The 139,739-nt window shown below is 47.3% G+C and overlaps 1 protein-coding gene, 3 long non-coding RNA genes and 1 pseudogene across 7 annotated transcripts; 4 read left to right on the top strand and 1 right to left on the bottom strand.

The window, feature by feature from the left end:
• Positions 1 to 55,690: 55,690 nt before the first annotated feature.
• On the bottom strand, positions 55,691 to 77,726 carry LOC138102815 (transcription factor BTF3-like). The gene is made up of 6 exons (XM_069000585.1): positions 77,590 to 77,726; positions 77,198 to 77,266; positions 64,754 to 64,867; positions 64,344 to 64,545; positions 57,477 to 57,539; positions 55,691 to 56,061 (listed from the first exon to the last, which is right to left on the bottom strand). Exons 2-6 carry the CDS (start codon positions 77,264 to 77,266, stop codon positions 56,015 to 56,017), a joined length of 495 nt encoding a protein of 164 aa, XP_068856686.1. The 5' UTR covers positions 77,590 to 77,726; the 3' UTR covers positions 55,691 to 56,014.
• Positions 77,727 to 83,692: 5,966 nt separating this feature from the next.
• LOC138102816 (forkhead box protein D1-like) lies at positions 83,693 to 87,197 on the top strand (annotated as a pseudogene).
• A 7,614-nt stretch (positions 87,198 to 94,811) lies between these two features.
• Positions 94,812 to 99,649, top strand: LOC138102838 (uncharacterized). The gene is made up of 2 exons (XR_011147576.1): positions 94,812 to 94,897; positions 97,385 to 99,649. It is a non-coding gene; the product is annotated as an uncharacterized lncRNA (long non-coding RNA).
• Positions 99,650 to 108,183: 8,534 nt separating this feature from the next.
• On the top strand, positions 108,184 to 114,962 carry LOC138102810 (uncharacterized). The gene is made up of 2 exons (XR_011147553.1): positions 108,184 to 108,563; positions 110,008 to 114,962. It is a non-coding gene; the product is annotated as an uncharacterized lncRNA (long non-coding RNA).
• Positions 114,963 to 130,127: 15,165 nt separating this feature from the next.
• On the top strand, positions 130,128 to 136,150 carry LOC138102839 (uncharacterized). Of its 4 annotated transcripts, none has more exons than XR_011147579.1 (5): positions 130,128 to 130,400; positions 130,509 to 130,662; positions 131,795 to 131,866; positions 131,997 to 132,249; positions 135,912 to 136,150. It is a non-coding gene; the product is annotated as an uncharacterized lncRNA (long non-coding RNA). The 4 variants fall into 4 exon arrangements; XR_011147580.1 differs by having other exon boundaries at positions 130,128 to 130,341; XR_011147577.1 differs by having other exon boundaries at positions 130,130 to 130,662.
• Positions 136,151 to 139,739: the final 3,589 nt, after the last annotated feature.

Raw genomic sequence — 139,739 nt, forward strand, 5'->3', positions numbered from 1 at the left:
AGGCACAGGGTCGGTCTCCAGCCATCCTGTGGTGGCTTCTACCATTGTGAGCACATAGCGCTTGCCTTGGCGTGTTTGAGGCAGTGTGATGTAATCAATCTGCCCGGCCTCCCCATACTTGTATTTGGACCACCTCCCACTGTTGCTGCCTGTTCTGAGCTTCCCCTCCCCCTTCCAAAGACACTTGCTCCTGCCCATGTGCTGCGAGCTCCTTTGTTCTAAGTGCAGGCAAAACCAAATGTAACTCAAACTCTTTAGCAGTGTCTGATTGGCCCCTCACCCCGGGTCTGCCCCCAGTCCGCCCCTTTCCCCTTTTCCGAATAAAAGAGATCGTCAAGGGAGGCCCCGCTCTCTCTTGGCTCAGCTTTCTTCCTGTGAACATCTCTTGTTGTCTATCTCATTTGAAAGCTTCTAACTGCAGGAAATTGAGCGAGCAGGGAGCTATATTTCTCCCTCTGCTTCTGCTGATGGTATTTGCTTTGCAGCTGATACAGGTACTGATTTTAGAGCTACTAAAGTGCTAGATCGCCTGTGCTGCCTCTCTAGGCTGCTCGAGGCTTTCTAAGGCATTAAACTACTAGCCTAGCCGGTATAAAGCTGAAAAGATACCTTCCACATTTGGCGCCCAACGTGCTATCTCTGAACTCCAGTTCTGAGAGACTTTCAGGGTGTCCCAGCAGCTGCGTGTCTGCTGGAGTTAGCTCTGCACATCCTGCTGCGCCAGCTCTGTGCAGCGAGCTGTTACTTTTTGTGTAACATCGAGCCCAGAGCCTCAGCCTGTACCCTCCCCCACACCATGTGGCGAGGGAACGGCTGGAAAGCAGAAGACCCTTCTCGCATGTTTTTTCCTACGGACCTGCTTTCCTGTGGTAAAATCCAGAATTCTGGTGAGTATTTCCCTGCTGGTTTAGGGGCTCCTGTCTTTAGCTGGTGCTGGTTCAAACTTTCTCTTTTTTTCCCCTCCTTTTTGCGAATAAGGGTTGAGGTTTGTGGTGGTGCATTCATAATGGGATCTGAGGTTTCTGCACACCATAGAGAAATATACCACCAAGTTCAAAGCTACCTTTCCTTAACTGGGCATAAATACCCTAAAAATCTAGTTCAATCTTTTGTACAATGGCTTTTTCAGTACTTTCCTAATCTGATTTCCGAGGACATAAGATCTCCTGAATTTTGGGATAAGGAGGGAGAAAACTCTCCTCTCTTAGGCGGGCAGGAGATGAAACAGTTTCAAAATTCTTTCCTCTCCTGTTACTAAGTTATACTTTGCCAGAGAAAAAAGGAGTACATGAAAAGCCTCTGCAAAAAACCCCTGTTAATTCCCTTATACCCTCTTCCAACCCCTGTGTCCCGGACCCCTCTTCCCCTAAGCTGGAAGACACAGCTGGAGCAGACTGCTTTTTAGTACAGGAGAGCTATCGTCCTCCTGGCTCACCCGTGTTTCCTCAGCACCCTGCCTCGGATGGGAATCCGGAGCCCATCCCAGGACCTTCCCAACCCCTTTTCTCCACTCCCTTGTCCCCAGTTTCTAGCCCTCATGTTTCAAGCACGTGTAAAAACCCCTTCTCCCCTGATCTCTTTGTTCCCAGGGACAGCCATTGCCATGTTCTCGAAGCCCGGGAAAAACCCCCTCCCCCCAACCCCTTTTCTCCAAGTTTGTTTGTCTCCAATAATGGCAGACGCAATGTTTCTTCATCCCCAAACTACACCTTCCACAATCCCTTTCTCCCCCACCCCACAAATCCCTTCTTTGTCCCCATCCCTGCCCACTCCCGTGTCAGAACCTGACCCCGCCCTCAACCCCACCCCCAACCCAGCCCCCACAGCGTCGTGTTTCACCCCTCCCTCTGTTCTCGCCCATGACTCAAGTACTGCCCCTGCCTCCCACAAACCAGCCCCCAACCCCTCCCCTCCTCTGGCCATGTCCCTGCCTTCACTCCCCGCCCCTGCCCCTTCACTCCCCGCCCCTGCTTCCCATTGTCCCACCCCACGTTCCCACAGTCCAGTGACTACCTCTCTAAATCCGGGAACCCATGGCTACCAGGAAGTAACTCCAACTGCTTCTACTACACTCTCTCGTACTAGCAATGGAGCAAACCCTGACTGGACACCCCTTCCTTATTCTAATATTAAGGATTTGTGTAAGGCAATTAAGGAGTTTGGAATGCATAGTAATTATTTTAAGAGCCTTTTAAGTGCTACTTTTGCAACTCACTTACTTGTACCTCATGATTTACTTACATTGATGCAAACTCTTCTCACACCTGGTGATTTTATGATGTGGAAAAAGCAATGGAAAATAATTTTATCTGATTTATTGAAAATTTTGTGGCAAACTCCAGATAATTACCTGGACTTTGAGAATAATTATATCACATTAGACCTTTTATCTGGTGACAACAATATGGCATATCCTCAAAAACAAGCAATGCTTATCCCTCATCCAGTTCTTACTGAAATCACAGGAGAAACTCAATCTCAAGGTAACCTTATATGCTATCGTTGTCAGAAAAAGGGACGTAGCTCGCAATTGTAGAACGATTATAACTGCTGATAAAAACTCTCCAAAGACTGTTTCCCCAGGTCAACAGCAGGGAAACTAGCGACTCAACGCGTCCTAACAGCTCCGCGTTCAGACATAAATAGGGCTGCAGACAAAGCAACTTGGACTTCTGGACTCAGGTTTAAGGTAACCTGTGATAAAGCACACCATTTCAACAACAACAAACAGACTGTAATACCCATCTCATTCCAGAATGTGGACCACATGCCAGACTTTACATACCTTTTTGTTATTGGGGACACTCGGGAAACACCTGCTGGGATAGAGGTTACACCCACACTCATGAAAGTGGATCAGAACGGGTGTTCTAACCTAATTGTACAATGCATATATCCACTGTACTTTATGCCAAAGGGTGAGGTCGTTGCACAAGCCATTCCACTGCCCAAATACCTGCCCACAGATGGTCATACCCCAGCCATCTGTTGGACTGAGGTTTTGGGAAACGACAAACCTATAATAGAATGTAAGCTCTGTCACAAATCACATAAAATCAGTATAATGGGAATGATCAACACAGGTGCTGATGTGTCTGTCATTCCATTTGATAAGTGGCCTGCGCAATGGGAACTGCAATCTCAGGGCATCATACATGGGATTGGAGGTACCCAAATTGCGAAGCAATCCAAAAACACCATTCAAATTGAAGGTCCTGAAGGACAAATAGCGACACTTTGTCCATATGTCCTAGACACCAAATTCACCCTGTGGGGAAGGGATGCCATGTCTCAGTGGGGAACAAAAATTGATATCACCCCTAGACATCAAAATTTTCCCTTGCGGCCACTGAAGCAGAGTGCCTTCCACAAAAATTAACTTGGAAAACAGATGAACCAGTGTGGGTTAACCAGTGGTCGCTAAAAAAAGAAAACTTAGAGGCACTCAAAACATTACTAGATGAACAATTGGCTAAAGGAAATATAGTTCCAACTAACAGCCTATGGAATACACCTGTGTTTGTAATACAAAAACCGGGAAAGAACAAATACAGGCTACTCCAAGATCTTAGAGAAATTAATAAGGTTATTGAAGACATGGGACCTCTTCAACCAGGTATGCCATCACCTTCAATGCTCCCACAACATTGGCATTTAGCTGTTCTTGACATTAAAGATTGCTTCTTTCATATTCCACTCCATCCTGCAGATGCCCCTCGATTTGCATTTTCTGTACCCTCTCTTAATCGTGAAACTCCCATGGAACGTTACCATTGGCTTGTGCTTCCCCAAGGTATGAAAAATTCCCCAACTCTCTGCCAAGAGTATATTGCTAAAATTCTATCTCCCATCTGTGCCAAAGCAGAGAAAGCCATCATCCTACATTACATGGATGATGTGCTGGTATGTGCTCCCAATAATCAGTATCTCGAGCAGACACTTAACAAGGTGATTGAGGTCCTAGAGGCCAAGGGCTTTGAATTACAACCTGAAAAAATGCAGAGAACAAGCCCTTGGAAATACCTCGGACTCAATATCACAGAAACCTCTATCACCCCAACACCTGTCACCATTAATAATAACCCGAAAACATTAGAGGAAATACAACAGATCTGTGGGACACTGACCTATCTAAGGCGCTGGTTAGGACTCACCACAGAGGATGTAGCTCCTATTGCAAACCTGGTAAAAGGGGAAGGCGGTCCAGCATCCCCCAGATCCCTGACAGAAGAGGCAAGGCAGTCTCTCAGAAAGATACAAGAGATCATTTCCACCAGACAAGCACACAGGTATCAGCCCTCCCTACCCTTTAAGCTTGTCATTCTAGGGGAGGTACCATGCTTTCATGGCCTCATATTTCAGTGGGACAAAGAGCAGAAGGAACACCTCATCATAATTGAATGGGTATTCCTTCCACTCCAACCTCCTAAAACCATCACACAGCCACAAGAACTAATGGCAAAAATTATCATGAAGGGTAGAGCAAGGCTCCGCACCCTGGCAGGATGTGACTTTGCATGCATCTACTTACCGGTAACAACAGACACATTAGATCACCTACTCCAAAATAATATAAATTTATAATTTGCATTGGGTAGTTACTCAGGCCAAATCTCCAATCATTACCCAAAACATGACATGTTTAATCTGGCATTCTCTTTCATCCCTTGAGAGATTCAAAGCAGAAAACCCCTCGATGCGATTACTGTTTTTATCGATGCTTCAGGAAAGAGTAAAAAGTCCGTGGTCACGTGGAAAAATCCAAAGACGCAAAAGTGGGAATCTGACATCAAGGTAATCCAGGGATCACCACAAGCTGAACTAGCAGCTGTCGTTAGAGCATTTGAGAGGTTCAAAGAACCCTTTAATTTGGTCACTGACTCAGCATATGTAGCTGGAGTAAGAGCTGAGCATGCTCTCCTAAAAGAAATCTCAAACAAAAAAATTTATGATTTGCTCTCAAAATTAATTAATTTATCTGGTTTCCCACAGAGAGCATCCCTATTTTGTCATGCATGTGAGGTCACATACAAACCTTCCAGGATTTATTGCGGAAGGTAATCGTAGAGCTGATGCTCTGGCTATGCCAGCAGACATAGTTCTATCAGCCGACTTACCAAAGCTCCCCCAAGTTTTTGAACAAGCAAAATTGAGCCATGCCATGTACCATCAAAATATTCCTGCTCTCATCCGCATGTTCCATCTGTTGCGAACGCAGGCAAAAGCAATAGTGGCAACATGTCCCAACTGCCAGAAGCTACAGCTTCCATCACTGGGCATGGGGGTCAATCCCAGAGGCATTAATAGCGGTGAAGTGTGGCAGATGGACGTCACACATTTCCCTGAATTTGGGAGATTAAAATACGTTCATGTTTCTATTGATACCTTCTCTGGTGCTATGTATGCCTCTGCACATGCAGGTGAAAAAGCTAAGGATGTTGAAAAACATCTTGTCCAGGCTTTTGCTGTGCTCGGTATACCTGAGGAGATAAAAACTGATAATGGACCTGCCTACACCTCTCAGGAGTTTAAAAACTTCCGTCAGCAGTGGGGATTTGGACATGTTACAGGTATTCCTCACTCCCCAACTGGACAAGGCATTGTTGAATGTGCCCATCAAACCCTCAAGCGAATGCTGCTACAACAGTCAGGGACCACCAAACTCAACTCACCTGTCCTCAGACTCAGAAAAGCACTGTTTACCATAAACTTCCTGAATGGCACCTTTGAGGATCCAAACCCTCCCATCTATTGTCATTTCCAGAACAAACTGATGGAAAATCCAGAAGTCCTGATCTGGGACCCAGAGACTCAAAAAATCCAAGGACCATACGAACTTGTAACTTGGGGACGTGGGTATGCCAGTGTATCTACCCCTCAAGGACTGAGATGGATCCCAGGGAAATGGGTGAAACCTTATTTCACTTCCTCAAAAATTAAGGTTAAAACTGTCTCCTGGAAGACACGCCGAAAAAAGGATCCTGATTTTGCACCCTCATGTAAGCCCCCTACTGCAGATTTTGATGTTAATCCCTTAAGTTAAGTTGCACTGTTTTGCACTCAGGTTTTGCACTGTATTCTGTAAATCTTCGCCCTGATACTCCATACCATAGATGTCCTGACTAAACCCCTGAGGTTTGGCTGGGGAACTGGTTTAAAGGCATCCCAGGTACGGTCGAGTTGTAGGGACGATAGATTCCAATTATGTTTTGCACTGCTGTTTTGTTACTGTTCTATGCACTTTTAAGTTACTAAGAGTTACAACCCAGCTTTAAAGAAAAAAAATAAGAAATTGTTCCTGCCTGTTCTGAGCTTCCCTTCCCCCCTCCCAAAGACACGTGCTCCTGCCCATGTGCTGCGAGCTCCTTTGTTCCAAGTGCGGGCAAAACCAAATGTAACTCAAACTCTTTAGCAGTGTCAGATTGGCCGCTCACCCTGGGTCTGCCCCCAGTCCGCCCCTTTCCCCTTTCCTGAATAAAAGAGATCATCAAGGGAGGCCCCGTCCTCTCTTGGCTCAGCTACCTCCCTGTGAACATCTCTTGTTGTCTATCTCATTTGAAAGCTTCTAACTGAGGAAATTGAGCGAGCAGGGAGCTATATTTCTCCCTCTGCTTCTGCTGATGGTATTTGCTTTGCAGCTGATACAGGTACTGATTTTAGAGCTACTAAAGTGCTAGATCGCCCGTGCTACCTCTCTAGGCTGCTCGAGGCTTTCTAAGGCATTAAACTACCAGCCTAGCCAGTATAAAGCTGAAAAGATACCTTCCACAGCCCACCATACCACAGGGGCTTCACCCGCTTGGCCTGCTTGATCGCAGAGCATGTCTCACAATCATGGATCACCTGGGAGATACTGTCCATGGTTAGATCGACCCCTCGATCTCCTGCCCACCTATAGGTGGCATCTCTGCCTTGATGACCTGAGGCATCATGGGCCCATCGAGCTAGGAACAACTCTCCCTTGTGTTTCCAGTCGAAGTCTACCTGTGACACTTCTATCTTTGCAGCCTGATCTACCTGCTTGTTGTTATGGTGTTCTTCATTAGCCCTACTCTTGGGGACATGGGCATCTACATTGCGTACTCTAGCAACCAGCTTTCTTACTCGGGCAGCGATGTCTTTCCACTCTTCAGCATCCCCTACGCTGCCAATTAGCCTTTTCCCACTTTTCTAGCCATCCCCACAGAGCATTGGCTACCATCCATGAATCGGTGTAGAGGTAGAGCTTTGGCCACTTCTCTCTTTCAGCAATGTCCAGGGCTAGTTGAACAGCTCTGAGTTCAGCGAGTTGGCTTGATCCACCTTCTCCTTCAGTAGCTTCTGCAACTCATCGTGTGGGACTCCATAGAGCAGCTTACCACTTTCGTTTCATCCCTATGATGCAACAAGAACCGTCGGTGAAAAGAGCATCGCGTGTGTCTTCTGATGGCAGTTGGTTGTATGGTGGAGCTTCTTCAGTGCGTGTCACTTGCTGTTCCTCATCAGCGAGACCAAAGTTTTCACCTTCAGGCCAATTTGTGATTATTTCCAAAATCCCAGGGCGATTCAGTTTTCCGATACGGGCACTCTGTGTGATGAGAGCAATCCATTTGCTCCATGTGGCATTGGTGGCGTGGTGGGTAGAGGGAACCTCTGCTTTGAACATCCACCCCAGCACTGGTAGTCGGGGTGCCAGGAGGAGTTGTGCCTCAGTTCCAATTACCTCTGAGGCGGCTTGGATTCCTTCATAGGCTGCCAAGATTTCCTTCTCTGTTGGGGTGTAGTTGGCTTCAGACCCTCTGTAGCTTCAGCTCCAAAATCCCAGTGGTCAACCTTGAGTCGCACCAGACACCTTCTGCCAAATGCTCCAGGATAGACCATAGCTCCCAGCTGCAGAGTAGAGCATGTTCTTCACTTCGGGTCCTGTCCTGACTGGGCCAAGGGCTACCGCATGAGCGATTTCCTGCTCGATTTGGGCAAAAGCTTGTTGCTGTTCGGGGCCCCAGTGGAAATCGTTCTTCTTGCAGGTAACCAGGTAAAGAGGACTCCCAATCTGGCTATACTCAGGAATATGCATCCTCCAAAAGCCTATGGCACCTAGGAAAGCTTGAGTCTCCTTCTTGTTGGTTGGTGGAGACATTGCTGTGATCTTATTGATGACCTCAGCGGGAATCTGACGCCATCCATCTTGCCATTTCACTCCCAGGAACTGGATCTCTTGGGCAGGTCCCTTGACTTTGCTCTTTTTGATGGAGAAACCAGCTTCCAGGATGTAGTGGTTTGGGCTAAAATACTCATTACTGTTTATCTTCTGTGAGATAAGAATTAGGAGAAATGCAAAGCAGGCACCAACTTGAATGAATATAAAGAAGTTTATTAACAGACCTAAAAGAAGAAAAGAACAAAATTATACCACCTTCAGAACTCTCCTCCTCCCCCCACCTTCCTCCCTTCTCCCACTCACAATGTAAAAAGACAACCCTTAAGATGTTCAGTCTGTTTACCACTTCCATAATAACCTTGTTCAGTCCATTTAGAAAGAGAAGTCTCTTCTTGCTCATGCTATGAAAACAGTATCACAACGAGACAGCCGCCCACTTCCAAATATTGTTCACTCCATTTAGGAAGAGGAGTCTTTCTGCTCGCAATGTGAGTCCCTTCCCCCGACTTGCAGCTTTTCCCGCAACTGCTTTCGAGGGTCCACTCTTGAAGTTTTTCGGGGTACAATTTTAAGGTTGAGCTGTTCAGAAACAAAAAAACAGAGGCCCTTCTCCTTCCCTGGGAGCAAGGGTCATCTTCATCTTTAAGACTATCTCTGGAAGCATCTCTAGGAATTGAGGTTTTTCTCCCTTCCTCTTTGGAGCAAAAGTCCTCATCTGGTTCATCTGGTTCATCTGGTTCATCTCTCTCTCTGTCCAAACTTCTCATGAAATTACAGCTGCGGCAGCATCTGCCTATTGCTTACGAGTTGAACACCACCCCCCATATCTTCATGAAATTACAACGGGATACTCTGATATATCATAGCTTCACAACAGACTTTCAGCTTTAAGCATCTCCTCTCTCTCTTCCCTCAGGTTTTCAGCTCTTCACAGCAATAAAAGGGTTAATCTCACCTCGGCCTTGCAGCTGGAATGTGGCTTATAGCTGTTGGTCACCTGACCTCTGCCGGACAGAGGTGCCGCTTTGCTGAATCTCGGCCGCAGTGGAGAGGGGGGGGTTCCGAGCCTCTCTGGCCGCCCACGGCAAGGCAGTGGGGGGGGTTCCATGGCTGGAACAGGCCCATGGCTCCAGGCTGGCCGTGGCCCGGCCCGGCCTGGCCCAAGCAGGGCCTGGCCGGGCCTGCTGGCCCCTGCACGGGTCCTGCAGCCACCTGTCCCAGCGCCGGAAACGAGAGAGAGCTTGGGGGGGGAGTTTGTCTATTCTTAAGTGTGTATCACAGAGGCAGTCACAACTTTAAGTGGCTTAAAGAATTGTCCATATTCAAACTGGCCAGCTGATAGGTTCTATCAGGTCCCAGAGGAAGCTGTAAGCACCCCCTAGCAAGGATATCCCTTCCGGGACTATGCTTGCTAACCTATAACACAGGAGAATCCGGATAACTTTCTCTCCTTTCTCAAACGCTTCTGTTGTGGTGTTCCCCCACACAATGATGTCATCAATGTACTGCAGATGTTCTGGAGCCTCACCCTTTTCTAGTACAGTCTGGATCAGTCCATGACAGATGGTGGGACTGTGCTTCCACCCCTGGGACAGTCGGTTCCAGGTGTACTGCACACCCCTCCAGGTGAAGGCAAACTGATGCCTGCACTCTGCTGCCAGAGGAATGGAGAAAAATGCATTGGCAATGTCAATAGTGGCGTACCACTTTGCTGCTTTGGACTCCAGCTCGTACTGGAGCTCCAACATGTCTGGCAGAGCAGCGCTCAATGGTGGAGTCACTTCATTCAAGGCACGATAGTCCACAGTCAATCTCCATTCTCCTTCTGATTTGCGCACAGGCCAAATGGGACTATTGAAGGGTGAGTGGGTGTACTAGTTTGAAAACAAACCAGTGGGAGGCACCAAGTCAGAATAACAATTTAATGGAAATTAAAGAAAAGGAAAAAAAAAGTAAAAGAAAAGACTGGTTCAAACTACAGAGTCAAGATACAACCTGAGTCCCTGCTAGGCAGAGTGGTGGTAGCAGTCTGGTAGAATGGTGGCTGCAGTCCTCTGAAGTGGTGATCCTGTAGTAAAGGGGTCTGCTCTTCCTCAGAAACTCCAGTGGTGGCTGTGTAGCTCCTGTCCTCTGGAAATCCAGTGGAAAGAGTTGTCTCTGGTGTTCAGAGTCCCAGATTATATCCATGATGGGATGCTTGGTTCCTCCCTCTGGGTGGAGCATCTCACAATGGGGTAATGAGTCATGAGGCCAAGTGTTGATTAGGCTCATTAACAGAAGATAGTCCGGAGGGAGTTATCTCTGAGTCATGCAGCAGGACAAGGATGGGTCATTGTCGGGGTCCCTCCTCCGCCATGTAGCCCTGGGAGCCCTGAGGGAGGCACGGGATTTCCCTGCCCCTGGTCAGCCTCGTTCCCCATTGGTTGTTTTGTGTTTCCCTGCACGGGCAAAGGAGCTCGGGTCCTGACTGTAACAGTTCCTCGGCAGAGCCCGGCCATGCGGCTGGGGAAATAAACATCTCTGAAACATCTACCAAGAATCCGTCTATATATGTTTCTTTTCCACGGGACTCCTGGTTTGATATATGCATGTTACAGTAATCCCCGCTGTAACAGGTCATCAACAAAAAGATAGTCTGGGGGGAGGAGGCAAGGAAACACTGCCCCACCTGATTTCAACAGCTCATGAAGATGGTAATAGAATACACTGCAACCCAGGACATTATCTACCCCTTATTCCATTACCATCTACATCATCCCAAATCAATACCTTTTTAAACTCTAAACACACATACATATATATATATATATATACAATGAAACCCTACACACCGTTCTCACCTAAGATTAGGTCTCCTTGTGGTACACAACGCGTTTCCCCATCTTTCTGCATTACCCACCAAGTGCAACCAGGTCCTTGAGCAAAGACAATCCCAAGGATGGGTTTGCCTTTGCCTGAGGTGGGATTAATCCAAACAGTCTTTCCTAAAATACCTCTCAGGTGTACCACAGGGAGTCTATCTCCATCCACTCTGTGCAAGGGTTCAGACTCGGCGGGACCAGCTCAATTGATGGACCCTCAGGTATTGACCATCCAAGTGGCCTTTGCTAAGTTCACTTCCCAATTTTTGAAGGTCCCCCCACCAAGTGCCTTTAGGGTGGTTTTAAGTAGTCCATTGCAGCGTTCAACTTTTCCGGCAGCTGGTGCATGATAAGGAATGTGATATATCCATTTGATACCGTGTTCTCTGGCCCAGGTGTTGATGAAGCTGTTCTTAAAATGAGTCCCGTTGTCTGACTCGATCCTGTCAGGGGTGCCATGTCTCCACAGGACTTGCTTTTCCAGGCCCAAGATGGTGTTCCGGGCTGTAGCATGAGGCACAGGGTAGGTCTCCAGCCATCCAGTGGTTGCTTCAACCATGGTCAACACGTAGCACTTGCCTTGGCGGGTTTGGGGAAGGGTGATGTAATCAACTTGCCAGGCCTCCCCATACCTGTACTTTGACCATCATCCACCGTACCACAGCGGCTTCACCCGCTTGGCCTGTTTGATTGCAGCACAGGTCTCACAACTGTGGACGACCTGTGAGATGCTGTCCATGGTAAGGTCCACCCCTCAGTCAAGGACCCATCAGTATGTTGCATCTCTCCCCTGATGATCAGAGGCATCATGGGCCCAACGAGCTAGGAATAATTCTCCCTTGTGCTGCCAGTCCAGATCCACCTGTGATACTTTCACCTTGGCAGCTCGGTCCACCTGCTCGTTGTTGCGATGTTCTTCATTAGCCCGACTCTTGGGTACGTGCGCATCCACGTGTCGAACCTTCACAGTCAGCTTCTCTACTCGGGCGGCGATGTCCTGCCAAATCTCAGCGGCCCAGATGGGTTTCCCTCTGCGCTGCCAGTTGGCTTTTCTCCAGCAAACCAGCCATCCCCACAGAGCATTAGCTACCATCCACAAGTTGGTGTAGAGATAGAGCCTCGGCCACTTCTCTCGTTCAGCAATATCCAAAGCCAGCTGGATGGCTTTAAGCTCTGCAACCTGACTCCATCCACCTTGTCCCTCGGTAGCTTGTGCAACTTGTCGTGTGGGGCTCCATACTGCAGCTTTCCACTTCCGGTTAGCACCTACAATTCGGCAGGAACCATCAGTGAAGAGGGCATAACGTCTTTCAGTCTCTGGTAGCTCATTATATGGTGGGACTTCCTCAGCACGAGTCACTTGCTCTTCCTCTTCTTCAGAAAATAATCCCAAAGTCTCACCTTCAGGCCAGTTTGTTATAATTTCCTTGCTAGCAGCGTTTTTGTATCTACAGTCCAGCATCACATCATCACCTGCCGCATCCCAAATATGGACCATCCAACTTATTATGGATTCATCAGACCGTCGGGTGTAATCCTTTCTTAGGCTGTGAAGGTCCTTTATGGACATGGACTCAGTAATGGTTTCTGTGCCCGAGTCAGTTGGTGGTTTTGAGGTTCCTTCCCCTGCATTATCCTCATCTTTCACTGGGCGATCAGTTTTGTTTGTGTGTTTTTTCCTGGTGACAGGAGCCACTGTCAGTGGCTTAGACTCTCCATCTGGTTTGGGCTTGCTGTCTGGTGTGGCTGCAGTCTGAGTGACTGGGGTGTCTGCAAGATTTGCTGATTTATCTTCCTGCCCCTCTACTTTAACCTGCTGCAGTGTGCAATAGGCATATGCCAAAACCCAACATGTTGCAAAGATCTTTTTCCCAGAATTTTCATTGTATTTCTCTTTCAGATATTTCCCCACCGCAGCTGGTTTCTGAATTTGGTCAGATGAGAAATCCCAGACTATCGGGTCAGAGAATTTCTTTAGGGTTTGGCCGATGTCCTACCATTCCCACACCACTCAGGATTTTCCACCTCTGGGTCAGGTGTCTCAGCAGTCACCCTGGAAATCTGAGCTCTCATTCTAGACAAGCTGCGAATCACATGGACGAAGATTACCAGATTAAATACCAGGAGGGTATTCTCGTTAACATCCAGGGGATATTGAACATTGTCAAAAGATAACCTATCAAATTGAAAGGGAAGGGAAACCCCGTCTCCTCCTCTTTTCACAATCTGGGTGCAATTACTAATAAATTTCCAAAACAGGCTACTGAAGCTAGAACTGGGGTTAGGACGGAGAAACCACTTATCATACACACTTTGAACAGCTGCCTGTACCTCTGTTAACTTCTTATAAATCATTATCACCGAGCACAGCAAGATAGAAATCGTGATTCGTCTCCCTTCTCTGTAAAATTTACATATCAAGGACAAGATTGGAGCAAGTTGTGGATAGGCAAACAACCCTAGGGACCAAAAAAGCACTAGTACCTCATTGAAGCCTAAGGACCAGAAAGACATGAGTGCATCAAGCCAGAGAGACGTTATGAACTCAACCAACATGGTGACTACTCTACCCCAACACAGAATAAGTAAATTCAAACCAAAATGTAATTAGCACAGGTTTTTTCACTTTCCTTTGATCCCCACCTTGGGCGCCACTAAATTTGTTCCGGTTTGGCCAAATTTAGAAATATATATCCTCTGAGAGAAGGCACAACCACCCCTCCCCCACCAGGTTCAGGAAAAAAATAAATTTTCCTCGAAGGAAAGTGAAGGAGATAAAACTATTTATTTAACAAACACACAGGAAAGGATAATAATGCTAAATAATAAAATCTTTCGCTGTGGGGGAAAAACCTGGGAAAATGTTAGAGTCCTCCCTGTGGTCTCCTCGGAGCTGGGGCTTGGGCCAGGGCCAGGCCCTTTGTGCCTGGTGGAAAGTCCTCCTGATGTGCTCTGATATTGAAGCAATCAAGCAGTCCAGTAGAAAAGGGAGAAAATCTGAAATTCCAGGGAAGGAAAAATTCAACTCTCAATCTCTCTCCAGAGAAAAAGCAGCTGAACCCCTGGCCAAAAAAAAACCTGTCCTCAGAAACAGCAAGCCGGGTGTTTCCTCCCTCCCCTGCGGCAGCAGGGAAACCAATTGCTATCTGTGTGTGACCTTGAACAAGTTGCAAACTGCTTTGAAAAAGTTTTGCTCGGTTTCTCCTTCCCCCTCTCAGGCTCAGTTTAGAGGCATAGAAAGGCACAAAAATTAATTTCTGGGCATAGGCAGCAATATGGGATACACATCATAAGGTCACCCCAAGACACAGTATTACATCATCCAGTGTAAAACTCCCAGCCCCAGGGGAAGTGAAACATAGATTTAAAAGAAACAAAGATTTTAGTTATAGGCTAGCTGTGTTGAAATTAGTTAGAATAGGAAGGAATTTGGGCCCAGCTAGAGTTAATTAAAATAGTTAAGAAAGCTGGACCTGAAACGGTTTTCAAGATGTTAGTAATTGATTACTAAATAATTGATGATCTGTCATTTGTATGTTTGTTTAGCTGTGCTTAGAACAAGGAACAGAAACATTGATAAGTTGGTCTAGAGAACAAGGACAATTACCAATTTCCTCCCTCTGTGAGAACCTATTCAAAAGTCACGCAAGAGGAAATTTAGAGGTCACTCAAGTGATTAGGATTGTTAAAGTTCAGAAAGGCAAAAAAGGTCAAAATGAGGGAGAGGAGCTTACTTCATCTATTTGGGACCACTGACCCAATTCGAGACCACTGACTCAATTCAGAGCACACACTACGCATGCTTAATGACATTTAAGCTCATTTTCATATGAAGCGGAGAATGGGAGGTGTTAATTTTATGAATATGCATTTGTATTTTGGATATTCATGATTTTTGTAAATAAAAAGCTTTGTGTTTGCTTGTATTGGGGCTCTGCGTCTTAGGGAGCTATCCCACGCAGTGCTTTGCACCAAATAAGCATGCACTTTCTAACTCTAAACCATTAGAGTCTTTGTGTGTCTCAGTTGGATATCGATACTAGATCTATATTCATGTTTTAGTAAATCAGAGGTACCTGGGCGTTCCCACCTAGCCTGAGTGTATATTAACCCATTGGACTTTTTGTTTCATGGGCTTTCCCCCACCCCCAATGGGTCAAGACTGTGACCATCACTGACCAATGAGCATCGAAATTGCAACAGTCAAGTCTCATGGCTGGATCCACAGGTGGTGATTATGTATCTTTCTACTCTTATACTTTATTTTCCCTTATACATTTTCTTAAGTGTTATTTTTATGCTTTTATATTGCATTTCTAACCAAAATGGTTACATTTTAAAATTTGCCAAGTACCTTGTTATTACAGCTGGTGGTGAGGTCAGCGGCTCTGACCCAGGAAGAGATGACCGGTCCGGGGAAATGGTCCCGAAAGGAATCGCCTTCCCGAGGTCCGGTGTCTCCCCTCAGCTGCTGGCAGGGGGGCCCTTGCAGAGACTGTCAGCTCTTTAGTGATTATCAGCTCGTGATTCCAGCTCAGCTCTGCAGGGCAGCCTCCAGGCCAAGCCGGACCAGAGAGAGAGACGAGAAGGCTCATGTAGCTGGTTCTGCACGAAGGTAGCTTTATTATGGGTCCCCTCCAGCAAAGGGGGGAGCCAGGGACGAGAGCCCTCTCTGCGGGAGGGGCCCCAGAGAGCTTGCTTTTATAGGGATACAGGGGATCAGTACGGGACCAATGAATTACAGAGGATCTGGGATGGGAACAGACCTATGGGTTACAGAATGATTTGCATAGTGTCTCCCAAAGGATTGTGGGTCTGCCTTTCCTCGCCGTGACCAAAGTGGTTGCCTTTCCAGGGAGTCCTGCTGGGACATTGCTCAATCTCCTTATCTCAGCAGACGTCCCTCCAGGGCAGTGGCTGGGCATACCCCACACCTTATTCTACCTTAAAGTTTGCAAGTAAAAGTTTGTTACTGAACCTCCTGACAATGTTGTTGTTTCTCCTGTGCACCGCCCAGAGTAAATCAACCTATCCCTAAACCTGCCAAGCAGACCGGGGCATAACAGTGCCCTACAGGGATCAGCCTGCAGTACTTCTTAAGCTATGATTCAGGAACCTTGCGGAAAATTTTGAGCGAGCATGGGGGGGGGGGGGGGGGGAAGAGTGGGGGAAATCTCTGCAAAGAAAGCTTTACTCACTGGAAAAATCATCATCAATAAAGCACAGACAATTGATGATTATAAAATATTAACAGTATGCTTCATATACTTTGTGTTTCTCTGAAACACAACAAAGAAGTTTTGTTTCTCTGGGTATAAATAATTATCAATATAAAAGTTCTAGGATTAAAAGACCCTAAACCCACATCACACACTTCTTTGTTTATAAATATAAACATTTTAAAGCCCCTCATTCAAAGTTCATAATGTTCTGAAATGTCAGCCTGCTAATTTTGTTTGAGTGAACAATTTCCTTAGCCTCTAATGGCAGGGAGAAGATAAAGGTACTGATGCGTTTTCTTGGTCTTAAAATCAAGAGTCATGCACGGTTAGAAGGGGAAAAGGGATTTTACCTTGGTATTTATTTTAAGGATCCTTAGGTGCACACGTCCAGGTCATATGCATCGAGATGCACCCCGCAAAAAATGCCCCCCACAAAAGATCGGGTATAACATTATAGGTTTTACGAATTAGTAAATTTATCAAAGATTCCCCAATGAGAGGCTCAAGTGAGCCCCCCTCCTCAAGGAGCCTTCCCCTGGATGGTTCTATCTTAGTTTACAGAATGTGTTCTGGAGAGGACCTTGGGGTCTGGGGCACACTGATCCCTAGCTATGAAGCTTCTAAAGTGTTTAGTCTCTTAGCTTGACAAACAAGTCCAAGAATGTAGGCAAAAAGCACTAGGAATACAGAAGTTGCAAAAAGGTATAACAGGGGTATAAAAGAAAAGGCAAAATATCTTCATGGCATCATTTCCCCCCTTTTAGAGACTAACAAAACTCTATCTTGTCTACTCTCTACTCTACTCTATTCTTTACCCGCAGAACAGGTTTACACAACCAGCTGCTCCACAGGCAATTACACAGATAATAACTACATTTACAGATATTATGAATATTTCTTTTACCCAGGCCCAGTTTGGTAAACATGAGGTGAGGGTATCAAAAATATGACCAAATTTCAAGGTGTTATTTCTAGAAGCTACTTCATGTAGAATTTGAGTTCTTTTCTGAATTTCATCTAAATCTTTCTTAATTCTTCCATTAAAATGCTAATCAATGGCCAGTGACCCCTCCCATCTAGAAGTGGTAACTGAGTACAGATCCAGCAATTCTTATTCTCATTAAGAATTTTGGACACATTTTGGACCACAATCTTATGCAAATCATGGGGTGAACCCTGAACCATGGTTACCAGTTGGGCAAACAGCAAACATGTAAAAAACAGTTTAGACTGCATCTTTCTGATTTGTATCAGTCTCTGTCTTCTTGGTGATTTCGGGAGCAGAAGCTTTCTTCACCCTGGAGTAGTGGATCCACGGTCCCTTGCCAGCAACCTTGACCGCAGTGAAAGTGGTCAGCAAAACTTGGAATGGTCCCTTCCACTTGGCTTGCAAGGGGGCACTGTCCCACCACTTGATGTAGACCCAGTCTCCAGGCTGGAATGGATGAGCAGGTGTGTCCAATCCTATTGGTTTGGATAACACGACGAATCTCTGGAGCTTCTGCAAAGTGGAACTCAGAGCCATTAAATACTTTTGCAAATCATTTTTATTTCTCATATGAATTTCCCCTGGGATATATGGAACCTGGTATGGCCTGCCATATAATATTTCATAGGGACTTATGTTGTCCCTTTGCCTTGGCTGTATGTGGACTCTCAGCAAGGCTATAGGCAGGGCTTGAACCCATGTCATGGATGTCTCTTGACAAATCTTGCAAATCTGGGTTTTGAGGGTCCTGTTCAATGCGTTCAACTTTGCCACTTGCCCGGGGCCTGTATGGTGTGTGCAGGTCCCAGGTAAGTCCCAAAATCCTGCTAAGTTCCCCAACCACCGTTGCAACAAAATGTGGTCCCCTATCTGATGACATTCCCAAAGGAACCCCAAATCTTGGTATTATATGATTGAGCAAAGCTGTCACTACTTCTTTTGCTGTGTTGGTGCGACAGGGGAAAGCCTCAGGCCATCTGTAGTGTATACCCAGCCACTGCCCTGGAGGGATGTCTGCTGAGATAAGGAGATGGAGCAATCTCCCAGCAGGACTCCCTGGGAGGGCAGCTAACTTTTCAGTTACGGTGAGAAAAGACCGACCCAGAATCCCCTGGGAGACCCTATGCAGAGCCTTTGTAACCCATTGGCCTTTACCCTCTGGCACCCACCCCCTGTAGCCCTATAAAAACTAGCCCTCAGCCCCTGCGGGAGGGAGAGCTCTCGTCCCTAGCCTCCCCTTCACCAGAGTACGGACCAGGAATACAGACCAACAATAAAGCGACTTCGTGCGGAACAGCTACATGAGCCTCTTGTCTCTCTCTCGTCTGGCCTGGAGGCTGCCCTGCAGAGCTGAGCTGAAATCACGAGCTGATGATCACTAAAGAGCTGACAGCTTCTGCACGGGCCCTCTTAGCCAGCAGCTGAGGGAAGACACCGGGCCTCGGGAAGGCGATTCCTTTCGGGACCATCTCGCCGGACTGGTCACCTCTTCCTCGGTCAGAGCTACTGACCCCTCACCAGCCATAATAACTGGCGCCCGAACAGCCATTGGACCCTGGACCTTGGACTCCTGGCCTGAGCTGCGTCTTGACCATGCCAAGACAGAACCAGCCTTTCATGTGCTGATCCTCTGAAAAAAGTACCTATGTTTTAGTAGGGCCTTTTGGACGGGCACAGTTCGAGACCCTCTCTCCCCATCTAGGACAGAAGTCCCTGAGGATAGAACTGCCAGACCCCTCCCAGCAGACCTTTCCAGGAGCCAGCCCCACCTGAAAACGGGATTTGTAAGTTTAAATTTGGGGCTCTCCTCTTTTTCTCGCGTGCAATACTTAAAAGTCCTTTTTGGTTTTTTTTTTCTCTTTTTCTGCTGAGGAAGGAACTTCAATGGGAAATAGGCAAGTTAAACCCAGCCTTTCCCAATCTGAGAGAGACCTATCCCCCTTTTTTCTAAACCTTCTCTTAAAATCCGACTTTAAATTCTCTAAAGGTGTTCTTTCTAAGAAAAATCTCAAATCTTTCACTAATTGGGTATCTCGAAATTTTCCTGATGCTACCACAGACTCTATCCTTTCTGATCCCTTCTGGGACAAAGTGGGGAAGAAACTATTCCTCTCACGCCACGGGAAACCTCTCCGTTTCCAAATTAATTCCTTTATTTCATTTAATGTTTAAAACATGCTGTGTGACTAACCCACCTCAGCGAAACCCGTTCTCTGCCCTTCCCCCCTCCCACTCCCCCTCTCCGCCTCCGGCAACAGCCAGCCAGAGCGCGGACCCTGCCTGCTGCCCCAGCCTTGTCCCGGCCGGGGCGCCGGGACCCCACTTCCCTACCCCGATCCCCTATTTCCAGCAGTTCTCCCATACCCAAACCCCCCCACTCGCCCCCTCGGTCCCGCTGCTGTAAATACAAAAATGCTGCTAGCAAGGATTTTCTTGCTATTTTCTAAGTCCGTGAGAGACTTTTCTCTCTCACAAAAGTGGTAGCAGAGTATGTAAACAACCAAGCCACCTGCAACCTTGAAAAGTCTTGTTTATGGTATAGTAGAAAAATATTTTGACAATGGATGTTTTAGGATTTTAGCCAATCACCCCAAGAGGTGGCTGGCTCTTTGTCCAATTAGGCTATGAAGAAAAAAGTCTATAAAAGAGTTTGTAAAATAATTAAAGGAATCAATCTTGCTGCACAATTCCTGCCTGCTGGATCTTCTCTCCTCCCCCTCCTTATGGCTGCGGGACACGGTGATATACCCTAGGGCCCAGGCCTGCGGTAATATTTGGTGCTGCCCGACGTGATCTGCACTCTCTGACATGTCCTGCTGCTGCGAGCCAAGCCGAATTTCTCTAGAGGTACGCTGTTCCCCTTCCCCCCCGGGAGGTCCGACAGGACTGAGAAATGGCGAACAGCGGCTCACAAACGGACGCTGTGGTACTGGTCTGGAAAGGTGCGTTTAGCATATTGCAAACCTCCATTTCTAAGAACTGAGTTTGGGAATTATTAGACTGGGCTACTTTAAAAGGGATTTCCACGGACAGAGATACTGCCCTGGACTTTGCCTTATGGAAGGAACTTGGCTGTGCTGTCTGGCACAAACTCCTGTCTGGGGACCCAGCAGTGTTAGAGTTATACCAAACCTGGCATTCGCTATTTATGCTGCTGACAGACCTTGACTGTAGCAGCAGAGCTGGCTCGCCTATTTCGGTGATGAGTGATGGAGGAATGTACTAGGAGGAAAATGATGGTGAATCCAAAGAAACACCCTCGGCTCCACAGGCAGAGCCTGCGCTGCCTCACCCTGCACAGTCGCAGGACTCCCCGGCCGCCAGGGACCCTGCGCTGGCAGAGACGGGGGTGTTAGGGCAGCGGGAGGGCGCGCAGTATGCTTTGCCGCTCAGCTCGGCGGCTGCCATGGCTTATCCAGGGCTGCGAATTAGCGGCTTAGTGAATTGGACTCCCAGAGCGGCTCCTAGGCTGTTTGTGTATGCACCAACAGAGCCAAAATCGCCTGGATCTAACTTCTTAGCCTGCTTAGTGCCAGGCGTGCCTGCTCCGAGACTGCCTGGGTGTGGTCCCCTGGACTGTTCTTCACCACTGCAGAACCGAGCCATCGACCTTTTAATATAGCATCTGCCTTTGCTGACAGAGTTACTGAACATATCCCGGCAGCTGGGAGAATTTCTCAGCCTGCAAAAACAGCTGTTGCAGATAACAGAGGCACCCTGCCGTGCAGGGTCCACCAGGCCTGCGCTGCCTGCACCGCCCACGCCGCCCGCAGGAGCCGCGGCTCCAAACCAAGGAGCAGCGTGGCCCGCGGCGAACCCGGAAGTAGCACTGCCATGGGAAAACCCGAACACGGCTGGGGAGCAAGTGACAAGCTGGGCGCCGCTGCAGGGCAAGGGTCAGTGACGGCGCTGAATGCTGCCGCGGAGCAAGAGATAAGCACAGCGCCAGGCGCGGCTGTAGCCCCAGAGATGCCGGCAGCAGCTCCAGTACCGGTTCAGTCGGGACTGGCCAAGACGGCATCCCGTAAAGAAGCTGCTGTTCAAACTGCAGTGCAGCCAACTGCAGTCTGTCCTGTCTGTTCTGGCTCTAGGGAACTTAGCCAAAGTGCCCCTCTCCGTCCACCTCTGTTCACTCCCAGCATCTCAGAGTTGCCTTTGCCTGATGATTCCTTGTCAGGAAGTGAGGCAGATGAGGTTCTGGCCCCAGGTCGTAAGGCTGCTGTAGCCGCGCGGCGAAGGAAAAGGCTGCACCGGTCTCGCCCCTGGACCTTTCAGGACTGCACTGTAACAGTGCATCCGACCCACTACAATCGCTTCTTAGAGTCAGTTAAAATGCGAGCATTGGAGGAGGGTGACTGGAGGTTACTGGAAACACTTAGAATGCCAAATAGATTTGAGGATTCTGGGGATAACCAGTAAGCTGTTACACTACATCCACAGGCTGTGCCAGAAGTTCAGGATGGTAGTGCTTCCCCAAAAGGGGAGATCCAAGCTTTCCCAGTGTATAAGGCTCTCCCAAATTCTGGCCAGCATGACAAGCATGAGGTGATTGCTTGGAAAGTTGCCCAGGACCTCCAATCCAAGGTGGCACAATATGGGTTAGGTTCTGCTGAGGTTATGCAGATAATAAGGGTGATAAATACAGATTTGCTTTCTCCATTTGATATCAGACACTTAGGTCAAATCCTATTTCAACCTGTACAATTTACAGTTTTTGAGAAAACCTGGAGAAAGCTGGTCGACAAGGCTGCATTAGGGAATATGCAGCTCCCTGCTGCTGATCTTAGACGGACAGCAGGAATGGATGCTTTGATGGGGACTGGTCCCTTCTCTGATCCCAGTCTAGAGGGTGCTTTGTCCTCTAGCGTCCTGCAGCAAGCTCAACAGGTCAGCATGGCCACCCTGTTGGAAGCCATAGAGTTGTCTGCACCTAGAAAGCAATATACTGAAATAGTTCAAGGGAAATCAGTCATTCCTCTCTTTTGTAGAGAAAGTCGCTGCTTCTCTCGAGAAGCAGGTTGAGGATGACGGGTTAAGACAGATGTGGTTAAGGCAGTTAGCGAGAGAGAATGCAAACGAGGAGTGCAGAAAAATCATAGATGCTTTGCCAGGGGATCCTGAGGTAACAGACATGGTCGAAGCCTGTGCTAAGGTGGGATCTGGGGACCAGAAAAGGTCTGCTTTGGCTGCATTCCTGCAGCCTGTTCACGCATCTTCTGGTCGTGAACCAAAGCCACCAAAACAGGTGAAAAAATTGAAGCGGCCTAAGCCGAGCCAAAAAGATAACACACCGATTCCCCAGTGCAAGAGGTGTGGCAGGCCAGGCCATTGTACAGGCTACTGTAGATCCCGGACTCATGCCGATGGTCGGCCTTTGTCGGGAAACTTCCACCGGGGTGCAAGGAGGGGGAATTGCTCTCCGATGCAGTCGCTCCCCCAGAGAGTGGCACAGGTACAGGCACAGGCCTACCCAGCCACCCTAGAGATGGCACCCAGGGATCAGACGGTCCCCACGGATCAGACGGGTTTGACGTCCACACCGCAGCTGCAGTCGTCTTAGACTCTAGCGGTATTTATAAGGTTCCCTTGGATGCATATGGACCCTTAGCCCAGGGATCCAGTGCAATGCTGGTGGGAAAACCTGACGTTGCCCATCAAGGAATCTTAGTGCACTCAGGAGTTATTGATGCTGACTTTAAAGGTCAGATTTGTGCTATGGTCTCCATGCAAAAAACCCCTGTAACTATTCCTGAAAATACCTGCCTTGCTAAATTAGTGCCTTTTAAGTCTTGTGTCCACAGGATAGAACAACAAACTCACAAAGATAACGGCAGTGGATCTACAGGACTTCCGCAGGCCTTCTGGACTGCAGACATCTCTGACCAAAGGCCACAGATGACATGTACCCTGATCCTGTCGAACGTCCGTCCACCCCAGACTCAGCTTCAAGGTTTGATTGATACGGCTGCTGATGTAACTATCATCTCCTTCTCTATGTGGCCTCCCTCGTGGCCTTTAGCCCCGGTGGGATCGGCCATCGCAGGAGTAGGAGGAACCACACAGAGTGTCTTGGTTTTGAAAGACAGGTGCCTGCTAAGGAAGGCAGAAGTCTCCCTTGAAGTGGCAGATATAACCCCTTTCCCTCTGAGTTATTATAATTTTGAAATCAAGGGCCTTTAGGCAAAGATGTGGGAAATAGGAATAACAGTTCTTTACTATATATATATATATATATATATATATATATATATATATATATATATAACCAGTCAAACAAAATAACAACAACTATGGCAGTAACAGCAAACACAAACCCAGTCCCAGCCTTCTCGGCTGTCAGGCTATTTCCCCTTGGGTGCAGTTTCGCTCGCAGCCGGCAGGGGCGCTGGCGGCTCCCGGTGAGCAGGGCAGGTGTGATGGTTCCCCCACGGCTGCAGGGGGCGCTCCAGAGAGAGCTCGGGGAGCAGGCAGCACTGGTGCCCTGGGATCCCGGGGAAGGATGGAACAAAAGCTTCACAAACCGCTGGGCAGCCGATCCCGGACTCTCGGGAACAGCAGGCTGGAACGGCAGGCACAAACACAAATCCCGGGTGGCAGACGAGATGTATCCAAAAGGGGAACCCCCCGGAGGTCCAGGCAGGCAGGGCGAGCACGGCTACAACGCAGCGAAGGCTCGAAGCAGCAGCGGGGCAGGGCTGCCACAGCCCAGCCTCCAGCAGGGCAGGAAAAGCAGCTTTGGGATCCTGGTGTTGTTTCCAGCAGAAAGAAAAACGGCCGAAAAAAAGGAACCAGCAGCTCCTTTCTCTGCAGCTTCTCTCTCCGGACGCTGAGAGCGAACTGCCCCACACCCAGGTGAAAACAAAAGAGTAGCCAGGCCCTTTTGTCTTCTCTTAAGTATGGCCATTTGTCCCCTAGCATCATGCATATGGGAAAAAATTCCTTTAACAGGAAAAAAACTAGGACTAAACTAAAACCCCAACACAGAGCTATTTAAGCGAACAGCCTGTGATGGTGAAGGACTCAGAGGGGCACACAGCTACAATTAGGCCTTATGTTACTACAACTTCCCTTAACCTTTGGGGACGGGACATGTTGGCAGCTTGGGGCGTACAGATTGGGACAAATTTTTAGCAGGGGTCACTGTGCACAAGGGCGCACATTATCCTACACTGCCTTTCTAGTGGGTAATTAACACACCAATCTGAGTCAGACTCTGCTCACTTAGTTGAATTAAGGGCTGTTACCATGGCTTTTTGATGATTCTCACAGGAACCTTTGAATTTGGTTACTGAGGCCGACTAGCAAAAGCTTTGTATACAATTAATCACCTTACAGTACCACAAAATTCAAATAATCCTGTTATTCTGAATCATTTTTTCTCATTGCAGTCTGCAGGCGACAGACAACTGCCCCGGGCAAAAGTCTGGGTATGGAATTTACTCACTAACCAGTGGGAAGGCCCACATGAGCTTATCATTTGGGGTCGTGGGTATGCTTGCGTTTCCACAGATACTGGGATACGGGGGCTACCTGCAAAATGCGTTCGCCCTGACCTATGGCACCAGAGGCAGAACCGAAGACCTCCAAATGATGACCAGAACGCCAACCATCCAAATGGCGACCAGAATGTAGATCATCAGCCTAATGACTCTTCTGATGATGACCAGGATGTCAACCATCAGGCAGATGGTCCTTCTACAAGCAGAGACTGGGATGGTCCTTCCATGAGCAGAGACTGAACTTGAAATTTCTTGTTATGGAGTCAGATGGTTAAAGCCTTAAGGACATATTTAGAATTAATAACTGATGTAGATTTCTATTTAGGATTAATAGTAGAGCTGTTATCTTATAAAACAAAAAGGGGGACTTGTAGTTACAAAAATGCTGCTAGCAAGGATTTTCTTGCTATTTTCTAAGTCCGTGAGAGACTTTTCTCTCTCACAGAAGAGGTAGCAGAGTATGTAAACAACCAAGCCACTTGCAACCTTGAAAAGTCTTGTTTATGGTATAGTAGAAAAATATTTTGACAATGGATGTTTTAGGATTTTAGCCAATCACCCCAAGGGGTGGTCGATCCTTTGTCCAATCAGACTACGAAGAAAAAAGTCTATAAAAGAGTTTGTAAAATAATTAAAGGAATCAATCTTGCTGCACAATTCCTGCCTGTTGGATCTTCTCTCCTCCTCCTCCCAATGGCTGCGGGACACGGTGATATACCCTAGGGCCCAGGCCTGCGGTAATACCGTTGCCAACCCCCAGAAAGTGTGCGCGGGACCCACCCTAGACCCATCCCCCCTCCCCGGGACGGACAACTCTGAGCCCCCCCCAGCCCAATCTTCCTGTGCCTCTGGTATTTCGCAACCCTTCGCGTACGACACCACCCTCCCCCGTCTCGCACTGTCTCCCAGTGCCTCTGACTGCCCCCACCCCACCGTGTGCTTGCTCCCCGCCCCTGCCACTTCCCTTCTCCCTGCTGCATCTCTGCTCCCCGCAGCGTCGCCCCCCCCAACCCCCACCCCAGCACCACAGCGGCGACCCAGTCTCAGGAAGCAGCCCCGCCGCTGTTGCCCCCCCCCCCCCCCCGCACCCACGCAGCAGGCATGGTACAACACAGGGCTGGTCCTGCAGAGCCGCGCGCATGCAATGTGGGGCACGGAACAAGCGTCACGTCCCCTGCCAGCGTCTGCCCCTCTCGCCACCAGAAGGACACAGGCATCCGCGCCACCGAGTCAGGCTACCACCCATGGAGTAGAATCTCCCTCCCCCCACCGCCAATAGCCCTGCCACTCTGGCAAATGCCAGCAGAACCCCTCTCTCCCCCCTTAGTTGCATCTTGCGCAATCCCTGTTACTCCCTCTCTTCCTACATCCCCCCTCCCCCCTCCCCCTACCACGGGTTCTTGCACAATCCCCATCTCCGCTCCTGCCCTAGAGCCCAACGCCCCCCCCACACCCTCCTACAGCTCATGCCGACTCCACATGGAATTGCGAAACCGGCACCACCTGCAACCCGACCTCCCCCCAAACGACCTGCTGCTGTACAACCTCTCCACCCCCATGCTGCCACAACAAACCCCCTTCCCATCCCTCAAAACACCCCCGACCCCCTGCTACTCCTGCCCTGGCTAAAGCAAAGCCGGCATTTCAAAAATGCTGCGCTACTCTCCCTGTAGCCCAGCCCCGCCCTGCCACAGCAAACCCCTCATTTTCAGACGACAGTAGCAGCAGCTCTGATTCTGAATCTGAGGACCGATGGGCACAGACACGCAGGGAGGCGAACCGGGAGGGAGATTGGGAGTTAGCCCAGAAAATCTCAGCCTTCCCAGTCATTATAAGGAAAGGGAGGAGGGGTGGTCCATCAACTACAAAAGCATGGGAACCTATCCCATACAAAGAAGTCAAAGAGCTTTGCAAGGCAGCAAAAGAACATGGGAGAGGGTCACATTTCTTTAGAAACTTATTGGAAGCCACCTTCTCTGCCTATACATTAGTGCCACATGATATTAAAAACATTATTAATTGCATCCTTCCCCCTGCCAAATATATGTTATGGGAAAGGCATTGGAAAAGGCATTTAAAAACATTGTCTGACACTTACGCTAAGGATGTAAATCAGACAGATTGGACAATAGAACAACTGGCTGGAGAAGGTGACCTCCAAAAACCCTTAGATCAAGCTACAACCTTACCTGAAGTAGCATTACAAGACATAGCTATTGCACCTAAAACATCGCTGCTCCTTACTCCAGACTATTCTGTTCCCACAGAATATTTCTCTAACATCAAACAGTTAGCAAATGAAAGCTTCATTCAGTTCGTTGATCAATTAAAAGCTAGCTTAGAGAAAGAGATAGAGAGTCCGGATAGACGAAAGGAACTTTTGGGTAAACTTGCCGTGGCAAATGCTAACGAACAATGTAAGAATATCTTGAGGGCCCTACCCATGGACACAGAACCCACAATAGAACAAATGATAGAGAGCTGTACCAGACACACATCCACAGAAAACACAATGACCCAAGCAGTTGTAAAGGGCATCACAGAGGGAGTTTCCGGGGCATTCGCTGCAGCAGTCTCTAAGGGCAATGCCTGCTGTTTCTATTGTGGCGAACTTGGACACTTTATAAAGGACTGCCCACAAAGATCACCCACCCAGGACCGTCATTCCGCCTACCAAAGGCACCAGAGACAGCAACAGCACCAGCAGCGTTCAAATAACTTCTATCAGAGCATGGTGTCAAGGCCCCACGCTCAGACAACAAATCAAAGGCCATACTACCCCTCCCTGGCTGCAAACTCCACATTGGATCACTGAGAGCAGACAACTGGACCTCATCCGGCACCATCATCCCAGGCGATCCCAGAACACATGAGAAGGATCCAACACACGGAGCGCTACCGATGGGAACCAGACACCAACTGGTAACATCACTGCCATTTAACTTTGTTGACAAGCATTTTTATCGTATTCCCACAGGAAAGTATGGACCCCATGATGGCCCATGGGACATTCTTATCCTAAGCGATACCATCCATGGTCCAGAACAACTCTTTGTATTACCTGAGATACAAACAGTGCAACCTGGACAAGAGATTCTTGTCCAGCTTTGCTGCACGGACACACCTTTCTTTCTCCCACAGGGAACACCGATTGCACAAGCTTTTTTACTTCTACAGAACTGCCCAGAATAGCTCCCTCTCAATCCAACAGCAATGTGGATAGAGATTGTGGGCTCAAACAAACCGACCATTGAGTGCAGCTTGTTCTGTAAAGGAGAGAGGGTCTACCGTCCAGGGATGCGTGACACCGGAGCAGACATGACCATAATCGCCCGTTCCGAGTGGCCAGGGAATTGGGAACTGGAGCCAGTGGCAGGTATGATCTCCGGGATTGGTGGAGTTGCAGTATCCATGAGGAGCAAACGAAATGTTGTCATCGAAGTACCCGAGGGCAAGATAGCGACTGCCCAACCATTCGTGGTAAGGGCCTCCATCACCCTATGGGGCAGAGACCTTCTATCCCAGTGGGGTGCCACCCTCACCATTCCCAGCCAGGATTTCTGACTGGGGCCACTGAGAAACGCGCATTACCATCAACTCCCCTGCTCACCTGGAAGACTGACAACCCAAAACGGACAAGGCAGTGGCCCCTTGAAGAAGAAAAACTCAGCGCGTTGGAAGCCCTGGTGGAAGAGCAACTTGCCAAAGGTCACATCACCGAAACCACATGCCCCTGGAATTCCCCTGTCTTTGTGCTGAAAAAGCCCGGCAAAGACAAATGGAGACTACTCCATGACCTATGAAAGATCAATGCAGTCATTGAAGACATGGGCCCCCTCCAACCCGGCCTGCCATCACCATCGATGCTGCCCCGGGACTGGCTGCTTGCCATCATAGACATAAAAGATGGTTTCTTTAACATCCCGCTCTATCCTCAGGACGCACCACATTTCACCTTCTCCATCCCCTCTCTTAACGAACAAGCCCCACTCAGAAGATACCATTGGCTCGTCCTCCCACAAGGCATGAAGAACAGCCTGACCATTTGCCAGTGGTACATCGCCCACATTCTGTCCCCCATCAGAAGCCTGTTCCCAGAAGCAATCATCCACCACTATATGGATGACATCCTAATCTGTGCATCAGAAAAAACTTATTTGGACATGTCTCGGTTTGAAAGACAGGTGTCTGCTAAGGAAGGCAGAAGCCTCCCTTGGAGTGGCAGATATAACCCCTTTCCCTCTGAGTTATTATAATTTTGAAATCAAGGGTCTTTAGGCAAAGATGTGGGAAATAGGAATAACAGTTCTTTACTATATATATATATATATATATATATATATATAACTAGTCAAACAAAACAACAACAACTATGACAGTAACAGCAAACACAAACCCAGTCCCAGCCTTCTCGGCTATCAGGCTATTTCCCCTCAGGTGCAGTTCCGCTCGCAGCCAGCAGGGATCGCTGGTGGCTCCCCGTGAGCAGGGCAGGTGCGATGGTTCCCCCGCGGCTGCAGGGGGAGCTCCGGAGCGAGCTCGGGGAGCACGCGGCTGCTCTGGTGCCCTGGGATCCCGGGGAAGGATGGAACAAAGGAGCTCCACAAACCGGTGGGCAGCTGGTCCCGGGTTCCCAGAAACAGCAGGCTGGACTGGTAGGCTGAAGCGGCAGGCACAAACACAAATCCCGGGTGGCAGACGAGATGTATCCAAAAGGGGAACCCCCCCGGGGCTCCAGGCAGGCAGGGTGAGCACAGCTACAGCGTAGCGAAGGCTCGAAGCAGCAGCGGGGTAGGGCGGCTGCAGCCCAGGCTCCAGCAGGGCAGGGAAAGCAGCTTTGGGATCCCGGTGTTGTTTCCAGCAGAAAGGAAAGACGCCGAAAACGGGAACCAGCAGCTCCTTTCTCTGCACCTTCTCCCTCCAGACGCTGAGAACAAACTGAACTGCCATCCAGGTGAGAACAAAAAGCTTGGACAGGCCCTTTTGTCTTTCTTAAGTACAGTCATTTGTGCCCTAGCAACGTGCATATGGGAGAAAATTCCTCTAACAGAAAAAAACTAGGACTAAACTAAAACCCCAACATTATCCACCCCGAATTTTTTCCCATACTAACATGTTACATGAAACTTAACCTTTTTAACCACATAAATACATGCATCACCCGAATTATATACATATGTACATGCTGATACTGATACAAGTACAGAGCCATGGGTAGTTCACCCTAAAACAAGGTCCCCTTGAGGTATGCATCGGGTCTCTCCATCCCTTTGCATCACCCACCAGGTGCAACCTGGTCCCTGAGCAAAAACAACCCCACAGATGGGTTTGTCTTTGCTCAAGGCAGACTTTACCCAAACAGTTTTTCCAAGCATACCTCTCATGTGCACCACTGGAACTTTATCCCCATCCGTCGTTTGTAGGGGTTCGGATTGGGCAGGGCCTGCTCGGCTGGTGGAGCCTCGGGTGTTAACTAACCAGGTGGCTTTTGCTAAATGCACCTCCCAGTTTTTGAAACTCCCCCCACCCAGTGCCTTCAAGGTGGTTTTAAGCAGTCCATTACACCGCTCAACCTTCCCAGCTGCTGGTGCATGGTAAGGGATGTGGTACACCCACTCAATGCCATGTTCTCTAGCCCAGGTGTTTATAAGGCTGTTCTTGAAGTGAGTCCCATGGTCAGATTCAATCCTCTCAGGGGTACCATGCCTCCAAAGGACTTGCTTTTCGAGGCCCAGGATGGTGTTCTGGGCCGTAGCGTGAGGCACAGGGTAGGTCTCCAGCCATCCTGTGGTGGCTTCTACCATTGTGAGCACATAGCGCTTGCCTTGGCGTGTTTGAGGCAGTGTGATGTAATCAATCTGCCAGGCCTCCCCATACTTGTATTTGGACCACCGCCCACCATACCACAGGGGCTTCACCCGCTTGGCCTGCTTGATCGCAGCGCATGTCTCACAGTCATGGATCACCTGGGAGATACTGTCCATGGTCAGATCCACCCCTCAGTCTCGTGCCCACTTATAGGTGGCATCTCTGCCCTGGTGGCCTGAGGCATCATGGGCCCATCGAGCTAGGAACAACTCTCCTTTATGTTGCCAATCCAGGTCTATCTGGGACACCTCTATTTTCGCAGCCTGATCTACCTGCTTGTTATTACGATGTTCTTCATTAGCCCGGCTCTTGGGAATGTGAGCATCTACATGACGGGCCTTCACAGATAGCTTCTCTACTCGAGCGGCAATGTCTTTCCACTCCTCAGGAGCCCAGATTGGTTTTCCTCTGCGCTGCCATTTTGCCTTATTCCACCTTTCCAGCCAACCCCACAGAGCATTGGCTACCATCCATGAATCAGTGTAAAGGTAGAGCTTTGGCCACTTCTCTCTTTCAGCAATGTCCAGAGCTAATTGAATGGCTTTGAGTTCAGCAAATTGGCTCGACCCACCTTCTCCTTCAGTAGCCTGTGCAACTTGTCGTGTGGGGCTCCATACAGCGGCTTTCCATTTCCGGCTAGCGCCTACAATTCGGCAGGAACCATCAGTGAAGAGGGCATATTGTCTTTCACTCTCTGGTAGCTTGTTGTATGGTGGGGCTTCTTCGGCACGCGTCACCTGCTCCTCTTCTTCTTCAGAAGATAACCCAAAAGTCTCACCTTCCGGCCAGTTCGTAATTATTTTCAAGATCCCAGGGCGACTTGGGTTTCCAATTCGGGCGCGCTGCGTGATGAGGGCGATCCATTTGCTCCAAGTAGCATCGGTGGCGTGATGCGTGGAGGGAACCTTTCCTTTGAACATCCACCCCAGCACCGGTAGTCGGGGTGCCAGGAGGAGTTGTGCCTCTGTGCCGATTACCTCTGAGGCAGCTTGGACTCCTTCATAGGCTGCCAAGATTTCTTTCTCTGTGGGAGTGTAGTTGGCTTCAGACCCTCTGTAGCTTCGGCTCCAGAATCCCAGTGGTCGGCCCCGAGTCTCACCAGGCACCTTCTGCCAGAGGCTCCAGGACAGACCATTGTTCCCGGCTGCAGAGTAGAGCACGTTCTTCACCTCTGGTCCTGTCCTGACTGGCCAAGGGCTACGGCGTGAGCGATTTCCTGCTTGATCTGGGCGAAGGCTTGCTGTTGTTCTGGGCCCCAGTGGAAATCGTTCTTCTTGCGGGTAACCAGGTAGAGAGGCCTCACAATCTGGCTGTACTCAGGAATGTGCATCCTCCAGAAACCTATGGCGCCTAGGAAAGCTTGTGTTTCCTTCTTGTTGGTTGGTGGAGACATCGCAGTGATCTTATTGATGACCTCAGTGGGAATCTGACGCCGTCCATCTTGCCACTTCACTCCCAGGAACTGGATCTCTCGGGCAGGCCCCTTGACTTTGCTCTTCTTGATGGCAAAACCAGCTTTTAGGAGAATTTGGATTATTCTCTCTCCTTTCTCAAACACTTCTGTTGCGGTGTTCCCCCACACAATGATGTCATCAATGTACTGCAGATGTTCTGGGGCCTCACCCTTTTCCAGTGCAGCCTGGATCAGTTCATGGCAGATGGTGGGACTGTGCTTCCACCCCTGGGACAGTCGGTTCCAGGTGTACTGCACACCCCTCCAGGTGAAAGCAAACTGAGGCCTGCACTCTGCTGCCAGAGGAATGGAGAAAAATGCATTAGCAATGTCAATAGTGGCGTACCACTTTGCTGCTTTGGACTCCAGCTCATACTGGAGCTCCAACATGTCGGGCACAGCAGCGCTCAGCGGTGGAGTCACTTCATTCAAGCCACGATAGTCCACAGTCAATCTCCATTCCCTGTCAGACTTGCGCACAGGCCAAATGGGGCTGTTGAAGGGTGAGTGGGTCTTGCTGACCACCCCTTGGCTCTCCAGCTCACGAATCATCTTGTGGATGGGAATCACAGCATCTGGATTTGTCCGATACTGCCGGTGGTGCACTGTCGAGGTGGCAATTGGCACTCGTTGCTCTTCCACTTTCAGGAGCCCAACTGCAGAAGGATTCTCAGATAGTCCAGACAGGGTGTTCAACTGCCTAATGCCCTCTGCCTCCACAGCAGCAATCCCAAACGCCCACCTGAGTCCCTTTGGGTCTTTGTAATAGCCATTCCGGAGGAAGTCTATGCCCAGAATACATGGGGCCTCTGGGCCGGTCACAATAGGATGCTTTTGCCACTCCTTCCCAGTCAGGCTCACCTCAGCTTCCAAAAGGGTCAACTGCTGTGATCCCCCAGTCACCCCCACAATGGATACAGGTTCTGCCCCTACATGTCCCGATGGCATTAAAGTACACTGTGCCCCAGTATCAACCAATGCATCATATTTTTGTGGCTCTGATGTGCCAGGCCATCGGATCCACACCGTCCAGAAAACCCGGTTCTCCCGTGCCTCTTCCTGGCTAGAGGCAGGGCCCCTCTAGCCCTGGTTATCATTCTTTCCCTGGGCATACATACTAGAGGTACCTTCGAGGGGATCTGACATATCATCCTCCCGTCTGTAATACCTGGCAGCTCGGTCACGGGAGGCTGAGGCTACTTTCACCTTAGCGGAACCCCCTCAGTTAGTGCCTCCCTCCTTGAGTTCATGCACCCGCGCTGCCAGGACAGAAGTGGGTTTCCCATCCCACCTTCTCATGTCTTCCCCATGCTCACACAGGAAAAACCAGAGCTCAGCTCGTGGGGTGTACCCTCTCTCTCTAGCAGGGGGACGACGGGCTCTGACCTGGGGGCCTGTGACTCGCACTGGTGCCACACTGACCTTCCTCATCTCCTCCCTTATCTCCTTTATCTCCTCTTTGAGGTCCTGGACCACAGCAGAGACATGAGTTTTCAGTGGACCATTGACCATACTGTCATAATTCCTGAGCTTGTTGGCAACAGAGCCCACTGTTTCTCGGTTATTGTCAGCATCAATGGTTGCAATGAAAGTGGTGTATTGCGATGGCCCTAGTCTTGCCAGGTTCCACATCATCTGTTCTGTGCACCTGACCTTATCGGGGTCATTACCGTGCTGTCCATCCCTCCCAAAGAGTACCTCTAATACTGCCACCTCTCTTAGCTGCTGGATTCCTTCCTCGAGTGTCTTCCACTGCATTCTGTGATGGTACTCCTGCATTCTCTCTTTGTGAATGAACCTTTCTCTCACACTCATTAAGAGCCGGTCCCAGAGAGAAAGGGGCCCTGGCTCCCTCACAAATATCTGGTTCACACCTGGGTCCTGGGTCAATGATCCCAGATACCTTGCCTCACCACTATCCAGTTGCACACTTGTGCCCATGAGGTCCCAAACCCGAAGCAGCCAGGTGGTATAAGGCTCAAGCCCCCTTCGCACAATGTCGTCTCGCATACCACGGAGACTGTCGTACGACAGGGACTCAATGATGATTTCTGGCTCTGGCTCCCCTGCTGGTTGTGAGGGCCCTGGTTCCCCATCATCATTAACTGGTCGTACTGATTTGGTCTTACACTTCCTCCTTTGCACAGGGGCGACTGCTGCTGGCTGTACTTGTCCTTGGGGTTCAGCTGAAACCTGGGCAGTTGTAACATCCGTGGGTTCCACTGCTGCACCGTCAGACTCACCCTCTTTGGGGCAGGGAGAGGTTTTTTCACTAGCTGAGGAGGTGTATTCCCTTAGCAATTGGCATATCCCCTGGCGCACCTGGCCCATCTCCTGGCGCACCTGGCCCATCTCCTGGCACATCTCCTTGCGCACCTGGCCCATCTCCTGGCACATCTCCTGCATCCCTTTCGCCAGTACCCCCACCCAGCTCGGGTAGTCCATTTCTGAGGTGGGCTGTTGGGCAGTATCAGGCTGTGGGGCAGGGTCTCTAGTGTCTGGGGCTGTGTCAGGCTCTGGGGCTGAATCAGGCTGTGGGGCAGGATCTCTAGTGTCTGGGGCTGTGTCAGGTTCCGGGGCAGGATCAGGCTCTGGGGCAGGATCTCTAGTCTCTGGGGCTGGTGTCTGAGTAGTTATCCAAGCCAATCTCAACTTATCCTTGAATGCTAAATAGAGTAGGCCTACCAGCAGCAGGTGGTTAGTATTCAGAGGGAATCTAAACCCTTCGAAAATTGATGGGGTGGGTCCAAAGAACTGGTTGAGGGGTTGGGGGAAAACTTCCCCTGGTGTCATTTCCTCACAGAAGGTACCATTTTTAACATAACCCCAAAAACATGCCCTTAGTGTGTGATAGCTCTTTATCCATGTGCCCACATTCCGGAGGAAGTTAAAAACCCATGAATTCCTCACCTTCTCGACCCACAGCACAAGCTGGATAACAGCAATGGTAGCCTTAGTGAGAGGACCCATATTCAAGTAGGGAGCTGCAAAGGGGAAGAATATAGCCATGGCCACATGCCACCCGAACCAGGGCAAAGTAGACCACATAGTGCTGCCTACCAAGGTTCCTATATCCAACACACAAACTTAAGTTATTCAGGAACTGTTATTCCTTTTTCACCTCTCTCTCTTAATGCCCTCAGGCCCCACGGTTGGGCACCAAGATCTGTCTCAGTTTGAAAGACAGGTGTCTGCTAAGGAAGGCAGAAGCCTCCCTTGGAGTGGCAGATATAACCCCTTTCCCTCTGAGTTATTATAATTTTGAAATCAAGGGTCTTTAGGCAAAGATGTGGGAAATAGGAATAACAGTTCTTTACTATATATATATATATATATATATATAACTAGTCAAACAAAACAACAACAACTATGACAGTAACAGCAAACACAAACCCAGTCCCAGCCTTCTCGGCTGTCAGGCTATTTCCCCTCAGGTGCAGTTCCGCTCGCAGCCAGGGGGCAGGGCAGGTGCGATGGTTCCCCCGCGGCTGCAGGGGGCGCTCCGGAGCGAGCTCGGGGAGCACGCGGCTGCTCTGGTGCCCTGGGATCCCGGGGAAGGATGGAACAAAGGAGCTCCACAAACCGGTGGGCAGCTGGTCCCGGGTTCCCGGAAACAGCAGGCTGGACTGGTAGGCTGGAGCGGCAGGCACAAACACAAATCCCGGGTGGCAGACGAGGTGTATCCAAAAGGGGAACCCCCCGGGGCTCCAGGCAGGCAGGGTGAGCACGGCTACAGCGTAGCGAAGGCTCGAAGCAGCAGCGGGGTAGGGCAGCCGCAGCCCAGGCTCCAGCAGGGCAGGGAAAGCAGCTTTGGGATCCTGATGTTGTTTCCAGCAGAAAGGAAAGACGCCAAAAACGGGAACCAGCAGCTCCTTTCTCTGCACCTTCTCCCTCCAGACGCTGAGAACGAACTGAACTGCCAGCCAGGTGAGAACAAAAAGCTTGGACAGGCCCTTTTGTCTTTCTTAAGTACAGTCATTTGTGCCCTAGCAACGTGCATATGGGAGAAAATTCCTCTAACAGAAAAAAACTAGGACTAAACTAAAACCCCAACAGGACAGAACTCTTAAAAAGACAATTGAAGCCATAGAAGAAGCAGGGTTCGAGATCCGTGAGGACAAAGTGCAGCACTCCAGCCCATGGACTTACCTTGGCCTCCAGATCCGTGAGAAAACCATCATACCCCAACAACTTGCCATCAAAGAGGATCCCAAAACCCTAAGGGACTTACACAGCCTGTGTGGATCCATAAATTGGATACGCCCCTTACTGGGAGTCACAACAGAAGACCTCACTCCCCTCTTCAACCTCCTCTGCGGCAGTGGAGACTTGGACTCTCCATGCGCCCTCACACGTGAAGCCCAAGATACCATCACCAAAGTCCAGGAAGCCCTGTCTTCACACCAAGTCCATTGCATCGAACCCAGCCTGCCTCTCCAGTTTGCAGTTTTGGGTAAGGCTCCCCGTTTCCACGGACTGATCTTCCAATGGGACCCTCAACTCAGAGACCCTTTGCTGATACTTGAATGGGTCTTCACAAGCCATCAACCTACAAAAACATTAACCACCTTCCAAGAAGTAATGGCACATTTAATAAAAAAGGCCAGAACTCATCTCCGCTCTCTTGCAGGGTGTGAGTTCGCATGCATATACTTGCCATTGACCACTGAAGATCTAAAGCATTTGCTCCAGACAAATGAGAGCCTCCGGTTAGCCCTAGATAGCTACACAGGCCAAATTTCCATTCACATGCCAAAACATAGACTTTTCTACCATGATGCAGCCTTTCAATTGATTCCAAAATTAATCCAAAGTAGAAAACCTCTCAAAGCTCTGACCGTCTTTACTGATGGGTGTGGCTCATCCCATCGGTCTGTCATGACATTGAGGCAACCCAATACCCAAAAATGGGAATCTGATATCCAAATAGTAGAGGGATCTCCACAGATTGCTGAAGTAGCAGCTGTTGTCAGAGCCTTTGAGAAGTTTAAAGATGAACCTTTTAATTTGGTCACAGATTCGGCTTATGTCGCTGGCATAGCTATGAGGGCTGAACATGCTTTTCCAAAAGAGGTCTCCAATCAAAAATTTTACCAATTGGTTTCTACATTAATTCATTTAATCTCCCACAGAAAACAGCCTTACTACATTATGCATGTGAGGTCACACACTGACCTCCCTGGTCCCATTGCAGAAGGGAACAGGAGAGCAGATGCACTGGCCATGCCAGCAGAGGCTGCAAACGTCCCTGACATCTTTGCCCAGGCAAAGTTGTCACATGCATTTTTTCGCCAAAACATTCCTGCCCTCTTCAGAATGTTCAAGCTTTCAAAAGATCAAGCAAAAGCTATCATTGCAACGTGCCCAAACTGCCAGAACTACCAAATACCATCTATGGGTACTGGAGTCAATCCCCGTGGTCTGAACAACTGCCAATTGTGGCAAACCGATGTAACCCACTTCCCATCCTTTGGGACATCCAAATATGTGCACATGTCAGTTGACACATTTTCTGGGGCAGTGTTTGCATCAGCCCATGCAGGGGAAAATGCCATCCACGTCATCAAGCATTTTCTCCTTGCCTTTGCCACCCTGGGAGTCCCTGAAGAAATCAAAACAGATAATGGGCCTGCCTACACCTCTCGTAAGTTAAAAGATTTCTTCAACCAATGGGGAATAAAACACAAGACAGGCATACCTAGCAATCCCACAGGACAATCCATCGTAGAAAGGACCCACCAAACCCTCAAAAGAGTCCTCAACCAGCAACGGAGAGAAACAGAAATCTTGTCTCCTGTTGAAAGACTGCGTAAGGCTCTCTACGTCATTAACTTCCTAAATGGGACCTCAGCAGAGCCTGACCCCCCAGTACAACCACTTCTCAAATTCAACCCAAGCTAAGCTCACAGAGAAACCACCAGTGCTGGTGAAAGACCCAGAAACACACCAGGTCTCTGGGCCTTTCTAATTGATTACCTGGGGGAGAGGCTACGCCTGTGTCCAGCTACCATCTGTCCCGAAGTCATTCCCAGGAAAAAATATAAAACCATATATAGGCCCTACAAACACTGCTTCCACAAACACCAACAAGAACTCTCCTGAGTCAAATACAGGACCTCCCCAAAACCAGACCAGCTTGGCATGGAGACGAAGACGTCGCCGAATGCCCACCAACCAGGAAAAAGATTGTCCCACCACACGGCAGCAGACAAAACAGAAAGCTGAACAAGAAGCTATGGCAAAAGTCAAGCCATAGGCCAGACACATCCTGAAAAACTGATTCTTAGTTTATATGTTATCACCCCTTTTACCCCAAAATATCCCCTTCCCTCAGCGCTTGTCAAACCTCCTTAAACCCCAAAACCTCCCCTCTCACCACAAAGCTAACAAATCTCTCTTATATTCCGTCTCAGAAGCCCCATCCCTGTCCAAAGATGAAATGTATCTACGTTGATGCTGTCCTCACCGTTGCCTCGATGCTCTTCACCATACCACATGCCTTCAGCTGGCTTGTCCCACAGCCTAGCCATAATGTTTGGGTGACCCTAGCAAAGACACTCAATCAAGACAATCTGTGCCTGTCCATGGGCAGCGTAGACAACCCACTCTCTGTGTCTGGTAGGAATTCCTCTAGTAGGAGATGATTGGCCCATCACTAACTCAGAGCTCCTCCGCACCACAGGTAAGAGGCCCAACCTGGTAGACACCTGGGATGAGTGGACAAAGTTTCTGCCAAATGCTCGAGATGAACCCCAAGAATTGAACCTGCTGGGGTCCTCCAAAGCAACATATTGTGTCAAATTTTATTTTAGACTGAAAAGCCAACGCTGGTCAGGGATTGACCAAGCAAAAAATACATACAGAAAAGACATATCACCATTTAACAAAGCCTATAATAGTCAGGATTGGTGCAATTACACCAGCCACGTACTCTCTGTGTCCACTCTCCACCCAAAAGTGTTACCCCGGGGAGTGTTTCTTGTGTGTGGTGACTAGAGTATGGGCCGGGATCCCCTCACGCCTCCAAGGAGGCCCCTGTAGCCTTGGTAAACTTTCTACCCTCACCCCAAATATCACATTATTACATAATTTGAGACAAACAGACACATCAACACATCAAAAGAGATCCTTTGCTGAGTTTGACGAAAGTTGTGACAGCCACATTTACAATTGGAATAAGGCAGGACAAGTCGCAGCTTCCGTGTTCACCCCTTGGTTAGCTGCACTCAAAGCCCTTGGGGATATCAATCACCTAGGGTGTTGGCTAAGCAAACAGGCCAATGCGACATCTGCCGCTTTGAGCGATCTTTTAAAAGATGAGGAGACTACCAGACACACAACCCTACAGAATCAAGCAGCACTAGACTACCTACTGCTTGCCCACAGACATGGATGCCAAGACTTTGAAGGGATGTGCTGCTTCAATCTCTCTTCGTACTCAACATCCATCCAGGCGAACATCCAGAAACTACAAGAACTAGTAAAAGACTAAAAAGTAGATAAGAGCCTAGACTGGGTCAATGACCTTTTTGGACGATGGGGAATAACGGGATGGATTGCATCTTTGATTAAGGGAGCTTTGTGGGTATTCATTGTAATTATTACTGTGTTACTTATGTTCTCTTGCCTCCTACGTTGCTGCAGAAAGGCTGCTGGGAATGCCTTTTTAATAAATACAGAAGGGGAAGTTGTAGGGCATGCCCAGCCACTGCCCTGGAGGGATGTCTGCTGAGATAAGGAGATGGAGCAATCTCCCAGCAGGACTCCCTGGGAGGGCAGCTAACTTTTCAGTTACGGTGAGAAAAGACCGACCCAGAATCCCCTGGGAGACCCTATGCAGAGCCTTTGTAACCCATTGGCCTTTACCCTCTGGCACCCACCCCCTGTAGCCCTATAAAAACTAGCCCTCAGCCCCTGCGGGAGGGAGAGCTCTCGTCCCTAGCCTCCCCTTCACCAGAGTACGGACCAGGAATACAGACCAACAATAAAGCGACTTCGTGCGGAACAGCTACATGAGCCTCTTGTCTCTCTCTCGTCTGGCCTGGAGGCTGCCCTGCAGAGCTGAGCTGAAATCACGAGCTGATGATCACTAAAGAGCTGACAGCTTCTGCATGGGCCCTCTTAGCCAGCAGCTGAGGGAAGACACCGGGCCTCGGGAAGGCGATTCCTTTCGGGACCATCTCGCCGGACTGGTCACCTCTTCCTCGGTCAGAGCTACTGACCCCTCACCAGCTGTAATAGCCATCCACTGAAGGTGTCAACCAGTACCAGTATATACCTGCACCCCTCTTTGTGTGGCATCTCAGCAAAATCTATTTGCCAATAATCTCCTTGGAGATCTCCTGTTTTTGTCACTCCTAACACAACTCTCTTGCTTGTGTCAGGGTTGTTTTTACAGCAGGTTTCACACTTGCTTGTTACAGATTGTACAATATCAGTTATCCCTCTCCCTATCATTACTTCCCTCAGATGTTTTAAAAGATTTTCTGTTCCCCAATGGGTACTTTCATGCTCTCGTTGGGCTATTTCCCGAAGGATTGGGATGGAACTATGACTTGTCCTACTGGGGTAACAGCCAACCCATCTTCATTGATTTCAGCCTTAAAGAACTTAATTAATTTGTGATCCCTCTGATTGTATTTTGGGGTAAATGATGACAAATCTCTCTCTTTCTGTGGTACCACTGCAAAAATGCCTTTTTCTGCAATCCCTCTGGCTGTTTCGTCAGCAAAACGATTTCCCAGTTCAGGGGCTGTTTTCCCTTTTTGATGACCCTTGCAGTGCATGATAGCCACTTCTGTAGGCTTCCAAATGCTCTATAAAAGTGCAAGAATTTGTTTAGCATGCTTAACCTCATTACCTTGAGCAGTCAGCAGGCCACGTTCCTTCCAAATAGCTCCGTGGGCATGAACAACACTGAAGGTATATTTGGAATCAGTCCATATGTTCACCTTCTTCCCCTCACTCAGTTCTAGAGCTCTCGTTAGTGCAATGAGTTCAGCTTTCTGTGATGATACATCTGGAGGCAAGGCTTTTGCCTCAATGATTTTATCTGAGGTGGTTACAGCGTAACCGGTCATCCTCCTACCATTTCTCATGAAGCTGCTCCCATCAGTGTACAATTCCCAGTCTGGATCTTTCAAAGGAACATCTTTCAGGTCTGGTCTGCTGGAATAAGTTTCCTCTATTGTCTGCAATCATGCTCAGGCACACTGTCAAGTAACGTGGATGATAAAAACATCGCAGGGTTTACCACAGAAGTTGTCTTTAGAGTAACACCATCTTGTTCTAATAACACAGATTGGTATTTGAGCAACCTGCTAGGGGAGAGCCAGTGTCCCCCTTTTTGCTCCAGCACATTTATCACTGCATGGGGTACATACACAACAATGTGTTGCCCAAGGATGAATTTACGGGCCTCCTGTATCACAAGGACTGTTGCTGCCACAGCTTTCAAGCATCCTGGCCAACCCTGGGCTACATTGTCTAGTTGTTTTGAAAAATAGGCCACAGCTCTTCGCTGGTCTCCAAGGTGCTGTGCCAGTACCCCCAGAGCAACATTCAGTCACTCGTGTAAAGAGTTAAAAAGGTTTAGTCAAGTCTGGCAGCCCCAGAGCTGGGGCTGACATCAAGGAATGTTTCAGCTGTTTAAATGCAGCCCTGGCATTCTCTGTCCACATGATTGTCCCTTTTTCAGCTGCTTTAAGGACCTTATATAAAGGTCTCACCAGTATACCGTAGTTTGATATCCACAGGTGACACCAACCTACCATTCCCAGGAAGGCCTGCATCTCCCTTACGGTATGGGGCTCTGGAAGTCGACAGATGGCTTCCTTCCGTTCTCTGCTGAGTTGTTGATGTCCACGGAAAATTTCCAGGCCCAGGTATACTACTGTTTCCCTGGCAACTTGTGCCTTCTCTTTCGAGACCCGATACCCACTTTGGCCTAAAAAGTTAAACAGACTTACAGTGAGCTCGATGCAGTCATCTCGTGTCTTGGCTGCTATCAAGATGTTATCAACATACTGGAGAACTGCTCCTCCTGGTTCTTGTTTCCTCCAGTCCTCAAGCTCCTTTGCCAGCTGGTTTCCGAATATGGTTGGGCTGTTTTTGAATCCTTGTGGTAAAACTGTCCAGGTGAGCTGGGTCTTCCTCCCTGTTTCTGGATTCTCCCACTCAAAAGAAAAAAGTTCTTGGCTATTCTTATGCACAGGAATGCAGAAAAAGACATCCTTGAGATCTAAAACAGTGAACCACCCTAATTCATTTGTTAGCGTTGTCAAAAGTGTGTAGGGATTCGCTACCACTGGGTGTATGTCCTCTGTTATCTTGTTGATTTCTCTCAAATCCTGTACCAACCTGTAGCTTTTACCATCAGCTTTCTTTACTGGCAAGATTGGTGTGTTGTACCTGGATTCACATTCCACTAACAACCCCAATTTGAGAAACTTTTCAATCACAGGTACTAATCCCTTGCGAGCTTCTAATTTCAGAGGATGTTGTCTTTGCCTTACTGGTGTAGCCCCTGCTTTGAGTGTGATACTCACAGGTTCAGCTTTTTTGGATCTCCCAGGAGAATCATTGGCCCACACTATTTGAATGACCGCTTCTTCAACTTCTTTGGGAATTTTTCCATGGCATTCCTGTACAAGTATAGTGTTGCTGCCTGTTCTGAGCTTCCCCTCCCCCTCCCAAAGACACGTGTTCCTGCCACATGCTCCTAGCTCCTTTGTTTGAAGCGCGGGCAAAACCATATGTAACTCAAACTCTTCAGCAGTGTCTGATTGGCCGCTCACCCCGGGTCCGCCCCCAGTCCTCCCCTTCCCCCTTCTTCGAATAAAGGATAGTCGAGGGGAGGCTCCGCCCTCTCTCGGTTCAGCTTTTCCTGTGAACATCTGTAGATGTCTCTCTCCTTTTTTGAGGCTTCTAACTGCAGGAAATTGAGCGGGCAGGGAGCTATATTTCTCCCTCTTTGCTTCTGCTGATGGTATTTGCTCTGCAGCTGATACAGGTACCGATTTTAGAGCTATTAAAGTGCTAGATCGCCTGTGCTGACTCTCTGGGTTGCTCGAGGCTTTCTAAGGCATTGATATACAAGCGCTAGCCGGTATAAAGCTGAAAAGATACCATCCACAGTATAGCAGGTGCTTTGATAATTTTAGATTCTGGGATTATAACTTTCACTCCCCCTTCCTTGGAAGGCTTAATTTCTGTTTCCAATTTTTCCAATAAATCTCTGCCCAATAATGGCATTGGGGAATTTGGCATATACAGGAATTGGTGAGTGACCCAGTGTTTTCCCAATTTAAATTTTAAAGGTTGGAGAAAAGGCCTTGTTTCACTTACCCCTGTAGCTCCAATCACATTCACAGTGTCTTGACTCAGTTTACCTTTTAAAGTATTTAACACAGAATATGTTATTAACTCAACAACCACCCATTTCTGGTATCTTGCTAACTTTCCGGCAGGGGAAGACATGCAGACAATCAATGTGATCGATAATGCAAGCTTCGTTTATTAGCAATACAGAGGCACTTATATAGTATTGAATACACGCTTATCGGTTCTTTAATAAGTTTAAACTTACAAAAGCGCATTCTTACTTCTACATAATTGGGTTAGATAAAAGACTACATTTGGCAAGCTTGTATTATTTATTTTTTGTCTTGAGAGATCAAAGATTTTCCTCCTTTCTCATGGTCAGCACATCTTTATCAGAACAGCACTGTACCTCCTAAAAACTCCCTTTTGGTTCTCAGGCCTGTTTCTCACACAGGCATTTTCTCATGGAGGCTTTTTCTCATGCAGGCCTTTGCTTGCAGGCTTTTTTATTGATCTGGTTTTATCAATAATCCATGTCCCTGATCCTCTAACCATTCTCCAACAATTCCCCCTTTTTCTTTTTGTACAAGCAATACTTGATTGGCTACAGATGTAGTAACTTTGTATATCATCTTTTGCAAGCATTGGCATAGGCAAGGTAAGCACACTATTATTAATAATATTACTAGTCCTACAGTAATCAAATGCTGCATGAGTGAAACTAGCCATGGTCCTAAACCTAGTAACTTTAACTATTCTTCTAAGGCAAGACCATCTTCTTTCTGTAATTAGGTGGTTAATTGATGTAACTCACTTATCTGCTTGTGAATCAGGACAGAGTGGTCAGAAAGATTCATACAGCACATACCTTAGAACTCTTCACAGCCGTGGCTGTGAGCTAATAGTAGAAAATCAATGGCTGCTTAATTTTGTAATATTGTATGTCTAACACTAATAACATCTACGCTTAACTCACCATGCATCTGCGAAGTTATGTTTAACTTATCCCTCTCCCAGCAAGCAAGTTTATGCAAAATAGCATAAGCTCTGGCTGCTAAAGCGCCAGGTAAAAACATAAATGCTAGACAAATTGTCTGCTTTAATTCAATCTAAATGGGCGGACAGCTGATTGAAAATGTCCACTAATGCTCTTGTCTCAAGACAGTCAAAAAACAATTTCCTACTCTATTTCTGTGTCTGATGCTATACCTAAAAATTTATGCAACTCTCCTTAGTTTTGCCTTTGGAGAGGGTTCCCCGACACCAACCACAAGTCACTAGCAACCACCTAGGGCATCTGTTACATTCGCCCCAGCGTCTTGCTATTTCTCCTGCTACGGAGAGTGGTGGATCAGGCAAGTCCTCAGCTCCCTCATGTCGGGGTCCCTCCCTCCGCCATGTAGCCCTGGGAGCCCTGAGGGAGGCACGGGGTTTCCCTGCCCCTGGTCAGCCTCGTTCCCCACTGGTTGGTTTGTGTTTCCCTGCGCGGGAAAGGACCTCGGGTCCTGACTGTAGCAGTTCCTCAGCAGAGCCCGACCATGTGGCTGGAGAAATAAACATCTCTGAAACATCTATCAAGAATCCGTCTATATATATATTTCTTTTCCACGGGACTCCTGGTTTGATATAGGCGTGTTACAGCATCCCCACTGTAACAAAATGGTGGAGGAATGCGGGCAGAACGATCCCTGATCCCTAAGCGACTGATTTGTGTGAGTAAACCCTAGAAACTTTGGATTCCTCTTCTTGGTTTTGTTTTGCTATTCCATATCTAAACTATGGAAGAATCGTGGGAAATGGGGCTCTCTGAGCTACAGAAAAAAATGTATCTAGAAGTAAAAGGAATCCTTGAACAACAAAACAAAAAAGTAATGCAACCGGGAGATCTTGAACACTTTTTTATCTGGCTTTTCAAAAGCTTCTCCTATATTTCTCGAGACTTACTTTTTGATATCGAACCTCCTGGATCTTGTGAGGGGTGTTTTTGGAACGAGATCTGCGATAAGCTAAGGGATGGGCTAGCGATAGAAGCTCTCTGTGCATCCTTTATAATCAGTGAAGCTCTTCAGGAGCATTTGTATGGTCCCATTACCCCTAAAGCAGAAGATCATACTTCTCCCGTGGCCGAGACCGCGCGGCCGCCATCCCGGGAGCACATGACTGCAGCCGTGACAGCGGAGGTGCCTGTGCTGGATGCGCCCGGCCCCCTTGGGAGCGCGCGCCTTATCGCGGACCCCATCCCTGTCTCGGGGTCCCCAGCCATGCGACCGCGAGTGAGGGAGCGATGCCGCAGGCACCACCGGTGTCGTGGGCCATGAGCAGGCAGGAACCGGGGCTCAGCGTGGAAGCCCACTCTGAGCATACGGCTCAGAGAGCCCTGTGGAGGGAGAAGCGGCGGTTTCCACGGCGACACGAGAAGCTGCGCAGCGCAGCGTCAAGCCGAAACGGGGCCGCTCTCAAAGCAGCGTGGAGTTTGCGGAGTGGAACCACTCACAGGGCACGGAGCCAGCGGGGATGGCAGCGTGGGGCCGCGCAGAGCCCAGACACGCGCCGGAGCGGGGCCGCGCAGAGAGCACAGAGCAGCCGCAACGCGGGGGCCTGACCGAGACGTCACGGCAGCCACGCGGGACCGGCACCCACGACAAACACGCAAGCACGTGATAGGAGAAGTTCTAGCAACGAAAGTCACAGGAACTGTGAAATGGTACAATGTAAAAAACAACTATGGATTTATAACACGAGATGATACAGGGGAAGATTTATTCATCCATAGAACTGCCATTAAAAGGAATAACCCTAAAAATTACCTGCAAAGTGTAGGAGATGGGGAAGCTGTTCAATTTGATATAGTGAAAGGAAAGAAGGGTTTACAAGCAGCAAATGTTACTGGGCCTGGAGGTATTCCCGTCAAAGGCAGCCGTTATGCACAAAATTATAAACAATATCCATTCCAGCAATTTCCCTACCCACAGCCTAATTTCCCCTTTTACCCTATACCCAATATGAACCCTTTCCTAAGTTTACCCTATCCCCAGTTTATTCCTAATCCGTTTTTCACCCCATGGCTTCCTTATACAAGTCCATTTCCCTACAATTCCTCTCCGATGCCGATGGGGGAATGAAAAGGGGGAGGGAAGAGATTGAACCCTCTCCTGCCTCAGTTTCCCCACAGGCATGTCCACAGAGTTCTGTCTCCCTTCTGTCAGCTCTAAGATGTTCCACAGAATCTGTTTGGACATTTAAAGACTCAGGAGGGTGGCTTGTTTTGTTTTGAAACTGTTCTTGTTATGGTTATCCAGTTGTCTTCATTCTCCTTTTATTAAAATAAAACGGGTGAAATGTCGGGGTCCCTCCCCCCGCCATGTAGCCCTGGGAGCCCTGAGGGAGGCACAGGGTTTCCCTGCCCCTGGTCAGCCTCATTCCCCACTGGTTGGTTTGTGTTTCCCTGCACGGGAAAGGACCTCGGGTCCTGACTGTAACAGTTCCTCGGCAGAGCCCTGGCCATGCGGCTGGAGAAATAAACATCTCTGAAACATCTATCAAGAATCCGTCTATATATATATTTCTTTTCCACGGGACTCCTGGTTTGATATAGGCATGTTACAGCATCCCCACTGTAACACCCTCACTCAGCCACGTCTGCAGCCTCTCCCAAGGCATCTCGGGACGGAGGTCTCAAAGTTCCAGCTGTTGAAGTAGTGGCGTCACTTCCTCAGGAGCTGATGCTGACTGCGCCTTCTTGCTTCGGGGTCTTGTATGCATAACATGGCACCACTTGCTGGGCACCTCTCTGGTCAGTGCTGCGGCGATGACTTGTCCCTGTTGTTGCAGGACATTCTGCAGCGTTGCAGTAAAAGCAGCTGTTTGAGATGACTGTTCTGCACCGGCTAGTACGTGTGAGCATCTCGTCTGCACCTGCTCCTTGGGGCAGCGTAGCAAGAATTGTCTTAGTTTGCCTATTAGCATTTTTAAAGGCAAGTGTTCAGAACATTTGCTCTTGGAGCTCTTCAGTAAGCTCAGTTGCATCCTTTAAGGCTGCTGACAACAAGGCTTTGTGGGCAAAAGTCTGTGACAACTGATGAATGACTATGGGCATGGTCAGCTGTGTTACTGTCGCCCCATAAGCTCCGCTCCCAGTTAGCATGTCATCTTGGAGTGCATACAGTGGGTCTTGTGTGTTGCCTTGATGTTTGCTAGCTTCTTCTTGTGCTAGCTGTTTCCACATTCATTCCCAGAGCAGGAACTGTGAAGGGGTTAACAACAGTTATGCAATGCTGATGCAATCATTTGGACACAGGACATCTGCTGTAAAGATAGACTGCAAAATGCTTAGTGTAGATAAGTCAGCAAGCTTTTTGATTACTTCTTGTATCATTTCTTGGTGCTTCTCCCCCTTTTAGGGCTGACTCCTGGCAGCCCTGGCTGGCTCTGGCTCTGCAGGCGACGAAACCACAGAAGCCGCTTCGCAGCTGGCCGTTACTTTGTTGTTCGGCAGGGGGGGTTGCGCTCTGCTGCTTTTGGCCGGGAGTTAGGACCGCACGTCTGCTCTGCTGCTTTCAGCCGTGCACCAGGACTGCCTGTGTCTCCTTGGCCCGCCTGTGCCCCGCCCCCTGGGTCGGGCGGCTCTACTTCCGCGTTTGCGGCCATTTCTCTCCCAGACGTTGGATGGATAACATCCTGCCCTGCTGAGTTCAGCAACTCCTGCAGTGAGCGGACGGGTGCTGCTGTGCCTTTAATCGGTTTTCTCGTGGCCAGCCCGAAGAACCGTGCTACCCTGGACTCTGCTCTGGTCTCTGGCCGCCGCTCCGTAAGACCCCCATCTGTTCCTTTCTCGGAGCTGCTACTCTCTAAAGCCTCTATGGAGGCTGCGGCCACTGTCCTCTCTGTTTTCATCTCTGCAAGAGTGCCAGTTACTGCTCTCCAGGTTAAGCTGAGAACTTTTGCTTCTTTAGCTTTCTTTTTGAACGATCTTGGATCATCTAGTTCCTTACAAAGGTTTACTTCTTTAACTCCCTGCTTTTCTAAAAAGCGTAAAAATAAATCAAGGGTCACCTCTGTTTCCATATCTGCGTCCTACCGCATCCCTGTCGACAGGAGTTGTGCAACCTTTTCCCAGGTTTAGCCCTTGTCAGCCGAAATGGCGGACCCCTCTGTAGGTCAGTCCAGGCACGGATCAGACGCTTGCCTGCAGCTGCTGATGTTTTGCCGTCCGATCGCTGCTTATCGGTGCCTCTTCAGCCTCCCGCCTAGTCAAGAGAACGAAGTCCCAGTCTCTGCTCGGGCGCCAAAATTCCTGACTTTCCGGTGGGGGAAGACATGCAGACAATCAATGTGAATGTCATAGGTTAGCAAGCATAGTCCCGGAAGGGATGCCCTTGCTAAGGGGTGCTTACAGTTTCCTCTGGGACCTGATAGAACCTATCAGCTGGCCAGTTTGAATATGGACAATTCTTTAGGCCACTTAAAGTTGTGACCGCCTCTGTGATACACACTTAAGAATAGACAAACTTCCCGCCCAAGCTCTCTCTCTCGTTTCCGGTGCTGGGACAGATGCCTGCGGGCCCCGTGTGGGGGCCAGCGGGCCCGGGCAGGCCCTGCTTGGGCCAGACCAGGCCAGGCCATGGCCATCCTGGAGTTGGTGGACCTGTTCCAGCCATGGAACCCCCCCCCCCCTCCACTGCCTTGCCGTGGGCAGCCAGAGCAGCTTGGCTCTCCCCCCTCTCCACTGCGATAAGAAAAATTCAACATTCCAGCTGCAAAGCTGCAAGGCCGAGGTGAGATTAACCCTTTTATTGCTGTGAAGAGCTGAAAACCTGAGGGAAGAGAGAGAGGAGATGCTTAAAGCTGAAATTCTGTTGTGAAGCTATGATATATCAGAGTATCCCGTTGTAATTTCATGAAGATATGGGGGGTGGAGCGTTCAACTCGTAAGCAAAAGCACCTGCGCTGAGATAGGCAGATGCTGACGCAGCTGTAATTTCATGAGAAGTTTGGACAGAGAGAGATGAACCAGATGAGGACTTTTGCTCCAAATGGGAAAGGAGAAAACCTCAGTTCCTAGAGATGCTCCCAGAGACAGTCCTAAAGACGAAGATGAGGAAGACCCTTTGCTCCCAGGGAAGGAGAAGGGCCTCTGTTTCTTTGTTTCTGAATGGCTCAACTTTAAAATTGTACCCCAAAAAACTTCAAGAGCGGACCCTCGAAAGCAGTTGTGAGAAAAGCTGCAAGTCGGGGGAAGGGACTCACATGCGAGCAGAGACTCCTCTTCCTAAATGGACTGAACAATATTTGGAAGTGGGCGGCTGTCTCGTTGTGATAATGTTTTCATAGCATGAGCAAGAAGAGACTTCTCTTTCTAAATGGACTGAACAAGGTTATTATGGAAGTGGTAAACAGACTGAACATCTTAAGGGTTGTCTTTTTACATTGTCAGTGGGAGAAGGGAGGAAGGTGGGGGGAGGAGGAGAGTTCTGAAGGTGATATAATTTTTTTTCCTTCTTTTAGGTCTGTTAATAAACTTCTTTATATTCTTTCAAGTTTGGTGCCTGCTTTGCGTTTCTCCTAATTCTTATCTCACAGAAGATAAACAGTAATGAGTATTTTGGGCCAAACCACTACACGAAATTGGTGTTACGCCCGGTTACAAACCCAACCCGCGACAGTGATTGATAATCGTTTATTAGCAATACAGAGGCACTTATATAGTATTGAATACACGCTTATCAGTTCTTTAATAAGTTTAAACTTACAAAAGCGCATTCTTACTTCTACATAATTGGGTTAGATAAAAGACTACATTTGGCAAGCTTCTATTATTTATGTTTTGTCTTGAGAGATCAAAGATTTTCCTCCCTTCTCATGGTCAGCACATCTTTATCAGAACAGCACTGTACCTCCTAAAAACTCCCTTTTGGTTCTCAGGCCTGTTTCTCACACAGGCATTTTCTCATGGAGGCTTTTTCTCATGCAGGCCTTTGCTTGCAGGCTTTTTTATTGATCTGGTTTTATCAATAATCTATGTCCCTGATCCTCTAACCATTCTCCAACAGTATCCCGTCAGCTTTTCCATCTGTTCTGGGACATTGGGATCCCAGCCAGGGTTTGCTAGGGCATAGATGTCATTAACTGACTCTTGGAGACTCCCAGTTGCAATTTGAGTTTCTATAGCAGATATAGCAGCTTTGTTGACCATTTCTCCCTCTGTTTTATCCAATAATTCATCTAGCCTAACATTTAGATCACCCCAATCTGGGTTTTGGGCTTTTATGGCCATTTCTACATGCATAGCTACTCTCTCTTGGTTGTCCCTGTACTTCCCAATTGAGTTTTTCCACTGCTGTAATTCTCCAAGGGAAAACTATGTCTTTATATAAATGACTCCTTCATTTCCCACAGCCTGTCTCAGAGGTGCTTCTAATGCAAGTTCTTCCTCCCCCCCTTTATCTGCTTTGGACCTTGTGTGTTTAGCGACTGGACTGACTGCTTTCATAGCTTCTCGGGCTATCCTGCCCCTTCTTCTACCACCCTCCCCGTGAGAACCATCTGTATCGGAATCATCCTGTTTGCTTTTAATTGAAATTGCTTCATTGGTTTTAAAGATTGTTCCAGCCGAATGTTGATCAGGAACTGTCTCGCTCTTTGCGGCAGTGGAGGGGTAGGGAGGCAGGGGCTGCAAGCAGCTTCTCCCATCCCTAGCTCCGCAAGAGGCGCCTGGGTCGGGGCCATCCCATCTGCCCTCAGCTTTAACGTTGGCCACGACGCAGGGTGAGGAGAGCAAGCGTCTCCTCCTGTCTCTGTCTTGGAAACCAGTGGTTCTCCGTACCGGGGAATGCCACCGCAATTGCCCGTGTCCATTTCTGCCTTCACTTCTGTGTTCAGGGTACTCGGGGAAAGGTGGCCAGCCCGCCCCTCCCCCTTCCCCGTCTCTGCCTCTGGAAAAGTCAGGGGATGGTGGCCAGTCTGCACTTTCTCCACCTCCGGGGCGGTCAGGGGGCGGTGGCATGCCTGCCCCTTCTCCGCCTCCGGGGCGGTCAGGGGGCGGTGGCATACCCACATCTCTCCCACCTCCGTGCCCACCCTCCGCCCCTGGCAAGGCCGGGGGCGGGGAGGCCCTGCGCCGTTCCGCTGGCTTGGAGCTGGCCGCTCGCTCTCCTCCCTGCCCCCGCTTGGGCACTGGCGGAGACAGCGGAGGCGGTGACAGAGGCGGTGGAGCCACCCCCTCCCCACTCTCTGCCCCCACCCCCACCTGTGCGGGCTGCCCCGCCAGCGGAGGCAGCGGCGGCGGTGGCGGCGGAAGCGGAGCCGCCGCTCCCCCACCCCCCACCCCTACTCCCATCGGCTGCCCCATTCCTCTGTCCCCTACCCCCACCTGTGCGGGCTGCCCCGTCGGTTGAACAGGGGGGGGAGATCCCCGCCCATCCCGCCCCACCATATCTAGATCTGTCATATCGATTTCTCTGTACGTATTAGTATACGAGCTAGCTTGTTGTGACTTTTTCTTTCCCTTTCTCCTCCTCAAAGTCATTTCCATATTACTTTTGTCTACTACATATGCTTCTTCCCTGTTCAAATACATAGTAAAAAGTTCTGCATATCTTAGTTCATCAAAGCTACGTAGTGATCTCAGTTCAACCATCAGGTCAGTAATGATGTTACTTTCCAAACTCCCATAATGAGGCCAATTTCCTTGACTTAATTTTAAAGTCGGCCAAACCCGTGTGGACAGTCTGATCAATTCTCGGGTGTCCAAAGTAGTTTTTCGCTCTGTCAGCCATTTCCAGTGTTTTATTATCAATTCCAATGGGCTGTTAGGAGGGATTTTTTCATTTTCATCTGAAAAAACACCACCCATGTTTGCTCACAGACAGAAAAACTCAGCCAGAGGGAAGCTCTTAGCTCCGGAATTCAGCCTGCAGTCTGGCTTCAGAATTCCGATTTCCCGGGCAGTTTATCTAGCTTACTACACAAACACTTCAAAACAGCACTTTGAAATACTAAAAAGCAACTAGTTTTAGCAAACAGTAAATGCACGCGCGTGAAAATCTGGTCTCAACAGGATTCGAACCCACAACTTCCCGACGTCCCAACCAACCAACCAACTAACCAACCAACCTCTGAGACACTCCTGCAGTTGCGTAAAGTGCAGCCTCTGGGCTCTTGTGGACTCTACGGAAGGCGTCCCCTCCTTTCCACAGTTTGCAGGGGAAAAGTTTAAGCTTTCCCCTTTCGTGGGCTTCTCTACCCCCAACCTTTCCAACCCCCTTGGAGATCTCCTTCCCTAGTGCTAGCACAATCTCCTTAATATCGATCCCCTTTTCAGTCACCTCTTTCCGTGCTTCTGCCTTTCTGTGCTGGATCCTAAAGTCCTGGTCACAGTCTTAGATTGTGGCTCCGGCCCCTCTGTAATTTGCCGGCAAAGAGAGGGGCAAAGCAAGATGTGTTCCAACCCAAGACTGAGTTTCAAGGTCTTTAGGGTCCCTTCGTGGTCGCCAGCAACTGATGCCTTTTCTTGGTCTTAAAATCAAGGGTCATACACGGTTAGAAAAGGAAAAGGGATTTTACCTTGGTATTTAAGGATCCTTAGGTGCACACGTCCAGGTCATATGCATCGAGATGCACCCCGCAAAAAATGCCCCCCACAAAAGATCGGGTATAACATTATAGGTGTTACTAATTAGCAGATCTATCCAAGATTCCCCAATGAGAGACTCAAGTGAGCCCCCCTCCCCAAGGAGCCTTCCCCTGGATGGTTCTATCTTAGTTTACAGAATGTGTTCTGGAGAGGACCTTGGGGTCTGGGGCACACTTATCCCTAGCTATGAAGCTTCTAAAATGTTTAGTCTCTTAGCTTGACAAACAAGTCCAAGAATGTAGGCAAAAAGCACTAGGAATACAGAAGTTATACAAAGGTATAACGGGTATAAAAGAAAAGGCAAAAAATTTCATGGCATCAGTACTAGGAGCTACCTTTGAACCACACCCATGGATCTGAAGGCAGCACAGTGCTTTCTTGCCACAGCATGCCACGGGACCTGAGGAATTTGAAAATTCTGCAACCAAAATCTAATTCCAAGTTGCTTCTCTCCAAGCCTTTTGACAATAGCACCAATGTAATTTCTTATGGGAGTGTTAATAAAATATTTTTACTCTTCAACAAAACTATACTGTATTTCAGAGTTTAGCAAACAAGTTGCTTTTTCTGATTTACTAAATTATTTTTGCAAAATTGACTGTGCAGCATGTGATCACAGATGTCATGAACTCTGCCTCACCAGTGAGTAAGCTGGGGGTGCATAAGAAGTTGAGTGGGACAGCTGGGACAGCTGACCCCAACTGATCAGAAGGGATATTTCAGACCATATGGCTTGTGCTCAGCAATAAAACTAGGGGGAAGGTTGGTGGGGGTACTGCTGCTCAGGGACTGTCTGGGCATGGGGAAGTTGGTGAGCAGTTTTCATTTGCATCACTTATCTTTCTTGGGTTTTATTTTTCTCTCTGCTATTTTTTCCTTTTCCTTATTATTAAACTGTCTTTATCTCAACCCTCAAGTTTTCTCTCTTTAACTCTTCTGATTTTCTCCCCCATCCCACTGGGGAGGAGTGGCTGCATGGATCAGTTGCTGGCTGGGGTTAAACCACAACAGTTGGTCACGGAGGTTGTCTTAGGGTGACTTTATGATGTGTATCCCATATCGCTGCCCTATGCCCAGAATTAATTCTTGTGCCTTTCTATGCCTTTAAACTGAGCTTGAGAGGGGGAAGGAAAAACTGAGCAAAACTTTCTCAAAGTAGTTTGCAGCTTGTTCAAGGTCACACAGCAACTTTTTTTCCCTTCAGCTGTGGCAAGGAAGCGAGGAAGCACCCAGCTTGCTGCTTTCCAGTCAGCTTTTGGCCAGTTGTTCAGTTTCTTTTTTTCTCTGGAGAGAGAGACTGAGTTGAACTATTTTTTTCCCTTCCCTGGAATTTCAGATTTTCTCCCTTTTCTACTGGACTGCTTCAGCATCAGAGCACATCGGGAGGACTTTCCACCGGGCACAGAGGGCCTGGTCCTGGGCCAAGCCCCAGCTCCGAGGAGACCAAAGGGAGGACTCTAACACTTTCCCAGGTTTTTCCTCCACAGCAAAAGATTTTATTATTTAGCATTATTTTCCTTTTCCCGTGTGTTTGTTAAATAAATAATTTTTATCTCTTTCACTTTCCTTCGAGGAAAATTTATTTTTCCCAAACCTGGTGGAGAAGGGGTGGTGACCTGCCTTCTCTCAGAGGATATATTTCTAAATTTGGGCCAAAATGTAATTTACAGAAGCGAGCATCTCTATTCATAGAGAGCAATAATATAGATGAGAAATAATTCTGCCAAGGAGAAAACTTTATGCATCCACTTTCTAATTGCTCAAATTCTGCTTTCTCACAGCTAGGCAATGGCTGAGATAAAAACTGAACCAACAAAGAACAGTGAAGAACCATAAACAGATTTTAAATCAAATATTAACAGAAGTAAAGATGCTATCTTTAAAGTAATTCTCAAGGAACGTAACTTTAAATCTACACATTTCTATCCAGACAGGTTTCAGTCAGAGGGTCACAGGTCCTACTAGCAAACCTGCTTCAGCATGGGCTTCTCTCTCCACAGGACCTGCTAGAAGCCTGCTCCAGTGGGGGGCTTCCCACGGGGTCACAGCCTCCTTTGGGCAATTGCACCTGTTCCAGGATGTGGTCCTCCATGGGCTGCAGATGGATCTCTGCTGCCCCATGGACCTCTGTGGACTGCCTGGAGCACCTTCTCCCCCTCTTTCTTCCCTGACCTTGCTGTCTGCAGAGTTGTTTCTCTCATAGTCTCACTCCTCGCTCCCGGCTGGTGTTGCTCAGCTTCCTCCCCCTTTCTTACATTTGTTGTCCCAGAGGTGCTACCACCATCACTGATTGGCTCGGCCTTGGCCAGCACCAGGTCTGTGTTGGAGCCAGCTGGCATTGGCTCTGTCAGACTAAGGGAAGCTTCTGGTGTCTTCTCACAGAAGCCACTCCTGCAGCCCCTCCAACCTTGCCACATAAACCCCCTACAACCATAAAGTAGTTGTAGAATACAGGTCTTTTTCTTAAATTCAGTAGATTAAAGTGTCTTAGGAACACAGTGCATGTGCTCTGACCCACAAACACTAGGAATTCACCAATTAAATCTTAAATGCTCCATTATGCACTGAAAATTTTTTTTAGAAGCCAGTTTTTTAACCGAGCAAAAAGGAAGATGCTCTGAAAAAAAGCAAGACCTTTTATGATTGCTTAATAGTTATGGTCAATTTATTTTTCTTGCTTTTCTGACAAAAAGCCACACCAGAAAGTTCATTTTATATTCTTTATTGTATGCCAAAGTTCATCAAAGATGGGGTTTTACTTGTATACAAGTTGCTCAAAATTTGTGTCTAGGTAGAGATTCATTAGCAATTTGACTGATTTCAAAGCATAGGCTTGTTAAACTAGGCCACAAAAACAATACTGTGTACAAGCAATAACTGAAGAAGAGCTGCAGGTTCAGGAGTTTCCAAATATTACACATCTTGAGATCTCATCAGGAAATTAAAATAAAATAAAAGCAGTCACAATATAAAATAGCAGCTCCATGTACCTTTTCAAGTTTTAATTTTATTCACAAAGTGTCACTTAGTTCAGTTTGCCTCATTCTTTGAAGCTTCATCAAAGTTTTCAACAAGATCTAGAAAAAGAAAAATGTTGAAATTCAAGTCTGACCTACTTCAACTTTGCCAATTCCCTTGCACCCCCCCAAAAAAAAAGTTCCAGGTCATATTAAGTGGTTATATGGCAAAAAAAAGTCAAATCAGCTTATAAAATACAAACCAAACAACGTTTAAGAGTTTCATGGTTTGTTCTTCTTGTTCAAACAAGTAAGTTTGAAATAGTGAATTATAAAGCACAATTCTAAGAGCATTTAACTTCATCATACCCACAAACAGGGCAAAGTGATACTGAAAAGGCAGTTTCTTAGCACTCTTCTTATTGACTATTAAATAATTATCTTAGCCATAGCTATTATTCCTACATGAGACAAAAATGCTAGCTCAAACCAATGATCCATTTAAGTCTTATATGGTATCTGAAAACAATGCCCACAGAAATTCTATCAAAGAATCACAGAATGGCCTGAGTTGGAAGGGACCTTAAAGATCATCTCATTCCAACCCAGACACAGGCAGGGACACCTTTTACTAGACCAAGTTACTCCAAGCCCCTTCCAACCTGGCCTTGAACACTTCCAGGGATAGGGCAGCCATGGCTTCTCTGGGCAACCTGTGCCAGTGCCTCACCACCCTCACAGTAAAGAATTTCTTCCTAATCACAGAATTACAGAATCATTAAGGTTGAAAAAGACTTCCAAGATCATTGGGTCCAACCTTTGACTGAACACCACCTTGTCAACTAGACCAGAGCACTGTCACGTCCAGTCGTTTCTTGAACGCTTCCAGGGATGGGGACTCCACCACTTCCCTGGGCAGCCCGTTTCAATGTTTAACCACTCTTTCTGTGAAGAAATTCTTCCTGATGTTCAACCTGAACCTCCCTTGGCACAGTTCGATGCCATTTCCTCTCATCCTGTCACTTGTTACCTGGGAGAAGATGCCAACCCTCACCTTGCTACAACCCCCTTTCAGGTAGTTGTAGAGAGTGATAAGGTCTCCCCTGAACCTCCTTTTCACCAGGCTGAGCCCCCCCAGCTCCCTCAGCCACTCCTCATAAGACGTGTTTCAGACCCTTCCCCAGCTCCATTGCCTTTCTCTGGACACACTCCAGCACCTCAATGTCTTTCTTGGAGGGGTCCAAAACTGGACACAATACTCAAGGTGCAGCCTCACCAGTGCCAAGTACAGAGGAACAATATTCAATTAATATCTAATGCATATCTACTCTCTTTCAGTTTAAAGCCATTCCCCCATATCCTGTCACTCCACGCCCTTGTAAAAAGTCCTTATCCAGCTCCCTTGCAGCCCCCCTTCAGGTACTGAAAGGAATGACTAATCAATATTCTTACTGTCCTTGGCCCAGTCTTATACTGCATATATTATCTCTCAGCAAAATTCACTTCCTTTTCCTCCACTGCATGCTTGTTCTTACCTGGAACTTCATCATCATCATCATCATCGCCACCAGTAGAAAGTGGTGCTTTTCCATCCATAGCTGCAAGAGCAAGCAGTTCAAAAGCATCAGTCAAGCTCACCATAAGCATCTTGATTGCAAAGGTGCTTTGCTTTGTTTTTTGAAAATATTATCAGAGTCTGAGCTAAACTGCAATGCTCTATCCAGTTCCCCTGCTAAATAAAAATCTACAACTAATTCTATGTTACTAATCATGCTCAAACAGACCAGCTGAAAAATGAGAAGATGCATGCTAAACAAGTTTACTAGCCACCATCTTGGTTCTAGATATATAGTGTCTTGCATGGTAATAATTTACAGCTAAAAGCACGGAGACTGATTTTACTAATTTCTCTTAAAAGCAGCTTGGTTTATTGATTACTCAGTGGTTCTTGAGGCTTCCATATTTTACAACATTAGCAAGTTATAAGGAAATCTTAGGATCTTATGACCCTAGGCCTTCAAGAAAACTAAAGTGTAATTGTGAAGCTGAAAGTAGACACATAACTAGAGGCAATTTTATTGTTCCCTGGCAAAGCCAGAGGAATATGGAACTGGATACACAATTTTATACTTCAGTGGTTAAGGTAACCACATGTCCTGGTCCACATCTCTACTGACTCAGTAATTTCTTAACTATTCCCATTATATTTGCCAGCGCTAGTGAGACTTAACCCTGTCCATTGTAGTAGACCAATAAGCATCTGTGAAACTGAAGCGGTATAATGCTAAGAATAGATATCTCAAGTCCTTGGGTGCCAATGCCACTACTTTTACTGCTATTCTTAACTGTACTACCTTGAAAATATGAGACAGCTTAGCCCATGACCTCCATTTAATTCTAACTAATCCTTCTCAGTTTTTCAAGAAAAGCATGAGCAAAGAGATAGGTTTATACTAGACTTCTGAAATGGCTGTATCCTGATTTCTAGAGAATGAAAATAGATGAATGCATAAACTTTGTTCTGAAAGGGCTTAAGGACAAGGTCACCACTGTCAGTCACCCATGGAGGTCCATGGTGAAGCAGAGATCCACCTGCAGCCTGTGGAGGACCCCACACCAAAGCAGGTAAATGCCCAAAGGAGGCTGCGACCCTGTGGAAAGCCTGTACTGGAGCAGGTTTGCTGGCAGGACCTGTGACCCCATGAGGGAACCATGCTGGAGAAGCCTGTTCCTGAAAGAATGTATCCCATGGAAGGGACTCACGCTGGAGCAGGGGAGGAGTGAGGAGAAAGGAATGGTAGAGACACAGCATTAGGAACTGACCACAACCCCCATTCCCCAATTCCCCTATGCCACTCAGGGGTAGAAGGTAGAAGAGTTGGGAGCGAAGTTAAGCCCGGGAAGAAGGGAAGGGTGGGGGGAAGAGGTTTTCAGATTTGTTCTTATTTCTCATTACTCAAATTTGATTGGTAATACATTAAAATAATTTCCCCAAATCGAGTCTGTTTTGCCCACGATGGCAATTGGTGAGTGGTCTCCCCCTGTCCTTATCTCAACCCATGAGTCTTTTATTGTATCTTCTCCCCATCTTGTTGATGGATGGGATTGAGAGTACAGCTTGGTGGGTACCTGGCAGCCAGCCAAAGTCAACCCACCCACCACAGCAATCTGCAGGCAAGGTTAATGTGTCAGCATTTAGCCAGGCTTTTAGCACAGTTGAAAAATGGACAAGCTCTGGCTAAACCCTATAAATCCCTGCAACTGCATTTGTTGCCATTAAGATACACTTAGCTTATCTTAAGCATTATAACCTAAATTGCTCAAAGAACAGTTGCTTCCAAAAATGCACCACAAAAGCAGCTTGCCTAGCTACTCTGCATCTGTAGTATGATGTCTATCATTAACAGGCATAATAACATTGCCACTGTATCCAAAAAGGCTTTTGTTTAAAAGTGTTATGTTTTTTTGTTCACATAAAATGACAAGGTTTCAAGTAGATGTGCATCCTCCTCGAAAATATACTGGTGCATTTTTGTGCATTAATAGATATATTTTGAAGCAACAAGTCCCCCTTGGAATTTAACTTACAGCCTGCTAACATAGTTTATCAAATATACTCTATTTCTTAATGGGACTAGAGAGCTACAGAAGTGGGACATAACTGAAAAAGAAAAGGTAAAAGCCATTCCATGTTTTGAAACAAATCAATGCTTAATTTACAAGGTACAAATAATTTAAATGCTTTATATGAGAAGCAAATATAATGGGAGTAGAGGGTCTATTCTACAAATGTGAGCAGGCTGACACACTAAAGCAGAATGACAATCCATCTAGTCTACAGTTCCTGACAGAGGTCTGCCTAGACACCAGTGTAAATGTGCACAGTCACATCTAAGGAAGTCTGAATTTTGTATGCTGGTGGAAGAAGAGGACAGTGAATCCTGGGACCTGTAGGCTACTCTAGCTTCTACCAACAGTAAAAACACACATGAAACATCTTTAAGGCTATCACTCGGTAGGAATTACGCGAGCATGAAATGCTGCAGATGTGCATGGGGATTGTTTATCCAAATGCAACCCCCAACATATGCTAATGGCAAACCCTGACTGCATGAGCTAGCTATAATGGTTTTACACTATTCAGAAACTTCCCTAAATGAGAAAGAACTGCACCATCTCCTGATGCCTAACATTAAGTGGTGTAAGGCAGCCAGAAGGGGAATAAATGAATTTTCACGGGGCTCAAGTGACCAAGCAGGGCAAGAGTATCCTGAGTAATAAGCCGGCTGGACTTATAAACAGAGCTTTAAACTAGATTTATTGAGGGAAAGACATGGTTTTCTAAGCACTTGAGAAGAGCCAGGGGCTGCCAAGGCATGAGGAAGAAACAGAAAACACCTGTGAATTGCCTCAAGGGAATTAGGGTGAGCTCCTCTAAAAAGGGGATGTGGCAGATAGTCCAGCTGAAGTGCCTCTATACCTGTGTATGCAGCATGAGAAACAAACAGGAGGAACTGGAAACAGCTGCCCAGATGGAAAACCATGACCTGATTGCTATCACAGAAATTTGGTGGGATGAATTGCATGATTAGAGTGCTATGACTGATGGCTATAAACTATTCAGAAGGGACACACAAGGAAGGAGAGGTGGGGGAGTTGCTGTCTATGCCAAAACCAGGATTGATTGCATGAAGTGATCTTTGGCGAACAGCAATACGCAGGTCAAAAGCTTATGGGTGAAAATTAGAGACCAAGTCAAGAAAGGAAACTTTGTGGTTCAACTGCAGGAAGCATCATGCTCACATGCCCTGATCCTGATAGGGGACTTTAACCACCCAGATATCTGCTGGAAAAATGGCAGTGAATTGCAAGCAGTCCAGGAAACTAGTGGAGTGCTGAAGTGAGTTGACTGGGCAGACACCAAGTGCCCACCAAGCTGCTCTATCACTCCCCTCTTCAGCAGGACCTGAGAGGGGAGAAAATAAGATGGAACAAAACTCATAGGTCAAGATAAAGGCAGGTTAATAAAGCAAAAGCAAAGGCCGCATGTGGAAGCAAAGGAAGACAAAAGATTTATTCTCTACTTCCCATCAACATGCAATGTCTGACCACTTCCTGGGACAAGGGCTTCAGTATGTGTAGCAGTTGCTCCAGGAGACAAATACCTTAATAATGAATGCCCCCCCCCGCTTCCTCCTCCTAACTTTTATTGCTGAGCAGATGTTAATATCCCTTTGGTCAGTTGGGATCAGCTGTCCTGGCTATGTCCCTTCCAAAGTTATTTGCCCACCACCAGCCTACTGTCCTTGGGGGGTAAAGAAGAGGTATTGTTGGAGATACAGCCTCAATGCCAAAGCACTGGTATGTTATCAACACCTTTCTAGCTATCAATACACAGCACAGCACTGTGAGGGCTGCTATGGGGAAAGCTAATTCTGTGTCAGCCAGACCCAGTACAAGTGCTTTGAGGTCAACTTCCTAGTACAGGTGATGGAGAGCCCAACCAGAGGAGAGGCACTACTGGACCTGTTGCTCACTAATGCGGAAGAATTTATGGCCTTAACCTGAGACATGAGATTCAGATTAGATATTAGAAAAAAAAAATTTCACTGTTAGGGTGGTCAGGCATTAGAATAGGTTTCCCAGGAAGGTGGTAGAGCCGCCATCCCTGGAGGTGTTTAAGAGGTGTCTGAATCTGGTGCTGGGTGATATGGTTTAGGGGTTACAGTGGTAGTGCTGGGTTGACAGTTGGACTTGATCTTAAAAGGTCTCTTCCAACCTTGATGAGTCTATGATTCTAAAGTCTCTCTAACTTATTGGAGAGGTCAAGACTGGAGGCAGCCTGGGCTGCAGCCATCATGCCTGGGTAGAATTCTCAATTTTGAGGGGTACTGGATGGGTAAAACAGTAGTCAGGACCCTAAACCTCAGAGGCAAACTTTCAGCCATTTAGAGCACTATTGCATGGGATTCCTTGGGAAACTGCCCTCAGAGATAAAAGAGCTGGGAGATATTTATGTCATGTTTATATCAGATTGCTGCCTTAATTCAAACCACAGGAGTTGTATGACTTGAGCAAGTTTCTCCACTCTTTCCCAGCAGCAATGACTTACACCATGACAAACATGCTTGTCAAGTTAGACACAGCCCCACCCTTTCCCAGACACAAGTACAACTTTGTCACAACTATAGCAAAGCTATTATTTGGAACAGTATTATTCCACATATAAAAATGTGATGAAGTGAAAAAAAAGAACAATTGTAGCAGAAAGTGGCAGGCACATTGATTTGAGGTGTCCGTTACAAGCGTTTGTCCCTGGGACAGATGGCATCCAAAACAACAGGGAGGAACTAACATGAATCATAGAAACACAGAATAGTTTATGTTGGAATAGACCTTAAAGACCATCATGTTCCACCCCCCTGACATGAGCAGGGATACCTTCCACTAGACCAGGTTGCTCCAAGCCCTGTCCAACCTCGCCTTGAACACTTCCAGGGATGGGGCAGCCACAGCTTCTCTGGGCAACCCATGTAAGTGCCTCACCACCATCTGAATAAATAATTTCTTCCTAATATCTAATCTAAACTTGCCCTCTGTCAGTTTAAAACTGTTATCCCTTGTCCTATGATACATTCCCTGATAAAAAGCCCCTCCTTTAAATAAATAGTTGTCTCACTTTTTTATAAGAAGAGAGATCTTAACAGGTTCATTTTAAATCCTTCAAGTTTTCTTTCTTTCAAGTCCCACTTCTACCACAAGGAAGCCACACAGCTGACACTAGGAAGGAGGGACCTGAGCTTCATTGGGAAAGCAGTTTACCTCACCTCCTGAACACTACTAGCAGAATTTTTTTCAGTGGGAAGTTGAGAAAAGAGAAGTGTCTTGGGGTGACTTTATGATGTGTATCCCATATCACTGCCCTATGCCCAGAAATTAATTCTTGTGCCTTTCTGTGCCTCTAAACTGAGCCTGAGAGGGGGAAGGAAAAACTGAGCAAAACTTTCTCAAAGCAGTTTGCAGCTTGTTCAAGGTCACACAGAGATAGCGACTTTTTTTCCAGTTGCAGCAGGGGAGGGAGGAAGTACCCGGCTTGCCACTGCCTGGTCAGTTTTTGGCCAGTTTTTCAGTTTCCTTTTCTCTGAAGAGAGACTGGGAGTTGAACTTTGCTTTTCCTTCCCTGGAATTTCAGATTTTCTCTCTTTTCTGTTGGACTGCCTCAATGTCAGAACACATCAGGAGGACTTTCCACCGAGCACAGAGAGCCTGGCCCTGAGCCAAGCCCCAGCTCCAAGGAGACCAAAGGGAAGACTCTAACACTTTCCCAGGTTTTTTTCTCCACAGTGAAAGATTTTATTATTTAACATGATTTTCCTTTTCCCATGTGTTTGTTAAATAAATAGTTTTTATCTCCTTCACTTTCCTTTGAGGAAAATTTATTTTCCCCGAACCTGGTGGGGGAGGGGTGGTGACCTGCCTTCTCTCAGAGGATATATTTCTAAATTTGGCCAAACTGGCACAAGAAGCATCATCAGCTTTAGGAATGGAAATAGAGTCTATGCTGGCAGCAAAGCACAGGAAGAAAAACCGTAACAATCAAGTTCATAACTGCCACAAGAAGTAGAAAGTAAGTAGGAAGACCCTACATGCAGGACATGAAAAATGGTCCCAGTATCAACAAGCCTGTCTTATGCTCCCAATTGTTACCCTGTAGCACCAGCAGCACCTTTTCCAAACACCACATACTTAAGTCCCTCCTCTACTTTTCTCACATAGTTTTAGGGAGAAAAAGTGTTTGGGTTCTGTTACTAATTTAAGGATAAAATACAAAGTTGGTGTATCTAGCTTAATGATCATACTAGTCCTGTTCTCTACATTGTTCTACACACACAGAAATTATATTTCCTTTCAAATGGTATATAATTCCCTCTTAGCTATCAAAAAGCCCATGCAAGAAATAATACCTTCACCACACCTGTGAGAGAACAAAGCAGTAGCAAGATGTCTGTCCTCAAGTCCCTCTCCCTATTTTTTGTTTCCATTAAAAGTGTCAAAACAGACATACCTTCTTTTAAAACCTAACTTTCTCAGCATAACTCTATCTAGCTTTAATGAACTAGGTATGCCAAAATATGGTAGCCACAGCAAGTAGCAAACTACCATGAAATTGTCTGGCTACAACTTTCTAGTCCTAGACCAGCTGCAAGATATGCTGAGAAACAGGTGCCTCTGCTTTATTCTGTTATATTCATTGTTGGATTTGAGCTATAAATAAGATTTGTCTCATTTCTTTAGCATTTTATAATATGCTTGCAGACAGTAAGAGTGCACTGAATTTCACTGCAGCTATACAAATAAGCCCCATAGCTGCCAGCAGGAAATGCATTCAAGTTTTAACTTACATTGCTTGGGTAGGGCTTCTGCCAGTCTCCTCAGGCTAGTCAAACTGTCAGCTCCAAGCTGATTTAAGATGCTAGGAAGCATTTCTGTCAGCTGCTTTGTCTCAGCATGGCCAGTGATAGTGAAAGTGTTAGCAGCCAGGGATGCCTGAACTTTAGGATTATTGAAGTGAATGACTGTTCCTTGGTTGGTAAACATATTTACCTGCAAGGGAAAAAACCAAAAACAAAACCAGTATTTCAAGCAGTTTAGCATGATTTTTCAATTTAACAGGAAACTAGCTGAAGTTCCTAAAGCTCAATTAAGCACCTATAGATAATTTACAGGCAAGTTTAAGATGCTACAATGAAATTAAGTTTTATACATTTTATATTTATATATAGAAAAGCATTTTTCCCTTTCAAGCAATTACCTCTTCAATTCCAGAAATATTGTTGACACCCAGTTTCTTCAAAGAAAACTGAAGTTTCTTGTCATCTGCTGTAGCTGTTCTATGGACAACCTTCTTCTTTCTGCGGGCAGTACCCTTTGCAAAAAAAAAAGTAATGAATTAATATCCAATTAGTTCTTTGCAAACTCTAATTCTTGTGGCCATATAACTACTCTGCAGCCATCTACAAATCAACTTTATATGCTGTCATAGGTTAGCAAGGATAGTCCCGGAAGGAATGTCCTTGCTGAGGGGTGCTTACAGCTTCCTCTGGGACCTGATAGAACCTATCAGCTGGCCAGTTTGAATATGGACAATTCTTTAAGCCACTTAAAGTTGTGACCGCCTCTGTGATACACACTTAAGAATAGACAAACTCCCCCCCCAAGCTCTCTCTCGTTTCCGGTGCTGGCACAGGTGGCTGCGGGCCCCGTGCGGGGGCCAGCGGGCCCGGCCAGGCCCTGCTTGGGCCAGGCCGGGCCGGGCCACGGCCAGCCTGGAGCCATGGGCCTGTTCCAGCCATGGAACCCCCCCCACTGCCTTGCCGTGTGCAACCAGAGCAGCTCAGAAACACCCCCCCCCCCCTCCACTGCGGCCAAGATTTCAGCAAAGCGGCACCTCTGTCCGGCAGAGGTCAGGTGACCAACAGCGATAAGCCACACAGCTGCAAGGCTGAGGTGAGATTAACCCTTTTATTGCTGTGAAGAGCTGAAAACCTGAGGGAAGAGAGAGAGGAGATGCTTAAAGCTGAAAGTCTGTTGTGAAGCTATGATATATCAGAGTATCCCGTTGTAATTTCATGAAGATATGGGGGGTGGAGTGTTCAACTCGTAAGCAATAGGCAGATGCTGCCGCAGCTGTAATTTCATGAGAAGTTTGGACAGAGAGAGATGAACCAGATGAACCAGATGAGGACTTTTGCTCCAAATGGGAAAGGAGAAAACCTCAATTCCTAGAGATGCTTCCAGAGATAGTCCTAACAATGAAGATGAGGCAGACCCTTTGCTCCCAGGGAAGTAGAAAGGCCTCTGTTTCTTTGTTTCTGAACGGCTCAACTTTAAAATTGTACCCCAAAAACTTCAAGAGTGGACCCTCGAAAGCAGTTGCGGGAAAAGCTGCAAGTCAGGGGAAGGGACTCACATTGCGAGCAGAGAGACTCCTCTTCCTAAATGGACTGAACAATATTTGGAAGTGGGCGGCTGTCTCGTTGTGATAATGTTTTCATAGCATGAGCAAGAAGAGACTTCTCTTTCTAAATGGACTGAACAAGGTTATTATGGAAGTGGTAAACAGATTGAACATCTTAAGGGTTGTCTTTTTACATTGTCAGTGGGAGAAGGGAGGAAGGTGGGGGGAGGAGGAGAGTTCTGAAGGTGATATAATTTTTTTTCCTTCTTTTAGGTCTGTTAATAAACTTCTTTATATTCTTTCAAGTTTGGTGCGTGCTTTGCATTTCTCCTAATTCTTATCTCACAGAAGATAAACAGTAATGAGTATTTTAGACCAAACCACTACACTAAATTGGTGTTTCTGCAGGGTTACAAACCCAACCCGCGACATATGCAAAGTTCTATTTCTCTGTTACAGCACACACAACCCCACTCCAACTGCACTGCAGCAGTCTTTCCCTTGCTAAAGCAAGCTTTGCATGTTTGTGAGAAGTGTGAGATTTTAGGATGCAATGCATCACAGAAACTTTATTTCCTAAGTCTAATGGGGATTCTGCAACATCCTGCTTAGGAAAGAAAAACTTCAAGTGTATCCTTGTCTGTTACCATAGGCATAAAGTTGAAAACTGATCATCTCCTGAACTGACATACTCTACAGTCCTGTATGCCTAAAGAGTTGCTAGTTTCATTTGGTGACAAATCAACCACTACAGAAAGATCTATTCAGACGTCATTCCTAGGACTAACCTGTCTTGGAGTGACCTTATGATGTGTATCCCATATCGCTGCCTATGCCCAGAAATTAATTTTTGTGCTTTTCTATGCCTCTAAACTGAGCCCGAAAGGGGGAAGGAAAAACTGAGCAAAACGCTTTCAAAGCAGTTTGCAGCTTGTTCAAGGTCACACAGAGATAGCGACTTTTTTTTTCTCCCAGCTGCGGCAAGGGAGGGAGCAAGCACCCGGCTTGCTGCTCCCCGAGTCAGGTTTTTTTTTGGCCAGTTGTTCAGCTTCTTTTTCTCCGGAGAGAGACTGAGAGTTTAATTTTTTTTTTTTTTCCTTCCCTGGAATTTTGGATTTTCTCCCTTTTCTGCTGGACTGCTTCAATATTGGAACACATCGGGAGAACTTTCCACCGAGCACAGAGAGCCTGGCCCTGGGCCAAGCCCCAGCTCCAAGGAGACCAAAGGGAGGACTCTGACACTTTCCCAGGTTTTTTCTCCACAGCGAGAGATTTTATTATTTAGCATTATTTTCCTTTCCCTGTGTGTTTGTTAAATAAATAGTTTTTATCTCTTTCACTTTCCTTTGCGGAAAATTTATTTTCCCTGAACCTGGTGGGGGAGGGGTGGTGACCTGCCTTCTCTCAGAGGATATATTTCTAAATTTGGCCAAACTGGCACATAACCCCTACCAATATCTTTGACCTTTAAAGTTCTGAGTAACTGAATTCTTAATTCACCTGGTTATACATTCATTGCCAGACAGAGCAGTGTAATTCCTGAAAGTATATGTACTGCACAGCAGGAGGTGTGTGCAAGTGTAACTGCTACAGCAATACTAATGACAATCAGTGTAGTGACAGGCCATGTCTGCACTCCAGTAACTTATACCATTGTTGCAAAGGGGGGGGGAGGGAAATCAGGTCCACAATGGTCAGAAAAAACTTTGCTGGAATACCCCTAACCATCAGCTTCCTATTGAAGAATGCACAACAGATTTTAGTCTACCATCCCAGTAAATACAAACGGTCTCTCTTTTTTTCTATCCCTTATCCTTTACAGTGTCAAGACAATATGGAGTTGCATCTGGTTTATGTTAGGGAGTACCTAGAGCTGTGAATGTCAACTGTTTAGGTGGAACAAGTTACCTAGAATTAGAATGAACTTTCATTGTTGCTCTACTTCTGACATTTTTGTTCCAAGAAGTTATGAAACAGTTGTGAAAAATAAGTAGCAGTTCTGGCCACAGTTTACAGCTCTTTTCAGGCTGCAACTTATGTAGCATCATCAGGGTTTAAAGAAATGAGCTTCAAGATTGCTTAAAGGTTACTGGAACAATGTAAGACTAAGGCATAATAAAACAGCTTTGAAAATCCAAAATTGGTGCATGACATGAGCAGAAGTTTGGACAACATCGTTTCTCAGCCAAATAAGAATAAGGTTAAACAACTGATTCTGATACCGAAAAAGTCAGTTTTTGACTCTGGTGCCACAGGGGAAACACTTCTGAGCCGTTTTTAGTAATTTCTGAAGCCCATTAATTTTCCCTTTGACAATCTTTCTTAAGTTGTAGTCAAATTTTGACAATAAAGAGTCAGAGACCATAAAGCTATCAAAAATATAATTAACAAATGCAAATTAGAAAACCCAAAACACTATTTTTTATTCCAAATAGACATCTCCATCTGATGGACTTACACACTTGTATAAAATTTGAACACATATTTTCCCAAAATATTTTATGGACATGATCTTAGAGGTATTTACAAATGTAAATGATTTTATGAAAGTATTTTTTTAAAAAATACTTCTACATAATATTCCAGACCACTCCTTTTTAGAAAGCAAAACAAGCAAAGGTTAAGTTCCCCTACAGACACAGAGCTCTAGATTTCTCCAGGAAAAAGTTTGTAAGAATCAACATGACATTTACCTGTATCAACATCCTACACAAAAATATCAAATTCCACATAATGAAGTGTTGCTTCCAGGTGGCCGGGGATGGACAACCCAGTGTGCCATGACCTTCCTAGAAAGAGTGTCCTGCAAGGAACAACTCTTCCAGGGGCGGTGGCCAGCTTCCCTGGGCAGCAAGTGATTTCAGCAAGTGTAGCGATTTCTCAGCTACAAGTGATTCCAGCTCTTGTGATTCAGCTCTTTGTGAAATCACCCAAGGTGAACTCGGGGACAGAGACAGGAGCCTTGTATAGCAGTTCCACAGAGGTAGCCTTTATTGTCCAGCAGTCCCTGTGAAGGGGTGGCAAGGGACAAAGCTCCCTGCCGAGGGGCAGAAACAGGAGCTTTTTATGGGAAAGGCAGGGGGTGGGGTAGAAACCAATTAGCCAACTGGGTACAGGCTATTACCATATAGAAACAAGGCATGCTGGGGGTGGTTCACTTTCTCACCATGACCCAGAGGAAGGTTGCTTATCTCTGGGGAAGGTCGTCTTGGCCTCAGGCCTCTCTCCTCCAAGGGAGTGCAGAGGGCTCTTGTGCCAAGGGCTCCCAGCCCTCCACAATGAAGTACTACAATAGCCCTCCACCTAAATATAATATTTATATTCCTTTTAAGATCTGCAGGCCTGCAGTGTTATGAAAATCTTCCATCAATGTGCAACCTTTTCTCACAAGAAAGAAGAAAAAAACCCCAAAACAGTAGTGATAAAGGTTAAAGCCCTCTATAGGCAATACACACATGCTAGTAACAGGCACATAATCATCAATATAATACAGCAGTCCTCTGCTTAACTAGTAATCCATATAAAGAATACACAAAATTGCCAAGCCAGTTAATTACTGGATTAATTCTGATTTAAGGTTGCCTAAATATCCATTTAAAGGAAAAAAGCTTCAACACGTGAATAAAAGCTACTGGAAGCTGTCAACAAGAATTCTGCTGAATAGAATCACAGAGGAGTTTGGGTTGGAAGAGATCTCAAAGATCATTTAGTTCCAACCCCCTGCTGTGGGCAGGTACACCTTCCACTAGACCAGGTTGCTCCAAGCCCCGTCCAACCTGACCTTGAACACTTCCAGGGATGTGGAAAACACAACTTCTTGGGGCAACGTGTGCCAGTGCCTCACAACCCTCTGTCAGGGACTGAAATGATTCATGCCTTAAACATTGTTATAAAAGAATTTTGCCCATTATAGCAAAAACTGTATAAAGAAGCTACAACCACAGAAACCTCCTTGAAGAGCTTTGGACTGTGAGTTAAGCCACCTAGATAAAGGGGACACTATAGTTCAATCATCTCAGGTGTAAGGAGAAACAAACAAGGATGAGGAAAAGGAATGCATTCACAAGAAAGCCAAACCCAACAGCTGCACTGAGAATCATCTCTCTCTGGGTTTGGGGTGGGGGAGACCACACCCCACAGAAGCCAAGTTTACACAAACTCCCCCCCAACCGAGGGGGGGGGGGGAGGAGGTTTTGGGTGTGTGGTGTAACCTCTGGTCAGAGACACTGAACACCCATCCTCCCTTACACAATCCAGCCCAGCTGTAAAACCCCCAACCCCACAGGCCGCATCCATGGGATATTCATGTGAGAGGCAGCTGAGGGGGTGTCATAATCCATCAAAGACCCCCCCCTAAAGCACTCCACAGAGGCCTAGCACCACAGGACTGCATGTAATGCAAAATGATGAAACAGATCCAGAGTCTGCTGCAAGAGACTCCCCCCCCCCCCCCCCGGGGGAGGTACCTGGGCATTCCCACCTGGCCTGAGCCTACATTAGTCCATCGGATTCTATGCTTTTGAGGGAGCCTTCACCACCAAGAAGACCAGCTGGAGAGGATCAACGGGAACATCATCGGGATTCACGGATGTTGATATTTTCTTTATTCTGTCTCTGTCACTCTCTTTCTGTCCCCCCACCTATTTTCTATTTCTTTCTCTTGTCTTTCTCTCTCTCTCATATCTACTATTAAATAAAACTCATACTATTGACTTTGGCATATGGTCTCCTTTGCACCTTAATTCAGGCAGAGGAATTTCTAAATAACTTTAAAACCAAATCATAACACCCTCATAGTGAAAAGTTTCTTATGTTCAATCTAAATCTACCTTCTTTCAGTTTAAAACTGTTGCCCCTTGTCCCATCACTCCATGCCTCTGTAAAAAGTCCCTCTCCAGTTCTCTTAAGAGCCCCTTTAGGCACTGGAAGGGGCTCTAAGGTCTCCCTGAAGCCTTCTCTTCTCCAAGTTTAACAGCTCCAACTCTCTCAGCCTGTCACCATAGCAGAGGTGTTCCAGCCCTCAGAGCATCTTCATGGCTTCCTCTGGACTCACTCCAACAGGTCCATGTCCTTCTTATGTTGGGGACGCCAGAGCTGGATGCAGTACTCCAGGTGGGATCTCACAAGAGTGGAGCAGAATCACCTCCCTCGACCTGCTTGTCACACTTCTTTTGATGCAGCTCAGGACAACGTTGGCTTTCTGGGCACCAAGCACACATTGCCAAGTCATGTTGACCTCATCAACCATCACCCCCAAGTCTTTCTCCCCAGAGCTGCTCTCAATCCATTTTTTGCCCAGCCTGTACTCATGCTTGGGATTGCCCTGACTCAGCTGCAGGACCTCACACTTGGCCTTGCTGAACTTCATGAGGTTCTCAGGGGCCCACTTTTCAAGTTTGTCCAGGTCCCTCTGGATGGCCTCCCTTCCCTCCAGTGTGTCGACTGCACCACACAGCTTGATGCTGTCAACAAACTTGCTGAGGGTGTACTCAATCCCACTGACCATGTCACCAACAAAGGTTAAACAGTGCTGGTCCAAATACTGACCCCTGAGGATGCCACTCATCACTGCTGTCCCCTTGGACATTGAGCCGTTGACCACAACTCTGAGTATGACCATCCAGCTGATTCCTTATCTACTGAGTGGTCCATCTGTCAAATCCATGTCTCTCCAGTTTAGAGACAAGGATGTCATGTGGGACAGTGTCAAATGTTTTGCACAAGTCCAAGTAGATGACATCACTCTTCCCTCATCCACCAACACCGTAATCCCATCACAGAAGACCACAAAATTTGTCAGGCACAATTTGCCTTTAGTGAAGTCACGTTGCCTGTCACAAATCATGTCCTTATTTTCCATGTGCCTTAGCATAGTTACCAGGAGGATCTGTTCCATGATATTGCTGGGCACTGGATAGGTGAGACTGATGGGCCTGTAATGCTCTGCGTCTTCCTCATTTTCCTTTCTAAAAACATGGGTTATATTTCCCCTTTTGCAGTCAGTGGGAACTTCACTGGACTGCCACAACTTCTCAAATATTATATGCATACTGGCTTAGCCACTTCCTCTGCCAGGTCCCTCAGGACCTGTGGATACATCTCATCAGGTCACAGGGACTTGTGCACCCTCAGGTTCCTTAAATGGTCTCAAACCTGGTCTTCTCCTAGAGTGGGTGATTCTTCATTCTCCTAATCCCTGCATTCACCTTCTACAACTCAGGTGGTGTGCTGGTGAAAACTGAGGCAAAAAAGTCATTGAGTACCTCAGCCTTCTCCATGTCCTGGTGTCCCAGTTTGAGACAAATTAAGGGAAATGCTCTGAAAGGAACATCTCCTCCAAAGAAGGCAGGTTTCAGCCATCCCTCCTTTCTTTTCTTTAGCTAAAATACAGAGCCCTGGGACTTTGGCTTCTTCTTGTTCTCCCAGAGAGGAGAGAGCCACACCCACAAAGGACTCTGAAATCTACCCAGAATTTTTTTTTTTTTGAGGGGGGGGGGCTACATCCACTTCTGCAGCTAGGCAGAAGAAGCCAGCGAGCTATCTCTGTTTTGAACACAAACTGCCGAAAGAATTCCACCGGCTCTCCCCCCTCTCCCAGAGCTAGCTTTAAAGGCACAGAACTCATGTCTGGCATAGGGCAGATGATAGGGAATACAGTATCATAAAGTCACCCCAGAACACCTGGGTAACCAGCTCACCCATATCCTTCCAGAAAGGGCACACATTTTCCCTAGTCTTTCTTTTATCACTGACGTACCTATAGAAGATTTTCTTGTTACCCTTGACATCCCTGGCCAAATTTAATTCTATCAGCGCTTTAGCTTTCCCAACCTGATCTCTGGCTGCTCAGACAATCTCGCTGTATTTCTCCCAGGCTACCTGTCCTTGCTTACACCCTCTGTAGGCTTCCTTTTTCTGTTTGAGCTTGTCAAGGACCTCCTTGTTCATCCACACAGGCCTCCTGGCATTTTTGCCTGACTTTTTCTTTGTTGGAATGCATTGCTCCTGAGTTTGGAGGAGGTGATCCTTGAATAGCAACCAACTTTCTTGGGCCCCTCTTTCCTCCAGGGCCCTATCCCATGGCACTCTACCAAGCAGATCCTTGAACTGACCAAAGTCTGCTCTCCTGAAGCCCAGGGCAGTGAGATTGCTGTGTGCACTCTTTGCTGCCCCAAGGATCTTGAACTCCAGCATTTCATGGTCAGGGCAGCCCAGGCTGCCCTTGAGCTTCACATTCCCCACCAGCCCCTCCTTGTTGGTAAGAATAAGGTCCAGCATAGCTCCTCTCCTCATTGGCTCCTCTATCACTTGGAGAAGGAAGTCATCAACACATTCCAGGAACCTCCTGGATTGCTTGTGCTCTGCTGTGTTGTCCCTCCAAGAGATATCAGGGTGGTTGAAGTCCCCCATGAGGACCAGGGCTTCTGAATGTGAGGCTGCTCCTATCTGCCTGTAGAGGGCCTCACCCACTCAGTCTTCCTGATCAGGTGGCCTGTAGCAGATCCAAGATCTGTCTTGGTTTGAAAAACAGGTGTCTGCTAAGGAAGGCAGGAGCCCCCCTTGGAATGGCAGATGCAACCCCTCTTCCCTCCGAGTTATTATAATTTTGAAATCAAGGGGCTTTTAGGCAAAGATGTGGGAAATAGGAATAACAGTTCTTTACTATTATATATCTATATGCGTATAACCAGTCAAACAAACAACAATAACTATGGCAGTAACAGCAATCACAAACCCAGTGCCAGCCTTCTCGGCTGTCAGGCCCTTTCCCCTCGGGTGCAGTTCTGCTCGCAGCCGGCAGGGGCGCTGGCGGCTCCCGGTGAGCAGGGCAGGTGCGATGGTTCCCCCGTGGCTGCAGGGGGCGCTCCGGAGCGAGCTCGGGGAGCAGGCGGCACTGGTGCCCTGGGATCCCGGGGAAGGGATGGAACAAAAAAGCTTCACAAACCCCTGGGCACTATGTCACCTGTCCCTGCCCTCCCTTTAATCCTGGCCCATAAACTCTCAGTCAGCTCCTCATCCATCCCCAGGTAGAGCTCCATGTACTCCAGCTGCTCATTGACATAAAGGGCAACACCACCTCCTTGTCTCCCCTGCCTGTCCTTCCTAAAGGGCCTGTGTCCCTGTATTCAAATACTCATCACAGGAGCCTCCCACCATGTCTCTGTGTTGCCAATAAGATCATAGCCCTGCAGGCATGTGCACATCCTGTTTATTCCCCATGCTGTATGTGTCTGTATAGAGGCATTTAAGTTGGGCCCCTGATGAAGCTGACTTACTGGCTGGAATGGCTGGAATTCCTTGGTGCTACTATTCAGATGCTCTCCTGCTGACCTGCGATCCCTCTCCAGGCTCTGGGCATCTCTCCCTAGCCCCAGAATCTAACTAGTAGGAGTGGGATAGACTGAGTTTCCCCTCTCTCAGCAATTTTGGTTTAAAGCCCTCTTCTCCAGTTTGACAAGCCTATGACTGAAGTTGGTCTTCCCCTTCTCTGACAGATGGACCCATCAGCCCCTAGCAGACCAGTTTTCTCAAACCAAGTCCTATAGTCTAGGTAGCCAAACCCCCAGCCGTGGCACCAGTCCTGTAACCATCTGTTGATTTGCCAAATTTGACTAACACTTTCAAACTCCTTCCTTTTGATCAGGAGGACTGATGAAAAAACTACCTGTACTCCAGAGTCCCTTACCACTACTCCCATTGTCTTATTTTAGAATAGCTTGTATTCTAAATATTGTGTGCGCATTTCTCAGGTATAAAAAACAATAAATTGCTAACAAATTCTTGCCTTAAAACTGAAACTGTAATTAATATGTTTACTAGCATACAACTAAACATACTTTTTTATTTTCAGATTATAAAATATCACAAAGCTACATAAATTCAGATGTTATAATAAAATAAAAAGGTCTTCCGAGCATGTTATTCTACAATGATTAAGAGTATGACAAGTACAGAAACTCTAGCTTTGTTCTAAAAAGCAAGAAAACAGCCACAGGCATCTTAAAGATTTTTTTATGAGAATTTGGAACATAGCCCTCTAGTCTATTATGAAAACGATAACCAAGATAATTTGCTGTAAGGTCTACTTACTTCAAATCCTAATCATAGAATATCCTGAGCTGGAAGGGACCCACAAGGATCATAGAGTCCAACTCTTGACTCTGCACAGGATAGTCCCAAGATTCACACCATGTGCCTGAGAGCGTTGTCCAAACGTTTCTCAAACTCAGATGGGCTTGGGGCTGTGACCACTGCCCTGGGGAGCCTGTTCCAGTGCCCAACCACCCTCTGGGTGAAAAACCTTTTCATAATATCCAACCTAAACCTCCCCTGACACAGCTTCATGCCATTCCCTTGGGTCCTATCACTGGTCACCAGAGAGAAGTCTGCCCCTCTGCTACCCCTCATGAGGAAGTTGTAGACGGCAACTACAGTTGTAGACTGAGGTCTCCCCTCAGTCTCCTCTTCTCCAGGCTGAACAAGCCAAGTGACCTCAGCTGCTCCTCATATGGCTTCCCCTCTAGACCCTTTACCATCTTCATAGCCCTCCTTTGGATGCTCTCTAATACCTTTACATCTTTCTGTGGTGGTGCATCCCCTCCCTTTTTCCAGGCTGCACTGCGATCTGAGAAACACTTGTTAGGCCTCAGCCTTGACAGCAGCCTTGACAAACAGCACCTGGGCTGAGCTCTTCTTGAGCTTATCAGAAACACTGTCTGCTCCCAGGAACTGCTGCTGCCTAACAAGCTCCTGTTTTCTTTATGAACAGCCTTGGAAACTGTTTTCCTTGCCTGAATGGCATAACATCCCTGTTCTCACACTTTCAAAGAAAGTGCTGACCCAAACTGTGGCCAGGATGAAACACTGTTATGACTAAAGCCCACTCTCTTGCAACCCTATAAACAGCACTCCAAAATGAGACCCTTTGAGCTCTTCTGGACTGCAGCGGGCTGTGACCAGCAACCTCCCTCTGAGTGGGGCCTCTCAGAGCTAGTGAACTCTCAAGTTTGCTATACTCAGAGGATCGCCAAACAACGACGAGTCCTGGAACAATACCCCCGCTCCTTGAGGCCCGACCCTTCACCCGCTGGGGAGATGCAAAGTCATCTGAATATTTCACGTACCCTTGAGGGGAATTTTTCACAGGTAACTTGCACTGACTCTTTATGTCTGTGTGCATACACATGCACATATGCTATAGCAAATCTAGGAGAAATGCTGCTTTCTTAGATGTTTAAGTACCTTAGATATCTAAGTAGGTTAGGCCTGTAAGTAATGTTAAGTCATAAGTTATAAGCTGAGTAAAATGCTGCTAAGTGTTGTTCTTTTGCTAAGTTGCTAAGTTTAACTTCAAAGTTATAATTTAGGTTAAATGCTGTCAATTGTTATTCCTCTGTTAAGTTGTTAAGGTTAAGGTATAAGTTAAGTTGAAGTACTGTTAAGTTTGAGCGCTGTTAAGCTTTTAGGCCATTTCCTTTTTATCCTTGCCCTTACTATCCTTTTGTCACACGTGCACACACACACACCCCCACATCCCCCCTAGATAGCTCTCTGTTCATTTCTGTTTTGATTGCCTGGATTTTGTTTGGTTTTGTTGTTGCTTGTTCTCCTTGGTGTACCTTAACTGTCTAGTAAGTAGTAGAGTGAATCTTGCCAACAAACTTTGTCATGCTGTCGCTTAATATTAAATCTGGTTTTTACTTATAGCTTAAAAAATCAGCAGCAAGGGTATCTCAAACAGTTATTCATAACACTTTCTTATATTGTGGTGCCCAAAACTGCACACAGTAGTCGAGGTGAGGCTGCACCAGTGCAGAGCAGGACAATCACCTCCCTTGATCAGCTGGAGATGCTGTGCCTGATGCACCCCATCACACGGTTGGCCCTCCTGGCTGCCAGGGCACTGCTGACTCATATCCAACTTACCATTAACCAGGACCCCGAGGTCCCTTTCTGCAGTGCTGCTCTACAATGTTTCGTTCCCTGGTTTGTACATACATCCAGGGTTGCCCCATCCCAGATGCCTTTTAATATAGTCTATATAAGAATATAGGCTACAAGTCAGCTATAATATAACAAATCCAAACAAAAAAGGCTAGAGGTTCAACTCTTACATTCTGCTTCTACTGAACTCACTAGAGATCCCTGCAGCAGTGCAGCTTCCCCCAAGGACAGTCCAGCCAAGGCAGGAGTTTTTAGGGCTGCTCCCCACCCGAGTTTTCAGGATCCCACATGAGAGGTCCAGTGTATGGACAGTGACACACAATCCCAAAGGCAGGGATGGGAAACAATTCCTACCTTGCCACCAATGCGCACTTGGGCCTGGAGCTTGGCAAGCTTTTCTTGGTTCATGATTGTTTCTTTCATCTGTGGAAGCAACAAGAGCACCCATGCAAAACAGGTCAGGAAGCACTCGGCGGCCCAGGCCACAACCTGGGCCCGGCAGTAAAGTAGGTGGGCACAAGGGCTCCGCAGCTACCCCTCACCACATTTGCACACCCGACGGAAAGACGGGGCGGGGGTCGGTCTGCCACACAGTGCCGCCGAAGCTCAGCTCAGCTCAGCTCTCCTGAGGCCCTGCCCGTAACTGCCTTGCCTTGCCTTGCCCCAACCACAGCCGCCCACTAACCCGCAGCCCCTGGTCGCGCAACAAATTCCACCCTAGTCCCTCCCCACCGTCTCCTTTGTACCTCTTAGAGCGGAAGCAGCGGTGCCAGAGCGAGGGGAGATGAGGGTTATGGGAGAGGGATGAGGAGTGAACAGAACACGCGAGATGGCGGCCGGAAGGGAAGCCAGGCACGCCGCTCTGCCACTGCCTACACCAGGAGAGTGCGCCCTACGCGGCAGTGAAATCAGGAGGGGCGGAGCCACCACCGCGGGAGGAGTTAGAAGCATGAGATGGCGAGTGGAGGTTACTCTACTTGTAGGGAGTGGTGGACTCCAGTGCTGCACTAAGTAAGTTTATTTGTGTGGCTGAGCTGGGGTGCAAGGTAAAGCCCACGCCTCTTCCCCGCCCCCCCTTTTCTTCCCCTCTCTCTTCGGGCGTGTTCGTTTCTGCTTGCGATCTGGTTTGGTGTGTGTGGCTTATCTCCATTCCCTCCCTGCTTCCCTCACCTTCTCTTGCTTGCAGCCTCACCTGGCAGGGTTTTTTTTCCCATGAATGGATCTGTCCTTAGTTTGGCTTTTTTTTTGCCTGGAAGATATTTAAATGTTGTATTTTCTTTCTTGGTTATGTAATTCAAACCTTGTCCCCGTATCCATGATTTTTCTTTTAGATCCAGTTCTTCATGAGCTGCTCCATTGTGGGTCCCCCATAGGGTCACAAGTCCTACCAGCAAACCTGCTCCACTGTGGGGGTCCTCCTCTCCACAGGTCCACAGATCCTGCCAGGAGCCCACTCCATCATGGGCTTCCCATGGGGTCAAAACCTTATTTGGGTGTATCCACCTACTTAAGCCTGGGGTCTTCCACAGGCTGAAGGTGGATCTCTGCTTCTGCAGGGACCTCCATGGGCTGCAGGGGGACAGCTGCTTCACCATGGTCTTCAGCATGCACTGCAGGGGAATCTCAGCTCTGGTGCCTGGAGTATCTCTGCCCTCTCCTCTACTGACTTTGGTGTCTACAGGGTTGTTGCTCCCACATATTGTCAGTCCTCTCTTCTCTGGCTGCAATTGCTTTTGCACAATAACTTCTTTCCTTTCTTAAATATATTGTCCCAGAGGTGCTACTACCATCTCTGATTGGCTTGGCCTTGGCCAGCGGTGGGTCTGTCGTGGAGCCAGCTGGCATTGGCTCTGCCGTACATGGGGGAAGCTTCTAGCAGCTTCTCACAGAAGCCACCCCTGTAGCCCCCCACTACCAAAACCTGGCCTCACAAACCCCATACAATTCTTCAGATTCACAGCCTGACATCAATATAAAAGAAAGATTTCAGAATTACAAGGCAAATTGATGATTACAAACATACAAAATGTTTTAATAGGCTGAAATACTGAAATGAAAATTAATCACAGAAAGATTATTCCAAGATAGAAGTTGTAGAAAGTGCAGTCCCAGCTGTCAGCCTAGGATTCACTGGCTTGGAGGTATAATATCATATTCCCTCATGTGAGGTTTTGAAGACAAATTATGCTGATAACCACATCACTGAGTTGTATCAGGAATCAATTGAAGCAATTAAAGAACTACAGTTTAAGGGAGTCTGTAAGATTTGGTTACATTTCCTGGAATGAACAGCAGACCTTCCAAAAGCAAACTTTGCATCAGAGAAATAGCATTTTAGAATGTTACAATACGATTGGCTTCTTTTCTCCAGTCCTTTTTGTGGAATTGCATCATAGGAAACATAAACCTAAAACTGTTTTTACTTGTATCTGAAGAACTTCTGTTGAGAAATGAAACAGATCCAAAGCCTGTAGTACTGAAACAGTGTGAGCTCAGCGAGCATCCTTTCAGTTCTGAAAAAGATGAAACTTAGGATCTTAATCCTCAAAGAATATACATTGTTAAAGCAAAGTTCATTAGCTCCACAGAAGCAGCATAGAAATGCTGTATTCAACAGTCAAGAAAGCAGAAGTATATGGCACATCAACAAGGCACCACAGGAAATAATAATGTTCTCATTCCCAGTGTAGATGCTACAGGACATTACGGAGGAACTGCTAATTTTTTTTTAAAAATATGAATATATGTTATTAATCTAGTGAAGGAAAATAGCAGCATTATGGGGTCCAGGAACAAAGGTGTTGTGAGAGATATGAATGGAAAAGAAACCATCTCTCAAAGTCTAGACATATGACTCACTAAAGAATTCTTAACTTTTGAAGAGATACTAAATATATAAACATTGAATAGGAGCCCAGGAAGAAGAAATTTAAGTACAGTGCTATTTTCATCTCATATATTAGTGTTGTACTATGTACTGGTGAGTTGTATGGAATAATAGACTTCAGCATCTAGGAAGAGATAGAGCTCCTCAGTAAACAGTTTCCTTTTCTCACCATGCCTGTAACTCTTAAACTCAGCAACCCAAAATACCTGGGCTTCAAGCCACATCACAAACCTTTCATGAGCTATGGGATGTCTCTATAACACCCCACAGAGGCCAATTAGAGAATAGTTAGAGAAATGCTGCATGGAGAATCCCCTGACTTCTTTACCAAATACTTCAGAGTAGATGTTAATCAGATTGGTAAAGGCTTGCCTAGAAAAGCTTTCATGTTAGTCTCTCGTGGTAGAAAGCAACAATTAAGATCTTGCTAGACAATAGATAAAAGTCAAAAGTCACAGTATTCCTCACTGTCTATATGTGAAAAAGATGGTACCTTATATTAATGCACAGATGACAGGATCAAGCAAATAGATTATTCCTGTAGATGTCCTATACCCAGAATCCAAGAAAACTTGATTGCTTAAGCCATGATCACAGAAATGTTTTGACCACTGCTAAGTTGCATGTCGAAAAAGTTGTTCAGATGTGACCCCAAACCATAATAGTCCTACCTAAGGATGGCACATTTATAGCCCAGGATGAACCAGGACTAAATTTGCCACACTTTCAGATGTGTACCTTTCAACATGCTGCTTTTGACTAATGTTTTGGCAGCTGCAAGTGTGAAATTCATTCTGGATTTTGCCTTTGACTTTCTAGGCCTCCTGATCCAGTTTGGTGTTCGATGGGAGGTAAATGATGAGTGCAGGTGGCCAGAGGTGGGGAGGCTGGATGGGGGTGAGGGTCTTCCTCCTTCTGCAGCAGCTAGGAATTCATTCTGCTCAAGCCCTGTTAGGAACCTGCCACCCCCTTAGTTTTAGATGAAAAATCAATCTCCTCTATCTTTGATCACAGTATAGCTTATCCCAAAAGATTTATAAGTGAACAAAGAGCGTACCTGCCAATCTTCACTGCATTTATGAATGGGTTCATACTCCTTCAGGGCTTATTTGTCTTGCCACAGAATTGTCGAAATAGCGTGCTCCACTCATTGGATTAATTAATTACAAGAGATGGTACTACGCGACTAATCGGATTTATTGCTTAAAATAACAAAACACATCAGTCTCAAAGCGTAAGATTAACAATACCTCCAAATAATGGCTAATAGTCACAAGATTTAGAGTTCCATCGTAATTTATAACTTTCTAATCCAATAGGCACTTAAAATGACACTTTGTTTTGGATTTATGACCTATCACCTGTGCTACTTTTCACTGCAGTGCGGTTGTGTCTTAACCAATAGCTTGTCATGTCACATCCACACAGACTTCTATTATACCATCTACATTCTTAACTTAAACTATATAAAATCACATTATTATATTTAAAAACCCTCTACCAGAACACCCAGTGTACATTTTTACTTATAACTATAGAAACATAGGCTTGTGATGCTCTTGCTTAATGGTCTATAAATCTCTCTCAATTAAGCCAGACCTAGCCTCTTCCAGGGTTGCAAATCAAAACCTCCTTTAATTGCAAGAGTTTCTACTCCATCTCCCACACAGAATTAAATTGAAAATATCTGAAATATCTGAGACATTAATTATGGGACCTCCCTCCTAATTTGCCAGAGCTTGTCTACAACAAAGAATTTGGGTCCGTGGAGAATGTTAGAAAGGTTTTCAATGGCTAGCGGAGACATGAAATCAAATGTAACCTAAACTAACATTTGTTCATGTGATTGAGAACCCTGCTGTATTAGCTACAAGGGCCAGTGTTTCATTTTGAAAATCAAAGATCCCTTCACTAGCATTGTGAATAGACACTATCTTAAAAGAGTAGAAATAATAACTTAAAATCTGGAAAAGCAAATGTAGGCATCTTGTGCTCTTCTAGATGATTTTTAAGATGTGGCTCTTGTTGCAATCATAGACACCTGGGAACACTTACAGCCTGAGCTGAACAAGAAGTCAGAGAGAAGGATGGCAAGGATTATCAGCAATACAGAATTACTTCCATGCTAATCCAGTGATTCTCAAGCAGAATGCTTCATCCTGAAAAAGAGCTGACCTAGCAAGGTGTGATAAAATCTACAAAATCATGAATAGCAGAAAGAGGATGGCTAAGAACAGTTGTTCATTGCCTCCACCCTTCCTCCTCTCCAGCATCCTCCTTCTTCTCCCTACTCACAGGACTAGGCGCTCTCCCTCCTGCCCCACATCCATTAATGTCTGGGGGTTGAGGTGAGGAGAAAGAAGAGGGAACAGACTTCCAGGCATGGTGGCACAGCCCCTCCACGTACTTCTCCCCAACCCCCCAAAAAAGCAAAAGACAAAAAAAGGAGGGGAGAAGAGAGAGAGAGAAATTTTTTAAAGCAGAAAAAATATCCCAAAATAAAATCCAAAACAGCTGCTACCTCTGAGCAAGTAGCAAGAGCGCTTTTGCATCACGGCAGCAGCAACTGGCAGTTCTCTGCGGAGCAGCGCAGGTACCTGGTGGCAGCTAGGAACACACCTGCTCACTTGCCGCACCAGCCTCTGCCAATGCACTGTCCTGCCATCATGCCATGACCCTGAACTTTGAGACGTCTGAAGTCTCAATATCGCCTGAGGAGATGTAGTGGTTTGGTCTAAAATACTCATTACTGTTTATCTTCTGTGAGATAAGAATTAGGAGAAATGCAAAGCACGCACCAAACTTGAAAGAATATAAAGAAGTTTATTAACAGACCTAAAAGAAGGGAAAAAAAAAATTATACCACCTTCAGAACTCTCCTCCTCCCACCACCTTCCTCCCTTCTCCCACTCACAATGTAAAAAGACAACCCTTAAGATGTTCAGTCTGTTTACCACTTCCATAATAACCTTGTTCAGTTCATTTAGAAAGAGAAGTCTCTTCTTGCTCATGCTATGAAAACATTATCACAACGAGACAGCCGCCCACTTCCAAATATTGTTCAGTCCATTTAGGAAGAGAAGTCTCTCTGCTCGCATGTGAGTCCCTTCTCCCGACTTGCAGCTTTTCCCGCAACTGCTTTCGAGGGTCCACTCTTGAAGTTTTTTGGGGTACAATTTTAAAGTTGAGCCGTTCAGAAACAAAAACAGAGGCCTTTCTCCTTCCCTTGGAGCAAAGGGTCTTCCTCATCTTCATCGTTAGGACTATCTTTGGGAGCATCTCTAGGAACTGAGGTTTTCTCCTTTCCCATTTGGAGCAAAAGTCCTCATCTGGTCCATCTTTACCTGTCCAAACTTCTCATGAAATTACAGCTGCGTCAGCATCTGCCTATCTCAGCGCAGGTGCTTTTGCTCACGAGTTGAACGCTCCACCCCCCATATCTTCATGAAATTACAACGGGATACTCAGATATATCATAGCTTCACAACAGACTTTCAGCTTTAAGCATCTCCTCTCTCTCTTCCCTCAGGTTTTCAGCTCTTCACAGCAATAAAAGGGTTAATCTCACCTCGGCCTTGCAGCTTTGCAGCTGGAATGTTGAATGTTTCTTATTGCAGTGGAGAGGGGGGAGAGCCAAGGAGTGGGGGAGGGTTCCACGGCTGGAACAGGTCCATCAACTCCAGGATGGCCGTGGCCCAGCCCAAGCAGGGCCTGGCCGGGCCCGCTGGCCCCCGCACGGGGCCCGCAGCCACCTGTCCCAGCACCGGAAACGAGAGAGAGAGCTGGGGGGGAGTCTGTCTATTCTTAAATGAGGATCACAGAGGTGGTCACAATTTTAAGTGGCTTAAAGAATTGTCCATATTCAAACTGGCCAGCTGATAGGTTCTATCAGGTCCCAGAAGAAGCTGTAAGCACCCCTTAGCAAGGACATCCCTTCCAGGACAATGCTTGCTAACCTATGACAGGAGACCAATGAGGAGGATGACAAGGAGCCACAGTCCCACCACCCCTGCCACTACTCCTATGCTGAGGACAAGGAGGAGGAAGAGGACAAAGAGAATGTGGGTGACCTCCATGACAACACCCTGCTACTACAGTCGCTTGTGTGTGGTGGCAGTGGGGGGGGCAACAGTTCACGGCCCCCCTTCGGGATGGCCCACAGAAGGCAGCGGCAGTGGGGTGCACAAGGGTGGCAAGAACAGTCTGGTGAAGCCACCCTACTCCCTACAACGCTCTCATCACCATGGCCATCCTGCAAAGCCCTGAGAAGTGGCTGACACTGAGCAAGATCTGCAAATTCATCAGCAGGCACTTCCCCTACTACTGGGAGAAGTTCCCTGCATGTCAGTACAGCATCCACCACAATCTCCCTCAGTGACTACTTTGTCAAGATTCCTTAGGATCCTAGCAACCCAGGCAAGGCCAACTACTGACCCCAAGTCCGTCAACGTTTGACAACAGGAGCTTCCTGTGCTGCCAAAAGCACTTCAAGCAATAGCAGCTCTCAGCACCCGAGCTTCTGCTGCACACCATGAACCCTGCTGCTGCCTTCCTCCTGCAGCCCCCACCCCAGCCCCTGCAGCAGCCACCCTGTGTCTACAGACCCTACGGCTGTGGCTATGGCCTCCAGCTTCAGTCCTACCACCCCCAGTCCACCTTCTTTACCTTTCACCACTCCTCCCTGCCAGCCCACCAGCCCTTTACTACCCCCGGCAGCATCCCTGGATCAGCACTGCCTGCCGTCACTGAACTGCTGGGCCCCTTGCTGCCAGCGGCGGAATGGCACACCCTTCTGCAACATGCACCTGCTGCGCCTGGTGCCGGCGGCCTCACTGCATGCCGCCAAGCCCAGCAGTGGCGTGGTGCTGTATTACAGCTGGGGATGGGGTCCGAGGCTGTGACCCAGGAAGAGATGACCGGTCCAGGGAGATGGTCCCGAAAGGAATCACCTTCCCGAGGTCCAGTGTCTTCTCCCAGCTGCTGGCAGAGGGGAAGGGTGGTGTCGTGCGTGAAGGGTTGCGAAATACCAGGGGCACAGGGAGATGGGCCTGGGGGGGGCTCAGAGGCATCCATCCCGGGGAGGGGCGATGGGTCTGGGATGGATCCCGCACGCGCTGCCTGGGGGGTGGCAGCGGAACCGAGGGGGTGAGCGGGGGGGGCCAGGCACGGGAGGACCGCCGGGAACAGGGGATCAGGGTAGGGAAATGAGGGGGCCGGCGCCCCGGCCGGGCCAGGGCCGGGGCGGCTGGCGGAGTCCGTGCTCTGGCTGGCCATTGCCGGAGGCGGAGAGGGGGAGTGGGAGGGGGGAAGGGCAGAGAAGGGGTTTGGCTGGGGGGGGGTTTCGCACGACACATTTTAACCAGTAAATGAAATAAAGGAATGAATTTGGAAACTGAGAGGTTTCCCGAGGCTTGAGAGGAATACAGTTTGTTCCCCACACTGTCCCAGAACGAATCAGAAAGAACAGAATCTGTGGTAACATCAGGGAAATTTAGAGCTATTCAATTAGTGAAAGATTTAAGATTTTTCTTAGAAAGAATACCTTTAGAGAATTTAAAGTCAGATTTTAAGAGAAGGGTTAGAAGAAAGGGGTATAGGTCTCTCTCAGATTGGGAAAGGCTGGGTTTAGCTTGCCTATGTCCCATCTTAGTTCCTCCCTCAGCAGGAAAAGAGAAAAAACCCCAAAATTACTTAAATTGCGCGCAAGAGGAGGAGAGCCCCAAATTTAAACTTACAAATCCCGTTTTCAGGTGGGGCTGGCTCCTGGAAAGGTCTGCTGGGGGGATGGTCTGGCAGTTCGATCCTCAGGGACTTCAGTCCTAGGTGGGAGGCGAGGGTCTTGAACTGTCCCCGTCCAAAAGACCTGCTAAAACATAGGCCTATCTTCAGAGGATCAGCACATGAACAGCTGGTTCTGTCTTGGCGATCAAGACGCAGCTCAGGCCAGGTCCGGGGTCCGGGATCCAAGGCTGTTCGGGCGCCAGTTATTACAGCTGGGGATGGGGTCCAAAGCTGTGACCCAGGAAGAGATGACTGGTCCGGGGAGATGGTCCCAAAAGGAATCGCCTTCCCAAGGCCCAGTGTCTTCCCTCAGCTGCTGGCAGGAGGGCCCATGCAGAGGCTATCAGCTCTTTAGTGATTATCAGCTCGTGATTCCAGCTCAGCTCTGCAGGGCACCTCCAGGCCAAACCAGACCAGAGAGAGAGACGAGAAGGCTCATGTGGCTGGTTCCGCACGGAGGTAGTTTTATTATGTGTCCCCTGCGGCGAAGGGGGGAGCCAGGGACGGGAGCCCTCTCTCTCTGAGCCACAGGGGCCCATTGATCTTGCTTTTATAGGGATACAGGGGATCAGCAAGGGACCAATGGATTACAGAGGATCTGGGACAGACCAATGGGTTGCAGAATGATCTGCATAGTGTCTTCCAAAGGATTGTGGGTCTGCCTTTCCTCGCAGTGACCAAAGTGGTTGCCTTTCCAGGGAGTCCTGCTGGGAGATTTCTCAATCTCCTTATCTCAGCAGACGTCCCTCCAGGGCAGTGGCTGGGCATACCCCACAGTGCTGGCCCACTTGCCTTTCTCCATCGAGAGCATCATTGTAAGGAGGCCTGGCCCCGGCACAGGCAGGAGCTGCGCCTCACAGCCAGACACAGTGGGGAGCGCTGGCAGCGGCCTGTCCCCGACGACTGCCCTCCCTGCTACCCCCGACATCATGGCCCAGATCTCTAGCTGTTAAGAATTTTGGAGTTTTTCAGAACGTAGGAGCTGGGCTATCTCATTTCTTTGTGTCTCAGATGCCTGACACATGCTGTGAGCAGAGGAGATGAGGGGTTTGTGCAGTGGGGCTCAGGGGCCATCTTCTGCAGCCAACAGGCTGCCCGGGACCTATATTTATGCAAAGCCAGATCAAGACGCTGCATGGACAGACGGTCATGGTGTTGGAAAGTTGCTCGTTACTCCTTAAAAAACAAGCAAGAAAAAAAACCAACCAAAAAACACTTATGTCTCCACTTATGTCTCTAAACCATTAAAGTTCAGAGATTCTCAGGTCTAGGTGCTTAAAAACGGTGATGTACAGGAAAAAAATGAAATGCTTGATGGAGCACAGCAAATCAATTAATTTTAGTACATTTGTCTCATGTACTTTATAAAAGAAAAGCTTAACGTGTTTACACAGAAGAAAGTCAAGATTATAATTTCTTATTTTAACCTTTGTTTTGTATTATGTAGGAACCCAGAGTGCCGAGAATATTTCTCTGCCTGTTTTTAAGGGTTCTTACCCCTCTCAACAACACTGTTTTAACCTCCAACCTTGGAAAAAATTACCAACGATCAGACAAGAACTAGAAAATACAGTGGTGTGAATTAGGTGATAGACTACTATGTAAGATTGTCACAGGGTGAAAAATTTAGAGGTTTTGGGCTTCTCTTTGTAGTAAATAGATAAGAATAAAAAGTATCAAAATGGAGGATTGTTGTTGTTCTCTAAACCTTCTTCTCCTTCTTCTACTACTCCATGTTCTGCAGTAAAAGTAGTTTGGAATGATTGGATGGAGAATTCCGCAGTTCCTGCCTGTGTTACTGAATAATTGGTAGGAAAGTGAAAATAATATATGTTTTTAGTAACTATTGGTTAAATTATCTTTAAAAGGCCATGTAAATCTTGATAATTAGACTTCTCTCCTGCTTTCTGTGCTCTATGCTGTACCTGGGTCACGCTAGTGGCTCTGTTCCTCTGATAAGACTTAATAAACAACTATACGGCAGCATTGAAACTCCAGGAAAAGTCTTGGTTTATCTTTGAAACTCCTTGCAAGGACTTTTAGAAAATTCTCTCCCATCAGGAGGGATTTGATTTATGGCACGGTTCACTGTCATTTGGTGCTCTGTGTTCGGCCTCATCAGAACAAAGCAAGCCAGAACGTTTTGGACAGCAGCGGGCGACCAGAAACAGAAGGAAAAAAAACCCCGGGGTCGGCCATGAAACTCCAGGATCTCCTAACCTTGGTGCACAGGGGGGAGGAGGAGCCGTGGACTGCTGGATGGAACTCGGACTGGGATTTCATGAGCCGACAACATCTATCAAAAACACGGTAAGCTGTCCAAAACTAGACCAAGAAACAAATTATGGGTGCAGTTCCGTCCCAAGTGGAGGCAAATATAATACATAGTTTTGAAAACCTAGTTTATAACCATCCCTTACCAGCATCTAAAAAAGAAATACGATGCTTGCTGTCCTGGGTGAAAAGAGAGTTTCCTGATGCATTAATTGGTGATTTGTATTTACCATCTTTTTGGGAGAATATTAATTCTATTCTATATCATTACGCGAGTCTAAGAGATGAAACGGCTCAGAAATTAATACTACCAGCTAGAGTAATTTATGAAACACTTGTAGAGCTGGCACCTCCTGCTTCTGATGAGGAGGAGATGTTTAAAACTCCCGCGGAGACTTCGCTGACACCCGTAAAAGCAGCGGGAGATTTTAAAACCCTGCTCGAACCCTTCCCACCCTCAGAGACGGGCGGAAAACGCGATGTTTGTGCGAAAGTCCCCGAGGTTCTTAGTAAAAAAGATTATCCCTTCCTGCAGGCACCGCAGGCGGCGGTGGGGGAAGTGTGGCCATTCCGGAGGTGGAACGGGAATTTTTGCCGGACCCGAAATTAAAACTTTTGATCGGTCCGACTGAGGAGTATGATACGGCAATTTTACAGTTCCCTTCACGCGCGCATGCCCGGGGGGGAGAGGGGGGGTCCCCGACCATCTCCCTGAGGACGGAGCCTGCCTCGGAGGGAGTGGTATCCATCGCGCCCGATCCACCCGTTACAGCGCAAGTAAGGGGCAGGTCCGTACCGCCCGAACCACCAGTTACAGCGCAAGGGGCAGGTCCGTACCGCCCGAACCACCAGTTACAGCGCAAGTAAGGGGCAGGTCCGTACCTCCCGAACCCGGGGTCCTCGCATCAGATGAACCATGCGCGCGGCCAGGGGCGGTCCCGGAGCTTTCATCTAGCCCTCCCGCTACCCCCACACGGCACGGATTCGCGGCCGCTTCCGCGTTTGACTTGCCCACCGCGGCGGCGGCGGCGCCTGCTTCTGACGTCATCACTCCCACCGCTGCCGACCCAGCTTTACTTCCGCGTTTGCAAAACCTCGCTTCCACGCCTGCGCAGCGCGGCATAACCCCCCCATCCGCAGATACCGCGGTTACCCCGGCAACGCCCCTCGCGACTCGAGCCACTCCTAGCCCTGCCCCCAGCCCTGGCCAGGGCATCAGCCACGCCCCTAGCTCCAGCCAAGCCGCGCCCCCGATCCCCGGCCCCAGCGTTTCTACTGCCAGCCCGGCCCCATCCCCGGTCCCGGCTGCCGGCCCCGCACGGCTGCCAGACACGGACGCCTCAGCTGCTACGCCGGCACGGCCGGTAGGCACAGCACCTCCAGCCAGCACTGCGATTCCATCGGCTACTGCAGCTCCATCGTACATGCCTACAGCAGCTACAGCTCACACCAGCTCTGAGTCAACATAGCCCCTGTCTGCACCGCAGCCACGGCCAAGGGCATACAGCCTAGGCATTTCAGCAACTACCGTGTCACCATCGCGTGTACCCCCCGTCATCCCTCTGACAACACCACTGAGAGAATTATGACCACAATCACATGATGTTAAACCACATCTCCCACACGGCTTCAGCGAGACAAAATCTATTTTATCTCCAGAAGAGAAAGAGGACTTCTTCAAATATATACTGCCACCTCTTCCATCACAACAGGACCAAGCATGTATTATCCCTATTAAAAGTGAAGTCTCGGAGCGAGACATTCCACTTCATGCACATTCTTCTTGAACTTCTCTGGGACGCCCAGATGATTTTATGGGACATTTTCATCCTCAAGTGCCTGTTCAGGACCTCAGTGGGGAGGATATGGTGACCATCACAGCTTCAGAAGGCATTCCTATATCTTCTCAAGCTTCATCTTATTTTTTTACAACGAGCACTACAACTTCTCGTATGCCTCCTTCAAGGCTTCGAGTTCCACAACAGGCATCTGATCCCTCATTTTTCCACCGTCGCTTTCAGCTTTCGGATGACTTTGTTCATCATCTTTATTTCCGACTCAGAGAATGTGCAAGAGATTATCTACCTCAAGAGGTTGGTGCACTGGGTCCCCAGCCCTCACCCATCCCGCATGGTGGCAGTACCCTGTCCAGATCCACTGTACCCACTTCCTCCAGTGTCCAGATCAAAGCCACCTGTGATGGCAGGTTCAGCCACTCCTCATTTATTACCTTACAGTGCACAACCACGAATATCATCCCCTATTCCTCATCCAGGAGGGGGAGAAGAAGATAGAATGCATGGATTCTTGGGTGAAGAAGAACCTGCATCCCTGCAGTCCAATCAAGCTGCAAGTCCACGAAATGCTGGTATGGACATGGTTTCGCCTGACAAATGTTTCAAGAGATACGTCTGCTACAACAGACTGGTCAAGTATTAGGAAAAAAGGACTCAAAGACAGAGATTTTAATATGGCCGAAACAGATAGCATTGTAATGCCGGTTACGTATTCCAGACAAAATCAAAATCCTCCTGTATGGCAACCTATGGATCATCAAGTTATCAAAGATTTAATGGATGCAGTAAAGAATCATGGGCTGGGAAGTCCATAATTCAAACAACTTTTGAGAGGCACATTTAAAAATTATGATTTGGTACCTTTTGACTGTAGAAGTATTGCCTCGACAATTTTTACAGATGCACAGCTCCTGCTATGGGATGCAAGATGGAGAAGAGCACTTCGTGAACTGAGAGAAAAATATGCAGGAGGACCACATGCAGCTGTCACATTAGAGCAATTAGCTGGTGACGAACCTCATGATAGACCAGAAGATCAGGCAGTGCTTTTGCCTCAAAATGTGCTTATAGATATCAAAGAAGCAGCGCAAAAGGCAATCTTACAAATTCCACTGACTGGAACCCCAGAAGGCGTTTACACAGAAATAAAGCAAGCTCTTGTTGAAACTTTTACCTCATTCGTCGATCGTCTAACGCAAGCCTTGGACAGACAAGTTAGTGATGAAGCAGCAAAACCATATCTGCTACAAGGTTTTGCTTTTGCAAATGCTAATGCAGAGTGCAAATGTATAATCAGTGCTATAGCTGGTCAACCGACCATAGCTGAAATGATAGAAGCATGCAGTAAGGTGGGCACACCTCAGCATGTTGCAGCAGTCCAAGCAAATGCTTTTGGACAAGAACTTGGAAAACTTCTTAAAGAGCAAGTAGCAGCGCTTAGTTCAGATCTGCAACTAAGTAACTTCAGAAGTAATGGCAGCAGAACTCTCAAGAAGGCCATGCTTCAGGTTTAGAAAATTTGGATACATCAAAAGATTTTGCCCTGAGTCTGCAGAGGATACAAGAGTACCGAATCACTGTGCAAGATACGGCGCTTAGAACCTGCTTCAACAGTCTGCAGGATCTACAACAGCTCTTAGGAAAAATGAATTGAAACAGGACAATTTTGGAGAACACCAATGATGGACTTGCTTCAGTTTTTGACTTGCTAAGAGGAGACTGTGACATCATGTCTCCCAGGACTCTTACTCCTGAGACTCAAAAGACTCTTGACAGAGTGGCAAATGCCAAACGCTCATTTTTTGGAAAATATAAAAATATCCATCTGCCAGTAGATATATTTTCCAATGTGGTATTTGCTTCCCTGCATAGGGGAGAGACATTAGAACATGCATGTCAGCATTTTCTGCAAGCATTTGCACCATTAGGTGTACTTTAAAAGATAAAAACAGAAAATAGTCTAGCTTATATAGCAAAAAAGCTACATTAATTCTTAATGAGTCAGGGTGCACGTCACTCCTTCAGTATTCCTCATTCTTCTACAGGGTAAGCAATTATTGAAAGAACACATCAAACTTTAAAATCCCCTTTTTGGTTAAACAAAAAAAGGGGGCAGGCAGAGGCTATGCCTCAAATGTGCTTGAATAAAGCGCTGTACGTTTTAAATTTTTTAAAAGCAGGGTTTTTTTCCAGAATCAAATTCGCTTATAATTAGACATTTTTCCAACACCATATAGGCAAAGTTAAAGGCAAACCCTTTGGTTTAGATCAGAAATCCAGAGACAGGGAAAATTGAAAGTGCATTTCAACTAATAACTTGGGGCAAAGGGTATGCTTGTGTCTCAACAGGTGCAGGACCAAAGTGGATTCCAGCAAAAAACATGAAACCTTATCAAGTCCAGAAACAAGCAGGAACCGACTCTGGGAACAAGAAGGCAAACACACAGACGTGAATCAGCGTCAACACTGCTGTCGATGCCACAGACATCAGTTATCTTTCTGTGCAGGAACTGTGGACTGAGTCTTATGTAAAAAGTGGGAAAGTTAATGGTGTAAATTTTGTATGTAAGAGTGCAGTATAAGTTGCGTTACAGATCAGAGATTCCTGTGTGTGATAAAGCTGTTGAGCATGAAGCTCAATCAGGTACTACACTTGTGCCTTATCATCTCACTGATTGCCTTAAGCAATGCAGCTTTCCCAGTAAAACAACCAAAAGAAAATGTCTGGGAGACTCTGGCCAATGCATCAGGCCTAGACACCATCTGTCTAACTCATTCAAGGCCAAAGAAACCATTCTCAACATGTTTGGTTGGTCTACCAGCAGACAAATGGCCACCTTCCAAACATGCTAATCTAAAACTTTCACGATTCAGTTCAAATCCAGTGGAAAATTGGGATTCTGGGACCAAATCCCTTCCGGAGGCTCCTTATGAACCTCAGGAATTGGAAATTCTTGGTTCAATAAAGATGGAGTTTTGTGTAGTATTCAGTTCTCCAGGGTTGAAACAATATAAAGACAAGATAGCAGATGTCACTCCAAATTACAAGATATATAGAAATGCAACATCTTGGTGCAATTCAACAGTAAAGATGAACACACCGTCCAACCATGCTCCATTGCAATTGCCACAAGGGATGTTTCTCATTTGTGGGGACAGAATTTGGCCTGCAATTCCCTCAAATGTCAAAGACGGTCCATGCAGCTTTGGAAAGCTTTCTTTGCTAATGCCTAATGCAAAAATGATAAAAGAACGTAAGAGTAGGGAAAAAAGATTTGTTGAGCAATATAAATCTGATTGTAATGATAAATTTGTAGCTTGGAATTTTGGACAAAGATTTTCTGCAGCTCTCCTTTTACCTGGTGCTGCTGCAGGAGCAGCTTTAAGACAATTGGATCAATTAGGCTGTTGGCTAAGTAAGAACTCTCATGCTGTCTCTCTTGCACTGACTGATATGTTAACTGATATTCAGAGTGTGAGACAAGCGAGTCTGCAAAACAGAGCAGCAATTGATTATCTTCTATTAGTGCATGGACATGGATGTGAAGAATTTGAAGGTATGTGTTTGTATGAATTTGTGAGATCATTCGAAATCCATCCATGAAAGTATACGGCAATTAGAGGATGGAATAGCTAAACTTGGAGAAGAAAGTGGATCTTTGTTGAACAATGTGTTCAATTGGTTTGACCTTACACCCTTATGGAGAAAAATTTTGAAGATAGGTTTGTATGTTTGAAGTATTGTTGTAATTCTTTTAGTATTTGTGCCATGTATACTTCACTGTGCTAGACGAGCCACGGACAAAGCTGTCAAGGAAGTGTTTTTGGTTCAAACAGGAGGGGGAGATGTAGGAACCCAGAGTGCCGAGAATATTTCTCTGCCTGTTTTTAAGGGTTCTTACCCCTCTCAACAACACTGTTTTAACCTCCAACCTTGGAAAAAATTACCAAGTCAGACAAGAACTAGAAAATACAGTGGTGTGAATTAGGTGATAGATGTTGGGGAAGATGAAACAGGAAAGCCTTATAAATATGATTGCCTAACAAAAGATTTTGGGAATATGAAAACTATAAGCGACATCGAAATGAAGGCCATCTTTGAGATACAGAGTCTTAGTTACTGAACAACTAGAAAACAATGGCATGGCCGGCTGAAGGTAATCCCCTCTTGATTGAACAATACCCTCTGCTTGCAGACAGGTCCAAGGGTCAGAGCAGACCCTACTAGCTCAGCAGAAGGGGTCCAAGGAGTAGTTTTTAGAAGTTAAAATGTAACACTCTATGGTAATGTAAGAACTCTTATAGGCTGTATGTAAATGCTATAGGATTTGTACCTTGTATTAGATTGGCTAGTGAGAATTAGAATATTCACTACAGAAGATGATTTATTGTATTGTAACAAGGACCTCGCTCTCTTAGTAACGCTCTTAGTAACTCTCCTCTTCTTAATTCAGCTCTCCTCTTAGTAACTCTCTTGCTCTCTACTCTCTTAGCTCTTAGCCTCTTGCTCTAGCACTCTTGATTCATCTCTCTCTCTCCTACACCTTGGGCCTGCTTGGAGCTGCAGCTGGCAGCTCTAAGCAGTGCCCCTGTACCCACGCCCTTTGCAATAAACTGCATGCTCCAAAGAGCTGCTTATAGAGATCTCTCGTCTCCATCCGTCCATCTCCAGCCGGGCCTGACCGAACCCACACCCTCATCACCATCAGTTTCGACAAACTGGCGCCCAAACGTGACTGAAGGCCCGATTCAGCTTTTTCCACCAGTGAGAGACTTCTCCATGGACGGTAACTAAATGACCAGTTAGAGCCACCTGGAACGTGTCGTGAGCACGGCATACCGTTGCTGCGCAGCGTAAAAGCCAGAGCTCTATAATTCTGCCGAGGCAGCCCTCGAGCACGGGGAGCCGTTACTTCGTAGCGATCACCTGGAGCTCTCGGAGGGAGGAAATTGCCTGGCAGTCCTCGAGCACAGGCGGCCACTGCTGTGCAGTGGCTACCTGGAGCTCTTTGAGGAAGTTTGCCGTGGCACCCCTCGAGCACGGACACGCTGCTAAGCAGTGCAGACCGGAGCTCTTAGGAGGGATCCAGCCGCGCGCCCGAGCACAGGCGGGTACTGCTCAGCACCACCCGCACTGGAGCTCTGGGTGCAGACCCACCTGCGAGGTCCTGAGCACGGAAAGCCGTTGCCAAGCGACGCCTGAAACCGGAGCTCTGAGGAGGGACCCAACAGCAGCGTCCTGAGCGCCGTGTGGAGAGCCTGGCCAGCCCCCCACGACGGACTTCTGACTAAGGACCCTGCCCCTGCGACATCTAGGTGAGTATCATACTGGTCAATAATGGGACAAACTCACTCTGCCCATGACAGACATCTCTATAAGCAACTTAAGTATTTACTAAGCTCCGGTCCAAGTCAATTACCTAAACAGGAGCTAAAAAACCTCTTAGAATGGACTCTGATTAATTTCCCAAATGCTGACCGTTCAGCCGTCTTTACAAGAGACTTCTGGGACACAGTTGGGGTTAAACTCTTTAATAATATCTCCCGCCGGGATATGGCTGCCGCGGAGCTGCTCCCGGCTTGCAGAGCGCTCGTGGAGCTGTTTGCTGCGAAGGCGCCGCCCGCAGCAGCCACCCCGCCGGGTCCCGCTCCTGCTGCGAACCCCCCCTTGCCGCCGCGAGCCTGCAACCGGGCACGGCCCCCGCCCCGCCGCCGGACCTCACGGCTCCGGTACCCGCGGTCCGGCTGTCTCGTGCCGCCCCGCCCCACCCCCCCGCGGTCCCTGCACCGGTCACCCCTGCCCCACCGGACCCCACGGCCCCCCCCACCGCCCCCGTCATCCCCACCCCCACGGTCCCGTTAGTCCCTGCTGTCCCGCCTCTCGCGGCTCCGGTAGCCGCGGTCCGACTGACTCGTGCCGCCCCGCCCCCCGCCCCCGCTGTCCCGGCAGCCGTCACCCCTGCCCCACCGGACCCTACGACCCCCCCCGCCGCTCCCCCCCTCCCCGCCCCCCCCATCCCGTTCCTCCCTGCTGCCCCGGCTCCCGCGATCCCCGCCCTCGGCTCCAGCGTCTTCGCGGCCCCACCCCTCGCTCCTCCCACCCCGTCCGCCAGCGTCTTCGCGGCCCCGCCCCCCGCCGATAGCCCCGCGGGGCCAGCGGCTGCTCCCCAGCCACCTACGGGTCCTACCGCTCCCCCAGCCGCGCCTGTTATGGCTGTAGCCGCCATCATAGCCGGCCCCCCGCAAAGCCAGGCGGCGACCCTTCTTCCAGCCCCCCAGGTCCCCCTCGCCGCCACCGACACGGCGCCGGTGGTGGCCAACGTCCCGTCCGCGTCCGTGGGACACGGAGCGCCCCAGCCCCGCGAGCCACCTGGTGCCGGCGCTGCAGCGCCTACACAGATGGCTGCTGCCTCTCCCGTGCCTGCCGCTGCTCCAGCCCCGTCTCCCGGCACCGCCGCTCCGGCAGCGCCGTTCCTGCCCGCCGCGCCGGCAGCCACACCAGCCCAGCCTGCAAACTCCCAGCGGCAGCACGCCGCGGTCCAGCCGCCGACTGGCCCACCGTTTGCCATGGCCCCACCGCAACATACTCCCGCCGCCTCCACGCCGGCCCTCCCGCCTCCCGCAGCCCCGGGATCATCTCCTGCCGACGGGGCAGCCCTGCCACCTCCCGCTCTCCCCGACACACAGACAGCGGCCATCACAGTCCGCCACGTTGACCTGATGGCGCAACCCACGCACGCTCACACTCCTCCAACCACGGCACTGCTCACGGGACTAGCTCCGCCACCGCCCCCCACGGCTTTCACCTCGCCTTCAATACAGCCACCCGCACCCCCTCGCCCGCTGCCGCGGAGCCGGTTCCTCGCGGCCCCCCCGCCTCCTCGCCCGCCACCGCGGAGATCGGCCGTGCCGGAGTCACGGTGCCAGGCCCCCGCGGCCCCGCCGCCTCCTCGCCCGCCACCGCGGAGATCGGCAGTGCCATCGCCGCCCCCGCCGGGGCCCTCCGGCACCGTGCAGCTGTATCCCGCCGCCGCCCAGCAACATCCCTCCGCGCAGCTCAGCCTCGCCTCACAAGCCGCAAACAGGGGGGGAACGGAGGGCAATGGTCCAGCTCCGGTGGCAGGGGAGACGGAGAGCCGCTCTGCCGGAGCTGATGCTTTAAATCTAACACCAGGAAACCCTGAAAAGCAGCCAGATTTGTTTGCAATGAGCCCCAGAGTCCCGCCAGCAAGCGGCTGGGATCTTGCAACCCATAAAGAGAAAACGAGTTCTGAGAGTTTGTTAGCGCTACTTTCTGAATCAAAAAATCCTCCAAAGTGCTCAGATTATTCTCAATTAACAGATTGGCATGAAATAAGACGCCAAATCTGTAAAGATGAAAGTCTTAGTCTATTAGCTAAGCCTGTGATAGCTAGCCAACAGCCTGACAGTCCTAAAACGTGAGTTCCCATCCCCACTCACGAAATTAAAGAACTAAGAAGGGCTGTAAGAGATAGTGGTATTTGCTCACCGTATCTTAAACAACTGCTAAAAAGTACCCTAAAAAGAACACATCAAACCCTAAAACGCATTTTAGATCAACAGAGAGGGGGAGAAGCCCAGGATACACCTCAAAGGAGGTTGAACAAGGCTTTGTATGTTTACAATTTTTTGAATAGCTCTGCAGAAGAGCCTCACCCCCCCATCTATAGACATTTTTTGAACAACAAAAAAGCAAAACTGAAAGAACGTCCCCCAGTTTTGATTAAAAATCTAGATTCAGGAAAAATAGAAGGACCATACAATCTCATAATGTGGGGGAAGGGGTTTGCATGTGTTTCCACAGGTGAAGGAATCAAGTGGGTTCCAGCAAAAAACGTGAAGCCATACCACGCATCAAAGCCTGCCGACGCCTCCACACCAGCCAGTGACCCTGCGAGTGGAAGCCAGGAAGCAAGCACCCAGACCTGAACTGCGCAGAATCACCAGAAGAAAGTGATCTGCCAAAAACAGCTCAAGAAAAGAATGGAGTTTTCTCATTTGCGCGCGTGCATGTTGCTTTTATTCTTTTGTTTTAGTCTTTGTAGTGAAGCTTTACCTGTAAATCATCCAAAGACAAATGTCTGGGTTGCTTTAGCCAAATCTGCAGGCTCCAATACCATCTGTCTATCTGACACAAGCCCTGACAAACCTTTTTCAACCGGTTTAGTTGGAATACCTCTTCCAGAAGGTTTTGATAATGTTACTCTTGATAAGTATTGGCCATATGACGATCATCATGTATCTCCAACTCCCAGCCATAGACATCAAACTTATATTGATAATTCTAAAATTGATAAATCTGACCTTCAAGAGCTAGAAATCCTAGGCTCGTTAACTATGGATATCTGCTATTTCTTTCACTTTCTAGGAGAAAACGGTCCTCATTTAAACGTTACCCCATATCACCCAGATTATAGCAATGCAACTTCTTGGTGTAATCAAGCTAAGCTTCTTATATATGACGAACCTCATGCAGATTGCTTTAACAAACTTCCTATTCGATTCCCTAGGGGAATTTGGCTCATTTGTGGAGACAGGGCCTGGCAAGGTATACCTTCAAAAATAGATGGTGGCCCTTCTGCTCTGGGACAACTTACAATTATTGCTCCCAGTGTCAAAGAGGTAATCAAAAAGAAAAGCAGAAAGATCAGATCTTCCTGGGGACATCAGTATGAGAGTGACTGTGATAGTGACTTCCACCCTTGGAACTCTGGAAAATCAATTGTTGCAAGCATTTTTCTACCTCAGTTAAGTTCCTCAATTTCATTAAAACAGTTAAACAAGTTGGGACGTTGGCTCAGCAAGGAGGTAAATGCCACCTCTACTATGATCAGTGATTTGTTAACCGATGAAGAGGCAGTCAGACATGCCACTTTACAAAATAGAGCTGCCGTTGACTATCTTTTATTAGCACATGGGCATGGCTGTGAAGATTTTGAAGGATTATGCTGTATGAACTTATCCAATCATTCTGTTTCCATTCACAAACAGCTACAAAACCTAAAGGATCTAGCTAACCAAATTACAACAGATGACCCGTCTTGGCTGGACAGTTTGTTTGATGGTTGGAGCTTTGCACCTTGGCTAAGGGAACTCTGTAAAATAGGCTTGATTATCCTAGTAGCAATAATTATAGTTTTAGTAGCAGTACCTTGTATACTTCAGTGTGTGCAAAAAATAACAAGTAGGACTGTATCTAATATCTTAGTTGTTCATCAGAACAGGGGAGATGTTGGGGAAGATGAAACAGGAAAGCCTTATAAATATGATTGCCTGACAAAAGATTTTGGGAATATGAAAACTATAAGCGACATCGAAATGAAGGCCATCTTTGAGATATAAAGTCTTAGTTACTGAACAACTAGAAAACAATGGTATGGCCGACTGAAGGTAATCCCCTCTTGATTGAACAATACCCTCTGCTTGCAGACAGGTCCAAGGGTCAGAGCAGACCCTACTAGCTCAGCAGAAGGGGTCCAAGGAGTAGTTTTTAGAAGTTAAAATGTAACACTCTATGGTAATGTAAGAACTCTTATAGGCTGTATGTAAATGCTATAGGATTTGTACCTTGTATTAGATTGGCTAGTGAGAATTAGAATATTCACTACAGAAGATGATTTATTGTATTGTAACAAGGACCTCGCTCTCTTAGTAACGCTCTTAGTAACTCTCCTCTTCTTAATTCAGCTCTCCTCTTAGTAACTCTCTTGCTCTTTACTCTCTTAGCTCTTAGCCTCTTGCTCTAGCACTCTTGATTCATCTCTCTCTCTCCTACACCTTGGGCCTGCTTGGAGCTGCAGCTGGCAGCTCTAAGCAGTGCCCCTGTACCCACGCCCTTTGCAATAAACTGCATGCTCCAAAGAGCTGCTTATAGAGATCTCTCGTCTCCATCCGTCCATCTCCAGCCGGGCCTGACCGAACCCACACCCTCATCACCATCAGTTTCGACAATAGACTACTATGTAAGATTGTCACAGGGTGAAAAATTTAGAGGTTTTGGGCTTCTCTTAGTAGTAAATAGATAAGAATAAAAAGTATCAAAATGGAGGATTGTTGTTGTTCTCTAAACCTTCTTCTCCTTCTTCTACTGCCGTTGTGTCCTCTGGGAACAGTTCCCACTCAGCCCGGTCAGCTCGGGACACAGCAGGCTGAGGGGGCCAGCCTCTGATATCGGAGGGATCAGAGGTCTGGCTCGTGGGTCCTTCCAAGGGACCGCGGCGATAAAGGCAGACGGCGGAGGAAAGGGGGCAGGCTCAGAGTTGGGTTAAATCCAGAAAGTTTATTGGTCCTCCGAACGGGGGGACCTCAACCACCAGGGGTGCCCAACCCAGAGCACCTGCAGATCGCGCGCCAGGGCATTTTATGGCGGGGGGGCATGGGGGGGGTGTACAGAACAACCAACCAGGGAAGGGAAGGGTGCGGCAAACAGAACGAGGGACACATAAGGGAACCAACTATAACAGGGGAAGGAAGGGACTCCTTTCCCAGGACTAATCACCTGGCCCCCTGGCTAGAACTTTCCAGAAGCCTGGGAGGGGTGGCAGAGTGACAGACAGGGTCCTGGGAGGAGATAAAAATGACAGACAGGGTGATTTAAATAAAACGGGGGGGGTGCCAACTGGGGTACACCAAACTTACAGAACATAGGGGGGAGACCCGGACTGAACTAAACAAACACACTCCCACATTCTACTACTCCATGTTCTGCAGTAAAAGTAGTTTGGAATGATTGGATGGAGAATTCCGCAGTTCCTGCCTGTGTTACTGAATAATTGGTAGGAAAGTGAAAATAATATATGTTTTTAGTAACTATTGGTTAAATTATCTTTAAAAGGCCATGTAAATCTTGATAATTAGACTTCTCTCCTGCTTTCTGTGCTCTATGCTGTACCTGGGTCACGCTAGTGGCTCTGTTCCTCTGATAAGACTTAATAAACAACTATACGGCAGCATTGAAACTCCAGGAAAAGTCTTGGTTTATCTTTGAAACTCCTTGCAAGGACTTTTAGAAAATTCTCTCCCATCAAGAGGGATTTGATTTATGGCACGGTTCAGTGTCAGTATTATAATAAAATTACAGAGTTTTTAATTTGTACTTTATGCATATTCTTTACAAAGAATATTAGTAAAAAATTACTGGCGAGTATTATTGTACCATATTAATGTAAAATTTTTATACATTTTCAAAAATAAAATTTTTAATGAAAAACAAAGCAATCAAACCAAAAGTCCAAAGGAACCCAGCCAAACAATTTGCTTTGGACTGTTCCCTCCTTACTACTTCTCTCTTTGCTACATTGATAGCACAATAGTCACAATTTTTCAGCTTGAAATTTATCATGACTGGATTTGATCACAAGAAGATCAGAATATGATCTTCACAGTCAAAATATTGTTAGCCCTAGCAGAGAGTGAAAGCCAAAAAAAAAAAAAAAAAAAAAAAAAAAAAAAGCAAGGATAAAATAGCGTAAAAAGAGAAATAGGTTGAATAGGTTGTGGAAGGTATTTTTTCAGCTTTATACCGGCTAGCGCTTGTATTTCAATGCCTTAGAAAGCCTCGAGCAGCCCAGAGAGGCAGCACGGGCGATCTAGCACTTTAATAGCTCTAAAATCGGTACCTGTATCAGCTGCAGAGCAAATACCATCAGCAGAAGCAAAGAGGGAGAAATATAGCTCCCTGCCCGCTCAATTTCCTGCAGTTAGAAGCTTTAAAAAAAGAGAGAGACAACCACAGATGTTCACAGGAAAAGCTGAGCTGAGAGAGAGGGCGGAGCCTCCCCTCGACTATCCTTTATTCGGAGAAGGGGGAAGGGGAGGACTGGGGGCAGACCCGGGGTGAGCGGCCAATCAGACACTGCTAAAGAGTCTGAGTTACGTTTGGTTTTGCCCGCGCTTGGAACAAAGGAGCTCCAAGCACATGGGCAGGAACAAGTGTCTTTGGGAGGGGAAGCTCAGAACAGGCAGCAACAATAGGTCTCTCTCATGGGAGTAAAGCCCAGTTCTCTAAGGATCCAATCAGGGGATTGATTAGACAGTTTAAAACTATTTTTATACTATTGGATGAATTCTAAGTCACAACCATATCACAGTTTTTTTTCCAAGAGGCCTGAATGAAGAAAATAATAAAGGGCATGTACTGAACTTCAGTTCCTCTTATGTTTCTATGGCGATAATATGGACCTGTGTTTCTACATTTCAGTACATATAATATTAAATGAGCCTTGAAATATCCTCGTGTGATGAGCTGATTGAATGCACAAGCTATTGAAGTAATGATAAGTGTATGAACCAAACTGTGGAAGAGGCTTTTTTGATTTTGAACTCTCATCTTAACATGCATAAAATCAATAGATATCTATTTCATAGACTAAAATCCTTTTTTAACCAAAAAGTTCACCTCAAATATTCAGAGCTTAGACATGAAAAGAGAATCATATGTTTTAAGAGTGGTTGCTTGTTATGGACTAGGAACACTTGTTTTTCAAATCAGGAAGGTGCTTTTCAAATATGACTGTATTTATAACAATTTAGTAGATTGAAGGATAAATTATATGAAATTTTGTAAAAGAAAAAAAAGATGTCAGTGTTCTTTGGAGTGGGGAGGGAAAGATTGTGTGGTTACATGCATATGTATGAAAGTGGTGCTTTTCTCTTTTGTTTGTAGCAATGCGGGGTTAAAATAACAGTTTTCAATAAGCAGAAAGACTGGACGCATGATCTCTGCTGGGCTTTATTCACAGTATGCATCTGGAGTGCCTCTTTGGGCATCCTGGGTCTCTTAGAGAACAACTGCATACAGTCCCATTTAATTTTTAGAACAAAAGGGAAAATAACCCAGAGATGCCACTTAGTTCTCTTTGGGGAGAACACATCATTATTCACAAGGGAATGATTAATTCACTTTCCCCAGGTTCAACTGGGCCGGTACTCCACGTCAGGGCCCACAATGGAAAACATCAGGCTGCTGCACCAGTCCAGCTCAGGATACCAAGCCTGATTAAGGCAACCCTGAGAGATATGTTTAAAATCAAGAAGGGAAAAGTTTTGAACGGAAAAAGGCAGGTGATATCACCGTGGTGGTACTGGGCTCCCTCAAGGAGGGGTGTTGCTTGTGGTCAGTCTGTTTTCTGACTGATCAACAGCTCAGGGTGAAAGGCCATGTGAATCTTTATGCTGTCCCCATGCAGTTAAATATGAAGAACAGGTTCCAGTGACCTGTTATTTGTTTTCTTGGCCTCCTCACAGCAAACCTTGGGGAGCAAGGTGATGCCCCATGCATATAGGTATCCCCTGCCTGGGCAGATGGCAGGGTCCAAGCATGCCTGTGTCCCGAACAAGTGTGCTTGAGATCTCTCAAAGAATCACCAGCAAGGGTATGAGCAAAAGTCAGATTTAATATTAAACTACAAAGCACAACAGATTTGTTGGCAAGATTCACTCTACTTACAAAGGGCAACTAAGGCACAACAGGGAAAGCATGCAACAACAAAACCAAACAAAATCCAGGCAATCAAAGCAGAAATGAATTGAAACTACCTAGGGGTGTGTGTGTGTCTGTGTGTAAAGACAGTGTAAATAAGGATGAAAAGGAATGTGGCCTAAAGCTTAACAACACTTAAATTTAACTACTTTAACTTAACTTATACCTTAATTTATATTTTAACCTTAAAAATCTAACACAGAAATAACACTTAAAAGCATTTAGCCTAAATTATAACTATAACTTAACTTCCAGATTTGCTATAGCATATGTGCAAAGGGTACACATGCAGACAGAAATAGTCAGTGCAAGATAAGGTACCTGTGGAAAAATTTCCCTCAGGGGTCAGTGAAAATACTCACTTTGTATGCTTTTGCATCTCCCGATGGGCAAAGAATCTGGCCTCAAGGAGTGAGGGTATCAGCTCAGGACACGTCATGGTTCAGGGATCCTCCAGGTATAGCAAACCTGAGGGTTTGCAGGCTCTGAGAGGCATCCCCCTCAGAGGGAGATTGCTGGTCGCAGGCCCGCTGTGGTCTAGGAGAGCTCAAAGGGCCTCATCTTGGACCGCTGTTTATAGGGTCGCAAGAGAGTGGGCTTTAGTCATAACAATGTTTCATCCTGGCCACAGTTTGGGTTGGGTCTTTCAAAGAAAGTGTGAGAAAAGGAATATTATGCCATTCAGGCCAGAGAAATATTTTCTAAGGCTGGTCACGAGAAAAACAGAAGCTTGTTAGGAGTTCCTGAGAGCAGACAATGTTTTTTGATAAGTTAAGAAAGAACTGAGCCCAGGTGATGTTTCCAAGGACAAGGCCTAACAAGCAGGCCTAACAAGCATTTTCTTAGATCACACTGCAGCCTGGAAAGGAGGGGGGGGGGATAGGATGCACCACCACAGCCTGCCATCCCTTGGCTTTATTAAGAGGCAAACCTTGTTCAAAAGTATATGACAAGAAAACTGCTAGGCCACTTGTTCCTTCCATGTTTTATGCTGGTCGTCTGTATGGTGTGTGGACAGGGCCTTCACCTGGAGTTGGTAGGCAAGATGGAAACTTACCAACAAAAGAAACTGCTACATGTTGTCCAATTTTATTTTTTTAAGCACTGAGGAAAGGGATCGGGGAAGGTGGCTGGGGAAGGAAAGCAGGACAGAGACACAGATGATACACCCCTTCACTTATTTTCTCTGAGTTCTCTGGGAAATCACCTGGCCTTGGCCCCAGGACCTGGTGGGTCTGGGACCCCGCGCCACTGTGCTGCATGGCTGCAGTGCCAGACCATGCGCCAGCCCCACAGCCCTTTTCAGGACTTGCAGCATTGCCAGGCCTTAGCTCCCCATTTGCATGCAAATAGCCTGCAAGGTTCCCCCAGCTTTCAAGAAAAACAGAGGGGACCTGCAGTCCTTGCTAGGATGGAGACTTGTTGAACAATCCCTTAAAAATAGGCAGTGGCCTGATAAACAAGCTGGTAGGACAAACAGGATGGTGTCACCTCCTCTTCCTCTCAGCTTCAAAGTGTGGATTCATTAATCTGTCTCCTTTACTCACCATAACACCACAGGGCTGAGAGATTAATTACTTAAGCTAAATTGGAAGGGGATGGCTCTATATGGGGGCTGATGTTTCAATCAATTCCTCCAGAAGGACCACACAAAAAGAAACTTTTTAGTTTATGATGCTGTTATGCAGAATTTTAATCTAGGGATAGATTTAGCCATGTGTTATCTATTGGGAATTTAACGAAACCCTTGTGTATTCAATTGCTTTTTATGCCTGTGATAAACAGCTATTACAGCATTGGCTTTCATGGGTAGTAAAATGTAAGAAATATTATGTATCAGAATATGTTAGGAAATATTATGTGCAAACATGTTAAGAATAACTTTGCTATGCAGATATTAACTAGTTAACATTATAACTGGGGTCAGTTACAAGACGCTTATATAGCTTGAGTTATAAGATACCTATATAATCTGAATCATAACTTTCTATACAATGTAATAGCTAGTATATGGTTAACTGATCGCTTAGTGCTTAAATAAATGGAAACTCGCCAGGTGAATAATCTCAAAAATAGACAAGTATAGCTAGATAAGGGAAGAAGCAGGATGTACTAATGAGAAGTTGGCAAAAGTTAAGCCAATTAGCCACAAAGTAAAGAATTTAAACCGGTTAGATCCAGAAAGACCTAGTAACACCATAACTGTGCATGCTCCGAAGACAAAGTTAAACAGTTCAAGATAGGAGGAAGACCTGAGCCTTCATCAGAGAAGACCCCCGAAGACCCCCCCGATCACATTATGCATGCTCTAAAAGGCGGATTGGGGGAGAGAATTGTCACGATCTGCTAATACAAGCGAGGGTCGTGATGATTCGTTTATAGATCTCCGAGTGCAAAAGGACACAAGGGATTTCAGTTTTAATCAAAACAGTGCACCTTTATTAAGTGCCCACAACACAGTAATGCAATAGAAGAGAGAAAGAGAGAGAGACATAAAGAAGACAAAGTAAAAGATTAGAGAGGAAGAAAGGGGGGGGGGGGGGGGTAATAGTTATCAACGGATGAGACGAAGTCCTCGTGGTCTTCTGCCAATAGATTCGTCTTCTTTCCGTGGGGAGATCTCCCACTTGGTTATTTCAGAAAGTCCCTTTATAGTCCTTTTCAGAAGCGAGGGGCAACTGGCCAAGAGGTTGGGAAATCTACAGCCATTGTTATGGGGCCCGTTGCTTTGGGAAACAGGTACAGGATAGGTGTGCAGGACAGGTCATTCCTTTTTGCTTCAGCGCAGTCCTTCCCGCCTGGGCAGCAAGAACGGTGCAGTCCACCATGACCTGCACTAATTTTCCTCAGGAATGCGTACCAGTTCCCAGAGGGCACACCTGCAGGCAACACTTGGCAGACATCCCACCTTAGCCAGGCCAGGACTCCTGTGTTCAGTCTTTGTCCTCGGCGATGATCGTGAGGCAGATGAGGGATCTTTGGACCGTCTCTTACAAGACAATGTTAATCCCTTTTAAAAAATGTAAATTAGTTCTCAGAAAAAAAACTATGCATATGCATTGTGGTTTATTAATATGCATAATGTTAAAGTATATAGCCAGGAAGTTTGTGTAAGTGGGTGTGCCTCTGGCTATGAGCCACACACCCAGCACTGTGATTTTGCTTTAAGTGACCTTCATCCCCTATTGTCCCTTATTAAATTCATAAAACCCCAAAAAAAGGAGTGGGCTTTGTTTCTCACAATTTGGTGACCCCGACGTGATAAATACCTTGTCTCTGTGATCCTAGGGAGTTGCGAGCGAAAGGCGTCCCTGCTGATTTCAGCGGCTCTCTTGGCTTCTCCTGGAGGTACCGGCGATTGCAGGTTAACACCTTGAGGACAAGAAGGGACACTTAAAGCAAACAGCGGGGATCAAAAGACCCCCCTTCTTTTTAAAGGATCCTCAAAGGCTTCCTAAACCACGGTAAAAAGTCCATAATTCTTGTGCACAAAGACCCTGACAGGAAAAAGGACTTGTAAGTACTGTGTGAGGTGGGGAGGATGAGAGATTGAATGGCGTGTGTGAGAGCCCAGGGATACCGGATTGGATCCCTAATAGAGACAGGGTAGTCTCGGATAACAATAATAAGGGAGCAAAAAGATTTCCTAGACAGTCCACTAAGAAATATGGGACGAGGTTATGGGTCCCCAGTTACAAAAAGAATACCAAATTGAGGTTTAGGATTTACAAAGTGTGGGTGGTAATACCCAAAAGACTAGATTGAGGATTCAATATACAATAGATGGGAAGTGGTGTTGAATTGAGGGCTATGAAATTATCTTACAGACGGGACATGGTGTTGAATTGGAGGCTAGGAAAATTTCCTACAGACGGGAACACTGAGGGTTAAGAAAATATCATAGAAATCCTATACCCAAAGTATTTGAAGTTGGCCAACAACAACATTCAAGACTTGTGGAAACCTACAGCTGCTCTGAAAGTCTCACAGAGCTTGACTTGGACACAATCACTGTGTATCCATGAGAACTTGGTTTGTACCCGTGAGAATTATAGCATCAACAGAAGCGAGAAACCATAAGCAACAGATGTAGAAAGCACAGCTGTCTAGGGAGACTGTTATTTGCTTTAGATTGTTTAGATGGGTGTTAGTTGCAAGTAACCAGTAGTTTTGTGGGGAGTTAATGTAGAAGCCAACAGAGACATAGCACGAGTGCCAAGACATTGTATAAAAGACCCTTTCTAGAAATAAAGGTTGCATTTGCCATCGCCTGGAGTTGTTAATGTATTTATACATGTCGTAACTGCCTCAACTGCAACAAAAACTTAATTAATGAGACTCTTTTAGCTCAGCTGTCAGGTCCAGAGGAGACAGATCTCTCGGTCGCGACCCTGAATTTTCAGTTCTGCTGTCCTTTGGCTCATGGCGGGAGCAGACACAGATCATATGCCCCAGATTAGAGTATTTTTCTTTGATAAATAATACCCCCGGGTGAATGTTAATAAGTGATATAAAATCAGAAATTGTGATTTACAACATTTAAATTTTGAGAGAAAAAATATTAGGTGTTGTTCTGGTTTGGCCAAATTTAGAAATATATCCTCTGAGAGAAGGCACAACTACCCCTCCCCCACCAGGTTTGGGAAAAAATAAATTTTCCTCGAAGGAAAGTGAAGAAGATAAAACTATTTATTTAACAAACACACAGGAAAGGAAAATAATGTTAAATGGTAAAATCTTTCGCTGTAGAGGAAAAAACCTGGGAAAGTGTTCAAGTCCTCCCTTTGGTCTCCTCGGAGCTGGGGCTTGGCCCGGGGCCAGGCCCTCTGTGCCCAATGGAAAGTCCTCCCAATGTGCTCTGATGTTACAGCAATCAAGCAGTCCAGTAGAAAAGGGAGAAAATCTGAAATTCCAGAGAAGGAAAAGTTCAACTCTCAGTCTGTCTCCGGAGTGTAGAGAGCTTATCTGAGGAATGGCTGCGCAGCAGAGGACATGATAAGATAGAGCCTTGCAGGATGTAGGAGTTAGCCTGTCGTGGGAAAAGGGGTTTCTTATCAACAAGGTGTCCAACAGGACACAAACCAGAGCAGATTGGAATGAAGAAACCATCACCGCGGGGTGTGTTGTTCCCACGAGAGAAGATGACCAATCGTGAGCTCAGGTTTTGCAATATGTATGAGCTGTTTAAGTGTTGTATAAATAAGAGATAAAAAGACAATAAAATCGAGGCTTGCCGATCATGAAATCATGAGCTCGTCTCCCGCGCCTTTCCCGACATCTGACGCCCGAACAGAAGGCACGTCATGTACCCCCCCCTACCCCCACTTCCACAAGGAAAGGTGCGTTGGGTTCAGGTCCTGCAGCTAGAGGGACGGCAATAAGAGCGGAGGACAGCTGTGTTCCCGTCTCCGTGCCCGAACGACCACACCGGTGGGTTCGCTGATACGTGCTGCCGAAGCCTGGAGGGCTAGCCACGGTACCGTAAGTATTGATAGGCAAGCAGCACAGGATTTATTTAAAGTCTTTCTTCTTATGCTTTACTTTAAAGCCTTTAACTTAGAAAAAGACCTCCCTTCCCTACTAACTCACTCGCGTTCCTATGGCTCCTTTCCCGACCCTCACAGCATTCACGAATTAGCAGAATGGCGGAGGTACGGGGATGAACTTTTTAGCCTTGTTTTAGACGATGATAAGTCAGCCAACAAAATAAGCAAACTTTGGAAAGCAGTTCATAATGAGTTACTGTTAGTGCAGGCAGAGAAGCGAGCAGTCATAGGCATTAAGATAGCGCATTCCCGTAACCAAGATAATGACTCCTCGGTTTTCCCTACGGCCCCCAACCCCCCCGCCTTTGCCACTATTGAGATTCCGCCAGAGCCACCCCCCGCTGACAGTCAATCCCCCGCGCTGCCTACCCCCCTGCCTGCTCCTCCGCCTTCCGCTTCAATCGCCGCTTCTGCATTAACCCCCTCATGCCCGCCGCTGCCGCCCGACCCCTCTAATGCCACAGAGCCTGTCCCTGGGGCAGAATCTGACCCGGCGGAGGCTATGGCAGCAAGGAGGAGAGAGTTGTGGCAGGCGCTTGCCCGAGACGGCATGGAAAGGGGAGATTCCGAACTCCTAGCAGCGGCACAAGAAGCGATGGCTTTCCCTGTTGTTTTCACTACTAATGCGCAAGGGGGTCAGAACGCGCAGTTTGCCCATCTCGACTGGAAACTCCTGTCCCAGCTGAGAGCAACAGTCAGTAACTTTGGGGTGTCTAGTGAACCAGCTAAGCAGATGTTAGATTATCTTTTTAATGCCCACATTCTTCTGCCTGCCGACATCCTGGCTATCACGAAACTCATTTACACCCCCTCTCAGAGATTGCTTTTTGAGGCAAGGTGGAGAGAGGAAGCGGCAAGTAGCACTAACCTCCCCAGACCCCAAGGGGACCCCTTAACAGGCCTTACTGTAGACGAGCTTATGGGACAAGGCCCGTATCTCAGAGTTGAAGCTCAAGCTGGACTAGGGCCGCATAAACTTAGGGAGGCAATGGCAGTAGCTAAAAGAGCAATAGATAAAGTCAGGACATCAGGAGGGACCCCCCTATATATGAGCATCAAGCAGGGTCGTGATGAATCGTTAAGCTCCTTTGTTGATAAGGTTATGGATGCTATCTCTAGGGCAGGGATACCCGATCATATGCAAGATGCTATTTTAAAACAGTGCATTTTGCAAAATAGCAACCCTAGCACCAGATCTTTGATTACCTCTATACCTGGTGATTGGACCACTCAGGCATTACTAGATAAAGCTGCGACCTTGCCCACAGGTGCTCAAGCTTTTTTAGTCCACGCGTTAGAAAAGCTGGGGGAGGGATTGAAGGAACAAGCAGCTAGTGCTCAGATGCAGGTAATGGCAGCCCTTGCTCCCCTCCAAGCAGCAGCCACGCACCCCCGGTTGCCTCCAGAGGGAAACAGAATGAGATGCTATCGATGTGGCCAGTCGGGTCACCTTCGTCGGGAGTGCTCAGCATCCGGAGTTTGGTGCAACAAATGCCAATCCAACACGCATAACTCGAATGCCTGCCGTAACAAGAAGCAGGGAAACTCCCGGAGCAGCGCGTCCAGCAGCCGCGCAGGGACACAAGTAGCAGCTGCAAACCCTTGCCCTGCCTCCAGCCAGCAACAAGTGGCAGCCTCGGCCTGGACTTGGCAGCCTCAGTAGACTGTGATCTCCTGACGTCTGAAGTCCATAACATCCCTACAGGACTCACAGGACCCATCTGCCTCAATGGTACACCAGTAGGAGGCTTGATTCTTGGCCGATCATCTGCCACTGCCCTAGGACTGTTCATTCAACCAGGCGTGGTGGACGCTGACTCACAGGGTGATATCTTCATACTGGCTTATACTGTTCATCCACCTGTAAGGATTCCTAAAGGCCAAAGACTAGCTCAATTTGTACCTTTGCCTCAAGCCACACAAGGCATGCAACCCTTGCAGGCTCAACCAAATGCTCATACAGGCTACGGCTCAACTGGGGAACTAACCTTGCTCACCATCGATCTTAATAGCCGTCCACGGAAGCCGTGTGCCCTAACCTATAAAGGAGAAACAATCACGTTACAGAGCCTCCTAGACACAGGGGCAGACTCCAGCATTGTCGATGTGAACACATGGCCCTCACATTGGCCTCTTCTGCCAGCAATGACAGCCATCACTGGTGTCGGAGGAATGAAACTAGCACACAAATCTCCGCTGATAACTGTAGAAATTGAGGGCAAGAAAACTACCGCAACCTTTTCTATCGCCCCTCTACCCCCCACAGTTGACTGCCTCATCGGAAGAGATGTATTGGCCCAAATGAGTTTTGTGCTTACCGATGATCGCCATTTCTGCTAAGGGCCGTTGCTTGGAATTTCCCGCTGCCACTAAGATGGACTGACAATAACCCTGTAGTGGTTAAGCAATGGCCTTTAAAACGGGAAAATCTGCTTCAAGCACACGCTCTAGTCAATGAGCAGCTTCAACAAGGACATCTTAAGCCGTCGACAAGCCCATGGAACACCCCAATTTTTGTCATCCAAAAGAAAAATGGCACGTTTCGTCTGCTACAAGACCTTCGAACTGTCAATGCCCGTATGGAGCCTATGGGAGCGCTGCAGCCAGGACTCCCTAATCCAGCAATGTTGCCACAAGATTGGCCTCTTCTTATTATCGACTTGAAAGATTGCTTTTTCACAATTCCACTACATCCAGATGATACGAAGCGATTTGCCTTTTCATTGCCTGCTCTCAATCGTGGTGAACCAGACAAACGTTTTGAGTGGACTGTATTGCCGCAGGGAATGCGCAACTCTCCCACCATATGTCAATTGTATGTCGATGCAGCGTTGCAACCACTGCGACAAAAGTTACCTCAGACCATCATTTATCATTATATGGATGATATTTTGTTTGCGCAGAAGGAGCCTTTTGACCAAACAGAAATTCAGCTTATTACCTCCTCTCTTCAAGAATGGTCCTTAGTAATAGCTGCTAACAAAATTCAAATATCCTCCCCGTGGAAGTATTTAGGATGGGTCATCACCAATCAAAGAGTGAAGCCTCAAAAACTGCATATCCAAGCCTCAATCACCACTTTAAATGACGCTCAAAAACTGTTAGGTGATCTGCAGTGGTTAAAGCCAATAGTAGGAATCCCTAATGTTCTTTTAGATCAGCTCCGTCCCTTACTAAAAGGATCAGATCCATGCACACCGGTACACCTGACGCCGCAGCAGCGAGAAGCTCTACAACAAATCACCACCTGTATCACAGACGGTTTTGTTTCGCGTCTCAATCCAGACATCCCCCTCTCTCTTACTATTTGGAATTCTGAAACTCACCTCCTCGGCGCAATTACGCAGCTAAAGAAAACGGGGGAGCTGGCGGTTTTAGAATGGATATCACCACAGTTGCAGCAACGAAAAACTATTACCACAAAACTTGAAAATTTGGCTAATTTAATTAAGAAAGGACGTTTGCGCATTCTGGAAATTGGAGGACAAGAACCTGAGTGCATCAATCTCCCAATGGAAAAACCTGCCTTGGACTGGTACTTGCTAAATTCTTCATCACTCACGGAAGCGCTGTTGTCCTCAGGAGCCAAAATTCAGACCGGTCCCCTGTTTCCCAAGGCATTACAGTGGATAGGAGCATGGAACTGGATTTCAAAACCCTTGCGAGAAGATAAGCCTGTCCACAATGCCATTACTGCATTCACAGACGCCGGAAGAAAGACAAGGAAAGCAGCCGTCGTATGGAAACAAGACCAGCAATGGCATCAGCATTTAATAAACGCCTCGTCAGATGATACCCTGCAAACCTTAGAATTACTTGCAGTCGTTTGGGCAGTAACCCACCTCACAGGACCCTTAAACGTAGTTTCGGACTCGCTGTATGTAGTGGGCGTCGCCTCAAGAATTGAGGATGCAGTCATTAAGGAAGTACAAAACAAAAGGCTTTATGAACTCTTTCTGCAACTAAAACGCGCCCTAAGAGAACGGTCACACCCCTATTCCATTCTCCATATTCGCAGCCACATGTGGAATGAAGGCCTGGGTGAAGGAAACGAAAGAGCAGATAAACTTGTCTCGCTTGCCCAAAACATTCTCCCGAAACAAACAATGGCGCGAGAAAGCCATGCTATTTTCCATCAGAATTCCAAAGGCTTGTCAAGGGAATTCGGACCGCAGTGGATCCCTGCCAAATGGACTAAGCCAGCTTATACGCAGGGACAGTCCGCGACAGAGGAAGAAGAGACGACGCCAACAGGTGGTCTCACAAGTGCTACATAACACCGGAGAGGAATTCCATACTAAATTTCTAATAGACTCTGAACAGGAAATTGAAGAGTCCCTCATTCCCCGATTATACATGGACTTTTTGCCACATTGCTAACGCTCATGCATTGTTTGTTATAATCGTTGCCATTTAGCTCGGGTTAGAATTCATTGCAGAGGTTGTAATTTACAGTGGTGGATCTTTCAGCGACAAGTGTCCACAGAGTTGAGGTGCCTCAATTGTGAGTTTCAGTGGAATCGAGCATCAGCTCAGGAAAATCTTGGTAAACTAACGGGAGTACCTCTAGATCAGAGTTTAGCGTTACTAGAAAATATTGAAGACCTCCACCTAAGAGAATTGCGGTGGGAATTAAAGCATATTAGCTAACAAACGTTCCGCTATCCTAGAAGCCCGTCACAAGACAGGCCTTGATGTCCCAGAGCTGTGGCAGGTTAAACCCCATGACTGGGACAATGTGTGCCGCCGGTATACTCGCCGTATTGGGTCTTCTAAGCGTCCCAGGCACTTTGGCCCTCAAGCATAGCTACCCTCCTAAGCTATTCGATCCAAGGCAAAATGTTTGGGTATCTTTGGCACGCGAATTAAATACAACTACGTTCTGTGCCAGCTTAGCTACCCCAAGTACTCCTTTTCTTACGTGCCTAATAGGAGTCCCCCTAACATATACAACTTGGCTCCATTTCAGGTCAGCCGCCAATGATACAGGGTTCCGATCAGGCCGAATTACTGGCAATAACATCATTGAAAGTTTCGAGCACTATGACGTTTGGGATGACCGCCTCCCATTTGGGCCTGAGCCGCAAGAGATTGAATTGATTGATTCTTTAAACGCCACTAGTTGCTTTTATATAGATAGCAGGAATTCACACTGCTCTGAAGGCACGCATACCAACTGCTGGAAAAATGTATCTACTCCTACTTGGTTGTCTCCCATAGGGAACAGTTTAAAATGGGAAAAATCGTGGTGCAACCACACTGGTAGGACACAGGAAAAACCTGCACCAGGCACAGTCATACCCAGAAGGCTGCCCCCTGGATATTTTCTAATTTGCGGAAATCGTGCTTGGTCCGGCATCCCTACCTTGCCCGTTGGCGGTCCGTGTACAATCGGACAGCTTAGTTTAGCCCTTCCACAACACCACCCAAATAAAACCCACCCCACCAGATGGCGCAGAGACCTATCCCAGACCCTCCAATCAAATTGTGATGATGAATTGACCTTGTGGAACAAGTGGGAGGTAATTTTTTCATCACTATTTTTGCCTGGAGGGGCAGCAGCTCGAGCTCATCGCAATATAGAGAGATTAAGCTGCTGGGTAGTGAAGCAAGCAAATGGAACAAGTAGAGTACTGTCCGCGCTTGCAGATGATTTAAGCACAGTCCAACATGCTGTATTACAAAATAGAGCTGCTATTGATTTTCTGTTGTTAGCTCATGGACACGGGTGTGAAGAATTTGAGGGACTATGCTGCATGGATCTAAATGATCATTCTCGCTCTATTCATACAGAGATTCAACAGCTTATAAATCACTCTCAAAAAATTAAGGAAGATACAGGTTTCTTTGGCCTAGATGGGCTGGTCAGTGAACTGGGATTGGGTGGTTGGGTAAAAAGCATGGTAAAAACATTGTTTCTCTTATTGATCATGGTTTTGGTAGGATTAGTCCTGTTCAGCTGCGCTCTAACTTGTATCAAGAGGGTACTCCTAAAAACAACAACTCTGAGCATGATAGCACATAAAGAAAACGGGGGAAGTGTAGAGAGCTTATCTGAGGAATGGCTGCGCAGCAGAGGACATGATAAGATAGAGCCTTGCAGGATGTAGGAGTTAGCCTGTCGTGGGAAAAGGGGTTTCTTATCAACAAGGTGTCCAACAGGACACAAGCCAGAGCAGATTGGAATGAAGAAACCATCACCGCGGGGTGTGTTGTTCCCACGAGAGAAGATGACCAATCGTGAGCTCAGGTTTTGCAATATGTATGAGCTGTTTAAGTGTTGTATAAATAAGAGATGAAAAGACAATAAAATCGAGGCTTGCCGATCATGAAATCATGAGCTCGTCTCCCGCGCCTTTCCCGACACCGGAGAACAAGAAACTGGAAAACAACTGGCCAAAAGCTGACTGGAACACAGCAAGCCGGGTGCTTCCTCGCTCCCCTGCCGCAGCTTGGGAAAAAAAACCTGCTATCTTTATGTGACCTTGAACAAGCTGCAAACTGCTTTGAGAAAGTTTTGCTCAGATTTTTTCCTTCCCCCTCTCAGGCTCAGTTTAGAGGCACAGAAAGGCACAAAAATTAATTTCTGGGCATAGGCAGCGATATGGGATACACATCATAACGTCACCCCAAGACCTAATAGAGTTTGGGTTTTTTTTGTAGAGTGAGTACTTTTAGTGTTTTGTGATGAGGTGAATGAGAGTGAAGGAGGTGAGTGGCCAGCATGGAATAAATGTGGAGTTTATTTAAGTAATTGTTGTGACAAATGAGTAGAGAATGGTAGACTGTTATAGATGCAAAGCAATTGTGAGGCTTTATTTGTGTTATATGAATTGTGAATTTGAGGTTTGACCTTGTCATTCAAGGGGAGGCTTACGAAAAGTATCTATTGTGGTTTTGGTGTGTGGAGAGGGGCGAAGTGGTTCCCCAGAAGTGTGTAAAAAATGCAAAGAAAGTGAGTGGAAGGTGCAGAAAAAGTGTGTAGAAGGTGAAGAAACAAAACAGATTGGCAGAAGGAAGAATAGAGCGGGAGGGGCTGGAGGCCCCAAGGATGGGAGTCCTAGGTGAGCTGAGGGTTGAAGGCCCCGAGGTTGAGCTCCAGTTGAAGTGTGTGAAGTCAAAAGACCCACCTGAAATATTATGAGACAAGTAAGTCAAGTCCCAAGAAAAGCAAAAAGATATTAACCAATATTCCCCCAGACAGTCCACTGGGAATTAAAATAGCAAATTGGGAACATAACACATGTACAAAAGGGAAAGGCATTTTGTATAAAATCAGTGTTTCTTTTCCGTGTGTGCTAACAGCTGCTACTGGCTGCTGTGTGTTTGCCAAAGGTTTTCGCTGTGTCTGTGCCTTTACAGCTGTTAAGGTCTGGGTCGTTGCCAGAAATTTTTACTGTTTGCTCTGTTGACAGTTTTAATCCATGTCCCATCCTACTCTGATACCCTATTTCATTAATTTCATTTTTAAGACCCCAATTCCTTGTTTTGTGTGTGGAATACCGTGTCGGTTCAGTGTCCCATGGTTGTGGGACCCTTGGGTGCATATTGAGTGTTTTAATTGTAAAAGAAAATATTAGTCTGTCACACCTCCGATATCCGCTGTGTGTGCGGTGTTGTGCGTGGAGGTTGAGAGCTGACGAAAATAGGATTTGTATTCTTGCCATAAATTGCAATCACATACAATTAAGGTTACATTAAAATGGGTAGTTCCAGCAGTAAGGAAATAGCCAAAAAGAGCTCTTTAGAGTGTGTTTTAGCCCATTGGAGGGAGTTAGGAGGAATTCCAGGAGATAACTTTAAAAAAAGTGATTTATTAAAATAGTGCAACCAATGGTGGCCCCTTTATAGATTAGACAGCAGGGGAAAATGGCCTGTAAATAGAACTTTAAATTACAGTACTTTGTTGCAGTGAATGTTTTTTTTTAAGGAAGGAATTGAAGTAAGATGAAGCAATGTGTGCAGTTATTTTTTTCACTCTGAGAAATAAGCCCGAGTGGCAGAGGGAATGCGGCATAAATTTGTCTCTGCAAGACCCTTTGGTTTTAGCATTAGAAAAAGATACCAAGTGGAAGATGAAAAGGTGTTGTTCTGCATGTAGTATAGAGCAGAGGTGTTTGGAGTTAGGGGATAAGCAGGAAGGAGAGTGTTATAAATGTTCAGGATTTACAGCTGAAATATCCAAGGCCAGCTGCACACTCCTCCAACTGCTCCCCCCTGTCAAGCCCGAGCAGTAGTAAAGATGAAATGGATAATCCTGGGGAGGGAATGAGTTCAGAGACTTCAATAACAACACAAACGAGAAGTAAAATGAAAAAGGTTTTGCCTTTAATAGCCCTTCTGAGGGACGTAATAGGTCCCGGGGGAGGGGGGGGGGAAGAAGCGATGTGAGTGAAAGTTCCTTTTTCCACTAGTGATCTGAATAGCTGGAGAGAAGTTAGAAATTTTAAAGGAGAGATTAAAAGTTTATTAAAAGATTCTATAAGTCTCTCAGAACAATTTAATCAATTTTTGAGACCAAACATTTATGATTTAACATTGAAGGTAGACAAGAGTTTAAATCCAGCTCAATCTTTATATAGGGAGCCAAAGAGTGATTTAACACACAATTGTTTAGAAGTTATCCAGTATCAAACTGAAGTCCAAGAAGATTGAGCAGAATAGACCCTCCCAGAAGGGGAGAAAGTATATGTGGATATGGATACAAAAATGCTGTTAGCAAGGACTTTTCCTGCTTCTTCTAAACCGTGAGAGACTTTTCTCTCTCACAGAAGATAATAGCAGAAGTTCTGTAAACTAAGAACACCTGCGACCTTGTAGAACTATGTTTATGGTACAGTAGAAAAATATTTTGACAATGGATGGTTTAGGATTTTAGCCAACCACCCCCAAGGGGTTGCTGGTCCTTTGTCCAATTAGACTATGAAGAAAAAAGTCTATAAAAGAGTTTGTAAAATAATTAAATAAATCAATCTTGCTGCACAATTCCTGCCTGCTGGATCTTCTCTCCTCCTCCCTACGGCTGCGGGACACGGTAATATCCACGGCGGAAATATTTGGGGAGCGCCGGCGCTGCGCCGGTCGCTGACACCACAGCCGCCGCTGCCGCCGCCACTTCCGGGTTTTCCTGCGGCAGCGCTACTTCCGGATTCGGCACCGGCTGCACCACTTCCTGATTTGGAGCCGCGTCTCCCGCGGGCAGTGCGGGTGGCGAGGGCCCGGCGCACCCCGCGCAGCGGGGTGCCTCTGGCATCTGCAGTAGCTGCTTTTGCAAGCTGAGCAGTTCCAACAACTGCCGCGATATATTCAGCAGATCCAATAGCTGCTGTGATATGTGTGGCAGTACCGATAACTGCCGTGAGACATTCGGCAGTTCCATCAACAAAGGCAAATGACGTATTAATAGGTCGACGGCTCGGTTCTGCGACTGCGCAGAACAGTCCAGCGCCAGGGAGGGCAATGGACCACACCCAGACAATCTCGGTGCAGTCATGCCTGGGGCTACGCCGGCCAAGAAGGTACATCCGGGCGTTCCTGGCGCAGCCAACGCATGAGCAAACGGGCTGGGAGCCACCATGTGGGTCCAAGAGGCTAAGCTGCTAATTCGCGGCCCTGGATAAGCCGTGGCCGCCGCCGAGCTGAGCGGCAAGGCAGGCTGTGTGCCCTCCCGCTGCCCCGACACCCCCACCTCTGCCGGCGCGGGGTCCCTGGGGCCGCGGAGTCCTGCGACTGTGCAGGGTGACCCGTGGAGCCGGGGGCGTTTTTTTGGATCCAGCACCACACGCCCCTGGAGCCTGGTCAGCGGGGTCCCCTTCGGACATTCCTCCATCACTCATCACCGAAATAGGTGAGCCAGTTCTACTGCCACAGTCAAGGTCTGTCAGCAGCATAAATAACGAATGCCAAGTTTGGAATAATTCTAACGATGCTGGGTCCCCAAAAGGGAGCTTATGCCATATGGCACAGCTGAGCTCCTGCCACAGCCCAAAGTCCAGGGCAGTGTCTCTGTCCATGGGAATTCCTTGCAAAGCAGCCCAATCTAATAATTCCTGAAGTGAGTTCTCAGGAATGGAAGTGTGCGTTATGCTGAAAACACCTTTCCAAACCGTTACCACAGCGTCGGTTTGTGAGCCGCTGTTCGCCATTTTCTCAGTCCCATCGGACCTCCCTGTCCTGGGGGGGGGGAGGAAGGGGAACAGCATACCTTTAGAGAAATACGGCTTGGCTCGCAGCGTGCAGGACACATCGCAGCATGCAGATCACGTCGGCGGCACCAAATGTGGATGGTTCATCTAGATGCATACAAGGGAAAAGAATGTCAGGATATGCTTTAGTTGATGGGGAGAGTTTGCAAACCATTAAAAAGGGAAATTACCTTCTAGTTGGTCTACTCAATCTTGTGATTTATATGCTCTAAAAGGAGCACTGGAGTATTTAGCATATGGAAAAGGAACTATATATATTGATTCAAAATATGCATTTGGAGTAGTGCACACTTTTAAGAAAATTTGGGAAGAAAGAGGGTTGTTGAATTCAAAAGACAAAGGGCAGATTCATGAAAGACTTATTTTGGAAGTTTTAAAAGCACTAAAATTGCCCGAGGACATAGCTGTAGTACATGTCAAAGGACACCAAAAAGGGATGACCCCAGAAATAAGAAGGAATAATTTGACAAACCAAGACGCTAGAGATGCAGCAAAAAATAAGAATAAAAAAGTTATGCTGATTTTGACTCAAAGCCAGGGAGAATGAGAAATTCCAAAATTTAATGCAACAGAAGAGAAAGAATTAAGTAAGATAGGGGGAGAGCAGGATCAATGTGGAAAATGGAAACTCCCTGACAGGAGACAACTACTCAGTAAGCCCCTGTCTAAAAAAATATTAGAAGATATGCACCAAAAGAATCATTGGGGTACCCAGGCTTTGTGTGATCACTTTTTAAGGAATTATGGATGCATTGAGCTTTTTGGACTAGCAAAGCAAGTAACTGAGAGATGTATGACTTACCAAAAAGTAAATAAAAAGATTATGAGAAAAACACCATCAGGAAGTCATGAGTAAGCCATGTAACCATTCTGTTATAAACATATATTGTAATATTGGCTTCTCGCAAGTATTAAGGTAGATATTATATAATGTTAGAAATGCTTTTTGCTGTGTGGATGTAGTTTTCTTTCTTTTTAGCAAGAATGTTAGCAAGTGTGAGCAAGCAAGATAACCTCCAAGGGAACAGAGGATGAGGCCCAAGGAGCTGCTAATCAACACTTTGTCCAGAGAACAAAAGGGCCCAAAGGCTACTCCGCCCGGAGAACGGGCGGCCAGGAGAGTCCGAGAGCCGCTATCACCGCTCTGCCCGGAGAGACGAAGAGGCCCAAAGCTGCAATCAGCCCTGACTGTCTGGAGAATTAAGAGATCCACCCTACCATCGACTCTTGCCTAGCGGGCCCAACCCCAAGAATCAAAAGAAATAAAACCGCAAGGCAGAAGACTACGCATGCTCTAAAAAGGCGGAACCTGTCGAAACTGATGGTGATGAGGGTGTGGGTTCGGTCGGGCCCGACTGGAGATGGACGGATGGAGACGAGAGATCTCTATAAGCAGCTCTTTGGAGCATGCAGTTTATTGCAAAGGGCGTGGGTACAGGGGCACTGCTTAGAGCTGCCAGCTGCAGCTCCAAGCAGGCCCAAGGTGTAAGAGAGAGAGAGATGAATCAAGAGCAAGAGGCTAAGAGCTAAGAGAGTAGAGAGCAAGAGAGATGAATTAAGAGGAGAGCTGAATTAAGAAGAGAAGAGAGCGAGGTCCTTGTTACAATACAATAAATCATCGTCTGTACTGAATATTCCAATTCTCACTAGCCAATCTAATACAAGGTACAAATCCTATAGCATTTACATACAGCCTATAAGAGTTATTACATTACCATAGAGTGTTACATTTTAACTCCTAAAAACTACTCTTTGGACCCCTTCTGCTGAGCTAGTAGGGTCTGCTCTGACCCTTGGACCTGTCTGCAAGCAGAGGGTATTGTTCAATCAAGAGGGGATTACCTTCAGTCGGCCATACCATTGTTTTCCAGTTGTTCAGTAACTAAGACTTTATATCTCAAAGATGGCCTTCATTTCGATGTCGCTTATAGTTTTCATATTCCCAAAATCTTTTGTCAGGCAATCATATTTATAAGGCTTTCCTGTTTCATCTTCCCCAACATCTCCCCTGTTCTGATGAACAACTAAGATATTAGATACAGTCCTACTTGTTATTTTTGGACACACTGAAGTATACAAGGTACTGCTACTAAAACTATAATTATTGCTACTAGGATAATCAAGCCTATTTTACAGAGTTCCCTTAGCCAAGGTGCAAAGCTCCAACCATCAAACAAACTGTCTAGCCAAGACGGGTCATCTGTTGTAATTTGGTTAGCTAGGTCCTTTAGGTTTTGTAGCTGTTTGTGAATGGAAACAGAATGATCGGATAAGTTCATACAGCATAATCCTTCAAAATCTTCACAGCCATGCCCGTGTGCTAATAAAAGATAATCAATGGCAGCTCTATTTTATAAAGTGGCATGTCTGACTGCCTCTTCATCGGTTAACAAATCACTGATCATAGTAGAGGTGGCATTTACCTCCTTGCTGAGCCAACATCCCAACTTGTTTAACTGTTTTAATGAAATTGAGGAACTTAACTGAGGTAGAAAAATGCTTGCAACAATTGATTTTCCAGAGTTCCAAGGGTGAAGGTCACTATCACAGTCACTCTCATACTGATGTCCCCAGGAAGATCTAATCCTTCTGCTTTTCTCTTTGATTACCTCTTTGACACTGGGAGCAATAATTGTAAGTTGTCCCAGAGCAGAAGGGCCACCATCTATTTTTGAAGGTATACCTTGCCAGGCCCTGTCTCCACAAATGAGCCAAATTCCCCTAGGGAATCGAATAGGAAGTTTGTTAAAGCAATCTGCATGAGGTTCGTCATATATAAGAAGCTTAGCTTGATTACACCAAGAAGTTGCATTGCTATAATCTGGGTGATATGGGGTAACGTTTAAATGAGGACCGTTTTCTCCTAGAAAGTGAAAGAAATAGCAGGTATCCATAGTTAACGAGCCTAGGATTTCTAGCTCTTGAAGGTCAGATTTATCAATTTTAGAATTATCAATATAAGTTTGGTGTCTATGGCTGGGAGTTGGAGATACATGATGATCGTCATATGGCCAATACTTATCAAGAGTAACATTATCAAAACCTTCTGGAAGAGGTATTCCAACTAAACCGGTTGAAAAAGGTTTGTCAGGGCTTGTGTCAGATAGACAGATGGTATTGGAGCCTGCAGATTTGGCTAAAGCAACCCAGACATTTGTCTTTGGATGATTTACAGGTAAAGCTTCACTACAAAGACTAAAACAAAAGAATAAAAGCAACATGCATGCGTGCAAATGAGAAAACTCCATTCTTTTCTTGAGCTGTTTTTGGCAGATCACTTTCTTCTGGTGATTCTGCCCAGTTCAGGTCTGGGTGCTTGCTTCCTGGCTTCCACTCGCAGGGTCACTGGCTGGTGTGGAGGCGTTGGCAGGCTTTGATGCGTGGTATGGCTTCACGTTTTTTGCTGGAATCCACTTCATTTCTTCACCTGTGGAAACACACGCAAACCCCTTCCCCCACATTATGAGATTGTATGGTCCTTCTATTTTTCCTGAATCTAGATTTTTAATCAAAACTGGGGGGTGCTCTTTCAGTTTTGCTTTTTTGTTGTTTAAGAAATGTCTATAGATGGGGGGGTGAGGCTCTTCTGCAGAGCTATTCAAAAAATTGTAAACATACAAAGCCTTGTTCAACCTCCTTTGAGGTGTATCCTGGGCTTCTCCCCCTCTCTGTTGATCTAAAATGTGTTTTAGAGTTTGATGTGTCCTTTCTATTATTCCTTGACTCGTGGGGGAGTAGGGAATGCCAAATGTATGGCAGACACCCCAGTCATTTAAGAATGCAGCTAATTCTTGTGAAACATACAAAGGACCGTTATCAGTTTTAATTTCTTGCGGGATACCCAAATAGAAAAAAGCTTGTGAAAAATGCTGGCAAGCATGCTTAGCTATTTCTCCTGTATGTACAGAAGCAAAAACTGCATTTGAGAATGTATCGACAGAGACATGGTGTCGCGGGTTGGGTTTGTAACCGGGCAGAAACACCAATTTAGTGTAGTGGTTTGGTCTAAAATACTCATTACTGTTTATCTTCTGTGAGATAAGAATTAGGAGAAATGCAAAGCAGGCACCAACTTGAATGAATATAAAGAAGTTTATTAACAGACCTAAAAGAAGAAAAGAAAAAAAAAATTATACCACCTTTAGAACTCTCCTCCTCCCCCCACCTTCCTCCCTTCTCCCACTGACAATGTAAAAAGACAACCCTTAAGATGTTCAGTCTGTTTACCACTTCCATAATAACCTCGTTCAGTCCATTTAGAAAGAGAAGTCTCTTCTTGCTCGTGCTATGAAAACATTATCACAATGAGACAGCCGCCCACTTCCAAATATTGTTCAGTCCATTTAGGAAGAGGAGTCTCTGCTCGCATGTGAGTCCCTTCCCCCGACTTGCAGCTTTTCCCGCAACTGCTTTCGAGGGTCCACTCTTGAAAGTTTTCTGGGGTACAATTTTAAGGTTGAGCCGTTCAGAAACAAAAAAACCAGAGGCCCTTCTCCTTCCCTGGGAGCAAAGGGTCATCTTCATCTTTAAGACTATCTCTGGAAGCATCTCTAGGAATTGAGGTTTTTCTCCTTTCCTCTTTGGAGCAAAAGTCCTCATCTGGTTCATCTGGTTCATCTGGTTCATCTCTCTCTCTGTCCAAACTTCTCATGAAATTACAGCTGCGGCAGCATCTGCCTATTGCTTACGAGTTGAACACTCCACCCCCCATATCTTCATGAAATTACAACGGGATACTCTGATATATCATAGCTTCACAACAGACTTTCAGCTTTAAGCATCTCCTCTCTCTCTTCCCTCAGGTTTTCAGCTCTTCACAGCAATAAAAGGGTTAATCTCACCTCGGCCTTACAGCTGGAATGTGGCTTATCGCAGTTGGTCACCGGACCTCTGCCGGACAGAGGCGCCGCTTTGCTGAATCTCGGCCGCAGTGGAGAGGGGGGTGGTTCCGAGCCGCTCCGGCTGCCCACGGCAAGGCAGTGGGGGGGGGTTCCACGGCTGGAACAGGCCCATGGCTCCAGGCTGGCCGTGGCCCGACCCGGCCTGGCCCAAGCAGGGCCTGGCCGGGCCTGCTGGCCCCCGCACGGGGCCTGCAGCCACCTGTCCCAGCACCGGAAACGAGAGAGAGCTTGGGGGGGGAGTTTGTCTATTCTTAAGTGTGTATCACAGAGGCGGTCACAACTTTAAGTGGCTTAAAGAATTGTCCATATTCAAACTGGCCAGCTGATAGGTTCTATCAGGTCCCAGAGGAAACTGTAAGCACCCCTTAGCAAGGACATCCCTTCCGGGACTGTGCTTGCTAACCTATGACACATGGATATTTTTAAGTTTTCCAAAAGAGGGGTACTTAGTAACATCTGTCTGCCACTTCTGCAAGCTCTCCAACCCCCGTGGGTTGGTGGCTCCTGAAGGGGGGACAGGTTGAACAAGCTGACAGTTTGGGCAAGCTCGTACAATATTCTGAGCTTGCTCTAAGGTAATGTGAAAATCTCGTTTGATTGCCTGTGCATTTTGGTGAAAGAATGCATGACTCAATTCGGCCTGTTTAATAGTGTTAGGCAAGGTAGTTGCAGCAAACACCGAGGTAGGATTTTCGATGTCTGCTGCAACTTCTCCATCAGATGCTCCTGATGCCAATGCATCAGCTCGTGCATTTCCTTCTGCCATAAATCCTGGGAGACCAGAATGAGCTCTAATGTGGGAAACAAAATAGGGATTAGTTCTGTGTGATAAAATTTGGTAGAGACAGGTGAGCCAAAGACACAATTTGTCATTGTTCACATCCTTCAGAACAGACCTTTCAATCCTCTTAATAATATTAGCAACATATGCCGAGTCAGTGATTAGGTTGAAAGGTTCTGGAAAGAGCTGAAAGGCTCTTACAACAGCTGCCAATTCAACAATTTGAGGAGAACCTTCAACCTTTTGAACATCTTGTTTCCAGATTTTAGTGTCTTTATCTTGCCATGTAACCACAGAATTGTGTGTCCGCCCTGACCCATCACTGAAGATAGTGACTGCATCTAAAGGCTCTTCACTGATTAGGGGTTTTTCTCTGTAGCATAATTTAACTTTGATTATTTTGTGTGCCGGATAATGAATAGAGCAAGTGCCTGGAAAATCGAGCAAGGCATGCAGCAGGTCCTCTGATTTTTGCAATGCCCAATCAAAATAGGTTTTAATCATGGGCAAATAGATAATCGCAAATTCACAACCTGCTATTGAAAGAAGCCTTGCTCTGCCTTTGATGATGATTTGAGACATCATTTCTAAAGGTGTGAGGATTGTCTTTGGCGACCTGTGAGGAAGAAAAACCCATTCAATTATTAACAGCGGATCCTCTTGAGAGGAATCCCATTGAAAAATGAGACTGTACAGTCTCAGCTTTTCTCCTAAAACCGCAAGGAAAAAGGGTTCATCAGGAATACAGCGATGTGCCTGCCTGTTCTGTAGAGCTTCGGTAATTATTTCCAGGGCCTTGCAAGCTTCAGGAGTGAGAAATCTAGGGGATTTAATATCACTGTCTCCTTTCAACAGATCAAAGAGTGGAGCAAGTTCATCATTAGTGATTCCCAGCACGGGCCTGACCCAATTGATTTCTCCTGAAAGCTGTTGTAAGTCATGGAGAGTGTGAACATCAGTTCGGATCTGTATTTTTTGAGGTGTAATAGACTGTTCTGTTAGTTTCCAACCCAGATATTTCCAGGGAGCAGTCTCTTGTATTTTTGATTCAGAGATCACCAGTCCAGCCTTTTTGATTTCAGCAACAACACTGTCACGAGTTTCTTCCATTTGTTTTTGTGTTGACGCTGCGATGAGCAAATCATCCATGTAGTGGAGAATAACTGATTGCGGGAATTGCTCACGGACTGGGGACAATGCACGGGCTACGAAATGTTGGCAAATAGTCGGTGAGTTCTTCATGCCTTGAGGCAAAACTAGCCAATGATACCTCTGAAGCGGTTCCTGCAGGTTTGTACTTGGAACAGAAAAGGCAAAACGAGGAGCATCATCTGGATGCAGTGGGATGTTGAAGAAACAGTCTTTTAGATCGATAATTACAAGTGGCCAATTTCTTGGGATCATGGAAAGGTTGGGCAGGCCAGGTTGGAGAGGGCCCATGTCCTCAATTACTGCATTAATCTTTCTGAGATCATGTAACAATCGCCAGGTGTCAGAAGTTTTCTTATGGATCACAAACACAGGTGAGTTCCAGGGACTGTTGGTAGGTTTAATGTGGCCTTTTTGCAGTTGTTCAGCCACTAGTTTTTTGAGGGCACTCAGCTTATGATCTAATAGGGACCACTGGTCGACCCAGACAGGGGTGTCAGTTTTCCAGGTCAGTTTTAAAGTGCTGAGTGCTTTAGTGGCCCCTATGAAAAATCCAGTTCAATTTTGGCTCCCCATTCAGAAAGCAAATCTCTTCCCCACACTGTGATGGGTTTTTGCACTACATAGGGACGGATCAATGCTTTTTTCCCTTGCGGTCCTGTAATACTGATTACAGATTCGCTTTGCAAGCATGGAGTGACACCTCCAATGCCTGTGAGAGCGCCTGGAGGGGTTATTAATTTCCAATTTGTTGGCCAACGATAATGAGAGATAACAGAGACATCTGCCCCCGTATCAATCATCCCCTTGATATTAACTTGAATCCCACCATTTGACAATTCACAAGTTAGCATTGGTCGTTCTTGACCTATGTGTTGAACCCATAGAACCTCAGGATTTTCAGGAGCAACTGAGAAGCAGCGCGGTGGCATTTGCTCTGCAGTTCCCATAGGCAGTGCTATGGCAATAGCAATAGGGGTTCTAGGTGGGATATACAATGGGGGATGGCAGGCATTGGCTAGCACCAGTAATTCTTCATTGCAGTTAACAGACATTACGCAAGGCAGAACGAGCAGTCCCAGGATGCCATTTCTCTCTTTACCAACAACCAAAAAATCTTGTCTATTTTGTGAAGTCCCGGTAGTTCCTGTTGAAATATAGTTATAGCCATTATCTTTTAAGAAGGCTGTTGGCTTGGAGGTTGCCAGAGTGCGCCGGGACCCTGGGGGTAGCAGGCCTGGGTCATCGCTTGGGATTGCACTGACGGTGAAGCGAAGTGCATCTGAGTCGGGGTATTCACAAATTTTACCTTGGGTGTTTGGGGTGCCACTACTTGTTTCGTCACGCGATGGCATTGCGCGCTCGAATTGGAGTTTTTTGGACTATGTCTTCCACTTATATCTTGTCTGGATCGACACTGCCAGGCAAAATGCTTTCCCTTCTTGCAGATAGAGCAGCGATCTGGTGTTTGTGCACCCCTTTTGAGTTCTGGGCAGTTCTTCATGATATGGCCAGGTTTTTACAGAAATAGCAAGGTCCTGAAGTTACCACAGCTTGCATAACCGCCATAGTGTTGCCTTGTTGCTGGGAGTTCAGATGCAAGGCAGCCAGGATTTCAGTAAGTTTTTGGTCTCGGGCTTCTGCCTGTGCTGCCTGTGCAGCTGCTTGTGCTGTTTGAGCTGTCAGAGCCCTCTCAATTTTTTCTCCTAGAGCTTTTCCAAGTTCATTTGCTTGGATAGTTGCCACCTGCTGTGGACCTCCTATTTTGTTACAGGCATCAATCATCTCAGGCACTGTGGGTCTTTCTTTTCCCAGAGTTTTGATAACTTTTCTACATTCTGTATTGGCATTATTCTCAATAATGTCCCGTATCATTATTGGGCGAGCTATGTCGTCACTGCATTGCCGTTCTGCTGCTTGGATGACCCGGTCCACAAATGTGGTGAATGGTTCAGACAACTCTTGGCTAATGAGGTTATAGGCTTTTTCAAAACTTCCTGCAGGCTGAATTTGCAAGAAGGCTTTGCGAGCCATCTTTTTGATGTCATCTAATGCTGTTTTGGGTAAATTTACTTGATTATCATTTTGATCATCAGGATGGTCACCAGTCAGCTTAGATATGACAAGGGTACGAAGGTCTGCATCAGTACTTTGTTTATAAGTGGCTAGTACCCCTGCAAGCAGTCTCTTCCATTTGAGTTCCCATAGCATATATTGTGAGTCTGTGAGAATTATGCTAGCAAGATTTTTACAGTCATTTGGTGTATGTCCTTCTAGGGTACTTTTCAGCAGCTGCTTAAAATATGGGGAGCAGATACCACTGTCCTTTATTGCTTTCCGCAGCTCTTTAATCTCATGGTGTGGGATAGCTTGCCGTGTTCTAGGTCCACCAGCTTGCTGGCTGAATAGTACAGGCATAGCTAAAGGATTTAGATTTTCCTCTTTGCAAATCTGGCGTCTGACTTCATGCCAGTCTGTTAATTGAAAATTATTAAAACATTTTTGGGAGTTTTCTACTTTTGGGATTAATGCGGGCGAATTTTCGGGGTTTAGTGTCTCATTTTGGGTTGAGAAATCTGTCCCAAACACCGGGGGAATTCCGGAGCTGTTTGGGAATAGACTTAATTCTTTTTCGGAATTGTTTTGTGTTGGGATTAAGGGGTTGGCATTTGCAGGGGCAAGATAATTCTCAGTCTGTCCTGTATTTATTAAAGCAGGTGTCCTATTCCACTCTCCCCCTCCTCGTTGCACGGTTTGAGTGCCTGGTTGTGGCTGCGTAGGCGGTTGGTGATACAAAATAGTCCCATTAGGTGCCAGGGGAGCGGAGGGCGATAGCGCAGCTGGGCGGTCGAGGGGATGCAGGTGTGATTCGGTGCTGCTTGGGTTGGCTCCGGGATGCGGCGGCGGAGGCAGGGAGGCAGGCGGCAGAGGGACAGGGCAAGGCAATGCAGAATAAAGCTGTTGTGGTGCTGTGTATAAATTCGGCGGCGGCGGGGACAAGGAGGCAGGCGGCGGTGCTGCGGGAAGATAACTGCTGTGTGCGGCTGGTCCCGGAAGCAATGCTGTGGTTGGAAGAGTGTGGGCGGAGTCATATCGCTGGTCTGGAGGTTGTAGCGATTGCGCATGCGTGGGTTGCGTCATCAGGTCAATGTGGCGGGTTATGATGGCGGCTGTCTGTGTGTAGGGCTCTCCGGGGAGAACGGGAGGTGGCAGGGCTGCGGGACCAGGGGTTGGGACTGCGGTCGCGGTCGAGGAAGGGGGCGACGGGACGGTCATGGATGCAGGTGGCGGTGGGCCCGCGCTATTGAGCAGCTGAGAAGCGGGAGGCTGCGGTGGAGGCGGCGCGACCCGGCCTGGGACCACGGAGGCGAGCGGCGGTGGCAGGGCTGCCCCGTCGGCAGGAGATGATCCCGGGGCTGTGGGAGGCGGGAGGGCCGGCGTGGAGGCGGCGGGAGTATGTTGCGGTGGGGCCATGGCGAATGGTGGGCCAGTCGGCGGCTGGACCGCGGCGTGCTGCCGCTGGGAGCTTGTAGGCTGGGCTGTTGTGGCTGCCGGCGCGGCGGGCAGGAACGGCGCTGCCGGCGCGGCGGTGCCGGGAGACGGGGCTGGAGCAGCGGCAGGCACGGGAGAGGCAGCAGCCATCTGTGTAGGCGCTGCAGCGCCGGCACCAGGTGGCTGGCGGGGCTGGGGCGCTCCGTGTCCCACGGACGCGGACGGGACGTTGGCCACCACCGGCGCCGTGTCGGTGGCGGCGAGGGGGACCTGGGGGGCTGGAAGAAGGGTCGCCGCCTGGCTTTGCGGGGGGCCGGCTATGATGGCGGCTACAGCCATAACAGGCGCGGCTAGGGGAGCGGTAGGACCCGTAGGTGGCAGGGGAGCAGCCGCTGGCCCCGCAGGGGTATCGACGGGGGGAGGGGCCACCATGATGCCAGCAGCGGGGGGCGGGGTAACAATGAGGGCAGCAGTGGGGGGTGGAGCCGCGATGATGGAAACAGTGGGGGGGCACGTGGGGGCGGGGGCAAGGGGCGGGGCCGCGAAGACGCTGGCGGACGGGGTGGGAGGAGCGAGGGGTGGGGCCGCGAAGACGCTGGAGCCGAGGGCGGGGATCGCGGGAGCCGGGGCAGCAGGGAGGAACGGGATGGGGGGGCGGGGAGGGGGGGAGCGGCGGGGGGGGTCGTAGGGTCCGGTGGGGCAGGGGTGACGGCTGCCGGGACAGCGGGGGCGGGGGGCGGGGCGGCACGAGTCAGTCGGACCGCGGCTACCGGAGCCGCGAGAGGCGGGACAGCAGGGACTAACGGGACCGTGGGGGTGGGGATGACGGGGGCGGTGGGGGGGGCCGTGGGGTCCGGTGGGGCAGGGGTGACCGGTGCAGGGACCGCGGGGGGGTGGGGCGGGGCGGCACGAGACAGCCGGTCCGCGGGTACCGGAGTCGTGAGGTCCGGCGGCGGGGCGGGGGCCGTGCCCGGTTGTAGGCTCGCGGCGGTGAGGGGGGGGGCTCGCAGCACGAGCGGGACCCGGCGGGGTGGCTGCTGCGGGCGGCGCCTTCGCAGCAAACAGCTCCACAAGCGCTCTGCAAGCTGGGAGCAGCTCCGCGGCAGCCATATCCCGGCGGGAGATATTATTAAAGAGTTTAACCCCAACTGTGTCCCAGAAGTCTCTTGTAAAGACGGCTGAACGGTCAGCATTTGGGAAATTAATCAGAGTCCATTCTAAGAGGTTTTTTAGCTCCTGTTTAGGTAATTGACTTGGACCGGAGCTTAGTAAATACTTAAGTTGCTTATAGAGATCTCTGTCATGGGCAGAGTGAGTTTGTCCCATTATTGACCAGTATGATACTCACCTAGATGTCGCAGGGGCAGGGTCCTTAGTCAGAAGTCCGTCGTGGGGGGCTGGCCAGGCACTCGACTCGGCGCTCAGGACGCTGCTGTTGGGTCCCTCCTCAGAGCTCCGGTTTCAGGCGTCGCTTGGCAACGGCTTTCCGTGCTCAGGACCTCGCAGGTGGGTCTGCACCCAGAGCTCCAGTGCGGGTGGTGCTGAGCAGTACCCGCCTGTGCTCGGGCGCGCGGCAGGGTCCCTCCTTAGAGCTCCAGGCGACACTGCTTAGCAGCGTGTCCGTGCTCGAGGGGTGCCACGGCAAACTTCCTCAAAGAGCTCCAGGTAGCCACTGCACAGCAGTGGCCGCCTGTGCTCGAGGACTGCCAGGCAATTTCCTCCCTCCGAGAGCTCCAGGTAATTGCTACGAAGTAACGGCTCCCCGTGCTCGAGGGCTGCCTCGGCAGAGTTATAGAGCTCCGGCTTTTACGCTGCGCAGCAACGGTATGCCGTGCTCACGACACGTTCCAGGTGGCTCTAACTGGTCATTTAGTTACCGTCCATGGAGAAGTCTCTCACTGGTGGAAAAAGCTGAATCGGGCCTTCAGTCACGTTTGGGCGCCAGTTTGTCGAAACTGATGGTGATGAGGGTGTGGGTTCGGTCGGGCCCGGCTGGAGATGGACGGATGGAGACGAGAGATCTCTATAAGCAGCTCTTTGGAGCATGCAGTTTATTGCAAAGGGCGTGGGTACAGGGGCACTGCTTAGAGCTGCCAGCTGCAGCTCCAAGCAGGCCCAAGGTGTAGGAGAGAGAGAGATGAATCAAGAGCAAGAGGCTAAGAGCTGAGAGTAGAGAGCAAGAGAGATGAATTAAGAGGAGAGCTGAATTAAGAAGAGAAGAGAGCGAGGTCCTTGTTACAATACAATAAATCATCTTCTGTACTGAATATTCTAATTCTTATTAGCCAATCTAATACAAGGTACAAATCCTATAGCATTTACATACAGCCTATAAGAGTTATTGCATTACCATAGAGTGTTACATTTTAACTCCTAAAAACTACTCCTTGGACCCCTTCTGCTGAGCTAGTAGGGTCTGCTCTGACCCTTGGACCTGTCTGCAGGCAGAGGGTATTGTTCAATCAAGAGGGGATTACCTTCAGTCGGCCATACCATTGTTTTCCAGTTGTTCAGTAACTAAGACTTTATATCTCAAAGGTGGCTTTCATTTCGATGTCGCTCACAGTTTTCATATTCCCAAAATCTTTTGTTAGGCAATCATATTTATAAGGCTTTCCTGTTTCATCTTCCCCAACAGAACCAAGGAGTGGCCATGCAGAACAGCTCCTGGAAAAGTTTGACTATGCATAGAGAACAGACGGTAAAAATGGTATAAAAAGGACTAACCTGGAGCATCAGGTGTACTCTTGGCAGAGCGCCAAGGCACCCGGCCGTTACCCCTTTGCTTTATTTTATGTGTCTCTTATTGTCTTTATATTAAACCCTTTAAATTCTCACAGGAGAGTGAACCGCGTTTTTCACAATTGGGGGCTCATCCCGGATCTACACCTCGCCTCTGAAAAGCATGGGAGGATTCAAGAAGCGAGGGTGAGGAGCCCCCCACCCACGTTGGGAGGGTCCCTGCTTAGCATCCTCTGGCGCGGTTTGGTGGCAGCAGGGCGACACCCGGAGGACAAGAAAGACACAAAAATAAAGCAAATGAAAGAGAGCGCTCTCAAAAACTCCACAGACACTGGAAAAGAAACAGGACTGGTAAGTATTATCCAAAGAAAAAGGGGGTGGTTACAAGAGATGAGTGTGTGTGAATGAAAAGCGGACTGGTTACCCCCAGATCTGCGAAGCGAGTGTGGCAGTCTCTGAGTGCTGCCGTTCCGTCTTGTTTGCGAGAACAGCCGCCAGCGAGGAGACGAAGCGAGAGATAAAAAGAGTGAAAGAATCTCCCGGGGTGACTGGGACGGGGTCCCAGGGAAGGGGTTGCAAAGTGGCAGCTACCCCCCCCATATGCTGGGTTGAGGAAAACTCCAAGAGCACCCAGGGTCTAAAGGTACCCCAAGAGAATTTGGGGTTGGATGCTAGCAGTGCTGGGTTGAGGGAAATCCAAGAACACCCAGGATCCTAAGGATAATATAATACCCATGGGTGGATACTAACAAGTGACTTGAAAAAGGTACCTTATTATTCTGTTGTGAGTAAGAATGAGTGAGTGAACAAATATTAAAAAAAAAAAAGTGAATGTGTGAATGAAAAACTGTGTAATTAGAAGTTAACTTTGTTTTTGGGGAAGGTGGGCTATAATAAATTTTTTTGGTTTTTGTGCTGTGAAAGGGTGGGTAGTATTTTACAGCAGTGAAGTTGGTGTTTTAAAGAAATGAGTTAGTATTTCAAAGATGGGAATAAATTGATATTTTGAAAAGAGTAAGTTGGAATAGAGAACCCCTGGAAAAATGGGACAACGACCTAGTAAATTAAGTTCAAATTATAAAAGGGTACCAGAGGATACACCCCAAGACAGTCCCCTCGGGGTCAAACTCGCGAACTGGGAAACTGATCCTTCGACAAAAGGAAAAGATAAAGTAAAAATGATTCAATTCTGCATGAAAGAGTGGGTAAAAAGGAAATCAGATCTGATCATGTGTACTGGCCAAAATATGGGTCTGATGAGGCATGGATTTGCCAGGCTCTAAATGTATTTGTAAATTCAAAAGAGCCATCTAACCCTGAGGAGGGAGAATATGCTTCTTGCTGGACAGGAATTACAGAACCTCTGGGAACCAAAGTCTTTAAAATATCAGAAACCCCAGAGGAGAAGCAAACAGAAGAGAAAAAAGGGTGGGACCCCTTAGAGTTATTGCCTCCGCCGCCAGTGCCAGAGGCTGCCCTCCCCCCAGCTCCGGGGTTTCCTCCGCCAGCCATCCCTCTGCCCGCACTGGGGGCCTGTCCCCTGGCAGCCCTCCCGCCCCAATGGAGCTGGGGGGGAGCCCTGCCCCCGCCCATGCTGGGGATCCCACCCTTCCCATATCTCTCGGGAATCCCAGCACCCTCAAGGTTGAATCAAGGGAAACGTCGCACGTCCCGGCTTCAGCCCCCGACCTCTCTTGCCTTGAGAAACCCGGCTTCAGCGCCGGACCCCGCCTCCTGCGCTCCGGAATATTTGGCTTCACTGCCAGACCACACCCCCACCCTCTGCACTCCAGAAAACTTAGCTTCAGTGCCAGACTCTGAATCTGCCTCTCCTCCCCGGGGGAGTTCAGTGCTTTCTTCCCAAATAAACCCTCTTCTTAACGAAGAAGCACCATACCAGAATACAAGATGTGCCATTAAGGCTCAGAGGCAACCCAACAATCCCTCCATTGCTAAACAAACAGAGGGAAGCCGGGAAATTAATTTATTACCATTAAGAGAAGTGCCTATGGGAGGAGGGGGAACCGGCTTTGTGAATGCCCCTCTAACCTCTACAGAGGTTAGGAATTTCAAAAAGGAAATTAAAGGATTATTAAAAGACCCCATAGGTACAGCTGAACAGTTGGACCTGTTCCTAGGTCCCAACATTTTCACTTGGGAAGAAATGCAATCAATAATGAAAATAATATTCTCCCAAGAGGAAAGAGAAATGATTAGAATTGCTGGAATAAAAATTTGGGAAAGAGAAAATCAACAAGGCCCACCCGGGGATCAGAAAATGCCCATTACACCTCCTAACTGGAACCAAAATGATGAAGCTGGGAGGGAACATATGAATGATTATCGTAATTTGATAATCAAGGGAATAAAAGAGGGGGCACCCAGAGGACAAAATGTCAGAAAAGCCTTTGAGGGGCAGCAAGGGAAGGAAGAAACCCCGACTGAGTGGCTGGAGAGGCTCCGAAAGAATATGAAACAATACTCTGGGATAGACCCGGAGTCCCTAGCAGGGCAAGCCCTGCTAAGAGTTAACTTTGTCACTCATGCCTGGCCAGATATTAGGAAAAAATTGGAAAAAATAGAAGACTGGTATGAGAAACCATTACAAGACCTAGTAAGGGAAGCTCAGAAGATATATATGTCCGGAGGGATGAAGAAAAAGCCGAAGTGGAAGCAAAGATCATGATAGCCACTATGCGAGAGAGTTCCTTCCAAAAAAATCTAAATCAAAAGCCCTCAGATACCACTCCTAAACAGGGTTCAGAAATGGGGGAAGGGAGAAAAGTAAAACTTCAGCACGGTCAAGATTCCAAGAACAACCCAGCGATGCCTGTTTCTATTGCAAGGAAGAGGGGCATTACAAAAGAGAATGCCCCCACCTGAGGAGGGATCTGAAAAGATTTCAAGAGACACACACAGAAGAAAAATAGGGAAGTCATGGGCTCTATTTTTGGGGGGATAAATACCATATGGAGCCTTTGATAACTTTAAAAGTAGGCCCCCAAGAGGAAGTATTAGAATTTATAGTTGACACTGGGGCAGAAAGGACTTGTGTGATGAATATTCCAAAAGGGTGTGATGTAAGTAATGATATGATAAAAGCAACGGGAGCAAAGGGGGAAGGATTTAAGGTCCCTGTCATTAAAGATGTGGTCATTGAAGGGGAAACAAAAATAGGGATAGGGGATGTTTTGTTAGTTCCTGGGGCTGGCAGCAATTTATTGGGAAGGGATTTACAAATCCAACTGGGGATTGGAGTCATACCAGAAGAAGGGAAAATGACGGCCAAAGTGTTAAAACTCAGCCAAGAAGATGAGGGAAAAATTAACAGAGGTTTGGGCTGGGGAAGGGAATAGGGGGGGACTAGATATTGACCCCATAAGGGTCACAATTGAAAAAGAAGTATGTCCCATTCGTGTACGTCAGTACCCTATATCTTTAGAAGGGAGAAAAGGCTTAAAACCAGTAATAGAAGAATTAATAAAGGATGGGACACTAGAACCTTGTAAATCCCCTCATAATACCCCTATTCTCCCAGTAAAGAAATCTGATGGAAATTATAGATTAGTGCAAGATTTAAGAGAAGTAAACAAAAGAACATGGGCCTGCTACCCTATGGTTCCTAATTCCTACACTCTTTTAAGCAAAATTCCACCTCAACATCAGTGGTTTAGTGTGGTGGATCTTAAAGGTGCCTTTTGGGCCTGCCCACTGGCAGAGGAAAGCTGGAATATTTTTGCCTTTGAATGGGAAGATCCAAACACGGGGAAAAAGAACCAATTGAGGTGGACTAAACTGCCACAGGGCTATTGTGAGGCCCTGTCTTGGGGTGACTTTATGATGTGTATCCCATATTGCTGCCTATGCCCAGAAATTAATTTTTGTGCCTTTCTGTGCCTCTAAACTGAGCCTGAGAGGGGGAAGGAAAAAAAAAAAACTGAGCAAAACTTTCTCAAAGCAGTTTGCAGCTTGTTCAAGGTCACATAAAGATAGGAGGGTTTTTTTCTTCCCAGCCGCGGCAGGGGAGCGAGGAAGCACCCGGCTTGCTGTGTTCCAGTCAGATTTTGGCCAGTTGTTTCAGTTTCTGGTTCTCCGGAGAGAGACGGAGAGTTGGACTTTGCTTTTCCTTCTCTAGAATTCTGGATTTTTCTCCCTTTGCTACTGGACTGCTTTCAACCTCAGAGCACATCCGGAGGACTTTTCATCGAGCACAGAGGGCCTGGCCCTGGGCCAAGCCCCAGCTCCGAGGAGACCAAAGGAAGGACTCTAACGCTTTCCCAGGTTTTTTCCTCCACAGCGAAAGATTTTACCATTTAACCTCATTTTCCTTTCCCGTGTGTTTGGTAAATAAATAGTTTTATCTTCTTCACTTTCCTTCGAGGAAAATTTATTTTTTTCCCGAACCTGGTGGGGGAGGGTTGGTTGTGCCTTCTCTCAGAGGATATATTTCTAAATTTGGCCAAACCGGTACAGGCCCCAAATTTATTTGGGCAAGCCTTGGGAGAAATATTACAAACCTTCCCCACTCCCCCAGGAATACAAATTATCCAATATGTGGATGATCTTCTAATATCAGGAGAAGTTGAAATTGAAGTTAAAAAGTTACTATAAAGCTTCTAAATTTTCTTGGGGAAAAGGGACTAAGGGCATCAAAAGGGAAATTACAGTTTGTGGAATCAGAAGTAAAATATCTCGGCCACCTGATAAGCAAAGGTAGCCGAAAACTAAGTCCTGAAAGAGTTACAGGGATTTTATCCCTCCCTCCTCCCTCTTCAAAGAAGGAGGTTAGGCGACTGCTGGGGCTGCTGGGATATTGCAGACTATGGATTGAAGGATATACACAAGCAGTAAAATTTTTATATGAAAAATTAACAAGAGGAGACAATATACAATGGACCAAAAATAATGATGATAAATTAGAAAAACTGAAGTTGAAACTAGCCTCGGTACCAGCCCTAAGCTTACCCTCACTAGAAAAGCCCTTTCATTTATATGTGAATGCAGAAAATGGAGTAGCTCATGGTCTATTAGTCCAGTGTTGGGGTTTTAGTTTAGTCCTAGTTTTTTTTCCTGTTAAAGGAATTTTTTCCCATATGCATGTTGCTAGGGGACAAATGGCCATGCTTAAGAAAGACAAAAACAGCTGCCATTGGGGGTGGGGTGGGCCTGGCTACTCCTTTGTTTTCACCTGGGTGTGGGGCAGTTCGCTCTCAGCGTCTGGAGGGAGAAGCTGCAGAGAGAAGAGCTCCTGGTTCCCGTTTTCGGCGTCTTTCCTTTCTGCTGGAAACAACACCGGGATCCCAAGGCTGCTTTCCCTGCCCTGCTGGAGGCTGGGCTGTGGCCGCCCTGCCCCGCTGCTGCTTCGAGCCTTCGCTGCGTTGTAGCCGTGCTCACCCTGCCTGCCTGGAGCCCCGGGGGGTTCCCCTTTTGGATACATCTCGTCTGCCACCCGGGATTTGTGTTTGTGCCTGCCGCTCCAGCCTACCAGTCCAGCCTGCTGTTTCCGGGAACCCGGGACCAGCTGCCCACCGGTTTGTGAAGCCTTTGTTCCATCCTTCCCCGGGATCCCAGGGAACCAGAGCAGCCGCGTGTTCCCCGAGCTCGCTCCGGAGCGCCCCCTGCAGCCGCGGGGGAACCATCGCACCTGCCCTGCTCACCGGGAGCCGCCAGCGATCCCTGTCGGCTGCGAGCGGAACTGCACCAGAGGGGAAAGGGCCTGACAGCCGAGAAGGCTGGGACTGGGTTTGTGTTTGCCGTTACTGTCATAGTTGTTGTTGTTTTGTTCGACTGGTTATATATCTATATATCTATATATATATAGTAAAGAACTGTTATTCCTATTTCCCACATCTTTGCCTAAAGACCCTTGATTTCAAAATTATAATAACTCAGAGGGAAAGGGGTTACATCTGCCACTCCAAGGGAGGCTTCTGCCTTCCTTAGCAGACACCTGTCTTTCAAAACCGAGACATTCAGGAATGGGGAGGGGTGAGAAGACCAATAGCTTACTTATCTAAATTATTGGACCCAGTAAGCCGTGGCTGGCCAGTATGCATTCAAGCCATAGCAGCTACTGCTATTTTAGTGGAGGAGAGCCGTAAGCTCACCTTTGGAAGTAAACTGATTGTATACACACCCCATGTGGTCCAAAATGTGCTAAATCAAAAAGCTGAAAAATGGTTAACAGACTCCAGGGTATTAAAATATGAAGCAATTCTGATTGACAGAAATGATCTAACTATAGAAACGAGCAAAAGCCTCAATCCGGCCCAATTCCTGTATGGGGAACCAAAAGATGACCTGGCACATGATTGCTTAGAAATTACTCAATACCAAACAAAAGTTCAGGAAGATCTAGCAGAACAAGCCCTCTTAGAAGGGGAAAGAATATATGTGGATGGTTCATCCAGATGCTTGCAAGGAAAAAGAATGTCAGGATATGCCTTAGTCGATGGGATAAATATGCAGACCATCAAAAAAGGAAAACTACCTTCAAATTGGTCGGCGCAATCTTGTGAATTATACGCTCTAAAGAGAGCACTGGAGCATTTAGCACACAAAAAGGGGACCATCTATACTGATTCAAAGTATGCCTTTGGGGTAATACATACCTTTGGAAAGATCTGGGAAGAAAGGAGTTTACTAAATTCAAAGGGGAAGGAACTGGCACATGAAGGCCTGATTTCAGAAGTTTTGGAGGCATTAAAACTGCCTGAAGAAAGAGCCGTAGTGCATATCAAAGGACACCAAAAAGGGATGACCCCAGAAATAAGAGGGAATAATCTGGCAGATCAGGAAGCCAAAGATGCAGCAGAAAATGGGACTAAATGAATTATGTTAATCTTGACCCCAGAAAGGGGAGAATTGGAAATCCCCAAATTTAGTAAAGAAGAAGAAAAGGAATTATCTAAGATAGGGGGAGAACAAGATCAATCTGGAAAATGGAAACTCCCTGATGGGAGACAGTTACTTAATAAGCCACTCGCTAGGAGAATATTAGAGGATATGCATCAAAAAACTCATTGGGGTACTCAAGCTTTGTGTGATCATTTTCTAAGAAATTATGGGTGTATTGGAATCTTTGGGAACTGTATAACTTGCCAAAGAGTGAATAGGAAAATAATGAGAAAAACAACATTAGGAGGCCGCGATTTAGCTCTGCGACCATTCCAAAGTATCCAAGTAGATTTCACTGAACTTCTTCAAGTACAGAGATGGAAGTTCCTATTAGTAATAGTAGATCATCAAACTCATTGGGTAGAAGCAGTTCCTGCCACTAGAGCTGCAGCTAACGTAGTATGCAAAACCCTTCTGGAACAAATTATTCCCAGATATGGAATGGTTAATAAAATAGACTCAGATAGAGGAACACATTTTACATCCAAACTCTTACAACAAAAAACTCAAGCCTTGGGAATAAAATGGGAAGTACATACCCCCTGGCACCCACAAAGTTCAGGCCGAGTAGAAAGAATGAACCAGACTTTAAAAAGAACTTTGACAAAATTAATGATTGAAACTCAAATGTCGTGGGTAAAGTGCTTACCTTTGGCTCTGCTGAGAGTCCGAACACAGCCCAGGTCAGACCTGGGAGTATCACCTTATGAGATGATGTTCGGATTACCCTTCCTTACCACTCAACATGAAACAGCCACTTATGAAGTAAGAAAAGTAAGTGTCAGAACATATGTCACCCCAATTGCCAGAACACTTGAAAATTTGTGGCTGAAAGGAATGATCCCTCAAACCACAACTTTGGAGTTCAAAATTCATAATATCCATCCAGGGGAATGGGTACTAGTAAAAACATGGAAAGAACAATCTTTGACTCCACAATGGGA

Source organism: Aphelocoma coerulescens (assembly GCF_041296385.1).
Source record: "Aphelocoma coerulescens isolate FSJ_1873_10779 chromosome W unlocalized genomic scaffold, UR_Acoe_1.0 ChrW_unloc_scaf_2, whole genome shotgun sequence".
NCBI classification, from domain to species: Eukaryota; Metazoa; Chordata; class Aves; order Passeriformes; family Corvidae; genus Aphelocoma; species Aphelocoma coerulescens.

What these genes read in the sequence shown, in the direction of transcription:
- LOC138102815 (XM_069000585.1), bottom strand. Translation starts at nt 77,266, where the DNA reads ATGAAAGAAACAATCATGAACCAAGAAAAGCTTGCCAAGCTCCAGGCC. An exon ending in AAGTGCGCATTGGTGGCAAG is followed by an intron (nt 64,868 to 77,197) that starts GTAGGAATTGTT and finishes TTTTTTGCAAAG; the next exon opens with GGTACTGCCCGCAGAAAGAA. An exon ending in ATATTTCTGGAATTGAAGAG is followed by an intron (nt 64,546 to 64,753) that starts GTAATTGCTTGA and finishes TTTCCCTTGCAG; the next exon opens with GTAAATATGTTTACCAACCA.